Source organism: Rhinichthys klamathensis, unplaced genomic scaffold (assembly GCF_029890125.1).
Source record: "Rhinichthys klamathensis goyatoka isolate OS25496 unplaced genomic scaffold, OSU_Roscu_1.1 h1tg000391l_1, whole genome shotgun sequence".
NCBI classification, from domain to species: Eukaryota; Metazoa; Chordata; class Actinopteri; order Cypriniformes; family Leuciscidae; genus Rhinichthys; species Rhinichthys klamathensis.
Genome location: NW_026606894.1, coordinates 3695490 through 3839668, shown reverse-complemented (window position 1 = coordinate 3839668; position 144179 = coordinate 3695490). Strand labels below are relative to the sequence as shown.

General features: G+C 39.2%; 6 protein-coding genes across 17 annotated transcripts in view; 3 read left to right on the top strand and 3 right to left on the bottom strand.

Moving 5' to 3' along the window:
• Window positions 1-50091, bottom strand: part of aplp2 (amyloid beta (A4) precursor-like protein 2) — a 102177-nt gene extending 52086 nt beyond the window's left edge. For 3 of the 5 annotated variants that reach the window (XM_056234299.1, XM_056234301.1, XM_056234302.1), the window contains exons 1-3: window positions 49833-50090; window positions 5742-5915; window positions 3319-3448 (exon numbers count right to left, since the gene is read on the bottom strand). In XM_056234299.1, the coding sequence (XP_056090274.1) occupies window positions 3319-3448; window positions 5742-5915; window positions 49833-49904 (376 nt within the window). In that variant the 5' untranslated portion in view covers window positions 49905-50090. Of the gene's footprint in view, window positions 1-3318; window positions 3449-5741; window positions 5916-49832 lie in introns of all 5 variants that reach the window. The other 2 variants (XM_056234303.1, XM_056234300.1) reach the window with 2 other exon arrangements.
• A 10727-nt stretch (window positions 50092-60818) lies between these two features.
• st14a (ST14 transmembrane serine protease matriptase a) lies at window positions 60819-89944 on the top strand. Of its 4 annotated transcripts, none has more exons than XM_056234143.1 (20): window positions 60819-60837; window positions 61342-61441; window positions 71283-71442; window positions 71539-71669; window positions 71757-71827; window positions 72892-73064; window positions 75546-75578; window positions 77040-77274; window positions 77391-77527; window positions 77639-77742; window positions 77850-77941; window positions 78862-78998; window positions 79181-79285; window positions 79400-79507; window positions 83964-84077; window positions 85471-85587; window positions 85688-85868; window positions 88476-88744; window positions 88876-89012; window positions 89524-89944. In XM_056234143.1, the coding sequence occupies exons 2-20, from the start codon at window positions 61397-61399 to the stop codon at window positions 89680-89682; spliced, it is 2508 nt and encodes an 835-aa protein (XP_056090118.1). In that variant the 5' UTR covers window positions 60819-60837; window positions 61342-61396; the 3' UTR covers window positions 89683-89944. The 4 variants fall into 4 exon arrangements, with proteins under 4 accessions (XP_056090118.1, XP_056090116.1, XP_056090117.1 ...); XM_056234141.1 differs by lacking the exon at window positions 60819-60837 and adding an exon at window positions 60912-61090; XM_056234142.1 differs by lacking the exon at window positions 60819-60837 and adding an exon at window positions 60912-61090 and having other exon boundaries at window positions 61339-61441.
• Window positions 89945-90988: 1044 nt separating this feature from the next.
• On the top strand, window positions 90989-106789 carry dhx34 (DEAH (Asp-Glu-Ala-His) box polypeptide 34). The gene is made up of 16 exons (XM_056234140.1): window positions 90989-91714; window positions 92985-93296; window positions 93944-94198; window positions 94925-95027; window positions 96194-96411; window positions 96535-96709; window positions 96802-96995; window positions 98098-98199; window positions 98300-98566; window positions 100310-100483; window positions 101276-101381; window positions 101468-101574; window positions 102951-103232; window positions 103318-103503; window positions 105332-105479; window positions 106563-106789. Exons 1-16 carry the CDS (start codon window positions 91019-91021, stop codon window positions 106685-106687), a joined length of 3450 nt encoding a protein of 1149 aa, XP_056090115.1. The 5' UTR covers window positions 90989-91018; the 3' UTR covers window positions 106688-106789.
• Window positions 106790-111589: 4800 nt separating this feature from the next.
• On the bottom strand, window positions 111590-119208 carry spred3 (sprouty related EVH1 domain containing 3). Of its 2 annotated transcripts, none has more exons than XM_056234148.1 (6): window positions 119062-119208; window positions 115522-115687; window positions 115213-115381; window positions 114913-114974; window positions 113728-113889; window positions 111590-112601 (listed from the first exon to the last, which is right to left on the bottom strand). In XM_056234148.1, the coding sequence occupies exons 1-6, from the start codon at window positions 119169-119171 to the stop codon at window positions 111633-111635; spliced, it is 1638 nt and encodes a 545-aa protein (XP_056090123.1). In that variant the 5' UTR covers window positions 119172-119208; the 3' UTR covers window positions 111590-111632. The 2 variants fall into 2 exon arrangements, with proteins under 2 accessions (XP_056090123.1, XP_056090124.1); XM_056234149.1 differs by having other exon boundaries at window positions 111592-112601; window positions 118860-119155.
• A 4001-nt stretch (window positions 119209-123209) lies between these two features.
• psmd8 (proteasome 26S subunit, non-ATPase 8) lies at window positions 123210-127620 on the bottom strand. Its single transcript, XM_056234153.1, has 7 exons — window positions 127469-127620; window positions 126844-126916; window positions 126632-126734; window positions 125558-125723; window positions 125366-125466; window positions 125161-125272; window positions 123210-123405 (listed from the first exon to the last, which is right to left on the bottom strand). The coding sequence occupies exons 1-7, from the start codon at window positions 127577-127579 to the stop codon at window positions 123268-123270; spliced, it is 804 nt and encodes a 267-aa protein (XP_056090128.1). The 5' UTR covers window positions 127580-127620; the 3' UTR covers window positions 123210-123267.
• Window positions 127621-130357: 2737 nt separating this feature from the next.
• bicra (BRD4 interacting chromatin remodeling complex associated protein) lies at window positions 130358-141890 on the top strand. 4 transcript variants are annotated; one of them, XM_056234136.1, is made up of 15 exons: window positions 130358-130469; window positions 131978-132023; window positions 132119-132164; window positions 132651-132716; window positions 132949-134949; window positions 135106-135291; window positions 136961-137551; window positions 137825-138029; window positions 138625-138707; window positions 138834-138959; window positions 139077-139123; window positions 139276-139424; window positions 139535-139629; window positions 139721-139826; window positions 139975-141890. In XM_056234136.1, the coding sequence occupies exons 2-15, from the start codon at window positions 131983-131985 to the stop codon at window positions 141648-141650; spliced, it is 5418 nt and encodes a 1805-aa protein (XP_056090111.1). In that variant the 5' UTR covers window positions 130358-130469; window positions 131978-131982; the 3' UTR covers window positions 141651-141890. The 4 variants fall into 4 exon arrangements, with proteins under 4 accessions (XP_056090111.1, XP_056090113.1, XP_056090114.1 ...); XM_056234137.1 differs by having other exon boundaries at window positions 130359-130469; window positions 139724-139826; XM_056234138.1 differs by lacking the exon at window positions 132651-132716.
• Window positions 141891-144179: the final 2289 nt, after the last annotated feature.

Here is a 144179-nt window from a genome sequence, read left to right as displayed (position 1 = left end):
GCTGGATCCGTTGCTCCTCCAAATGAAACTACCTGCACTTCTGAGGTATTTTTATTATTATTAAGATAGTATTATTCCTCACAGCGTCGTAAATCTGAGTCTCTTTCGGTGGGTTATCCAGCTGATGTGTGGGCGTGGATCGCCTCAGAGCATTTGTGTTTGAATAGAGCGTGCGCTCCGTGGGCGTGGTCAAATTAACTTTAATGAGCTGAGACGAGAACGACTATCATCTCTCTCTTTTCGTACAGATTACATAAAATGAGAAAATTTGTTTTTTTATATAAATTACTTCATTTAAAAGAAGATAATTCAGGCTTCATGCCTGTGTGCCTGTATACCTGTTTGACTGAGTCTTTGCAGAGTTACAGTTCATTTTTCGGAAGCGTTTCAGAATGGACTTCACTGACAGAGAGAACGCAGAACGCGCATCATGTTTATTTTTCTTTATTAGGCGAAAAGCACAACACTTTGTTTTTATTGTGAGGTTCCACAAAAAAAATACAAACTTAACAGGATCGAATGATGTACAAAACTTATATGTAAGATCAAAATCAACAGAGTAATTTGAGTCTCTTTTGCACTGATAAGGAAAAAAGTGATCTGGTATCGCCGGCGAGACCGCCGACCCCAGAGGGCTAGAAACATAATATTTCTTAAATATATATTTCTATAATATTTCTTCTTCAGCCTTCTATAATCAAATACTTGATTTATTTTTATATACTAAAACAGTAAAACTATTTTCAAGTTTTAATTAAACCTCGGTTTTAAATGTGGCCACACTTTTGAACCCCACTGGGTTGTGCGTTTTGATTTCTGTGGTTCTGGACTTTTTTCCCAGCATGCACCACGGCAAAAATAAATTAAAGTGCTGCTTAATGGTTTACTGGGTTGAATATCTTGATTCAGTATACACTACTGTTAAAAATTTGGGGTCAGGTTTTTTGGAAATATATTGATAGGCCTACTTTTATTTTGGTAATAGATGGTAATTTTTTTTACTGTTTTTTTAACAATATTTCTGTTTCTACTGTATTTTTGATCCTTCCAAAACATTTTAAAAAAAATCTTAAACGCCCTAAATTTCTGATCAGATTCTTTGCAATTTCTATGCAGAGATTCTCCACTGATGTGTTTTAATGTTAACTACAGTACAAGTCATCGCAAACATCCAGTTATTGAGTCGGACACGCTGTTAGCAAAGTAAAAAAAAAAAAAAAAGAAGTGAAGAAAGAGTGCTAAAGCGAGTTTACAAACTCTGACAGTTTAAACCACCCCAATGACCAAGTTGTCATTGCCAATTGCTGGGAAAACTCTTGGAGGAGAAGCGATGTATTTTAGCCGCCTCTGAGGAGAGAAATAACAATACACACTCACAGCCCAATGGATCTCCACCAGCCTCTGTCTGGAAGGGGGAAATGGGATTTTGCTTTATTACTATGAAGTTCTCCACACAATAATGGCTTTTCACCCCACTGCCACCTTCCTGGTCACGTACACTACAGCTAAATTCAGTTGTCAGTTCACCTTTTAGTGCTTAATCCTGTTCTGCGCACACACAGCTCAGTCATTTACAACAATTCTACGCAGTGTGTATGGAACCGAACTGAACAACTAGTTGTTAATGGCGTGTACAGCGAGAGATATTAGATATGACAAACGAAGGAGAGATACATCTCTGATGCATGTTAAAATACGTATTTTAATGTGGATCAGAGATGTATCTCTCGTCTGTATGTGCCGTGCAAGAAATCACAGGGAAAACGGTACAAGCCATGACTCACTTGTGTTGCCAGATCTTGAGAGGAAATCAGTGAACAAGAACAAGCCCATTAAAAAAATAAATGCTTTATGCTGAAAATAAGACCGAAATATTGCAACCAACCTCGCAATTTAATTTCAATTTAATAACTCCATAAACTCGGTCGATTTATGAGCCAAGTTTAAACAACAAGCCCAAAAACGCTTTTATGGCAACACTGCGAGCGCGCTCTGTGAAGCAGCCTTTAAGAATTAACAAAACACGGTGCCTCCATCGACTGTGCTTTAGTTAAAATAGCTGAACATAACGAGTCTAGTCTATTGTAACTGTAATATTACTTTAGTCAGAATAGCGGATACCAATCATGCGAGACGCCAGAACGTTGCTATGGTTACCATGGTGTCAATCATCGCAGTTTCAGGAGTGAGTCACGTTCCGCACACACATGGAACGATAATTTAGGGGACTCACTCCCACATTAAAATCAACCCTCTACGGACACACCGAAGCTCAAGTGCTTTTCAGGTTTTACAGGGAGATCTAACTGTATTTAGGTGCAGAAATTGAATAAAGTAGCCTATTCAAATGTAAAATAACACTGCATAGTCTTCACTGTGTAAATTAAATAGATGAATCCTTATTAAAGTTACAAAAGTTATTCAGTCAAGAGCACCGAGTAATTTTTTCCAGTGAGTCTTTTTTCATATGACTAACATTAAAAACACAGGCAGCAGGAATAACAGCAGGACATAACCAACTATGTTTACTAGGATACTCGCCAAGACATTTTGGCATATTTTTGTGTGAAATTGTCCGTTCAAGCGACGTGAACGAGAGATTAATTTAGTATTCGCGTGCAGTCAGACGCGGTATTCTATGGGATGTGCAGTTTGTGCAGACAAAACTTCTCACACAGCACGGGAAAGTTATCTTTCGCATCTTCTTGTTCTTGAATGTTTAAATTGGCAAGGCTTAAAAACACGTGCAAATGATCAACTTTCAGGACTACGCAGCACTGGTCCGACTGGGACAGTGACAGTTCTGTCAACGAGCCCTGCATGTGCTCTCTCTTTCTCTCATGGTGAGTGCGCGTGTGTGAGAGAAGGCGACACAGGGAGCAAATTAAAGACATATTTTAGTCACCTCTCATGAAATTTGGTCGCATTTGCGAATGATTTACTCGCAAATGTGGTTGTCACTCCTGAAACTTTACAGTGTGTACGTGGCCCCTGAGACCAGCGTTGTACTAACTGAACTTTTTGGGGGGGTTGGGGTTTCAAGTTGCAAGACAGTAATATAACTGTGAGATTGACTGTAGCTACTTAAGTAGTGGAGTAGCATCACAATATATTTTGTAAAAGGCCTCGAACGGCGGGCTACCTGAGCCCCAGTTCAGGGACTGAATTTGATCTGTAACGTCGTAGTCTTGTCACTTTGAACTGCTGTTCTAGTTCTCAGATGTCTTACTTCCACAATGGCACCTTTAACCCCATGAGGCATTCTGGATAATTGCCCGTTTAAAAGGACAACAAAGCTGTCAATCAAACATCACTTACCCAAGCACTTGTAGGGGATCACGATGTGAGCGTGTCCCTTACACTGTTTCTTGTCCTTCTTGCACCAGTTCTCGATCTTGACTGGCTGGTTGGCTTCCACCACATTTGTGATTTGCAGCTCAGGGTACATCTAAAGGGAAGAGACCAGAGAGATTCAGTCTGAACTGTAAGCGCAGATCCATGCTTCACAATCTCCTGATGCCATCTGCTCATGTATTGGAACTAACTCAAGATTTACTCTCTCCTGAAATCCATTAAAAGGACATTGATGAAAACCAATCACAAAATGTACAGGGAGGGTATTGCTTTTTTGCAGCCAGCCATATGACAGATGAGAGAATTGACATTTTTAACCAAATGATGTTTTTTAATATACTTGTGGAAAAGGATCTTTTAGTGTACAGTGTTTGGAGGCTTATTCCTTTCATAAATAAGCAGCAACAGCAATAATATACAACCCAATGACTAAAGATGATAGTTAAAAACATTTTCCATTTGTATTTTTTTGTTGTTGTAGATATTAAGTTTACAGTTCAAATCGTTGAGGTCAGTAAACATTAGGGATGGCCCGATACCGATACTGGCATTGGGGATCGGGCCGATACTGTCCTAATATACTCGTACTCGTAAAAATTCGCCGATACCACGCACCGATACCACGTACATTTTGCAAAACGAAACTGGCCGCCGCGAGTGCTTTGTCGAGGTGAACTGAGGCATAGGAAAGTATAATGTCGGCGGTTTGGGCTCATTTCAAGATAAGGGGTGATGACAACAGCAAGGCAGACTGTGAGTTATGTTCAGCTAAGGTGTCGAGAGGAGGGAAAGAAAGTACATCGTTTAACACCAGAAATCTAATTAAACATCTGAAGACGCATCATAGATCTGATGGCCGAGCGCGCGCGGTATTGCACTCACTCTGTGTGTGCGGGTTACGGGAGAATAAAACGATTCGCGGGACTCCCGCAAACTAGAAATATCTATGAATAAAACAAAAACTAAAAGATTTTTATTCATCTCTTGCAGAAAAGCAACAAGAACAACTACAACAAAATAGAAACGATTTACAGGCCAGAGTTTCTATTCATAACATGGTTACAGCGTTGAGCGATGTAGCCAATCACAGACATATGTGTTGATTTCTGGAACGCAATGGCCAATCAGAAGCATTTAAGATAGACTCCCCTCACCGCTCAAAACGGACTTTTTTGTTCAGTGCTGAATTCTGTATGCTGGCAAATCCTCTAATTATAACAAACAAAGTGTGGATATTATGAAAGATTGATTGTGCAGTCAGCTTCATTGATAATAACAGAGATGTGTGAGATCGCGATGAATTGTCAGCTTTTAGGATTTATTAAGGGAGCGCACTTTGCGCGCATTCAGTCATGCCAGACCATGCACGCAGTAGCCTGCTTGCTTTAATGTTAAATTAACAGTGGTTTGTGAGTTAATACATTTATTATTTTACTAATTTTTATTTATTTTTAGACTTGTTAAAACAAGCAGAGAAGAAAATAAAAACAGTCTTCTAACCTGTGTTCTAAAATAGTCGTCTTCTCTTCTGGGAGCCTATTACTTTTGCGGTAGAAATATCGGTATCGGTACTCGGTATCGGCAAGTACACAAATGTAAATACTCGTACTCGTATCGGTTTGAAAAAAAATGGTATCGGGCCATCCCTAGTAAACATTTTTAATGTTTTTAAAAGAAGTCTTATCTGCTCAACAAGGCTGCATTTATTTGATCAAAAAATACAGTAAATGCGTTAATATTCTGAAATATTAGTTCAAAATAATTGTTTTCTTTTTTTATATATATATTTTAAAATGTAATTGATTCATGCCATGGCAAAATTGAATTTTTAGCATCATTACTGCGGTCTTCAGTGCCACATGATCCTTCAGAAGTTCTAATATGCAGATTTGCTGCTCAAGAAACATTTCTTATTATTATTATTAATGTTGTGAAGAGTTTTTGCTGCCTAATAATTGAATGGAAACAGTGATACATTTTTTTCAGGATTCTTTGATAAACATTTTTTCCCAAACAAAAATATTTTGTAACATTATAAATGTCTTTACTGCCACGTTTGATCAATTTAATGCATATTTGCTGAATAAAAGTGTTAATTTCATATTAAAAAAATATCTTACTGACCCCAAAACTTTTGAACAGTTATGTAATTTATAATATTATAATTTACTAAATATTAAAAAGTAAAAAGTTAATTTAAGCCAGTGTGTAACCCAACCTATGCATTTCCAAGTGAAACATGATAAGTGAAGATTTTATCAATCAGGAGATTGTAAGAACTGAACCAGCAACCTTTTCACACCTTATCAAGAAGTTTGAGAAAAAAATATTCAGCTAAATGGCAATGTTTTTAATAGACATATTTCTGCTGTGTAGCGTTATTTTACCTCCTGACAGTATTGCAGAACTCCTTCTTTGGTTCCGACGCAGGTTTTGGATCCAGAAGGGTCCGGTTCCCAGCGGCCAGTCTGGATGTTAATGTGCATGTTGAGTTTGCCACAAAACATGGCGACCTGCGGCTCTGCAACAGCAAATCCTGTACCTGCATTAGCTGCCAGTGCCTGGGGAGCAGACAGGAAGAAGGGTGAGAGAAAGAATAAGAGGGGTAAGTTCAATGGACACTCTTATTATAGGCCAATAAAAGTTGAGCAGGTTCAGACCAGCCATAATATACTCATGGGGGCCTAAACATCACACATGAGTTCTCTTATAATGACATATGAAGTCATTTGACACAAAGACAAAGGGGGAAAAAAAACATTAAAACAATAACTTTTTTTCACATTCTGGCTGGCTATTAATAGTCAGTTGAGGATTCCATTCTCACATATGAAAAAAAATTGTTAAAATATATTTGGACCATTTTCCCAGAAAACACTTTTTTTTTTTAAATGCATATATCTACCAAAATGTTATATATACGTTTGTCAAATTTTATCCTTGCATATGGCCACAAAACAAACCAACATGAAATTTGTTCCCATCCCATCTGTCTATTCTCATAAAGAAAGATATTACCCAGAGTCAGCAGAAAAAACATAATGAGGACAAATTGAAGCAGATATTATCTCTAGAGACATATTCCTTGTGCTCTAGGATCACCGTTTGCCGTATCAAACAGATTTGAATTTGATTTAGTTTGTTTATTCATGCTTGATCGCATTGAGAGTTTGTCTGTCCCATCCATGCTTGTTCTCAGCACACATTCATGCCTCAAAACACACACTGTGACCTTCCTGATGACTCTCTGAATCGCTCAAAACACTCCAGGGACAAAACAAAGATGTCCGACAGCCTCTAAACGCATCATTTCCTGCCGATGGCGGAGGTTGATGATGCCCACTTCACTGCAGAACTCATAGCAGTGGAACAGCTGCTAAACATTTACTAACCAGAGGTCGGGTAACGCAGCAAAAAGTCCCTGACGGCTGGGATTTTCACTTGGTATCTAGGATGTTTTTGCATCGGTTTGCCATTAAGGTCACAGAAGGTGGGATTTTTGAATGTCATAAGCAAAAATTCCTAAACCTGGTTTCACTAGATCAAGCAAAATCCCCCACCTCCGTGAAAGGAGTGAAGTTTCCCTCCTCTCGTCCCTTTTTGTCCTTCCTGTAGATAGGAGACACTTTCGTTTACATTACCATGTTCTTCCTCTTTTCCTGAAACGGGAAGCAGCTACACCCGGCCTGTCATTAAAAGGTCTACACAAACATCTCTCAACTATGATGAAAGATAAGATTCATCTCTAACTGTAAGATTACCGTTCTAAAATGTTAACAAACTGGAGTAATCACGGGGCAATTAAAGAGGCGTGTATTTTCCCCAAACCTTGTGTTCGTTCTTGGCAGTCTAAAGACAGATACAGCCTGAAGAAGTGCGGGGGGTCGGGTCACGGCCCAGACATGTTGAACTTTGTGTGAAGATGCAAAACAAAGTGAGTTGATTGCCGTGTTGAGACTTGAGACATGCTACTCAAACACATTTGTGTATATGTGTGTATATATGTGGTCGGTATAATTATAATGTTTTTGAAAGAAGTATCTTTTCACCAAGGCTGCTTTTTTTTATATAAAAAATATAGTGGAAAAAGTTAAATTAAAATAACTGTTTTCAATTTGAATATAATTTTAAAATGTAAATTTATTCCTGTGATGCAAAGCTGAATTTTCAGCATCATTACTCCAGTCTTCAGTGTCACATGATCCTTCAGAAATCATTCTAATATGCTGATTTGCTGCTCAAAATAAATATATATATATATTATTATCAATGCTGAAAACAGTTGTGCTGCTTAACTATTTTTATGGAAACCGTGATGCATATTTTCAGGATTCCTTGATGAATAGAAAGTTCAAAAGGACAGCATTTATTTGACATAGAAATCTTTTAAAGCATTATAATTCGTTTATCAATTTGATGCATCCTTTCAGAAAAAATAATTAAAAAATATTATAAGTTAGTAGTAACAAACTATAATAATACAATTAAACAATTAAAATAAAAGAATACTACAATAACCTTAACGGTTCAAGTAACTAGTTTATAAATCAGTGTAACATTTAGACTTGCACAATTGCCAAAAGTTCAGTAAATGGGCGGATCATCCTACCTTTAAAATGGAAAGAAGTGTGGAAAGAGAGAGGAAAGGAAAAGCAAAGGATTAGTATGGAGAGAGAGAAACACATTGCAAAACAGCTAAGAGGAGGGCAAAGACAGCCCAGTAAACCACACACAGTCCAACGACAGACTTGACAGCTTCATCTTTCCTCCACAATACCATTCAGCCACACCTCCCTGCCCGTTCCTTCCACTCGGGAAACACTCTGCTCCGAAGCCACACAAATCTCAGTTTCAATCTCTCCCCAACAAACACCAAAGTCAATTCTGGTATGTAATGGACAATCCAATCAACTACATCTACTACTACATCGCCAGCAGCCATTTCACCTGGTAGCCCAAGACTGGTTGCCCACCGAAGCTAAGCAGGGTTAAGCCTGGATGGGACACCTCCTGGGAAAACAAGGCTGCTGCTGGAAGAGGTGTTAGTGAGGCCAGCAGGGGGCGCTCGCCCTGTGGTCTGTGTGGGTCCTAACGCCCCAGTATAGTGACGAGGACACTATACTGTCAAAGAGCACCGTCCTTCGGATGAGACGTTAAACCGAGGTCCTGACTCTGTGGTCACAAAAAAAAAATCCCGGGATGTAACCCTGGCATCCTGGCCAAATTTGCCCAGTGGGCTCTGTCCATCATGGCCTCTTAATCATCTCCATATATATGCACTGATTGGCTTCATCACTCTGTCTCCTCTCCACTAATAGCTGGTGTGTGGTGAGCGTTCTGGCGCACTATGGCTGCCGTCGCATCATCCAGGTGGATGCTGTACATTGGTGGTGGTTGAGGAGATTCCCCCTTCCATGTAAAGCGCTTTGAGTGCAGAGAAAAGCGTTATATAAATGTAATGAATTATTATTATTATTATTATAGACCACGATGGATAAAATCAAGACCCATCAGCCATCACATATTTTTTCCTTTTGAATTTCCTGATTTCCTAATTTCGTAAAATGGGTTGTGAGATGTAAAATTCAAATTAAGCAGATCAAATGCATTTCTTAGCAGTATGTGTAACCTAAATGCTGTCCTTCAGTGGGGTAACTGATAGATAACCCGGATAAACCCCTATAAATCATGACTATGCAAAACTATCATGAAAATGGATTAGCCTACACATAATAAATGGAAACATTACTCGCAGTAGACGATTTGAAGTCTGACAGTAATAGGCTTGAAATAAGGCAGTGAATTTATTACAAAAGCGGCACTTTGATGGCTGGTGATGCTTCAAATGGGATGACTTTAGAGGTGGAACTTCTTTAACAGAGATTTAACTCGCCCAGGATGTTGCGTCTTAAAATTCATACCTAAAATAGGGTTGTTTGGAGGGTTTTTAAATCAATACTGCAATTTGATGAATATTATGGACATATAGGGGCAAATATACACATGAGGATACTAAAACGTAACCCTTTAATCAATAATTAAGAATTAAGTACAAGTTTGAAAAAAAAAAAAAAAACATAAAATGTTAAAGCTACAAAAGAATATGCTCCTCCATACATATTAAAATATTTATTAATAATAAATAAATGTTTGAATACTATTAAATGATACTATTAAATGATAAAGAAAATATTAAAACATTAAAGCTATAAGAATAGTATATATGCTACTACCTAGGGGTGGAACGGTACATGTATTCGTATCGAACCGAAACGGTACGGGCGTCACGGTTCAGTGCACGAATTTACACGGAGAATACACGGTATAAAAATAAATAAAACTCGCGTGCAAATTAATTAATGTAATGCGGAACTACCGTTAGATACGCGGGTTCTTTAGGGACACATAATCTGTACCATCGTTGGATTCAAACGTTCAAACGTTGGCTTTATACGCGCGTCCTATTCGCTTTGGACTAGCGTCGAACTAGACGCGAATTTGACGCTCTATTCGCGTTTGGTGTGACCGTGACCGCATAATGAACAGGCAGCGATGTCAAGATTGCAATGCTGGAGTGTGTGTGTGTGTGTGTGTGTGTGTGTGTGTGTGTGTGTGAGAGAGAGAGTGAGTGAGTGAGTGAGTGAGTGAGTGAGTGAGTGAGTGAGTGAGTGAGTGAGTGAGTGAGTGAGTGAGTGAGTGAGTGAGTGAGTGAGTGAGTGAGTGAGTGAGTGAGTGAGTGAGTGAGTGAGTGAGTGAGTGAGTGAGTGAGTGAGTGAGTGAGTGAGTGAGTGAGTGAGTGAGTGAGTGGAGTGAGTGAGAGAGAGAGAGAGAGAGAGAGAGAGAGAGAGAGAGAGAGAGAGAGAGAGAGAGAGGCGCGCGATAGAACAGTGGAAACATAAAAAACATACTCCAAAGTGTTTACTTATATTTGTGTACACTCGCAATAAAACACAACATTGTGCTTTTGTCACACTGTAAACTCTTGTCAAACTGTAACCTACAACTGTCACCCAACCAAAATCACACACACACACACACACACTGTTTTAAAAGCAAAACATATTTTTATCCAAATCCATTTCAAAACAGTCTGTGTGTTCCATCTTTTGGACATTCGTCATATTGCATTGGTTTCCATTTCTAGTCCTCGGAGCACTAATCTCACACATTCTACATTGATTAAAAAAAGAAAATCGAATGTGTTTTTAATGGTAGTAGGCCTATTATTTTATACAGAAATCAATTATTTATAATTCAGAAGAGAATAATGTTACATTGTCAATTAATAATGTTAATTAAAATTAAGGAAAAACAAATATTTTGATCTGAGATATAGCAAAATAATTTTAAATTAATTCAGGTACAATTACCAAACATATCGCAAGGTCTTTTTGTCTTTTTATTAATTTAATTAATAAACTAATTATATAAAACTATTGTCAGTGCACTACAAATAAACTGGTTCTATGCCTTTATTAAAAAAACTTATTTAAAAAATACAATGCCTTCTGCATTTTTGTTTTGCTTTTCCCTCCATTGTACCGAAATCGTACCGAACCGTGATGTCTGAACCGAGGTATGAACCGAACCGTGACTTCTGTGTACCGTTCCACCCCTACTACTACCATTGATTTTGTTTTGCAACTTAAATTTTACATATACAAATGTATTACTTAAAAATTATTTTTTAAAAACTTAAATTTTTGTATTTAATACAAAATACAAAAGACCATTTATACTCCATACATAAATACATTTTGTTATGTAATTTTTTAAATGTAATACACAAACAAAAAATAGTATTTATTTAAATAATAAATCAAATTGAAATAATATATTATTTAAATAATTTCCTTTATTTATTTTGTCAACTTTTAGAACCATCCTGACCCTTGCCTGTTTTCTCATTTCTCATTCTTTCTTTGTAAACATCAGCCTGAGGCGCATTTGTAATGTTATGGCTGCAGAAAACTGCGACAGGAAACAACAGGGAAGCAAAAGAGATGAAATAGAGAGCAAATACAGAATCAGGCTGCCTGTTTACACCAGAAGCGAGAGAGACAGGGTAGAAGATCAGAAAAGAAGGACAGAGGTGATGGAACAGACAGAAAGAAAAGGGGCCAGTAACAATGACCAGTGCAAGCAAAAATACTCCAGCTTTAAGTGCAAGAGCAGCAGTAAGTGGAAGATGGCAAGCGGCAGTCCATTTCAACAGCACTTAAACTTTGACTGACACACACACACTCAAAGTAGTGGACGAAGCCTCTCGGGAAGAATCAGAATCAATGCGAAAGCAAATGTACCCATGAGAAGGTAGAATGGCTCTGTATCCAAATCTTCAATGTGCTGAAGGCATAAAATTTACTTTAGAGTAGACACAAGCTTGCACACACATGTAGCCACTGAGTTTAGAACTGGAGGAGGAAGCAAGCAATGGGCCGGAATCCTGGAACGAACATGGGGACGCTAATGAGAGAGATTTCGATATTGGCGTCACTAGTGAACAAACACGAACAACAGAGACCTTGTGTGAAAATGAGTCTCTAATTCCAGCAAACCTGACCTCATTCACCACAAGCACACTCTCTCCTAGTTTCATTTCTTCTCTTTTCCCCCTTTATATTTGCTAATAGTTCAGGCACACACTTTCACAATAAATCCTGCCGGCCCTGTATGGAAATGTAGCAGACGAGCTTCCTGTGGCTCTGGTCATTCTGTGTTACTGCTGCTATATTCACACAGACATGAGAAAACACTCCCTATCCAACTATACCCCGTAGCGCAGAACTCAACCGCATGTTAAATATCACTATAAAGAGAGAGACAGTGCAGTATGTCTCTGTCTGACAAAATAAGAGGCACTCTGTTTATTACCAAAATTGTAGTTATTGTTTTTCAATTTAAACAACTTTTAAATGTATTTATTCCTATTAAATAATTTTGTATATACATATACACACATACAGGTGTGGGTGTGCGTGTATATATATATGGACACACACACATAATGTGAAGAGGTCTTAGGCACATTAGTATTTTAACACACGAAAAATGGTTAAGCCAGTTATTTATCTTTTGCTGTAGTATGACAGTAGGAAATATCAGTTTACATTCCCAAATATTCCTTTTGCCATTAAATATAATAATCCAGTGGGATTTTTGTACGAGTCTGACAGCAGTCGGTGTGATCTGACCTCACCATCATCGAGTCCGTCTGGGATTACATGAAGAAACAGAAAAAAATGGTGAGATCAGATCATACCGGCTGTTGTCAGACTCCTTGAGCAAAATGAGCATACAGAAATCTCACTGGATTATTAAAATTAATGGCAAAAGGAATGTTTGGAAATGCAAACTGATATTTCCTACTGACACACTACAGCAAAAGATATAAATAACTGACTTAAAATCATTTTTGTGTGTGAAAATACTAACGTGCCTAAGACTTTTTTCACAGTCCTCTATATATGCGTGTGTGTGATTATCGTATATAGTGTTAAATATTTCTGGCATACAAGATTAATATATGAATAAAAAATAAATTAAAATACATGATTAATAATGTAATCTGATTTTAACCATTTTATTTTAATTAATTTATAATCATTTAAATTCATTATACTTTTTGCATTTTATTGAATTGGTTTCATAAGTACCTTATTTAAAATTTTAAATTTCTTTAATTTCATTTCATTTCTATTTTGTTTTTTTATTTTATTTGATAATAATACTACTGTTATTTTACAATACTAAACAGAAAGAGCCATTAAGATCTGCCATAAAAACAAACCAGAGCCATGTTACTGCATAAAGCAGGATTTACATCCCCCCCGTAAACATCTTTACTGCAAAGGGGCAGATCATATATCACAAAACTACCCAAAGTGTATCACTACAAAAACAGACATAAATAAAACCTCACTACACCAAAATAGTTTTAATTCATGCGCTGCAGATACATTTTTTTAAATGATGAATTAATAACATTTGAATGATATTTTTATTAACCTGATGTAACAGCTTTGTAATGGCTACTTTAGCCAGGGCCATATTTATAATATAGAACATCCAGGTACTTCATTGCTTAAATATTTCATTATTAGTGACCTCACACAGCTACATGAAGAGTTATTTAATGGTATCGCGCACACACACACACACACACACAAGTCTGGTTCGCTATCTTTGTGGGGACTCTCCATAGATGTAATGGTTTTTATACTGTACAAACTGTATGCGGTCCCCTTACACTAACCCACCCCTAAACCTACCCATCACACACAACTTTCTGCATTTTTACATTTTCAAACAAAAACTCATTCTGTATGATTTATAAGCTTTTTTACTTATGGGGACCTCAATTTAGGTCCCCATGAGTCTGTGTGCATTCAGGTTTAAGTGCCCACCGGGATAGAACAACATGTACACACACACACACACACACACACACACACACACACACAGGAAAGGGCCGTTATGACAGAGCCTGATGTTTGGAAACACCCCGCAGATCCAATCCCTTGTGTGTGTGGCCTCTGGTTTTCTATTTTAAACTATGGGAAAATCACTCTGCAGGCCACAAACACAGAGCCCAACCTCAGCCTGGACAGAAACACAACTGGCTGGCACTCCTAAAAACACAAACAGAGACTCTTTACGCCCAGTGCAGGAATCACACACAGTCTAATTCAACTTTTACAATGTCTGTCCATCTGTGAGCTTCTCTTAAACCAGCTTGTAACACGTCTGGGCACTGCAGGGGTGACGTGAAGAAGCCCAAACAGTCAGTATTGGTCTGCTCCACACAGCACAACTGTGCTTCTGAAATCTCTTGTAACCACAGACACCTGTTTGTGATAATTGTGAAGAGACTGTAGATGTAAAATGCACAAAACATGACTCTATTTTTAGGGTGGAAACAAAAAACCTCAACCTCAGGTCTGGGCAGTAATTCTGTGAAAACATGGAACAAAAACAAAAACATGGAAAAAGGCTAGATGAAAATAAGGGCCGGATGGTATGACTGTGTAGGCTTTGTGACCACAGAAATATGTCAACAGGTAGAGATTTGGAAACAATTTATAATAAAGTTATAGGCCTATATATAGTTAACGCTATGCATTTACTAATATTAACTAACAATACGCAACATATTTGTTACGATATTTATTCATTTGTATTCATGTTCGTTAATAAATATACAACTGTTCATTAATAATATGAACAAATTCAACTTTTGATTTTAATAATGTATTAGTAATAGTAAATGTTAAAAATAACATTAACGAAGATTAATAAATGCTTTAGTAGTAGTAGTACTATCATCAATATTTTTATTTCAGTCTTCATACACAATTCCATAATTATTACAGATAATTTGACATATTAACCAAAAAAGGTGTAAGCTGAAGATATAGCTTATTTTACCTATCCTATTTTTCATAAGCGTCACTTTCACTATTAAATTGAATCATTAAGATTTAAAAAAATAAACATGTTCATGTTAATTAATGTAGTTAACTAATGCTAACCAAAGGAGCCTCGCTGTAAAGTGCTAAGTGTTACTATAGTGTTTACTAGTGGGCAGAACTGCTTTATGATCTTTACACATGAAAATGACTATAAGACATGGAGTAATGCAAAAATACAGAACGGGACGTGTCCCAGACAAGTCTTGCTATTAAGGGATGTTAGGCACAAAAGCAAAAAAAGATTATATGCTGTTAGTTAACTGCCTGGATTAACCAAAAACAGATATTACAAAGTCATTTATATTTTGAAAAAATATTTTGTTGGATTTTCAGCAAAAAAATATATCATGATATTACAGTTGCTGTACTATACTCCTGCTGTGATAAGATGTCGGACATACAGCCCACCCCTGATGAAAATCCAATCCGGTACTGCACCAGCCTGTCACATCACTGGGATTCCCAGAATGCATTGCTTTGCGTGTGACCCTGTGAAAGAATGCTTAACCGTGGTTTAGACCGTTTAATCCACTGCTCTCGTGGTCACGTGTTACAGGAACACTGTGAATACTGTACGCGTTATAAATCAGGAAGCTGACAGACAGCACAAAGCCAGACAGGAAAGACAACCATTTGCCTTTTCACTTTGAATATGTCCTGTTCCAAGGTTTAGCAGTCTGTTCAAATCTTCCTGACCTTTACATCAGGCTAGTTTCACATCTCTGAGCAAACAGACACACTAAATCACAAACGACCGCCTGTTCCTACACAAATTTGAGCAAGATAAAGGTGTGTGGAGCGTCACAACTATCCCATTGTCCCGAGACTGACTGACGTCATATTTGCAGACAGGACGGCGACATTCACTCCGCAACCTCAAATTTTTGTCAGGCTTTTAGCATGACTTTTGAAATGTGGTTTGGTACTGGGTAATACTCCTAAATGAACCAACATCCTACCAACAACCAAAACTCTCTCACACCGGCCTTAAGATATCTGGCCACACCCATATTGTTTAGACTGATGTTAAATTATGTTTAACATAACTCTTTACGTTCCTCGGCGTCAATCCATGAAGATCACAAAAACTCACAGAATCGGACACATTTCCCGTTTTAAATAATGACATTGCTTCGTTTGTTGGATCGGATTGCTTTCTCACCTCAATCGGGGCGATACCACCTCGTTCGAGTGATCTCGGAGCGATTGTTTTGGTGCAGATGTAAGCATGATTGCGTGTTCATATTATATGCCTAAACCAGTGGTTCTCAATTTTGGGGCAAATTGACGCACTTAGACGCTGTTGCGACAGCTTTTTCTCGTTTTTTTTTGTTTTTTTTGCTGATCTCCCTCACTTCTCCGTACACTTCCTCTGCTGCAGAGTGACTCAGTGCTTCTAAATCCCCGCTGGAGTGAGACGTTATTACTGACCTAAAGCTGTGGAACACACAAATAACCAGAACTCAAGAGTGTTACAAGAAAACAAAACTTCAGCTAACAAGAAAACAAGTTTGCAGTAAAAATCTGAGTCAAATCAGATGGAATTATATTCAGCTACCGCAAAAACACCCAAAATCCACAGTGTCCCCACAGTATACATAAGCACTTCGTTACACAGGACAACAAAATATCAAACATTTAGACACTTTTAGGTCTTAAGTGTCCAAATACATTTTAGGGCACAGAACACACAAGCACGCATAAAATGTTGAGAAACCTCAATAAATCATGCCGCGGTGTCCTCTGGAACACTTGGCCAATGTCACAGGAAGCAGAGGCCGATCTCAACAGGAGTGTGAACCAGTTCAGCGTGACGTGTGACATTCTCATGGACAGCTGAACTCATGAGTGTATGTGTGAAAGCTCCTGAGAGCGCTGGAGTGTCTCTCCCTATGGCTCATTAGTCTTCAGTCCTTCATCTCAAGAGGTCTGACAGTACACTTTTGTGCCCACACACACACACACACAAAGGGGAAAAGTACAAGAGGAAAAGGTCCAGAAATACAAGCATGAAACGGTACAAAGCTCAACAAACCCCGGACTATATCACATGACACCTAATCTCAGCATTATTTACAAAAATTAGCACACACACACACACACACACACACACAAAGGGGAAACGTACAAGAGGAAAGGGTCCGGGAATACAAGCATGAAATGGTGCACAGCGCAAAAAACCTCGGACTATATCACATGACATCTAATCTCGCCATTATTCACAAAAATTAGCCCACACACACACATACACAACTCTGTGTATTACAATGATCCGGTTTATCACAGGGCCACATTCACGGTTTGGGTTGAACTGTAATGACTAAAAGATTAGATTTCATTAGTTTAGAATGAAAATAGGTATGTGTTGAATGAAGACTTGAAAAATTGTTCAACATGCTCTCTATATGTGATTGAAAGCTGAAAGGCAGACAGAGAAAGAACAAAGAAAGGTAATATATACTTAATATATAAAAAGATGCACTATATTAAAAATATAGAAACAAGTAAATACAACAAACAACATGCAAAGAGCAAACTTCCATGAAGGCAAGGATGCTGCCTGTGTAGGCAACAAGTCAGCTCACTAGATTTGGAACAGAGTTACAGAGAGAGAGTTACAGAGAGAGAGTTACAGTCAGAGCACAGACCCATGTGTTCGAGCAAGGGTTCTGCCGACATAAGTGACGACTTGTTCAAATTGTCCTCATCTCTATGGAAACACCTCAGTGGCATCTCAGCTATCCACAAACAAAGAGAGAGAGATCAGTACTGTGTGCGGATGTGTATCTGGCAGGCATCGAGAACACTGCATTTCCCAAAAGCCAAAACAACATTCAACACCAAAAATGTCCAGCACAAAAATATCCTGAAAACAAACATTCTGTGAACAACACACCCAGTTCAGGCAAACAAACCCATGCAAGGAACGAAATCCCAGAAGGAATTTAGAAATTAAATGCACTGTTGCTTTCTAAAGTTTGTCAGAAGGTAACTCATAATGCAGTGAGTTCCTGCAACTGGGCATTATTGTAAACTGTTTGCTTGTAAAGTTGGTTCTCTCATTCACGAGTCATGGCGAAGCAACAACTTGAAGAGAATCTTGCTCTAAGTGAATTACTTTGCTTTGAAGCACACTGCTCAACGTTTTTTCTTCCTGTAACATTTCAATTCTCGCCTGCAAGGGTAGGAAAAATGACTGTGCTGTTTATAGAGAGCAGTTCAAGTGTTGAGGGACATTCAGAGTCAGAGGTGAAAGGGCAGCTCTCCGTCAGTCGGGTCACGCTCTTCCCAGTATGCTTGGCAAGCCAGCTTTTACGAGCCTGGTGCAAAGGAGACGGCAGAGGTCAGAGTAGAGCGTAGGAGTGCAAAAGAGCGTGTTTACTTTGCCCAGACCTCGGAAAGAAGAACAGGACGCTAATATGGCCGCCTCGACTCGAGGAGAAATATCTGCACAGCAGCGCTGTAACTAGGGATGCACTTGTTATCAGTATCGGGCCCGATACTGCGCTCGTGTACTCCTACTCATAAAAATACTCGATACCAACAACAGATACCACGCAGCATGTGTACAGTGTGCGTGTCCAGACAAAGAAACACTAACTAGGAATAGAAATAACTAGGCCCTGGTTATTTCTAGGCTTGATTACTGCAATGCTCTTCTGGCTGGACTTCCATCATGTGCAACTAAACCTCTGTAAATGATCCAGAATGCTGCAGCTCGTCTTGTCTTCAACGAGCCCAAAAGGGCCCACGTCACTCCTCTGTTCATCTCTCTGCACTGGCTACCACTCGCGGCTCGCATCAAGAGCAAAGCATTGACGCTTGCTTACAGATCTACCACAGGCTCAGCTCCCTCATACTTTCACTCGCTCTTACGAGTCTACAACACCCCTACCAGAAGTCTACGATCGGTCAATGAGCGACGGCTCGTGGTACCATCACAGAGAGCCAAAAAATCACTCTCCAGAACGTTTTCATTCTCAAATTCATTCTCATTCTCAAAAGACAAGTGAAAACTCATCTCTTCCATGAGCACTTAGCCTAATGATAAAAAATAAATAAAAACTTTCTTTAATCTTCCCTTGTCTGGCTTATGTTACTGAGCATAATACTTAAATACTTTGTATTTTGAGCACTTCTTGCGTTGTCTTTGCCTCTTCCAATGACTCGAGAGAGAGAGAGAGTGAGAGAGAGAGTGAGAGAGAGAGTGAGAGAGAGAGAGTGAGAGAGAGTGAGAGAGAGAGAGTGAGAGAGAGAGAGAGAGAGAGAGAGAGAGAGAGAGAGAGAGAGAGAGAGAGAGAGAGAGAGAGAGAGAGAGAGAGAGAGAGAGAGAGAGAGAGAGAGAGAGAGAGAGAGAGAGAGAGAGAGAGAGAGAGAGAGAGAGAGAGAGAGAGAGAGAGAGAACCAAGAAAACGCATGTACAGTAGGGCGGGCTATATTGGATCCGTGCAGATAATAAACCTGCTGATGAGGGTTTTTTTACTGTTAATCAAACTACAAAAGACAAAGTAATCACTCACAGCCATTGACTGAATTACTTTTGTAACTTTATAAAGATTAATCTATATTTCATTTATACAGTAATGAATCTGCAGTATTATTTCACATTTGATTATTCAAATTATGTACCTGAAAGCTACTGTTAGACCTACCTGAAAACCTCTAAAAATACTGTTTATTTCATTTGTAGTCTTTCTTTGTTCTATTGTATTTATTTATGCTATTTGTAATTTGATTATCTGTTCTTATTTTATTACTAACTGCTTACTTGTCTTTGTTTTAAATTTTACATTATTTAGGCTAGTACTTTTTGCTGTAGTATCAAAATTGGAATAGAGAATTGTGATATTTCACTGGTGTCTAAAGATTTTTACCACTGACTGGAGCAGCTCTGAATATGCACTGTGCTATTAAATGACAGATGAAATATGATAGAGCAATAGAATGAACAGTGAACAGGTTTCTCTACTCAAAATATTTGTTGTTTTTTTAACATATGCAGTGAAAATACAGGTATCAGTATCGGTATGGGCAAGTACCAAAAATGAAAGAGTCGTATCGGACTTGTAACTATACACCTTGTAAATTTCCTTGCTGTCTGCACTACTGTCTACATAGACATTAGACGACATCCTATCTGAAATTAAAACCCAAAAGTGTCTACATAGGCAGCATCACACAAACCACACTGCTCAAATGAATCCCATGGGTAAAATCTACTTAGAATAAACCTTAGTCAGGGTAGGCGCCATGTTGAATTTCCCGTGGATGTTAATGAGGCTGTGAGGGATAGACCCACAGCCTTTACAATGGCATGCGCTGTATAAACACGTCATTTTTGTCAACTGAATTTTTTTTTAAAGATGTTTCGTCAGCTGAATATTTGGCATGTTGTTAAACAACAGCCGTATTTTAGTTCCTTTCAGAAATTAAATATTAAAATATATCAAATAGAGTTAGTAAACCCAGCAACTTTCGCACGAATCACACAAGAATGCCACGCAAGGGACTTGATGTAACAATCTGTAAAGGACTGTTTATAGACCACACTCCGCCACATAAATTAAGGTGATAATGTATAACCGGGACATTCATCTAGAGAAGTAGTTTCAACTTAAAAAAAAGATTTTTAAAACTTTACAGCGCAAATAAAAAAATATATAGCCTAAATAATAAATTATTAATGCAAGGGCTTGGCTAGAAATACAACTTAAAGCTTTTTAGCTTCTACATATACCTCAGGTTACTTTAATTTGAAGAAAAAGAAAACAAACAAAAGGACAGGAAATAAAAGGGAAAATACTGCCTCCTGTGCAATAAAGTGCATTTGTATGACAGAAGTAGTTGTTTTTGTTTGTGTCTAGGAGAGGCTGCAGTGAAAAGAGACCAGAGCAGAAGCTCTATCCCCTCCGGCACTCACTGACATACATTTCAGACACACAGTCTCAAAAAAACTCTTACCTTACAGCAAACACACACTGCACACACATAGGCAGTCTTGACACGTCTCAGCACACACACAAACACAGCCTCCGGGGGACTGTCCCAGACGTCACCAAATTACAGCATTACGGCTGCCTCTTTCCCACTGCTTGATGAAGATTGAGACATTAGACTGGTGTAGAGTGGGTTTTAAAAAAAAATGCATAATTTATGCATTTGCTGCAGCTTTATTAAAGCTGCAGCATAAATGTGTTGAAGTGGATGAATTCAAAGACGCAACAAACACAGTTTATGAAAAAATAAACAAGAAAAACTACCATTTAAAGATAATCATGATTGTCATGACCTGTCCCGTCTCTAGGATGGACATAAATGGACAGAGTGAATAAAAACAACGGAAGAGTGAGAGATGGAATAATGTCAAACGAGACTGATTCATTTGCTGATTCAAGACTCGGGGGTGTTGATGATACAGTAGAGTTTAAGAGCCATTTGACAGCAGATAGTTAGAGTAGTGCCAACATGACCTCATTAGAACCATCGCTGTCACTACCAGACAAGACAAGACATGAAAGCGGAAAAGGGTTGAGAGAGAACAAAATCACTCAGATACATTTTTACTCCCTTAAAATGCAGCACTGGTTTCTCCTGTGAAATTTCCAGGCCTCTGTGAATGTTCCCTCTCTCTCAGAGTAACGGTCGAGAGGACTAAAAATACCATCTCATAACGACATCCAATATACTGCAGTGAAAACACAACTCGGGCGGGCCTGCCGAACGCTTCTCTCAGATGGAAGCCGAAATTCTACAGGCAAGCAATAAAACGGAAAGCTCCACTTTAAAAGGAAATGCACCACTGGCTGCTGCCGCTAATAACAAGCGATCTTCAGTCGAATGAAAGCACTGAGGTCTGTCACATAATCAATGCCTGATGGTTTCATTTGAATCTCCTTGTTGTCTTCAGACATCTGTTTCTTATAATGTTTTCAGGCATGCTGAGACAAAACAATCAACTGCACATAACCATCAAAAACCATTACAGATGTTTTAATAATCAGTGCCATTGTTTCTGATGCTGATAACAGTAGTGATTTGCATTAAAGGGGATGTATCATAAAAAGCCTTCCCCTTTTCTTTATTTTCTGATGACACAACCACATGCATATCAACATATGACCGACTGCCTGTTTACATATTTTTACAACTTAGCCATCATAGTAATGCTGAAGTAGTAAGTAAGCTAGTGATAATGTTTAGTAGTGTTGGGCGGTATGTGCCATAGTCGTATCGTCTTATTGTCGGGTGAACTGTCCCTTTAAGGGGTTTCTTGTAACTGGAGATGCCAAGAAGATGGAGCTATTATTCCAGTACTTTTTAAAACTCATGTGCCCTTTAATAAATAAAAAACTCCCCTCCCCCACTTCGCATCGACATCTCTTCTCTGGAAATAACAAACGACAATGATCATCCAACAATTCAATCAATAGCCAATGAACAAAATCAGGTCCAGTTCTATAGTTTCACTTAGATGCATATCACAATAGAGAAGAAAAACAAATCACAACTTTCGTTTCATGCTGACTTTAAAGGGGTCATATAATGGTACATGCACTTTTACAAGTTGATTGTACTGAAATGTGTGTTGGCAGTGCCTGTACACAACCATCATAAAATGATAAAAATCCATCCAGTGTTTTTGTTTTAATCTCCTTATATGTTTTCCCCCGTCTCAAATCGAGCCGTTCGACCTTGTGACGTCACACGCTCGGAAGACCCTCCCACAAGTGTTGATTGACAGCAACGTTTCAACAGACCCCCCCTCGCTCGTGAGGGAGCTGTCAATCATAGTCTGCGCGGACCGGCGCGGTCATTGTTGATATGCTGGAGCACTGTCTATGAGCAGAATGGCGTCTAAGCGATTGTGGTGTTCTGTTCTTGGGTGTAATAACGAACACAGTCATTTTAATGTTCCTAAATCCGAACCGCTGAAGACGCAGTGGCTGAGTTTGTTTTCGAAGGGAATATTCCCCACGAGCAACGTCAATGCTTTCATGTTTGCGCGAATCATTTCACACACCAGACTGCTTTAAAAAGGAGGATCAGTATAAAGCTGGTTTTGCTAAGAAGCTGCTCCTGAAAAAAGGATCGGTACCAGCTATTCGTGTTCCTACTGAACCTCTAGATCAACTGAAGTGAGTGTAACGTTTTATTAAACTTTATATTAATATTTATATTAATCTTTGCAAATCGCTAGCTGCACGCTTCACAATGAATGCGTCTAAGGTTTACACTCAGGGTACATTACGGCATGTTTTCTATGTATGATGTTCTCAATATAATTCATAATCCCACGTTTATACTGAACAACGCGTTATGGTTATTGTGTTACTGAGTTACAAATGGTGTACACACAGCACAGAGAGGCGGGGTGAGCGCAGCTCATTATCATTTAAAGTCATATGCACTGAAACGGCTTGCTGAAAACAGAGCTGTTTTTGACCAGGTAAAATAAGTGTTTTCTTACAATACTAATGAGAATTTGTAATTAAAGTATATTACAAACTTTTAATTTAGACCCTAAAGAATCATACTAGCTTGTACAAAAATGGCATTATATGACCCCTTTAAAGGTACAGAAGCAAAAACGGCCCATAAATTGTAAGGGTCGGATATTTTGCTAAAATAATTGTAGGGGGAAAAAAAGCCATGTGTCCTCCTGAAATAAACTGCCATTGTAAGAACAGAATTTTGATTGAGGGCTGCTGCCTTTTCTTTCACACACTCCTTCCATCTGCATTCCCATCCTGACAGCAAACTCTGACACAAGCATCTTCTCCCACAGTGGCGTGTGAGATTCTCATACTTTTAAATGCATGAGTGCTCTTGTTTTGTTGCTCGGCTTCCTTCTCCTGAGCGTCTCTGTGCCATGTGACAGGTCGAACCTCTCGGCCTTCCCAATCCAGGCTTAGCACCCACGTGTCCCTTTAGAGGATTACATTCCTGACTTCACCACGACAGATGTTGATGACAGAAATAGACACAACAGCACTTCTTCCCCGCAGGAGGTGACAGTGGCAAGTCCACCGCAACTAAACCAGCCTTAACATGACGGCGTCACTCATCACAGGCGTCAAAATCGTATGTGTTCCTTCCTCTGATTATCACCTTTTGAGTCCCTCCTTCCTCTCAGGGGTTCTTCCTTTTTCCTGTCGATCCTCACACATCCTTTCCATGTTTGGGGTCTACTGACGAGCCACACAGGGCTCCAAATAATAGTAAAAAAAAAGGTTTTGATTGTTTATTTATTATGGACAGTCCAAATTAACATTACACCACAGTATTGAGCTGCAGATGGTCTCTCCCTTTACACAACATAGTTTTTAACTAAAACCTATAAAATGTTATGCATTTTGGCCGTTCATTTACACGACAACGGCGTTTTGGAGGGGCCTGAAAAAGTACAACTTTGAAAATGGGTTTCAAAGTACACGTTTTTGAAAATGATACCATTATTGTCTCTGTGTAAACTGCAAATTTGTGAAAACAGTGATGTCATGCGCATGTCATCAGTCTATAGGCACGTAGTGTTTCTTTACAAAGTGACACCACCAACTACTGGTCTAGCAGTCTAATACAGAGATTTTAGTCGTGTTTGTTTTCGTTTTGACAATGAAAAACACAAAAGGAAAAACTTTTACATTTTTAGGTGGAAAAGTGAAAAGTGCAACATAAAGTGAAACATATTTCATTACTCGCTGAGGCTCACTGAACAGTCTGAAATGTTGTTGTTTTTCCATACAATAAAAGTAATTCAGGTCAGAGGACTTTTTATTTTATGGACATTCTTCAAAATATCTTCTTTTGTGTTCTCTAGAAGAAAGAAACTCATAAAGGTGAAGAATGACATGAGGGTGAGTAAATGATGTGGGTGAATTTGTAAAAATCTACAATGGAAGTATAGGGGCAAGAAATCCTGGAGGGTTAAAAGCAGAACTGTGAAGCTCATAATTTTGTAAAAGCATGTATTATGTGAATTATATGTATAGTTTGTACCAGTTGCATATTTATTGTGTATATTGTGATCTGTAAAGTAAGTCTGCATGCTCTCAAGACTCTCAAGGCACATGTGCTGTTGGTGATGTGACAAATTATTTGTTTTGATATGATTGTAATTCCAGCTTGTCGGAGTTGTAAAAGACTAAACTCTTTGTTTTGCGATCATGGATGCTAAATTGATTGGTCTCTTTTAACCTTGCTTTCCGCAGCAGGCCTGAGGTCTAAGCAGAGACATCCAGTGCATCGTAAAGTGGAGATTTGGGGCTTAGTGAACACCACTGTGAAAGCAGTCGTTTACCGTGCTTGTTTTCGGTATTGTTTGCTTGTCTCTCGCTGTTTAAACGAACAGGATTAAGCAGCAGCGTGGGCTCCGTCTGGCCGACAGCTCGCCCGCCTAATCTCTGCGCATAGACCTTGGGATTTCTGAGAAACGGCCTGTGCTCACTTCACTGTGCCAGACACAAGCAATCTCTCCTCACTCTCATTCTCTTGTACAGCCACGTCCTGTACTTAGTTATCAGCTTGCAGTACAATACAAGTTTGCTGCTTTGAGGACTGCCAGAACATCCACAATGATAAAGCCACATACAGTACATACACAAGCAACGATGTTCCTGACAGCTCTCAGAGGTCTGTGCCCTTTACTTAGAGCCCACTAAATCTAAACTGGAGTTTTGAGGTTTTTGGTCCATGTCGCATTCAAAAATATACAGCCCTGCTCACTGATGACTCATCCTGCACCACACAGACTTTTATCCAATCAAATGCTTTCTACAATGACAATGCACCGAAGCACATAAAGAAGCAAAGTACTTTTGACAAATGTTTCAAATAATGCACACATGAAATGAAGGGCGAAAAAGCCATTTTATTATTTAGATGGGAGGTCCCCTCTTACTATTGGGATCACATGACCACCTGAATACTGCTCACTTTATCTTGGAATCCCTACATTCAGACACTTTTGGTTGCAGAATAAATCGACAATGGGTGAAAAAATGTCTGTGAGTAGGATATTTAGGGCCCAAGCCCAAAGGGCGAAGGCCCTATTGTTTTCCTTAGGATTATTTATTATTATTATTATTCTTATTATTTTTCTGCTACCTTTTGGACACTTTTGGAGGCCTTAACATGCTCAAAAACTCCTGAAACTTTGCACACTGGTCAGAACCCGCGGCCATCAGGGCCGGGCTGAAGATGGTACCCGGGCGTGGCAGGGGGGCTCGACAGCGCCCCCTGGAACGGGGTCCGAAAACATGGTCCATAAATCAAACACGCTTGCATGTAATAATATGAAACTCGGTACACATGTAGATCTCCTCGTTTCATATATACTTCACACTCTTACTTTTTACCCCAGCCCAACAGGAAGTCGGCTATTTAGGGTTGTTGGTAAAACACACGCAATGGAATGTGAAATACTCCTCCTAGAGAATTCAAACAAACGGCACGAAACTCGGTCAGCATGAAGTCAAGACATTGAGGATGAAAGTTTGCGAGGGGATTTTTGATATCTCGAACGGTTTGGCCGTGGCGAGGAAACAAAATTATGGCGAGAAACGTGAAACAGGAAGTGTGTCATAACTACTGCATACATTAACTGATCTTGATGAAACTTCACCAGTGTGTTCGTTGTAAGAGCCCGATCACATGGATGTGACTATTGTGAGTCAAAGTTATAGCGCCACCAACTGGCAGAAGGAAGTGTGTCACTTCCTAAATGCTTTGAAATCACCCTCTTATTTTTACCCGATTTGCTTCAAACTTCACTACTATAATGTAAACACACGGCAGATGTAGACCTGTGAATGGATTCTTGATATCTTAGATACTGTTGTCGTGGCAACGCATCAAACTTTAATATTCTTTTTTTATGCTTTTGAGACTCTTAGCATGCCTGAAATTGCTTAAAATTGCATGAAACTCGACAGACACATCTCATTTATTAGCCAGTAGACATGTGCAAAGTTTCAGAAACGGGCGTGTTGAGGGCTCAGTAGCGCCACCTTTTGTCAAAAGTGGGGGGATTAATTTTATCTACAGTAATAAAAATCGGTATGTGTATTGTTCTCCTCCAGCCAGACAAGTTTCTAATTTACACTCAATAGCTCCAACCAACAGGAAGTCAGATATTTTGGTTTGAAAATTGTCATTTTATGTCTCTCTCTCTCTCTGAGCCTACGTCTCTGTGTGTGTGTGTGTCTGTGAGTGTGGGGAGGGGGAGGGGGGCTAGATTAACCATTTGACTGCTGTGTTGTTTGGCCTGCATTAAAAAAGAAAATAAATGTCTTACGCCTTGTATTTTTTAAATAAGTTGTATTAATAAGTAAAGGCATATAACCAGTTGAATTGTAGTGCATTGAAAATAGTTTTATATAATTAGTTTATTAATTAAATTAACTTGGTCCATAAACTTCGTCAGAAAATTTGGTCCATAAATCAAACACACTTGCATGTAATATTATGAAACTCGGTATATAGATCTCATCGGGCCAAACAACTTTAAGCCAGCCCAACAGGAAGTGGGCTATTTTTGTCTTAATGTGGATGTTTTGCAAAACCAGGCTCTACATTTTTACCCACTCCTCTTAAGTGGTTTATTTTATTCCCACCAAACTTTTTCAACATGATGAAAATACATTAAAGAAGCATAATTGTGAATATCTATTGAATATCTCTAATTGTTTTGCTATGGCGAGGGATTAAAATCATGTAAAAAAAAAATAAACACTAAAAGCCTCATATCTTCTAAAAATTTAATTATACACCATTTATTTCTAGATAAAATTATACAAATATCACAACTAAACCCATTTTATTCTTGTTTTCAATTTAAGAGTAATGTACAAGTTTAAAAACAGCCAGGATGCACTATTCAGTTAAAAAAATAAATATATCAAATAATACATAGGGCTATACTGCCCTCTTGTGTTCAAAATCAGGTAGGCCTATTGTATTTAAATATATTAGGTAGCCTATGTGACTCCGAGAATATTTTCTCACCGGTTATTTGACGTGTAAAACGTGTTAAATCGCTAAGTTAAAAGTGAAAGTAAAGTAAGGACGTCCGCACGGACATTTATAGTGGTGGCGCTCACAGTGCGCTCGAATGAATTTCTATGGAAGTAGAAATGAAAAAACATTCGCTCTGTTTTGCTCGCTCGTCGCCATGGACGCGCACCGTTATGAATTCCAGTGCAGCCGCATACTTTTTAGTGTCACTAAAATTAGCGCCATATCGGGGACCGATTGCTTCCGGTTTTCAGGGAAAAGACAACAACAAAAGAGTAAATGACAGATTCGCTTATATAGGCGCTTTTACACAAAATATTCCGTCATAATTTTTCCAGTCAGCTCTTCACTCTCGTGATTAATGAATTTTGACTCCTGTTGCTGATCTTTGCTGCAACTTTCGTTCTGCTCACAATTTAGTAAGCAAATACGTTCAAGTTTTAATTGTAGTGACTAAATGATTTTATTATACACACACCAAATTGACGGTGGGGGGCCATGGTATATTTAAATCTGCCAATTGTAATATCTGCTGGGCACCCCTAGTCTAGTCATTGAAATGGTGGCGCTCGAATGAATTCCTATGGAAGTAGAAATTAACTAAACGTTCGCTCTGTTCTGCTCGCTCGTCGCCATGGACGCGCACCATTATGAATGCCAGTGCAGCCGCATACTTTTTAGTGTCACTAAAATTAGTGCAATTTCGGGGGCCGATTGCTTGAATTGTGAGTTCAATAGTCTATTATTTTTCACGGAAAACACAACAATAAAAGAGTACAATGACAGATTCGCTTAAATAGGCGTTTTTACATAAAATAGCCTATTCCGTCATCATCTTTTCAGTCAGCTCTTCACTCTCGTGATTAATGAAATTTGACTCCTGTTGCTGATATTTGCTGCAACTTTCGTTCAGCTCACAATTTAGTAAGCAAACACGTTTCAAATGTGTTTTTATTTTATTTTTGTGTATGTGTGTGTATATGTATGTATATATATAAATATAGCTTATGTTTCAAATATGAGTTAATTAACAATCGTTGGAAAGAATGATACTTTTAAACATAACACTAAACCGTCATTAGGTGTCGCCAGGCGACCGTCTTAATGAGCGAGTCATTGATTCATTCGTTTGAACGACTGAGTCATTCATGAATGAGATAGATGTTTATGGATTGATTGGTCATTGAATCTTTGAGTCAACCGATTCGTTCAAAATGCTGAATCATTCAGTAATGAGAACGCGTTGCTGTGAGATGCGCGATGGTTCTGCTGTGATCTTTGTTTAACTATTTTCGCTGCTGAAACAGAAAAAAAGTCAATATTGCATGTAAAATGTAAGTGATTTGACTTGTGTGTGTGTGTGTGTGATTGTGTGTGTGATTGTGTCTGTTACAGTGATAAGAGTTTAACCCTTGTTAAACTTTAGGCCTTGTCTTTTTGGATATATATCTTTTTATATTAAAAAATAGTCATACAACCCATATATTTTAAATGTATTGTTTGCTTTAAATTACATTAAGATTGTATGTTTGGTAATTGAACCTGAATGAATTTTAAATGAATGTGCTATATTTCAGATCATATATTTGTTTTCCTTAAAATTTGAACTAACACTAACTTTATTCTCATCTGAATGATAGATTATTTATTTCTGTATAAAATAAAAACACATTTGATTTTTCTTTTTTAATCAATGTAGAATGTGTAACTGAAAAAATAAACAGATTAGGGCTCTGTTTGATGACAAGAAATGAAAACCAATGCGATATGATGAATGTCCAAAAGATGGCTCCCACAGACTGTTTTTAAATAGGATTGTTTGATATTTTTTGCTTTTAAACTGTGTGTGTGTGTGTGTGTGTAAGAGATTTTGGTTGGGTGACAGTTGTAGTTTACAGTTTGACAAGAGTTTATAGCTTGACAAAAGCACAATGTTGTGTTTTATTGCAAGTGTACACAAATATAAGTAAACACTTTGCAGTTTGAATAATGTCCTGTATGAACAAAAGGACGGAGTATGTTTTTATGTCTACATTGTTCAATTACGCCACACACACACACACACACACACACACACACACACACACACACACACACACACACACACACACACACACACACACACACACACACACACACACACACACACACACACACACACACACACACACACACACACACACACACACACAAACACTATTTTTCTAATCAGATCAGGCAAGTAATATTCTGTCTTGTCTCTTAAAAAAACAATATATATATATTTATGTATATATATATATATATATATATATATGTGTGTGTGTGTGTGTGTGTGTGTGTTTGTGTGTGTATATATATAAATATAGCTGCGAGCAGCGATGAAAGGGCCAAAGCCGGCGGCACCGCCACCCCGGTTATAGCGCCACCAACTGGCAGCAGGAAGTCTGTCACTTTCAAAAAGCTTTGAAATCACCTGATTGCTTCAAACTTCACTACTATGATGTAAACACACGGCAGATGTAGACCTGGATGTAGACCTGACCTTTCAGAAGGTTGCTCTCGCATACTTTGTGGTTGATATGTGCCCTCAATGCACACTTTTGCAGAGCCCACACTGATACAAGCTCTACAGCACACTTCTTTTCGACAGTCAAAGCAGGGTTACGTTTTTGCACGTCGTGCACAATAACCCTAAAGGCACCAGGGTGGCGGTGCCACCGGCTTTATATATATATATATATATATATATATATATATATATATATAAATATAGCTGCGAGCAGCGATGAAGGGCCAAAGCCGGTGGTACCGCCACCCCGGTGCCTTTAGGTAACTAAAGGCACCGGGGTTGCGGTGCCACCGGCTTGGGCCCGTAATCGCTGCTCGCAGCTATATTTGTACATTGGCATTATTAACCACAATCGCTTTTGTTTGATTCTACATCCATAGCGAATTTATCAGTTTCTCCCAAAATACACGAAAGTAAGTGGCCGGTTAACTGGGAGAAGAATAGAGTAAACTTTATAGATACTTACACTATGTGTATCTGATATGCCATTTTGGTAGACATCGCCCAACCCTAATGTCGACCTACTTTATAGTATTTTTTTAATAAATGTTTCAAACAGCAGTATGCTTCATGTTGCCAAATTAACTCATGTTTCATGTTTTATTTAATGAATGACATCCAGTTTAGAAATATAGTTGTTTTGCATTTTTAATTCAATTTTTGTGTAGTGTACATATGTTTTCAGTTCTCTGGTTGTGCGATCATATAATATTTCAAGGAGGAGATGGCCAATTATGGGATATAGTATTTCATGCAGTGAGCTCCACTGTATACCACACATTTTGGCAAATGGTAATATATGTCAGGGAAAAATATTTCATACTGTGTGTACAGTACAGACACTGCAGAAATAGTATGAGTAGAACAGTAGTATGCTATTCCAAACTAACCCTTAGTGCACCTCTAATTGTTAAGCACACAGAGGACAGTGAAAAAGAAAAAGAAATAAAGACCACGGAAGTAGAACAAAGATAGATAGCCTGTCATAAACTCTGGGTGGAAGCTTGAGATGTGTTCAAATAAAGTTTGTGTTTCTGTAGGGCGGCTGAGGGCTGCAGTTGAGCAGAACGGCTATACAGACACTCCATCTGTTTCGGGACAGACCAACAGAGAGAACAGCAAGGAGAAAAACCTCTTAAAATCTCACATCTTTGCTATTTCTGAAAGCCACAGAAGGGCAAGACAATGCCAGCTGAGAGTAAGTGTGTGTGTGTCTGTGTGAAATAGAAGCAGTTTTATCAGAGAACACTAGCTTTTCCCATATCACACAAAAACACCTTACACAGCGAGAGAAAGAGAACAGGACTGGAGCTAAACAGTGCCAAAAAGCACCATGGTAATACAAACATTTTCAAAACATGGTACCATGGCAATGTCATATACAATGGCTTTTTTATTTAATCCAATGGGCTTCCAAACATGGTACTGTGATAATACTGATGGTACCGTAGTAATTATAGATGCAAATTTCGTCAACAAAAAATATGGTTTTAGTAGAGGCCAAAAATCATTGAGCAAAACATTTAAAATCTCTCTTCTCTTATTGTGCGTTTTGACACTGTCAACGTCTATTTCACTCAAACAACGTGGATAATGCAGTCTTCACGTGCTATCAAAAACTTTCCATTGAACTCGTGATTATGAGCTTGTCGCGTTCAAATGATTTGTTATAGGAAATAAAATGAATCATGGAGGACACCAGGCTTATTCTTGCCTATATCTTGGGGAAATCTTATTAAATCCAAATTGAAGACATTTAATTTTGAATAAAATGTAGCCTAGTGTCCCAATTCGTTGACAGCCATATAAGCATATACAATGCTATCTAGATGGTCAGCTTGCTAACAATTCTGAAATTTCAGTCAATGCATGCTATTTTTGCTGTGTATAAAACATGCTTCAAATGGTTATTCTTATTTTTTAAAAACCAGTCACCGCAGCAATCGTTCTCCTCTCAGCCATGTTTAAAGTTTATGACCTGCCCAACTCAGAACCTCAGGTATCAAAATTGTCTCAGATAATGATCTCAGATATTATCTAATTATCTCGGATACTGTTTCCCAGTAGTAAATATGACTTGAGAGGGCATTAATATCCAATTTCTAACTAGTATACTCATATTTACCATAATTCCAATAGCCTGTGAAGAAGGCAGCTACAACAGGTAATCATGTCAGCTGTGTGGAAGCTAGGGCTGGGTTGACACTGTCGATTTATTCATTTTAACAAACTGATTTTGAATTTTAAAATCCCAAGAATCAATCTTTTAGTCTATGCTGTTTTCTAAAGCATGAACAAAACTTCGCTAAACGTTATTTGTAGTGTACCTACTACCATCCAATAAATCAAAATGAGCATTGTGCTTTGTTACTTTTTATATTAAACAAAGTATTTTTTTTTTAATTCTGTCAATTTTATAACATAATTCATAAATGTTATTATTTAATAATTGTTCTTTTGCCGCTCTTTAATGTGGCATGACAGTTCGCTCAGTTCCAGCAAAGTGGCTGCACGTTAACTGATCATCTCTTCCACTTTACTATTAGTTACAGCACAAATAAACATGAATAAACATCAGAACGTATGTTGAAAGAAACTGTACAACTCACTGAAATCATGTCTCATGTAATCACGCAATCACGTTCAACCATGGAAAAACGTCAATAAAACAGCTTATAAACACTTATAAACAACAAGCTTATTTGAGTGTTGATTATTAAACTATATCCGGTGTTTCTGTAAAATAAATCATTTCGGTGCATCACTAGTAGTAATGACATGTTTGTTTGTTTTTTTGATACAATGAGTATTACTGGACTTGTAACTTGGTAATATATATTTTGTTTTGGGGGGGTTTTAGACATGGAAAATGTTTTTTTTTTTTTTTTTTTATGCACTAGAGTACCATCATGTAAATACTATTTCAAATGGATTTGGAAATCAGGTTGTACCATGTTATACATTAAAGTATCACATAAATAATTACCATTTGATACCAACACTGTACATTCTTTCAAAGGGACCTGCAAGAATACTACTATAAATAGGGCAAAAATAGGACTACATGTTTTCTTTATACTTTCAAGCTGGCTTATCTGGATGAATAATTAATAGGGAAAGTATTTCACCCACCACAGAAATCATTCACTACCATGGAATTACCATATGATACAAACACCGTACCATGGTGCCATCAGAATTTTTTTTTTTTAAGTGAATGGCCAGACTAAACAAGAAATACTGATACAGCAGAGAAATAATGGAGGAAGGTCAAGGAAGATAAATTAATGCAATGAAAGAAATAACGGAATTAATCTCTTCTCCTTCGTCTGCAGCTCTGCCATCCTCACAACCTCCAAGGTCGAGGTTAAATGGATCATTGAGTCCCTTGATCCACCCCCTATTGCTGAACATACAACAAGCAGTGGGAAAAAAGCAGATCCCTCTGTGCCACACACACACAGTTTTCCCTGAGGTACTGGCGGGAATGGAGGGCGGCCATCTTCAACTTGCAGAAGGAACAATTATGATGTACGTAATTTGGACATGGGTATTTGTCTCTTCAGCAGGGTTGAGGAAAAGATGGATTTAAGTGGACGTGGGTGGTGTAGAAGTACATAAAACCCATGTGAGAGTCAGAGACCTTTTCGGGCATGCACGCATGCATAAAGAAAGGGGGTTGATACAGCTACTTTCACAACATGAAGCTTACATGGGCTGTTATGAAAAGTCTGGCTAATACCAGCAAGTTGATTAATATAATATAATATAATATAATATAGGGCTGCACGATTTGAGGAAAATGTCATATTGCGATTAATGAGGTCAATATTGCGATTGCGATATGCGATTGCGATATAATAAACAAATGGTTTCATGAGTCAACTTGCTTGGTTCTAAAGTAAAATGCACACAGATTAGTGATCATTATGTGTATTAATGTGTATTTCTCAACTCAAACTAGCAACAACAACTAAATGATTGATAACACCTATAATGATAAATAAACCATTGATGTCTGGATAAAAATGACGACACCCCCCACATTTTAAACGTTAATTATAGCCATCCAACATTACAGTGATTCCATCAATACAATTGAAAGCTATCAACTTTTAAAATATTTATTAGGCTTAAAAAAAAACAGCTTTTAAATTAAGTGAACTTCAAACAATCCTCACATAAACCCATAATAAATGCCATAATTACCTGTGCCCTTCCTGTCTTAACAGGTAGGATTGAGGATTTATATACAGATTTATATACAGAAATTGAATAAAGTTATCAAACAGTCTGCGCTGCATGAATTATAAATTATATATAGACTAATCCTTATTAAAGCTACAAAACTTCTTTAGTCAAGAGCAGTGAGTAATTTTCTGTTCCCTTTGTTCTTTGATTAACTTTACTGACGGAACGCTTTATTCGCTGCTGGCCCTTTAAGAGCAGCCGTTGCCGAGACGCGTATCTCACACGCGCCTCATTCTCTCACAAGCACAACTCTTTTCGTCCATCATAAGACTGCTCTTATGTTATGAAGATAATCGACAAAACGACATTTTGGCATAATTGTGTGTGTTATTGTTCGTTTAAGCTCGAAAGAGAACTGTATTCTGGCACCCGGTCTGTGCTTGCGCACTGGCGCCACTGATCTATATAATGTCATTCTATATCAGTGACTGGCGCGCGTTTTTCTGTGAGTCACATTCAGGACATTCACAGGCAGCGCGCTCTCTTTTGACTTCTTGTCGTGCAAAATGGTTTTAACTTAAGGCATGTGCACGAAGAGCGGGATCATGTAACACTAGTCAAAGGATGACAAAAAAGAAGAGATGCTGCGTTAATAGCCCTAATTTGTTTATTTCATATAAAATCGCGGCATTTTGCGTTATATAATCGCATAGGTTTGACATCGCGATACGATACGATTAATCGTGCAGCACTAATATAATATAATATAATATAATAACCAACGGACACCAAAAATAAATAAATAAAAATATTATTTTGCTTTATGGAATATTTATAATATCGGATATATAAATGAAATATATGAAAGATATTTATATATGGAAATTTAAACCTTTGAGAACCATTAAAACTTTTTTCCCTCTAGATTTTGAAGTGAAATATGAACGGACCATGTTTTCATGAGATTCACCCATGCGCACCAATAGGCACGGTGAGAAGCGGAGTCATGTGTGTTTGTGGATCCATGCGGCCACGTTTTGTGACTCAATCGCAGCCGCAGGCCTCGTCTCTTACTGCCCAGTCTGTCTCTGCGAAACTGTACATGAGATTTCCTGAAACAAAGCTCTCTCTCTCTCTCTCTCTCAAAAAAAATCTCAAAGCCACTGGAAATCAACTCAGTAAACCAGAAAAACAATGTTCCAAAACGTCTTGCTGCCCCCACAACAAAACACCCTGTTCCTGCTCAAATGGAGCACGATGGGAACCACTCCATTTCAGCAGCAGAGGAGCCTTCAAGCCAGTGTTTAACAGCTCTTTGAAACATTAGGAATGTGATGAAGATGAAGTCGTTTTGGGGGGCAGCAGGAAGACGGTGAAGTCAGCTGGCAGAGTGGAATTTATTATAATTAGCAACTAATAATGAAAAGCCTCTCAATGAGGACTGTGATAAACCACAATCTGTTAAGATCTGAAGGCCTGCGGTAAAAAAAAGAAAAAAAAGCCCGTATCTTTAAGAAGAACCTGCTGAGTTTATACCATGCATACGGGGATCTTTCGCCATATTTCAGTGTGCAATACACTCAAACATTCGCATTTTGTTTGAAGCATCATATTTGCTGATTCACAGTTCCGTTGTCAACTCAGAAATGACTCTAAATGATTCACTGATGGAGAGAGTCTGATTCAAATCGCTAGTTCATGTTGCAACCGCGGCGTGGAATCTAACAAAACCACATATGGAGAGGGAGCATTTTGTGACGTATCCCGGATAAGAAATCATGATACAATTGCAATCCAGATGAGAATGCACAAATTGAATAGACACCGTGGCATGTGTGCTATTAAAAACGCTTGAAGTGACAGTTAATGCTTTATTTACTTGGTGATAGTTGATAATTTACATGGACTTAGATGGCTTGATTTAACAAGGTCACTATATTTGTACATTTTCTGGAGTAAATTTGTGTGGTTGTCCTAAACCCCAAGTATACTTCAGTTTTCACGTGAACGTATGCATACAGCCAAACACACAACCTTTCAAAGTATACTCGAGTTCAAGGCATGCGCGCGCACAGGTACTCAAAACATGTCATGCACACACAGTTTTATCCTAGTCCAGTGTCCGTGACATTTCTCTCCAGAAGTTATGAGTGACAAAATTGTCTTAGTACTCGTTTAAACTAGGTTGCGTGCATCACAATTGCTCATCAATAGGCTTCTGTTCTCTCAAGTAGTGTTTGTTCCGTCTCCTCCGATTACTTTTTCGACTGTGAAACAACGAGCCGGGGTAAAGTTGCCACTTTGTGGACAGAGTAATTAGAACAAAATATTCAAGGTGCATGTGCGAACTGAGCATGATGCACAGTTAGAAAAATCTTTGTGCATACTATGCATACTATAGCGTACATGCAAAATCCCAAGCATACTTTGGGCTTTAGGCGTTTGCTGTGCATTGCTTTGTGATTTCTAAGGTATTCCAAGAGTTGTTAAATATCTATGTGGTTGCTAGGGTGTTCTGAGTGGTTCCTAAGGTGTTTAACTTGCAAACTAGTTTTTCTTATATTATTTTAATGGTAACACTTTATCTTGATGGTCCCTTGTGAACATTCTGTTGACTAAGTAATGTTGCACTGCACTTACATGTCAACTAACTCAAGAAAGTACTAGTACTGTCTGCTTAATATTTGATAACTCTTTATTGTGATGATCCTCCAACAGACATTCTACTGACTATAAGTAACTTAGCAACTACATGTCAACTTATTCTAACCCTAACTACCAGTCTACAAACTTCATCATCCACCAGGTGAAAATCATAAGTCAGATTGTCCCACTGTAGTCAATAATTGTATCTCTTAAAACTCATTTGATCACCAAAATGACATTTCATTCCTGTGAAAAAAAAAAATATATATATATATATATATATATATATATATATATATATTATATTCATGCCTTAAAATTGCTTGAATGTAACTCTACACCCTTGCTTTTAGTATACACGGAACCATGAATATGCAAATAAGCCCCACCTCTCACTCACACATACAGACTCGTCTACAATGTCGATTTATCAGTATGGTAATGTGTTTTATGTATCGCTCTCTACAACTTCGGACACATAAAGGTAATTAATATGATTAGCCTTTGGCTTGACTATGCTATCAAACAGCTGTGTTGCTAATGTTACACAAACCATGTTCCTGTTCGCCATCTTAGAGTCACACAGCTGTCTTCTGAAAATCAGCATCCTCAGAAACAACTTGGAACGTCAGTGGAGAAAGGCATTTTGTTTATCATAACATTGGGATATCATCAATCATCATATATTTTTTAAACAATTTACCTGTTTTATTGCTAAATGTACCCAATTTTTCATAACAGAAAAATATATCAGGATAACCTGGCTTCACGAGACTCCCCTACTTCGCAGATATTGATATGCTAAAGCCCGCCGGCTTGTTGACGTGATTGGCTACAAGGTAGTTTTGTGATGCAAGAAACACCAGCGTTTTTGAGACTCTTTTTTCCACTGCAGTTTTAAGGAGAAAATACTCAGTCAGCAATGGTGTTGACTTATGAATTTGCACATGGTTTGTCTTAAAGCATATTAAAAATGCCACATAGACATAGAAACATTAAAAACTTGATTTTCAACACATGGGGTCTTTAAAATCCCAAGTGTGAGCAATTGTAATAGATGCAGTACCACAGTTAGCAAGTTCCACAATAATATGAGTCATTTAGATGCAGGCAGGAAAGTAGGATCTTGGTCACTCTACTCTTATTAGTGTTCTAGTTCTATTTGCAGAACAGGGAGTACTAGACAATAAGGGCCGTGCCAGCTATGAGCTATACTAGTCCCCCAGAGATCCACTGCGTTTTCTCCAAGGTGCATTGCATCAGCCCGTTTTCTCGTCCTTTCTTCCACCTCCAACCTTCCCACATTCCATCCCACTTGTGAGAACATCATATATCTCTCCATGACAGGCATCTTGCTGCAGGCCTTTCTCAAAGGCTCCTCCTCATCCTGCTCTCCTCTCCTCTCCTTCATCATACAGGAAAGAGTAGAATAACCCTGCCCGCGGGAGATTTCAGATTGGACACTTTTCCACGGTCACTGCCACCAATAATGACAAGTCGCCATTTCCTTAAACCAGACCCACAAGCTGCCGATATTTGGCTTATTTGAAGAAGCTGACCTCTGAACTATTCAGAGTCTCCAAGTTTCTTGAGGTCAGAATTTAAGATGCTTTGATTTTCACTGTACGGCCAATCGCATTCTCTCCCTCAACCTGTATTTTTTTCCCCTAAAAGTGCTGCATCAGTGTTGGCAGCTCTTTTGGTGGTTCAGCAGTGCAGATCCGGGTCTCTGGGGTGTATACAGTTACAGCACGTGGACCTCTCTGCTCACCTCTCCTGATCTGACATTTTCATCCTCTTCCCCTGCTCTGCCTCATAAGACCAATTCGATCAGATCAGATCAGATCCCTTAAGACCAGAAACAAATCACGCAAAGAGTGTAAATACGCAATGCTGAGCTGCTTGCCACTATGGCAGAATAGTTAACATTATGTATGTCAATAGCTATGTTTCCATCCACATTGGAACACACATCAAATTTTGGGATACTGCTTAAAAAATCCAGGATGGAAAGACCAACACTAGAACAGAATCTTCAAAAAGTGCATAAAAATCATGCTCTGCTCACTTTAGGTGGATTAAAGTTAAAAGTTATACTTGGTTAGAAGACAAACTATGATGGACACATCCAAGAATTTAACTAAAACAATCATGTTAATTAATTTGTCTCTCAAGTCATGTGAGTGAATCACTATCAAACAAAGTTTGGGGGCATTTTTTAAAGAAATTAAGGATTTTATTCAGCAAGGATGCATTACATTGATCAAAAGTGAGAATAAAAGACATTTATAACATTACCAAAGATATTCAATTTGTCAAAGAATCCTAGAAATCTCAGTTTCAACAAAATGATTAAGCAGCACAACTGTTTTAAACATTGATCCTTTTTCTTGAGCATTAGAGGCTTCTTCTAGATTCTGTCAGTCAGTATAGCTTTGTTGTTCCTGGCACTGGATATTGTATTGTCTAATAGTTAGGTAATAAAACTCCAGAGTCTTTAGACACCCTACTAACCAGCCCAAACATGCCAACACAGCCAAACTGGAAAATGTAGCAAAGATGATACCATTTACTTGGCCAGAAAAAGAGAGGGATGCAAACCAGGGAAAACCAGGATTTATCTTTTTTTTTAAATGATCTTCCTAATGATTGGTCATTCCACAGCCAGGTAAAAGTACTCACGAAATAAGGTAAGATACACAAACAAACCACAGACTGCTATTCAGTAAGCAAGCACAATGGTTGACCTGCTATCACGGACCCGAATGACTGAGACAACCCTGTCTAAATGCCCTTCTCAAAGAGACCTGCTCCTAGAATTCAAATAAAGAAAACACAACAAAGGAGGGGCTAGGAGTCAAAGCCTGAGCTGAATTCAAATGAGGTTAGCAAGCCTCTAGTCAACTCCCACACAAAATTTACAAGCGCATTTGATCATGTAAATTAAAGCAGCACCATGCACACAGGAATTTTGTGTTTTGTTTTATTCCCCGATTCATTTGCTGCCACTCCTACAAGAGCAAGAACAAGCAGTTTGATAGACAAGAGAAGAATGAGGCAAGTGACACACTTCAAAATCCTCTTAAAACAGACAGCAAAGCAAGATAGTACAGGAGGGAAATGCAATACATTAAAAAAAAGTCCATACATTTACGGAACCTGGGAAAAAGAGTGAGCAACCTACACACAAAAAACATTAAGATGTTCAAACTGAATACTACCATCCCGCATAAAGGCGAAAATGTAAGAGAATTTATTTTGAGAATGCAACACATATGGGCCCTACAACCTGAGATATCACTGAAACAGGTGTCGTGAGAAATCACACGAGTCTCCGTGACAGCTCTAGGCTGGAGAAGGGAAAAAAGTCAGAGTGCAGCTAGTGCGCTAGCAAAGTGCCGCTTGGTCATTTTGCACATTCATGTTTGACTGGCTCGCATCTTAGGAGGGTGGGGTTTTGGAGAAGGGGTGTGGCGGTCTTATTCAAATGATAAAGTCCCAATGAAATGGAAGAAGCGGCAGAACTTCTGTATTGTGACGGACATCCAAGTGAAAGCGATTATAAAAAAAACAAAATTTAGGGAAGGTTCTATCCATCGGTTGTTGGTTGAATGGAGGCAGATCCCATCGTGAAAATGCAGTAGAATGTAAGAAAGAGATGGGGTTTAAGCAGACTAGATGATTGGAGTCCTGCATACGTCACCAGAAGTCTGTCATTTCACTGGAGTTATGACATTTAGATTAAGAATGAATTAATTAGCTCAAAAAAGTACAAAAAATAGAACTATATGCACAAATGAATAGAAAATAGGGTGAATTGTCATCATGCCAACTTTAAAAATAATTATAGTATAGTAAAAAAAAAAAATAGTATCCAACAAAATATGCATTATAAAATGCTAAACAGTAGTAGTGCACCAACTTGTTAAAAAGGATCAAATTGCTAAAAAAGATCAAAACAACATTTGGCAGTTGAATCGAATAACTCCACACAGCGTGCTCTGGTTGCATACTGCATATTAGTGAGTATAACTTTTTTAGAAAGCAAGTAGTTTCAAACATGCATGCTAACATTCACACACATACAGATCTTCCTCAACCATCTTAACAAGCATATCCAAGCATCAAGAGAAACACAGATGGCCACAGATATGGGCCATAAGCATACTTGGTGAAATGGAAGAAGAAATCTGTTTGTGTGTGTAAGAGAGAACAACATGCTCCTGAATAAGACAGCAAATGTTTTATTCATATGTGAACACATGCAAAGGAGATGAGTCACAACCCATCCGAATGCAACTACTGATGCAGGCAATGAGCTTATAAACACAGGCACTTGCACATATTCAGACAGACCCACAAAATCTATGATGTCCTCCAAATGTCAGAGCAGCCAACAAATCTCTATGGGGAGCAGTTAAAGGTGGAACGGATTGCTTGGCATTTGTGCTAAAGGGGCAAACGTGCCCGCTTCTGCGAGTCTTTGATGGTGGAGAGTCTAAATTTGTGATGAGCTGAGCCGAGTCGAGCCGTGGGAGGTAACGGTGCCTCTCACTCTCTCATACAAAGAGAAGACGGACGAATACGAGCTGGATAATTAGAGCGAACGCGCCGCCCAGGAGACAGAGATTCTGAGATCGTGCGAGCGGGGTTTGCCTGACGAACTCGCTATATTTAACTTCCTCTAATGCAGCCGGTCCTGAAGAGGGACCTGAAGAAGCAGACACGCTCAGACATGACACACAGGAGGAGATAGAGACATTTGCAGAAAGAGAGGGAGCCAGTGGCAGACAGACACGTAAAAGAGACGCACTCAAACTCAGACACAAAGAAAGCAAGAAACTAACAGCGGGTGTACCAAAAAAAGATGGACATTTTGAAATAATAGGGTATAGAATTGTTTATTTCTTTTTTATAAATGTGGACAATTTAAAAATAGCATCTGACACGTAATTTTGGATTTGGAAGTCGATAATTGATAACCAGTTCCATTTAAAAAAAAGATTATCAAGACCTGTGGTTCTGTCAATGGTTCTTACATTCAAATCGGAGGAAGAAAGTACACCGTTCAGAAGTATGGGGTTGGAATTTTTATTTATTTTTTTAAGAAATGAATAGCTTTTATTCAGCAAGGATGCATTAATTTGATTAGAAGTGACAGTAAATACATGCATAATGTTAAAAGATTTTTTTGAACTTTCTATTTCCATAAAAAAAATCATTCACGGTTGGTTTCCAGCAAACTATCGAGCAGCACAACTGTTGTCAAGTTGATAATAAGAATAATTTATTTTTTATTTTTTATATATATATATCTTACTGACACCAAACTTTTGAAATGTAGTGTAGCTCAACTCTGTACTGACACACAATATGCAACCAGCGTATTCCAATTTGTGAATGAATGATAGCATGGGGAAACTACTTAAGTCATAAAAACTCCATTTAAAACCATGTAAATACTGACTTACTGTCAATGGAATAGTAAAGTGGAATTGGAATCAGTTCCAGACAGTTCAGTTAAAAAAAAACAAATTTTTTCCCTTATATTTTTTTAGAAATTGCCTGGACAGCAAAGACCAAATTTGATCCATAGACAAAATTATCTATACAAATTATTTTATTTATTTATTTTAATCAATTTCAAGAACTGTGAAAGACAGAAACATCTATACAAGTAAAGTCTACAAGTCTATACAAATAAAAATTATGTATAAGAAATACAACAGAAACACAAAGCTCAAAAATGACTAATATGAATTTACACATTACACTAAATATTTATTTATTTTGTCACTAATTATTAAGTCCTATGGAGCGATTCATAAAATCCATGTCTAAATAAGCAGCCTCTTGGGGATTCTTGAAAACATTACTAATCAGGAACCCAACAGGAAGCTTGCAGTTGAGGGGAGAGTTTAGCTTGAAATCTCCTACAGTGTGTCCTGTAGTCTGACATGTTAAACTCCACTCAAAATGACTTTAATTGACGTTTCTTGCAATTTTAATGATCTCATATTAATTGAAATACCAGATGGAACATTTGTACTTTTTAAAAACTTATGTCACACCAAAGGACCGATAAACTCAAAAAGTTATTAAAAATAGTTTCAGATAGTTAAGGCTGGGTTGACTGACAATATTGATTTCTCAATTTTAATGGAGTCTCATTTTGATGAAGCGATATCGATTCTTAAAATCACCACAATCAATCTTTTGGTCTATGCTGTTTTTAGTTGCTCGAACACTGTTTAAATGTTTGTTTCAAAAAACTAATAGAAACATAATTCTGTCATTAAAAAGTTATTATAAAGTTATAAAGTTATTATGTGCACACATGTGTGTATTTGTATTTGTTTTGTTTCTTGTGATGATCGTTTGTTTGTTTTTTTGTTTTGTTTTTTGGATGTTTTGATTTTATGTAAAAGCCTAACCAGGGACGCGGACGCAAACTAGCTTTATGCTATATGCCCTATGTACACAGCATCGGTTGTCTATGTGTAACAATGCTTAGTGTATTGTCCCTGTTAAATAAACAAATAAAATAAAAAAAAATAAAAAAATTATAAAAACTGCCTTATGTGGAATTTATAGGTTTGTTTGTGTGCAAATTATTTGTTCATTTTAACCTTACTATGTTCCGAAAGGAAATTAGGCATTCTACGGAGCCCCTTAAGGGACATGGTGATGGGGAAAAAATTTGATAAAAATATTTTTCAATGCTTTTGCGTTCTCTTACAATCATCCATTTGGGTTTAGGTATATAATTTGTGGGTATCAGGGAGCCGCCATCAATATGCGGGGTTATGAAATTGCTTTTGAATCCGCGCTCTTCCCACTTACTTTCGCTTTTGAATTCGCGATCACGCATAATCTGGAAGGGTGCGGCGGTACTGACCACACATTTTAACAAGATAAGATATTTGTCAATGACGGTCATGATCTGTTGAGCAACAAAGCCTCCGCCATTGCCCTGTAAGTCATCTCTCCTTACTATCTTAAAATGAGAAGTGAAATCTGATTTTACTGTAATGTAACCACCCAAGCAGCAAGTTCAACCATGTCCCTTCCCTTTAGGTGCTCCAGAGAATGCGTTTTTCATTTTCTGTGCCTTTTTGAATTCGTATCTAGGCTTCTAAGGTGCTAGATATGAGCCAACTCAAAGGTGTGGCTATCAAATTGTGTTTGCGTACGTATGCATCATATCAGTAATGGACGGGTGGAGCATCCGCAGCAGTAGCATGTTCTCTTCTCTTCTGTCCAGCACTCAGTGTGTCTTACAGCTAAGAGGATTTGTGGTGAGACTGAGAGCGGCTGGTAAAATAATTGAAAATGTCTCTAAGCACTAAAGCTCTCAGCTCAGAGAATGAGCATCAGGGTGGCGCTAACATAGCTCAGGCTTTATGAAACAGGAAATGGCTGACAAAACCATCATCAATGCCTGCAATACAACAATAGAGCTCTGCCACACCTGCCATGCATGCATAAATTCACACCAAAAAATGTTTTGATGGGATCACTTAGCACAGTGAGTGATGTGTGGAAAAACGGTCTACTAAAGAAAACGTCCGTCACAACCTAGGTGACTGTTTTACAATCCATTGAACAGACAGTACACCCAGCCTACCATCTCATTTTTATTCCTTTTTTTATTCATTCTCCCCTGGCTATCCCCTGACTATCGACCCCGTGCGAATCACTTCAGCACTGATGTAAAAATTAAATAAATAAAAGGTGCAATAAAAGAAATAATATACAATTTAAAAATATATATATAGTAAAGTAGCAAATCAATCAAAAAGATACCAGATGTTACTGGCAGAGTACTTGCACTTATCAGAAAATTAACATTAGTTCCTGTTAGCCAAATAAGGTTATAAACAGCACAGAGAAAACAAATCTAGTTACTCTGTATGCTACCATTGAGCATCACACCATCATGAAGACAAGTAAACAATGTGGCAATTAACGTCTGATCTCAAGGCTGTCATCGCATCGGATAAACAAGCAGTTATGTCCCAATCGGGTCCTTGAGCTGGTCAGGAGCCTTGCACTCTTTCAGAGCTCACAATAGCCCCTCACAGTCATCCATTCATCAGTCCTGGGGTGAACAATCCATGCTATTAAAAGCCCTGCTAACACATCCACACAATGAAGTCTGCATACAAATGTATTGTGTGCCATCAAAGGCAGCAGACAGAATCACCACAGCAAAGACCACACACACCCCCTGCAAACATTCACGCATGCACACACACAAAACCACTGCATGTTAACCAAACACAGGTGCGAAAACCAAAGAAATGCTTGCTTTGGAGTCAATGCCTGGACTTTGTAATGTCGGATCTAACTGAGTGGAAGATGTGATCAGAACCAACAAGACTCGCACTCGAAAGTATTTAACCTCTAAAATATGGCATTTCAGTCATAGTCCCATATTCAATGGGGAAAAAAACATAAAAGTTTTTTGTTCTTCACTTAGGGGTAAAAGGAAGTTGGAAATATCTTTGCATAGCGAACATCCCAAACACTGCTGAAAGCGGCACTTAGATGAATATGTAAATATGTCCTGAACGCTTTTCTCAATTTAACAGAAAACTAGTTTTCTGTTAAGTCATCTGATCATAGCGATGTATATGTGTTTTCATATACTATGGAAGTCAATGGGGTACATGAACTGTTTGATTACTGACATTATTTAAAATATCTTCTTTTGTGTTCAGTAGAAGAAAGAAATTCATACAGGGTTGGAACAACTTGAAGGTGAGTAAATGCTGACCACTTATTTTTGGGTTAACTATCCCTTTAAGACTTGATTGTGAAACATGGGCAGTCCATAAGCATAGAGTTGATGACAGCCAAAAAGCATAATAATTCCAGAGATAAACCACATTAATGATGAAAAATTACAAAAATTTTATAACATGCACTGATAAATCGGGGCGAAAAAAGACTAGGAATGTGGTCCACTCAGGTTTCATTTCGACTTTTAAGCCTTTTGTTCAACAACTCCTTGCAATGCAATGCATCACTGCAAAAGCCCATGTCACAACACTGAACACAGGAGGCAGTGCTGCACGACTGCGTAACAAGAGCAAGGTGGACCCTTGAGCAAGCTGGAGAAGAGACAACACTTTTTGTTTACCGTCTCAGAGAATTGGGAAAGAGTGCACAGACTCCCACTCATCAACAGAGAATTTTTACAAGCTCTTTTCCAGCTTTCTCTCTAACACACAGGGTGACAATAGCTGGTTTGTGCAACTCCCATATGCCAAGTTAGTTTAGTGTTTTAATGTGCTTCAGATAATGAGAATAACAAGAATGATCATCATGTCCTTGCCAGCCTGGAGGATACTAGAGCACACATGACGTTGCATTTTCAAATATACAAAATAAACACTCCATTCATGTTGGTATGTGCCAAAGCTTGCATTACAATCAGTGAAAACAGTCAAATGTGAAAAAGCTTTGCACACAACACACATATGATTTGGCTTTGCTTTGCACACAACACAAATACGATTTGGCGCCAGTGTAATTCCAGCAAGTGTTAGTTGGCAACATGTTATATCAGCAAGGCTGGGCTTGGGTTGGAAAGTTTGTTCATTTGAATTAGTAGAGGAACTTGCTTCTAAATTAATGGTTCAAGAAATGAACTCATTTCAAATAAACTTTTTTTCCCTGAATTTGTTCTTTCCATTAAAAGTCCATGTGACAACAACAACTGAAAGGAAAACACCTCAAGCATTGTGCAAGCTATAAAAGCAAAAATTGGCACACTGAGACAGACAATCCACTGTGACAGCTCGCAAAACTGGATTTGATCAAATACATGGAAAACACAGATAAAACGTACAGGGCTCAACAATAAGGATGGCTTGAGGCCAGCGCCATTAAGGTTCAGTCCAGTGCTGCCTTTATGTTGTGAATTCAGTCTGGGCTCATTCTTGCATTTAAAAAAGCAAGAAGGAGTGCAACCGTATACATGGGTCTCAAGCTTATCTCATGGGTCGAGCAGCTTATCTATAACTAGACATGCTTTTTTAAAAATGCAATGCTCATGGCTCAAGTAGCTGAAAAACAGGGTGACGCAATGCAAAAGCCAAAAAATAATCAATTAAATAACCAACGTACATTGTTTTCTGATTTCAATTTGTCTAAAAAAAAAATTAAAAAGAGTGCGATAGCATTTCCTGCAATTGTTATTTCTGTGTATAAATACATTTATGTCGCCATGCAGTTGCAAAAACAGACTGTTTTCAAAAAGACTTTAACAAAAAGCCTCACCCCTGACGCCCAGTTTGACATTGGGTTTTTTTCTATCAAGAGTTGCATTATATTAGTTGGGGTCCGTACATTGAGCAGCAAATCAGCATATTAGAATGATTTCTGAAAGATCATGTGACACTGAGGACTGGAGTAATGATGCTGAAAATTCAGCTTTGTCCTAACAGGAATAAATTACATTTAAAACATTAAAATAGAAGAAATCAGACATTTTAAATTGTAATATAATTTATGCTAAATAAATGCAGCCTTGGTGATTTAAAAAAAAAAAACATTTAAAAAAATAAATAAATACTACCAACCCCAAACGTTTGAAGAGTAATGAGAAGTGTTGTAAATTTGTTTGGTTAAAATAAAAATAAAACATTATGTTCATAAATATTCATAAATAAGCTATTAAACAGCTAAATGTTATATTGGCCTTCAATTGGGCCAGTGAAACTGTCGTCAAGGCGAGTAAAAATCTGAAACTAACAGGAAGAATCCTTATTGTTGAGACAGGAAGTGGTACGGTTATATAACGTATGGCTGTAACAAAATAAAAAAGGGACATATCCACAGCTGAGGAAACAAAAAAAGCCAAATCCAAGCTTGCACCGGCTTTAGAGTTAAACAGTAAAGCATTAACACTCAAACAGACAGCCCAGTGTGATTTTAACACATTCCCTTTGTCTCCTACGAACACAATGGCACCTGGCAGAGGCAAAGGAATAATTCCCATCCCCGGCACTGGGAGGGAGAAACTGGAGGTTTCAATGGATGCAGCTCTCCTGCAGTAAGTGAGAGCTTGGGGCTATGCAGAACTTTCCCCGTCGGGTTATAAATCAGGTCTGAGGTCAACGGGACTCATAGCACAGCATCAAACTCCTGCCAACCAGCATCATAATGCTGCACACACTCTGGAAACACACACCTCTCCCAAAAATAACATTTTACCATGGTAATCATACGCTTGAGGAGCTATCAGATAAACACAATCAAGGATACAAGGAGCCAAATGTGTAACGAAGAAAAAAGCAGTGATAACAGAAATACGATAGGGTCATAATATTGATCAGAAGGTAAAATGATTCTTTGATTTTCTGCAGTAATGCTGATCTTTGCATATCCATAAACATCACTGCATCTCCACGTGAACCACACGCAGCTCCTTTCTCTCTAAATGCATCAATTAGTACACAAAGAGATTTCATTATTTATTTCAGTGCATTATTGCCATTATTTCAGGCTTTGAAAATAATTGTTTCATAATTTGTTATGGCGGCAGGCTGAGCTCTTATTGGAAAGGACTATTGGCACACATGTAAAAGTGCAAAAAGGACAAGGGACAAGCTGCAACCAGACATGGACCATCCAGGAATGGTGTGAGAGCTTCTCCAGTTTAAGAGTTTATAAACTTGGCTTCCTTTAACATACCACGTGATTTCATTTGCATAATTTGCCTATGATGCAGGGTTCTCTGACAGATACAGACTTGTCCGTTAACATGGGAAGTGGTTTTTTATCACCTAAAGCTTCTCGTGGTAAGAGATGCTGTTTAGATCAAACATCTGAAAGCTATTCCTGATGAATATGTATAATGATGTGAATCGTTTTAGTTATATAAAGGTCTGATCAAAAGACATCCTGAAGCAGATTGTCCAGCTTGGTTCTTTGATATTTGACTCAAAGCAAACACAAACTCTTAAAAGGCCTCTTCTGATAAAGTGTGATATTCTCCAATGCAATATTGCAGTTAGCACATCCAAACTTTTATAAAAAAATTATTCAAAAATGAAAACAACCACTAACATTATAGGTTAAAAGGATATTTGAAAGGCTTTAATCATAAATGCACATTCAGATATTAGCTATGGAGGACTTCAAACTGACATTATGACAGAATCAATGTTGTTTAGGTTTCAGTTTTTCAATACAACTAAGTTCCACAAATAAAGATGGGAGATAAATACTAAAACGAAAAGATAAAGACATTTAGCCTTATCTCCACAGCTCGTCTAAAGAAATATAATTAATCGTTTTACTTCGTCCAGCTTTTGCTCTTTAAGGAACAAAATGACAATTATTTAATATTACATTTGAATAAGTTTCTCTTTCGCCACCGAATTAGACTAAAATAGACACAACCAGGGATACGGACAATTTACAGACTCTTATTATTAGACTAATGACTTTATAGGCTGAGCATTGGACGTCATTTGTAAACTACTAACATATCAGGAATATAAAAAGCAAAATAAAAAGGCACATTTCAGAAGAGAAATATCAGTGTAAACAATAATAATCATGAAAACGAGGGTGAGATATTAGTGCGCACAAACCTCAATGTATCCGGCTAGACTCGGAACAGCGATGGCCAGAATGAGCACAGATAATACCGGGACTGAACCCATCTTCACGGTTAGTCTCTGCTGAGATTTGTGTTGAAATTATCCCGCTGTGGATTTCAATAAGACGCTGTTAAAAAGGAAAACAGCTAAGCCAACGGTCCTCGAGTGGTTGTTGTGTGTGTCACTCTCCTGTGTTTTTCCCACTGTGCCGTTGATCTCGCTCTCAGCGCGTGTGGAATGTCTCCGAGTGTCACTGCACGCGCTTCAGCTCGAGCTCTAAAACGCGATCAAGCGCGCCACCGGCCGTCAGATGCTGGGACCTGCCGGAAATGAGGTCATCATGCTGTCATCTAATGAAGGAAACATGGGTGTGTGTACCTCCGGTGAGTCTACTACTAAATGGATAGACATGTAAGTGGAAATATATAAATAAAAAGAATGTCAAGATCAAGATTGTAAGTTAAATTGTATAATCCTATATTTTGGAAAATATTAAACATATGGCTGTTTTTTTTTTATTTCGACAGGATTTTTTTAACTGGGGACTTTCGGTGCTATGGGGAGTCGTGAAAATTTGTAAATAAATTAATAAATGTTCTAATTAATTAATAAAACCAAATTATTATAATATTTATGTATAAATAAATTAATAATATATAATTACATTTACTGAATTTGACATTTTTGTTGTACTCAGTTTTTTAAAGACTGGTAAAAGAATGCAAGAATCATGAGATCAAAGACAGTTACATTTGTTTCTCTTCAGGTTTATACATCTTACAGTACACTAATGGTGGGTAGAAAAAATGAATACAGATATGTAAATATTTTCCAGATAATACTGTACACATTTCTAACAAAGTTTTACTATATAAATGGGTCTTTAAAATTGATTTTTAAAGAGAGAGAGAGAGAGAGAGATTTTATTACAAGAGACAAAATTGAGTGAAAATCAATCAAATATAAATGCTAATTACATTTGCTCTTCTTTCCATATTTGTATTACAGTGTCAGCAGTTTCCAAATCAATGAGGGGAAGTTGACATGCCCAAACAAAGCATTTCCTGTTTAACACCATGACAAACTCTGCCAAGCTGAACTTAACACGGAACAACGAATCAGAATTACTTGCTGGAGGCAGTTATATCAAAATTAGACTAAATTCTGCATAGATGAAGTACAGAATGTCACACAGCAGCAGGACATTGCTTGACATGACCATGTGAGCAGAGACACAGATCTACAGATCTACAGTGAGGTCTTTTTTCCACTTGCTGCTATTACACAACAATACTCTGTCTGCCTCTCCCATCACACCACATTTACACAATCCAATCGTCAATAAATCTGACAGAGAAGCTTTTACTGTCATCTGCCATGTTTTCCCACATTCTCTTGTATTGTTTACTATGTAGCCTATGATATCTTATATATTGTATATCAGAGTGTACAGTATGTTGGTTATATATTGTGTAGTTGCTGTTGCTTCCTTCAAAGATCAATAAGGCCATTCATCTAATAATTTATCCATGTTTTTAAACATAATTTAAAATAGAGACAGAATATTTTGTGATGGTGAAATTGTGAATGTTAGAAATAGCAGTAATTTTGTTTGCATAAGCTGAGACAGATTACAGAACATACCGTATTTACAATTGATTTTATGTGCATTTGCTGACCTATTATGCAAGTAACTGACAAGCTTGACTCTTGTGTCCTCTTCTCTGACAGACACGAGCATCTCTTTTAACTTAACCCTCTGGTGCTGTTCGGTCATTTTGATGTTAATATTGTGGTACCAAATGGTACAAAACTTGGTAAACATTTTGGCACTTGCTGTGTGAACACAATCATGACATGATTTGAAAAGGTTAAATGGTCCTGAAAAAAATGGTCACTTTTGTATTGTTTGTGGTCAATTAGTTTTTTGTTTTTTTGTGACAGCTAATTATTTATGGATTAGATTTTCTCATAGTTTAAGAGTAAAACTTGCTTTGGAAAATATATATTTTAGACAAAAATGAAAATGGTATTTTTGTGAATTTTTTTAATAACAATAAATGTAGTAAAAGTTCACTTTTTAAACGTTTTTTCACTTCAGCAACATTCCGCCAAGTGTCATTTTTAAAAGTAAAGTAAAAAAAACTTAAATCTGTGCTCCAAAGCATTCAAGATTTATGACCTTTCATTTTCCAGTCTATGCTCAAAAAATGATTAAATGGATTATAACTTCTGCATAAATATAATTTTGTACCATAAAACCTCCTTAAAATACAAAATATTATCAAACTAAAATATAGTACAATCATTCCATTGAAATAAAAAAAAAATTCTGCCATTTTTGACCGAAACACGAACAGTACCAGAGGGCAGAAGCTTGCCATTTTGAGAAACACTAATAAAACCCCATACATTCTGGTGAATATTTGCATCAAATATTCTGGTAGGGGAGAGCGGGGTTAACATGGCTTATTTCTCCAATCAGGAATGAGCTAGAGAGATGATATTCATATTACACACGCTCAGTTAGCCCCTCTTCCTTCCTGGAAGAAAGCAGCCACATGTGACGATTCCTTCTGCAAAAACATTAATTTCAAGTTTAAAAAGTGTAGCATCTGGACCAATCAGACACACACAAATTATTAATTATATTTAAAGAATAATCCAGCAAACTCACTCTCCCAAGAAAGGTCAAATGAAGCTGGCAGAACCGGGTGTCCTGTTACAGGACACATTAAGACTGATAAGACTTTTTTATGACCCAAAGGAATTTGCAGATCTGTCACTTAATTATTGTTGAAAAGGACAAAGTAAACCTTTTTAGTCCTTAAAAAAATTGTTCTAAAATGTACCAAATTATGGTTCTTCGGCTTGTAACAATAGCACAACACTTTTTGGTGCTAATAGAACCCTTTTGATAAGGTTCAATAAAGAACCATGCTTTGAACGTGTTATATAGGCCCTTAATGGTGTTATAAATAACCTTTTCAGCAATATTTATTTTCATTAATATTAGTATTTTAGTATCTTTATATTATTCATATTATTTGTATATATTAATATATAAATATACAATATATTTGATATATTAAAATATGGTCTTATTTTATCTTGCTACCTCTATTTGGGTTTTAAATATTTTTTAAAACAGCATGTTTTTTTATTGACATGGCAGATTATAGCAAAAATGACAGTGCTCTAATAACAGTTGTTAGCTGAATACATTAATAAATAACAATTTACATTGAACACGATATCGATGTAATGATGCAGACCAAGTTCCAGTGAAATATCTTCACAATCCTCTCTATGATGTATTTAGTTACGTCCTTCATTATGCGTGTAGTGGCAGTTTCTCTCTGCAGATGATGAGGTTATGATACGTAACAGCATCTGAAATACATGGAGTTTGGAGTTACATTGTGTCTCTTCTATTTGATTATGTAAAAACAATTATGTTCATGGAGGCCAAAATTAGCAAAAATGGGACAGTATGAGCTGTCGTGGAAATTTTAGGCTGAATGTTGGGCTGACCATGTTTTTTAACATTTGACCTTATGCTAACACTCTGAAACAATGTACTAAGACGTTTTATCCTTTGGATGAATGTATGTGTGTCTCTTGGAAGAAAACCCATGACTGTGTGTATGAATAACATAATTTGGGAAATGAAACTAGACAGGTGTCTAAACTCGAAACTAAAAACAGAGTTTGGTTACATAGTAACCAAAGGGCTTGTCAATTAATTAATGTTTCATGTCATTTTGCCATACCTCCTTATTCTATAACACTGTTGTATTTGTGTTTACTCGGGGGATTCTCAATGGGATGTGTGCCGATTCCCAATGAATCCTCGGGGGATTCTCAATGCCGATCCACCGGCCATGCTTATTTCTTCTTTTTGGGAGATTCTCTGAGAACTCCTCGAGACTCCCGTCCGTAATAAAGAACATTTAAAGGACAATTACTCAGGTCTGTCTGTCATTAAAGCTGCGCAGCAAGAGAGCAAGTAAGTTATAATTATTGGCTCTGGACGCTGTAGTCGACAGGAGACTCGCTGGAGATTTAGACGGATGCTGTAGTCGACTGGAGACTCGCTGGAGTATAGTTAGGGACCGGATGCTGTAGTTGACTGGAGACTCGCTGGAGTATAGTTAGGGAGCGGATGCTGTAGTCGACTGGAGACTCGCTGGAGTATAGTTAGGGAGCAGATGCTGTAGTCGGCTGGAGACTCGCTGGAGTATAGTTAGGGAGGGGATGCTGTAGTCGACTGGAGACTCGCTGGAGTATAGTTAGGGAGCGGATGCTGTAGTCGACTGGGGACTCGCTGGAGTATAGTTAGGGAGCAGATGCTGTAGTCGACTGGAGACTCGCTGGAGTATAGTTAGGGAGCGGATGCTGTAGTCGACTGGAGACTCGCTGGAGTATAGTTAGGGACCGGATGCTGTAGTTGACTGGAGACTCGCTGGAGAATAGTTAGGGAGCAGATTCTGTAGTTGACTGGAGACTCGCTGGAGTATAGTTAGGGAGCAGATGCTGTAGTCGGCTGGAGACTCGCTGGAGTATAGTTAGGGAGCGGATGCTGTAGTCGACTGGAGACTCGCTGGAGTATAGTTAGGGACCGGATGCTGTAGTTGACTGGAGACTCGCTGGAGTATAGTTAGGGAGCGGATGCTGTAGTCGACTGGAGACTCGCTGGAGAATAGTTAGGGAGCAGATGCTGTAGTTGACTGGAGACTCGCTGGAGTATAGTTAGGGAGCGGATGCTGTAGTCGACTGGAGACTCGCTGGAGTATAGTTAGGGAGCGGATGCTGTAGTCGGCTGGAGACTCGCTGGAGAATAGTTAGGGAGCAGATGCTGTAGTTGACTGGAGACTCGCTGGAGTATAGTTAGGGAGCGGATGCTGTAGTCGACTGGAGACTCGCTGGAGTATAGTTAGGGAGCGGATGCTGTAGTCGACTGGAGACTCGCTGGAGAATAGTTAGGGAGCAGATGCTGTAGTTGACTGGAGACTCGCTGGAGTATAGTTAGGGAGCGGATGCTGTAGTCGACTGGAGACTCGCTGGAGTATAGTTAGGGAGCGGATGCTGTAGTCGACTGGAGACTCGCTGGAGAATAGTTAGGGAGCAGATGCTGTAGTTGACTGGAGACTCGCTGGAGTATAGTTAGGGAGCGGATGCTGTAGTCGACTGGAGACTCGCTGGAGTATAGTTAGGGAGCGGATGCTGTAGTCGGCTGGAGACTCGCTGGAGTATAGTTAGGGAGCGGATGCTGTAGTCGACTGGAGACTCGCTGGAGTATAGTTAGGGAGCGGATGCTGTAGTCGACTGGAGACTCGCTGGAGAATAGTTAGGGAGCAGATACTGTAGTTGACTGGAGACTCGCTGGAGTATAGTTAGGGAGCGGATGCTGTAGTCGACTGGAGACTCGCTGGAGTATAGTTAGGGAACGGATGCTGTAGTCGGCTGGAGACTCGCTGGAGTATAGTTAGGGAGCGGATGCTGTAGTCGACTGGAGACTCGCTGGAGTATAGTTAGGGAGCGGATGCTGTAGTCGACTGGAGACTCGCTGGAGTTTAGTTAGGGACCGGATGCTGTAGTTGACTGGAGACTCGCTGGAGTATAGTTAGGGAGCGGATGCTGTAGTCGACTGGAGACTCGCTGGAGAATAGTTAGGGAGCAGATGCTGTAGTTGACTGGAGACTCGCTGGAGTATAGTTAGGGAGCAGATGCTGTAGTCGGCTGGAGACTCGCTGGAGTATAGTTAGGGAGCGGATGCTGTAGTCGACTGGAGACTCCCTGGAGTATAGTTAGGGAGCAGATGCTGTAGTCGGGTGGAGACTCGCTGGAGTATAGTTAGGGAGCGGATGCTGTAGTCGACTGGAGACTCGCTGGAGTATAGTTAGGGAGCGGATGCTGTAGTCGACTGGGGACTCGCTGGAGTATAGTTAGGGAGCGAATGCTGTAGTCGACTGGAGACTCGCTGGAGAATAGTTAGGGAGCTGATGCTGTAGTCGACTGGAGACTCGCTGGAGTATAGTTAGGGAGCCGATGCTGTAGTCGACTGGAGACTCGCTGAAGTATAGTTAGGGAGCCGATGCTGTAGTCGACTGGAGACTCGCTGGAGTATAGTAAGGGAGCGGATGCTGTAGTCGACTGGAGACTCGCTGGAGTATAGTTAGGGAGCGGATGCTGTAGTCGACTGGAGACTCGCTGGTGATTTAGACTGATGCTGTAGTCGACTGGAGACTCGCTGGAGTATAGTTGCTGTAGTCGACTGGAGACTCGCTGAAGTATAGTTAGGGAGTGGATGCTGTAGTCGACTGGAGACTCGCTGGAGAATAGTTAGGGAGTGGATGCTGTAGTTGACTGGAGACTCGCTGGAGTATAGTTAGGGAGCGGATGCTGTAGTCGACTGGAGACTCGCTGGAGAATAGTTAGGGAGCGGATGCTGTAGTCGACTGGAGACTCGCTGGAGTATAGTTAGGGAGCGGATGCTGTAGTCGACTGGAGACTCGCTGGAGTATAGTTGCTGTAGTCGACTGGAGACTCGCTGAAGTATAGTTAGGGAGCGGATGCTGTAGTCGACTGGAGACTCGCTGGAGTATAGTTAGGGACCGGATGCTGTAGTCGACTGGAGACTCGCTGGAGTATAGTTAGGGAGCGGATGCTGTAGTCGACTGGAGACTCGCTGGAGAATAGTTAGGGAGCAGATGCTGTAGTCGACTGGAGACTCGCTGGAGAATAGTTAGGGAGCAGATGCTGTAGTCGACTGGAGACTCGCTGGAGTATAGTTAGGGAGCGGATGCTGTAGTCGACTGGAGACTCGCTGGAGAATAGTTAGGGAGCAGATGCTGTAGTCGACTGGAGACTCGCTGGAGAATAGTTAGGGAGCGGATGCTGTAGTCGACTGGAGACTCGCTGGAGAATAGTTAGGGAGCAGATGCTGTAGTCGACTGGAGACTCGCTGGAGTATAGTTAGGGAGCGGATGCTGTAGTCGACTGGAGACTCGCTGAAGTATAGTTAGTGAGCGGATGCTGTAGTCGACTGGAGACTCGCTGGAGTATAGTTGCTGTAGTCGACTGGAGACTCGCTGAAGTATAGTTAGGGAGGGGATGCTGTAGTCGACTGGAGACTCGCTGGAGTATAGTTAGGGACCGGATGCTGTAGTCGACTGGAGACTCGCTGGAGTATAGTTAGGGAGCGGATGCTGTAGTCGACTGGAGACTCGCTGGAGAATAGTTAGGGAGCGGATGCTGTAGTCGACTGGAGACTCGCTGGAGAATAGTTAGGGAGCGGATGCTGTAGTCGACTGGAGACTCGCTGGAGTATAGTTAGGGAGCAGATGCTGTAGTCGACTGGAGACTCGCTGGAGAATAGTTAGGGAGCAGATGCTGCAGTCGACTGGAGACTCGCTGGAGAATAGTTAGGGAGCAGATGCTGTAGTCGACAGGAGACTCGCTGGAGAATAGTTAGGGAGCAGATGCTGTAGTCGACTGGAGACTCGCTAGAGTATAGTTAGGAAGCAGATGCTGTAGTCGACTGGAGACTCGCTGGAGAATAGTTAGGGAGCAGATGCTGTAGTCGACTGGAGACTCGCTGGAGAATAGTTAGGGAGCGGATGCTGTAGTCGACTGGAGACTCGCTAGAGTATAGTTAGGGAGCGGATGCTGTAGTCGACTGGAGACTCGCTGGAGTATAGTTAGGAAGCAGATGCTGTAGTCGACTGGAGACTCGCTGGAGTATAGTTAGGGAGCAGATGCTGTAGTCGACTGGAGACTCGCTGGAGTATAGTTAGGGAGCAGATGCTGTAGTCGACTGGAGACTCGCTGGAGTATAGTTAGGGAGCGGATGCTGTAGTCGACTGGAGACTCGCTGGAGTATAGTTAGGAAGCAGATGCTGTAGTCGACTGGAGACTCGCTGGAGTATAGTTAGGGAGCGGATGCTGTAGTCGACTGGAGACTCGCTGGAGTATAGTTAGGAAGCAGATGCTGTAGTCGACTGGAGACTCGCTGGAGAATAGTTAGGGAGCGGATGCTGTAGTCGACTGGAGACTCGCTGGAGTATAGTTAGGAAGCAGATGCTGTAGTCGACTGGAGACTCGCTGGAGTATAGTTAGGGAGCGGATGCTGTAGTCGACTGGAGACTCGCTGGAGTATAGTTAGGAAGCAGATGCTGTAGTCGACTGGAGACTCGCTGGAGTATAGTTAGGGAGCAGATGCTGTAGTCGACTGGAGACTCGCTGGAGTATAGTTAGGGAGCAGATGCTGTAGTCGACTGGAGACTCGCTGGAGTATAGTTAGGGAGCGGATGCTGTAGTCGACTGGAGACTCGCTGGAGTATAGTTAGGAAGCAGATGCTGTAGTCGACTGGAGACTCGCTGGAGTATAGTTAGGGAGCGGATGCTGTAGTCGACTGGAGACTCGCTGGAGTATAGTTAGGGAGCAGATGCTGTAGTCGACTGGAGACTCGCTGGAGTATAGTTAGGGAGCGGATGCTGTAGTCGACTGGAGACTCGCTGGAGTATAGTTAGGAAGCAGATGCTGTAGTCGACTGGAGACTCGCTGGAGAATAGTTAGGGAGCGGATGCTGTAGTCGACTGGAGACTCGCTGGAGTATAGTTAGGAAGCAGATGCTGTAGTCGACTGGAGACTCGCTGATGTGTGACGCGCTAGCGTATAAGTTATACTAGAATAGTTAGTCTTAGGGAGACAAATCTAAAATAGTTAGGTTTGAGGATAGAAAATCCATAACAGAGCTCTTTATGTTAAAAGTGATATAAAGTCATGGGATAGCTTTAATGTTTTTTTGTGTTTAGTCATAAATTAATAATAAAAAAAAAATCAAACAATATAGATCATAAATTCCATATCTCTATTACTTACTTTGTGGAGAAGAGAAGATGAGTATCCTTTACTGTTCACATGTTCAGTTAAACTAAAAAGAGAAAAAGACATGATTGGTAGGAAACCAGTTACGATTTTTAAAGTTATAATTTATAGAGATTTTAAGAAAGAAATCATTTGAGAGTTGACGCATTAGTATTATAAGAATCTTGAACGTTATTCATCCAATCAAATTACATATGCAAATGTCTTGCTAGAAGGACAAAGAATCGTAAATATCCCTCCAAAGGAACAACACCTTATTAGCTCAGTTACCTCGGTGTGTGACACCTTTACAATTTAAAAATAACTGATCACAAGATCACGCAGTAGTTCCTCTTTCTGAGAAATTCTGATGTGGAGATGATGCTGAAATAGAAGTCTTAAAGGACCCCCAAGCTTGTGCCCGACTGCAACCTTGACTTTCCATTTACCATCCTATGACTTCAACTTCTTCTCACTCTTCAAGACAACATCAGCAAAGATCAACTGGAGCCTCAACGAATTGTATCAGGAGGGTTTAATTCAAATGGGTGAGACATGCAAGTATAAAACTTAGTCTCATTATTTGACACATTAAAGTATCCTTACCCCTTTTAAAGAAGGCATGTTAGAACTAAACTGATGGTTTGCTCAAGGTTGTTGATCTACTGAATTTCAAACAATGCTATAATTTCTTGCTTTCTTGTTTTCTGCTTCAGCTATCTTTCCCTCGGTAAACTGTATGCATGTATATATGTGTGAATAAGATTTAAGTGTTTAGTTTAGTTAATAAAGTCTTGTTCATGTCCACACGTAAAGCTGTTTGTGTGTCATGCTCATATACTGGAGTCCCTAATCATGCAGATTTTGACTACATGCTCAGAGTAGTACTATACAGTACGAAAGTTATTTCCCATACCTCGGAAATTAACATTTCTTAAAATTGATAATTGCTTATAATGAATCGCAGGACAAACAGGTTAGTTGATTATGGTATTAATTTTGCTACATCAAATAATAACCAAATATTAATAATTAATTACAACAAGTTATGATTAATTAATTATATTTATTTTGATCTAAGTTACTGCAAAAGTATTTTTATGATCATATTTTTTGTCATACTGTCTAAACTGTTTGCGTGAAGCATTTTAAGTCTTATCATTTTCTATATCTGTAAAGTCCATTTCATCTTAGCTTCTAAAAGGCATAGATAGCCTGTGTGTCAAGCTAACATATCAAGTTTTATCATGGCTGTCAGTGTAGGGACATTTGCAACATGCTTAGGTCTGAGGCAAAAGACTTTGCCATTTGCCACATGACCTTGCAAGAATATAAGAATATATTCCAACATTTACTTAAACAAACAGTTCTGTAAACTTCACAGTTACTTGAAAATGTTTCTTTCCCCCTTATATTCTTTGCCTTTATACAGCCAATTTAACTAAGTGAAGACCCTGTCTGTGCACAAGTAAAATAAATCAATTTGAAAATAATGTTAAAGAATGATTTTATTACATTTTAATGAATGTTGCAACCGTCCCCTTTGACTTTGTCAAGTGTAAATTGTACACATATTTTCATACACATGTTGCAGCAGTACATGTGGGTGGGTATGTAGCCATATTGTATTAAAATGTTGGCTTTCCAATACAAACAGTATCTGAGAAACTCAAAGAAAGTGTTGCAACTATCCCACGCTCTCCCCCATTTTCACTAAGAGATTGCATTTTGGTTCATTTTTGTATACTGTTAAATTAATATTTTAAATTCAGTAATTGAATTAAGCAAATACATTTGAACAATAAACTTTTACTAGGCCCTATTAGGATATAACACTGATATTTAATTTGTATATGTAAAGCTTAGTCGACAGTTTTTCCAGTAAGCACTATTTCGTGGAAACGCCATTTTCATGCAACAGAAACCTGTATGTCGAGTTTGTATCAAGGTGAATAATACAGGCTCGAATGCAATGCATGTCTCAAAACCTAGAACGCTCCCTACCTAGTCAGCCTTTTCGGCCCAATAAGCGCGTTCCGTATAATCTGGCCAAACATGCAGCCTAGGTAGGCAGCAGGGCAGCCGCAGCACCCTAGATTGAGACGAGGCCCACACCCGCGTAAGGTGAGTCACTCCGCAGCCGAAACACGGATCGATACTAACGCTATACAGTCATATACGTACTTAAAATTAACCTTACATTCGTTTTAAAATATTACCGGATGTATTCACCTTACTTTGAGGTTTTTTGTTGCTGTGTGGAATTGGGTTTAAAGGTGTTTAAATGTAAAGTGCACACCTGTAGAGACAGTATCGCTTGAGCTAGTCACTCCCATTGTATCGCCAATCTCTCCGGAAATATCTTCTCATCTCACAGGTAGACGACACAAACTTCACTCTCTGCGGAAGATAAAAATCTAGCTCGTTTCAATCGTGTAATTTCGTTTTCGTGATTTACACGTCTTAGTTTGTTCGAAAGTTCATGTGGAAGTTTTTTTAGGACGGTTTAATGTTTTATTTTGTCGCCGCGTGCACTTGTTATGGGCGTTGTTGTTTTCAACACTTGTTTGACTAGCTGAGAATAACAAGTCTGTTTTCCTTCTCAATACACAATTACTTTGTCAGCAGAAGTGGAAGTGTGAGAAGAAAGGTGTGTTGATATTCTGCCGGTGGTCTCTCGGACATGGACCCTATGGATGGAGGAATGCGTTACACTCCCGGTTCTTCGGTAAGTTTCGCCATATTAATAACCTTTTATTTTTCAACCTGCCAAGCACCTTTAAACATCTAACGACGGACTTAAATCTCACCTTTATGTCCCCAAAACTGTGCTGTGTGTATTTTTCTCTCTCGCATGATTGTAGGCTACTGTTTATCAGAAGGCGTAAGATTAAGAACGGCAAGAGGTAGACATGTGAAACTCTAAACAAGATTGTGGTTAGTTAGAGATGTGGTTAACAGGGCCATTTTAAACAGCAGTGCTATTACCCATATTTATCAAGGTTCCCCTTTAATAATCATAAAATTGTGTTGTCCAGGCCTGGAAATGCATTGAAAATGAATAACTTAAAACATCACACAAATTTCATAGTGGCTGGCTACACATTATTCTAGTTATGTTCAGCTCTATTTAATTTAGCTGAGCCTTCTTTGCAACTTGGTTGGTCTTTCTTTAAAGAGCCAGATAAAAGCTAGTGTTGATAATATTCTACGTTTTGATCTAAAAGGCCTTATGAAGCAATGATTGACAGAGTGACACATCGCATAACCTGATGTTTGAGTGCATTGAGCTCTTTAGTGGGCAAAACTTATTTAGTTACCAAACTTATAAGCGTGCCACAGAGACGCCACTGGAGGTTTCACACCATGTATTTGTTTAAAATGTGCCTGACCTCCTTTCCTGTCTGTAGTTAATTTTTTATTTTTTTCTCGTCTTGGTCGGTTTGGCATGTGTAAGGGATTTTTATTTCTATAGATCACCCATAGGAGTGTGAGTTTAAGCCGTTCTGCTGACTAGGCTTCATTGTCGTCTCTGAGGAAGGGTGTCAATGGACATTGATAAGACCCTAAATGAAGTGCTTCCAGACAGTCCACAATAGCAGTTTGTATGTCTCTGGTGATTATTGGTAGCTGACTGTCTTCTTGAGGATTAGATTCAAAACATTCGTACTTTGGTGATATGTAGTGGTGGTGAAAGATACAGGGTTTTCAACAGCCAATGTCGATTCTGATATCTAGGGTAAACTGGAAAAAAAACAACACATTTTTCTAAGTTGTAAGCACATCGGATTATTGGAGTAGGCCTACATTTGAAAAGAACTTTTCAAGAACTACTTCAAAATTTCATGTTTAATTCAATTTGCCGTTACTTGCCGTTTCTTTATAATTATTGGTGAAATTTAAATAGTTTAAAAAGTAAGTCCTTTACCAAATTGTTTCAGAGTACTGGGTAACTGTTGGACGAAATAATACCGTTATAATTTTTACACAGTATTTAGTACAGATTTGACAGGTTGTTTTTGGAATGTGTAAATCAGTGTTGTTTTTATATATAGTTGTATTACTATTTTGATTAGATTCAGGATGAATGGCGTGCTCAATTCCTTTTGAGTTTAATTTGGGTGCTCTTCGGTCCAAGGTAGAACATCTTTAGAGACAGTGTAGAGAAAAGAAATCTCTGATGACCGAGGCACTCCTTAGTTAAAATGTCTTTATTGGAAAAATGACATGTCCTAAACGGACAATTTTAAAACACAACGGGTGTTTTAAAATTGTCCGTTTAGGACATGTCATTTTTCCAATAAAGACATTTTAACTAAGGAGTGCCTCGGTCATCAGAGATTTCTTTTTATTACTATTTTGAATTGGCTTTTATTTTGAATTTGTTTTTAGTACCTTTTTTATATGCTTTTGACATTTTTAATGTTTTTTATTTCTATATAGGTTTAATTTATTTATTTATAGTTTTTTATTAATTTTTTCAGGTAATAATTTTGGTGCTTTAACTTAAACCCATGTCAGGTTAGTTTAAGTTTTTCCAACTAATATTTATAATTTATTTAGGTTTTATTTGAATTAACAGAAATGTTTTTAATAGTTTTAGGTAATGATAATAACCCTGACTAAATATTGGTTTGTCACTAGTAGTTGCCAAGCTCTAGGAAGTAAAAGTAGTGACACAACCGGCTCAAAATATGAGTCCCTTTGTGAAGTCCCTTCACAAAAGTTAGGGTGGTTTCACATTTTATTATTTGTATTTATTGTGAAAATATTTAAGTTTGTATGTTTAACACAAAACATTTATAAAGATATACAACCCGAATTCTAGAAAAAGCTAATCATGTTACAGACCTGATATAAATTACCTTAATTAGTTCTATTGTGATTAAAATATTGGCTCATGTGATTTGAAAGTCTCTTAGTTTTCATTTTATTCAAATTTAAAAAATATCCCAACTTTTCCCGAATTCGGGTTGTAAAAAAGATCAAGATATAAAAGGTATTTAAAAAAAGAAGAAGATGCTACTCCCTTGAATAGCTTTGATGTAGATTGGTTTGTTTTAAAGTTGGGCAAGCTGCCTTTTTTAAACAACACTGCTAGTTACATTATATGTAGATCAGGTTAAATGTTTCGGAGCGCATGGGAAGAACTGAAGATTTTGATGTGTTTTCAGTAGTCACCACAGACTGTTATTCTATATTTGTCTGATGTGTGTGTGCGCCTGAATGGATTCCACAGATCTGTTACGACATGCTTTCGGCATTTAGCATTACTATGACCAAACACCCCCACAGATGAAACTTGCACAGAGAAAATGACTCCGGGATATCCCCTTGTTCACTAGTGATCAGCTGCTTTTCATGCATCATGCATGTCGTCACAGACTGTCGACCGCTCAACCCAGGTGGAGTTCGTTCATTTACAGCTGGACTTTCTTCACTCATTAACTTGAAAAGTTGAATATCTTAAATTCAAACCAAAACAAAAAGTCTGATTAGAAGAACAACAATCATTCTGATCTCTTAAAAATGGCATCAACTTTACTCAGCACTATTAAAGGGGTCATGACATGGATTGTTTTTATTACTTTAATAGGTTGACTTAAAAAATTAAAGGGGTGGATGATCATGATTTCACTTTTCTAACTTTAGTTAGTGTGTAATGTTGCTGTTTGAGCACAAACAACGTCTGCAAAGTTACAACGCTCAAAGTTCAAAGCAAAGGTATACACGACATTCCTCAAAATGTACATAAACCCCGCCCCCGGGAACACGCAGTCCATGTTGAGAAGAGGAAGAGTTGTTGTAGTAAAGCACATTTGTGAGTCTGCTTAAGCTGTCGCATCCGTCTTTTCACGTGCAATACATTACGTAACACAAATGCAATAGCATGTCACTCTGTAGGCATCTTTACAACAGTTTTCCAACACGAGCGATTTTATAGATTATCAAGACAGAACATCAAAGACTTATAATTAACTCCACATCAGCAACATACTATTCATCAACTAACCATTCAGAAACGTCCTGATAAATTCTACATGTTGTCACTTCTTCTTGAGTCTCTCCATCATTGTCCGAGTCCAGTTTAAACATAAAAGGCAGAACAGTTTCTGACATTTTAGTGCTTGTCTGTGTGAGGAGCTGCTAACACACACACACACACACACACACACACACACACACACACACACACACACACACACACACACACACACACACACACATACACACACACAAGCTCTTGAAGCTCCGCCCTCTGTGCCGGGAGCAGCAGCTGATTTGCATTTAAAGGGACACACACGAAACGACACGTTTGGTATTTTGAGCTAAAACTTCACATAGGCTACGTTCACACTGCAGGCTGAAACGACCCAATTCCGATTTTTTTTGCCCCTATGCGACCTGTATCTGATCTTTTCATGACAGTCTGAACGACACAGATCCGATCTTTTCAAATGCGACCCAGGCCACTTGGGTATGTGGTCCAAATCCGATATGTATCCGATCTTTTGAAATGCGACCTCAATCTGGGGTGCGTTTCCCGAAAGCATCGTTAGCCAACTATGGTCGCAATTTGGTCGCAAATCCCATTGAACTCTATTGGTAACGACGGAACTTGCGACCATAGTTGGCTAACGATGCTTTCGGGAAACGCACCCCTGAACGGCCAGGTCACATGTATCTGACCCGCACGCCATTGATATGCGACAAACGTCATAATTCTGCGTTGAAGTAGGCGGGAATGAGAAGATAAACAAGTTAGCTATCGTACGATAGCACGCACCTGTAGCTAGCCACTACACTCCAACGCATGGCACTGTTATGGTCCGCAGCAGACGTGTCTCTTCCCGTGACAGAGTTAATCGAAGGTGCTCAAACATAATCGAAGGTGGATCTGGTCATTCGGAAGTTACTGATGAATTCTGTATTTGTGAAGCCACTCACATCAGTATCCCACCACTCCTGGCTGCGTCTCCGCACCCACACAAATAACTTTAATATTGCTAAACGAGCTCCACTGTTGACATTCATGTTTAGCTACTTCCGCAAACAAGTGACGTCGTTGACCGTTGAGTACTCTTCTGCGCATGCGGGTCACTTCTGGGTCATTTCACGTTCACACAGGAGATCAAAAAAGGTCGCATTTAATTGGAAATGTGAACTCCTTGCAAAAAAATTGAATTTTTTCAAAAAATCGGATTTGAGCATTAAGCCCCTGCAGTGTGAACGCAGCCTTACACACTCTGGGGACAACAGAGACTTATTTTACATATTGTAAAAAGGGGCATTATACTACCCTTTTAATACGTTTTATTTATTTTTTGCACAAAAACAAATACAGAAAAATGATTATTTTTTGTGACAAAACGTGTTTGTTATAAAGACACACCGGCAGTCAGTATGGTGAGTAAATGAAAATGCGCACTTTGGCGGAAATGTGTAGATGGACGTTACGTGAGGATGTGGAGTGTGTCAAAATAAAGGTACCGCATATCGATATTTTACGTGTGGCATTGATGCATCGTATTGTTAGACTTTTGATCGATGCATCGATCCATATCAATGTATTGTTACACCCCTACTCGCTATTAGAAGAGTTTTGAAAACATTATCCATTTTAAATCGTCATTTACTGACAAAGCATTATGAAATCGTTTGCCTACGATTTGTGATGCAGCTGCATTTAGAGCCAATACAGCTGGCTGCTTCGTTTCTTTGCAAACTCTCTATTACACTGTGCCTCATTTACAAAACAATATATTTGTTGATGCTCTGGAGGCAGGCATATGCAAATGTATTTGCCAGTGTGACGTCACAGATCCCGCAATATCAAAACAAGACGTTTTACTTTTTGGAGCTTGATTAAATTAATGCTTTATTTATAATGAAGATGTTGTTTTAAGCTTTGAAACTTGCAGGATGTTTTATTGGTACAAAGGCCTTTTATGTCAAAAGATCAAGGTAGATTTGATTTCTCATGCCATGACCCCCATGTGACAGTTTGTTGATGTTAGAAAAATTAATTAACAATGGTTAGATTGTCAAATGTTTATGAACTTGTGGTTTCAAATATGCGGTAGGAAAGAGGAAAACCACATACACACACACAAGCTAAAACTTTTTAGATGTCCTCGAGAATTTCCTTGGGAATTAGCAGTTTATGTTTGGTTAATTTGTTCTTTAGACACTTTGTATCCTAATTGCAAAATTAGAAGTCTCTTCTATAAGAGTTTCTATGAACTTCTGACATTTTTGATACATATTAAATAGAATATAGGTCATGAACAATGTCATGTGACGGCACTCTGAGATAAGAGTTTGTTAGCGGTTGTAAAAGACAACAATTATAGGTCAGTCTTCCATAGAGAGCAAATTACAATTCTGTTCAAAGTTTAGGGTCAGAATAGCATGTCCCATTATGCCTTCTACTTCCGTCGTCAGTCTGATTGTGTACCCAGTGTGATTTGTCTCGGTCGACACTATTTACATTCTCAATGCTCAATCTTATTGTGCATGATTCATCTATACCAGGGGTTCTCAAAGTTTTGATAGGTGAGGGCCGATTTAGGAACCCAACATTGAACTGAGGGCCGCCAAAGTGGCGGAGGAGAAAACGAAGAAAAAAAAACTGAAAAGAAAATCCCATTTGAAATTATTTTAATGACCAGGTTGCATCTCTACAGTTTACATTAGTTGCAATAAACACATTTTAATTCATAACTGTGAGGCTAAACCTGGCAAAACTTGTGAAAATTTTTGGGGGGAGAGAAAGAAACTTTTAAAATAGAAGCTTACCAAACAAGTCATCATCATCATTCATTTCTATCATTGCTTGTCAGTCGCGTTTCCATTATTGCAGATTTGCATATTATTATCTATCTTTTTTAACCCGTAACTGAAAAACGAAAAATGAACGGTTGTTGTCTTTTTAAAACGCAAAGTTGAACAAAATTTTAATTCGAACTATCTTCACCAACTGCTGCGCAAAAAAAGTAAATATCGACAGACTTTTTCAGATTTTTGTTTAAATGACTTTTGCCCCTTTATTAAACATTTTAAATATTCACAAATTAATATGGAAAACGTGTCGATTTTACTGGTTTTCTAAGGCCAAATTAGAACCTGGAATTTATATTTTTCCCGCAGTGATGAATGAGAAGAGCCATATAGCCTGTACGTGTCTGATCTAGCCTGATTTATAGGTGAGTTATAGGCTAATGATAATAAATGCGTCTGAAAAAACAGCGAGGCATTTTAATTGTTTATTAATAAACTATTGTTTTCTAAGTGTCGGCTAAAAACATATCTCCATCTCCGCTGTTAAGCAGATGCTCTTTTAGAGAGAAATCCACCTTTCATACGGATTACATAATCAGGTATTTGCTTTCGATTCGAGTTTGTTTGTTTAAAAGTGCACATTTTAAGCTTTAGCCTACATAGGCTATATTTTGTTTCAGTTCTCGCGCTCCAGTTCACGGAGATCATGAAAGCGCGTAGTAGCCAGGCTACTGATTGTTTTATTTTATTTTACAAAAGCACGTTTTCTTGTTATGAGTTTACACAAATAAAAGTAGTTGCGAATAATGCATTATTATTTTCTGTATGACCAGAAATGATAGACTAGTTTAAGTTGTTTGCACTGTTGATAGGAAAATGCAAGTGTTCGCGCCCGCGAACATTTTGAAAGGTAATGGAAACGCGGCTATTAATAAGCTTGACATTGTTAAGATTATTATTAAGTCACATTGAATATTGATTACTTGGTCAACATACCCTTTTAAATTGCAATGGGATTTGTGGTGCTGGTTTCGGTTGGCCACGATTCCTATTCCTGTGTAGACAACCACTGTTCCTAGTGGCCAGTGTTGGGGGTAACGAGTTACAAAGTAACGGATTACAGTAACGATATTACTTTTTTGGGTAACGAAGTAAAGTAACGCATTACACTAAAAATATCGGTAACTACACTACTTTACTATACTATAGGAACGCGCTTTCCTGCGTTACCCAAGCCGTGTTTGCTTGTGTGTAAAGTTCTGTCTAGTGGTGCGTGCGCACCGTTGCCATAGAGATCGATTTGAGTGACATAGCTGCCGGTGCGAAGGAGAGAGGGAAATGGAGACGGAGACGGAGACAGGGGGTCTCTGCAGCGCGAGTCTCCGCTGACTGCACGCGCACCTCCCCAAACGGACGAGGCGTTTATACTCGACGCGCTCGCCATTGTAATATTCTGTGAAACGACGGGGCGACTCGAGTAATTGTCCTCTTAACCATCAGGAATCAACGGTGAGAAGTAGAAAGGTCCACACGTGACGATGTTTATTTTAGTAGGCTACATCACCACCAATAACACTACAAAAAGAATCGTGTACGTAAAATCCAGTAAACCCTGAGATTATTACTTGTGACATTAGAACAAAATGTGGATATAAAAACATGTATGTAGACTATAGAACTAAATCAACGATCTCTTAAATAGTTTCTAATTTCACTAAACATTTCATTAAGTTTCGTGGACATTTTATAAAACATGGATCTTTCTATTAAAAATGCTTATTATGCTATTGTAGGCTCATTTTGTAAACATAAGCAACTGATTTAGACACGCAAACTGTGTGCCGGTGCGGTCACGGTGAGACGTAGGCTACATGCTCGGGCAGATTCGGCTTCTTGAAGTCGTTCATCCTCGGATTCGGCGCCGCGCGCGCTGTTACAAAAACTCTTCTCAAGTCTTGGAGCACAGCAGGTAACACAAAACAAAATGAACAGGCTTGTTGCAGGGTTCATTGTAGAGGAATGCTTCCCCTGCCGACTATTGAATCGCCAAGAAAAATGCATTTTAAATTAAGATTAAAAATGTAAAAGTGACCTTTATTTTATTATTTTTCATTGACCACTTCATTTTTTATTTTTATTGCCATGAGTCGAATAAAAAGCTTGGTTTGTTCTCAGGAGAAGAGTTTATTCTCATGTTTCCCAAAGCCTGTGTTTTAAAACTTGTGTGTTGACCCCATTTTAAAATGACCGCACCATAGCCTCCTTTATCCTGTTGTTTGTGGATTTTACAGTGAGATATATTTCCTTGTGCAGACAGGGATATTGTTCTTTCATATGGTTTTACATGCCATTTTGTATATATTTATACAATAAACACTATGTAGACAGGCTAAGTGATGATAGGGCTATGATATTTGTCCATAAATTAAGAAACGGGAAAGTAAAGTAATAAGTAGTGAAGTTACTTTTCAAACGCAGTAACTAGTAAAGTAATCTCATTACAATTTACAGAAGTAACTAGTAACTAGTAACTAATTACCTTTTTTGAGTAACTACCCCAACACTGCTAGTGGCCTTGGGAGTGAGGTCAAGTGCGATCGGTCGGTTGGACCATGTAATTACCGCCTATGCCTATGGGTGCCGCTAAACACCACTAAACGGAGATATTCATTTTTTCAAAGCAATAGTTTTAACAGTTTTACAGATGTTATCGCGGGCCGCCAGAAATGTTTCGGCGGGCCGCCATTGGCCCGCGGGCCGCACTTTGAGAACCTATGATCTATACGATCAAATCAATATTGAAAACTTATTCTCTTCTAGCCTGGTTAAAACCAGACCATTCTCAGTTGTAACTGAGTTATGGTCTGGCAAAGCGTCATAGACAAATCATTTCCAGAGGGGCGTCACCAACGGACGTCGCGGATAGACCTAAAACCAATCAGAGCGATGAAGGAGATGACGTATGCAGAGCGGCCGAGTGTTGTTCTTTGCTCGGTTTTTAACAAAAAGGAAACGTTCAAATCGCTTAAAACAGACGCGATAGCTGATTCCAACGAGTGATGTTCGACGGCGGCATCCATCTTTGTAATGTAGGCTAAAATCTGCTTCAAAATCCCAGCGCTGTCGTCATCGTGTAAAGCCCGCCCCAACGTTTCTGATTGGTGCCTCGATTTCGACGGATTGAAAATGAGCTTGAATGAGCTCTTTGCCAGACTAACTTTCAGAGCAAATCTAAATTTGCCGGAAGTTGTCTGGGTTTTTCCAGGCTAGACGAACGAAATCTGAACTAGGAAGAATGTTTTTAAAAACAATTATTTTTTTCTTCTTCTCTGGACTCAATGATAAATACATGTCTGACGGCAGATCAAGTGCTGCCGAAAAAGATGTGTCTTCAGCCGTTTCTTGAAAATGGACACAGACTCAGCCGCTCTGGTTGAGTTAGATCATTCCACCAGCTGGGAACAGTCAAGGTAAAGGTCAGAGAAAGAGATTTTGTGCCTCTTTGAAATGGCACCACAAGATGACGTTCACTTGCAGAGCGCAAGTTTCTGGATGGCACGTAAGTCTGAAGTAAAGAGTTTAGGTAAAAGGGAGCAGAGCCAGTGGTTGTTCTGTAGGCAAACATCAGTGACTTGAATTTGATGCGAGCGGCAACTGGCAACCAGTGCAATTTTGTGAGGAGAGGAGTAACGAGTGCTCTCTTCGGCTCGTTAAAGACCACTCGAGCTGCAGCATTTTGGAGACACTGAAATTTACTGAGAATTTACTTTTGCCTCTTTTTCTATTAGGACAAGGACTGGGACCAAGGTGTCACATTCTTGCCAGCATCAGATAATAAAAAGCTGGAGAAGAAAAGGGGCCCTGGAAAAGTTAGGATCATTGTTGGTCTGGTGATCTTGGCAGCCATTTTGGCCTTGATCGTAGGGGTTCTGGTCTGGCATTTCCATTGTAAGTCAACACTGCAGTCACAGACAGTATAACAATGTTGCCAGTGTCAATCATGACAGTGTTTATCACATGTTTGTTGGTTCATGTCTCCTGCAGTCCGGAAGGATTTTAATTTACAGAAGATTTACACCGGCTCGCTTAGGATAACAAATCAAGCTTTTGTGGATGCGTATGAAAGCCCAGACAGTGCAGAGTTTCAAGACTTGGCGAAACAAGTCATGTCTCAGGTGAGAATTAAATTAAAGCTGCTTAATTTTCACAAAGTGTTGACAGAGAAAAGTGTTTTTGATTTTAATTTTTATTTCTGTATTCAGCTGAAATCAATGTACTCAGAATCTCCACTACTGTCGAAATATTATGTTGGTTCCAGAGTTCAAGCCTTCAGGTACGTCTACATCTGATTGTCCACATTTAAAAAAAATAATAATTTGGTCATGCACCTACTCTTAAAGTGCCTCTATTATTTGGCGTTTTCAAATATTACCTTTCATGCAGTGTGTAATATAGCTTCTTGTGAATGTAAAAGTCTGCAAAGTTTTAAAGAACAAAGTGCACCACAAATAAAGTTATTGTTTCCTAAAGGAAAGAATTGATGCTAAACTGCTGAAACGAGTCATCAGCAATTCCAGTCTAACTTCCTGTTAAATACCAACGTAACAGTGTAACACATTTGCATAATGCCAGCCTATTGTCTTCATCGACGTCTACATTGAGCCGCCTTCAAACACTGTAGTTGTAGCTGAGGCCTGGAAGAGTTTAGTTGGTTTTGTTGAAGACGCTTTTTTCAGCCCTTCAAATCCACTTTGCATGCACTTCGGAAGGATGAGGACACGCTGGAATTAATACGGACACCATCGTTCCTGTTTGTATCACTGTGTATCAAGCACTGAGCAAGCCTCCGGAGCTAAAATTCAGATATAGTAATGAGTGTTTTGATACCAACATGTGGTGTAAGCAGTAGACCAATCACGACAGAGTGTCATATGACCAATCAGAGCAAAGCAGGCTCACGCAATCTTCGAACAAACCATTTTTAGACTCTTTGAGAAATGAGGTGATGCTGCAATGTATATGAGAAAATTAAAGTGTTTTTTGACCTTGGATGCATGGAACTTAAAATAGCATAATAGGGGCACTTTAAGTTTAATTTGCTTGCATTGCAAGGCTTATTCACAAAATCAAAGAGCAGAATGAATAGGCAAATTGTTCAGCGACATCAACAAAATTATTACATCATTAAAACTATTCACATCAAGAACCAATTTTCATCAGGCTCTACAAAAAGTGAATTATTATTTTTTTGCCAATAGTACAAATTTATCCACAGGAATTCAGTGATTGAAGAGTTTCTGGTGTGAAATTAAAATTGGCCTTTTTTTCCCTTATGGTTATTATATTGTAAGATGGTCAGACTCTTGAGTGTTGCCTGTTTCTCCGTCTCCCCTGCAGTGAGGGCAGTGTAATAGCTTACTATGAGTCAGATTTCACTGTTCCAGTGGGGCAGGACAAAGCAGTGGATCAGGCTGTGAGCGACATAACTAACATCTATAGCTCCCCTAAAGCTTCGCGCAGAGGTGCGGAAAAACAAGGTGCCCTGATCTTCGATCATGTTGTGTCTTCAGGTAATATAAATTAATAGTACATCCATTACATAGTTTGGATAGATGGATGAATCTCACTAAATGTGTAGATCATATTTTTCTGCTAAATCAAAATTATAATTTGCATAATTCAGTTCACATTTATTTGTATAGCACTTTTCAAAATGCACATAGTTTTAAAGCAGCTTAACCGAAAATGCATGTTTCTACATTACAATTTAGAGTAATCTCTTATCAGAGGTGACTGTCATCTTAATTTATATAGCGCTTTTAACCATGTAGATTGTGCATGTAAAAGTCTTCAAAGTTTTAAAGAACAAAGTGCAACACAAAAAAAGTTATTGTTTCCTAAAGGCAAGAATTTATGCTAAACTGCTAAACTGACTGAATCAACATACACAACTGCCAAATGTACTTTGACACAGAGTTGGCATCATCTGAAGCAGAGTCCTGCACGGGTCCTGTTTGGTAAACCCGCGCCCGCAGAACTTAACAGAACACCCGACCCGTTGTCCGACAGCAGCACTTGTTTAAAGGGGTGATGAACTGAGAAATAAAATTTTCCTTGAGCTTTTGACATCTAAGAGTTCATCAAATTATAAGAATATCCTGTAAGTTTCAGAACTGAAAACGTCCTTGTTAGTCCAAATAAAAGCTTTTATTGACACCAGGCTCAGCAAATTGACTCGTTTTTCAAAGTGGGGAACTATGACGACAAAGAGGATAAAACACCACCCCTGCAGAAGATGATCAACGCCTACTTCAACACGGCCGGTTAGCCCCGCCCACCGATTTGCGTGTTACACGAAACTCATTATAATATGCAAAACTGTTATCCACTCACGGCAGTGGGGGTTTACTTCCAAGTCTTAAATGCGAGACGCCCATAAAAACCGAGCGTTTTTGAGCTAGGCTCAAAACTAGGGTTGAAAATAGCCTATTACTTATTCATTTTGATGGTTTTGAATGTAAAAACCAAGTGAACGTCATAAGTTGACCTCAGACAACAATATAAAACAATTTAAAAAGCCAGTTCATGACCCCTTTAATTCTGCCTGACCGCGAACCGCACCCGCATTAAATATACATCAGGTAGACAAAAATGATTTATTTTCTCATGTAACACAAAAAATCAAACAAACATTCTGAGTTATGAGTACAACTGCAAATTGCGTTGTAATTGGAAACCTTTGACGGTCTTCGGACTACAGAACGTGAACACAACTAAACACGGGACCGTATGAAAGCAGCTGTCTATCAGTGGGTACCAAATTGAGTCGGTAGAGCCAAGAAATAGTCTTGGCTCTTGGACCCGCAGTCCGCCCATGCCTATTGATTCCCAACCAACCCGAACTGCAAATGACAATGTAAAAAGATTGTTCACCCGTTGCAGCAAATATTAGCACATCACCCACCGGATACCCGCCCGCGTGCAGGACTCTGATCTGAAGTCCTCGCAGGGGTTAGCCTTTTCTCTTCACAGGTCAAAGAGCAGAATGAATATTCTGCTCATGTTCTGGTCATCTGAAATGTTTTTAAGAAGCTGGATCCAAACTGGAGCTGGTGTAGTCTCTACTCTAGTTACCTCGGGATGGGCATATTGAGATAAAACAGAAAAGCAAATGTAAAATAATAAGCTTAGCTGGTGTTCATAACATTTTGAGCAATAGATGGTCAATGTGAATTTGATCTAATATAACTTATGAGATCCATCATGTAAATGTATGGCTAAAAAGATGTCTTAACTAGATTTAAACTGGGAGAGTGTGTCTGAGATTCGATTATTATCAGGAAGGCTATTCCAGAGTTTAGAGCCAAATACAAAAATGCTCTCCCTCCTTTAGTGGACTTAGATAATCCTAGGTACTACCAGAAGCCCTGAGTTATGTGACCTTAAAGAGCATGATGGATTGTAGAGTGATAAGGAACATCTATTTTAGGTTATGTTTACACGACAACAATGTGCTGCTATTTTTTTTGTGTGTGTTTTTCACGTACAGACCACGACGTTGTCAAAATGATCCCCGTTCACACGGATGATCTGCGAAAACGACTAAACACGGTGTCATTCACGCCAGGCCAGTAGATGGCGATGTCACTTTGTAGAGAAACACTAATAATACACATGCGCATGACGTCACCGTTTTCAAAAATTTGCTAAAAAAAAGTTTTCATGGAGATGATATTGGTATCGTTTTTACCAATTTTACGGCTATTTTATTTAGCATTTCAGTAATTAAATTTGGGGGAAGTGTGCATTATTGTCATGAAAGATATTTTTTCTAGGTTTAATTTCCCCTGAGCAAAAAAAAAAAAAAAATTCTTTTTTTGTGATTGTGGGGTGAAATTTGACCTGGTTCTTTACATGTTTTGTGAGATTCATCCAGATACTGATCTCTAGACTGCATGCTATCATGGAATACCTGAATGTCCATGTTACTGAAGCCCAGATGCTTGTCTTCATCCAGATTCATTATAACTATGTCAATTTTTCATTAACAGCTCTGGACACGCGTTTGTTCTCAAATGCCAGGAGTGAGTTAGTCCATTACATATATCTCTCAAATACTGTCTGTTCCAAAACCTAGTGAACTGCCTCCATATCAAGAAATTTAAGGTATCATAGCCAGGTGTGCTCCTGAGTCCTGACATGAAGGCTATTCCATAAGGTAACTTAAGACAGCATCGCCATGAGCAGTCTGATAATGCATTGCAACAAGGTTAGTGAAACCTATTCAGATTAACCTATCAAAACCTTGAGATATACAAAGGCTCATATTACACTCATATTACTATGAATGGGAGAAAGTGGCTGGTCCAGCCTGAAAATGCTAAAAAAAAATTGTCTTGATTTAAGCATTTAGAAACTAAATTTGTGAGACAGTTGTTGGCAGATTTAAAATATAAAATGTAATCACAAGGCTTGGTGAACATCTTTAAAGGATAAGATATCTTCCCATTCAAAGAGCTAGGAGCTGTACTCCTATCAGAGAGGCATTTTAAAGATGGCTCCAGAGTGAAATGACTTGCCTTGAAGTGACTTTGGTTCCAGTTCAGTTTATAATGCTATATAATATGCAGTCCATTTACCATTTTACCAGTTCAGTTTGTGTAGACAGCGAAGCAGTAATACAATTTTTATTTTTTCCCAAATTCTGTTAAATAATTCTGGGTTTTACGTTTTAAATATTTCTGAATTCTGTTTTAGTAGTTCAGTTATTGATTTGATTTGATTGATTGATTGATCGATCAATCAATAACTGAACTACTTAAACAGAATTCATTATTAAGTTAAGTTACATTTTATTAATAACAAAGGATGTCAAATCAATTGATTTTGCATAACTTTAAAACATTTCAATATTTGAACAATAATATTAATGTTAATGTTTTATTTTATTTAAAAAAAACTGAAATTCTGTGTTGTCCGTTTAAATATTTCTGCATTCAGTGTTTTCTGATTTAATAAAAAACAATGATCAAAACCAGTAGGAATAAAATTAATGCATAAAACTTTTAACAATTTAATTAATCTTTTAAAATGTATTCAAATGAAATTCAAGCAATTCCTTTAATTTTTTTGTCAAACAAACTGCAGCACAAAAAATTGTGCGATTTCCTTGAATCAATTTTTCAATAAGATGCATTATTTGAGAAGTACATTCTACTGTACACTAGTAATATTTCTAGTCATAATTTCTTCAAGTTAAACCAAACTTTTATTTTGGCGGGAGTGTATCTTACCAGTTTTATCAACTGAAATGATGAAATTCTCATAAGGTGAACTGTCAGAGCAGCTCTGGAGATGAAGTTCATGTGGCGTGTCCTAATATAGTGTGTCCTAATATAGATTTGTGCATTGCAGAAATCATAGGGCCCCAAGTTCAGGTGGTTTTGGAACAGGACTTAATTTCCTAAGCACATTCATACTTATTATTGTACAGTGTATCCAATAATAAATGTGTAAGAATAACCTTTTGTTTTGCTTATGTCTAGCAAATACGAAATACGCCCAGCACACCAGAGGTACTGCGGATGAGATCATTAAATCACCGGGTTTCCCTGACTCCCCATATCCTCCAAACTCTGTTGTGCAATGGCAGCTTCGGGGAGACCCAGGGTTTGCGCTAAAGTTGGCTTTTGACACCTTCAACCTGGAACAAAACTGTGCAAAGGACTTTGTGAGAGTGTATGACACTTTGGTCCCCAATGACAAATTCCTTATGGCAGAGTAAGGGAATGGTGAATTGTGTTTGTGGCTGTAGCGCCATCTGGTGGCTGATTAAGCTACTGAAATATCAGTGTGAAATTTCGACATAATTGAGTTTCTCTCTCTGTGTCAAACAGGAAGTGTGGCTACTATTCTCCCAGTGATCCTCTGACCTTCATCTCGTCTCGAAATGTTATGCTGGTCACCTTGGTAACCAGCGATGAAGGGAATTTTCCTGGTTTCAGAGCCCGTGTCACTCAGATCAAGCTAGAGGGTAAAGATAAATCCTGGCTTGCTGAACAAAAACATACTTGACTGATTAATAGGAAGGGATGCATTACTGTTATATTTTTTTCATCTCTCACTGGATCTTCCCTTTTAACAGGTCTCGCATGTGGTGGTACATTGACTGGATCCTCTGGTAGTTTCCAGTCACCGAACTTTCCTAATTATTACTCCCCCAACACAACATGTCGCTGGGACATCACGGTGAGGCCCAAACACTCGTGTTGAACCAGTTCATGTCCTGATGAACCACTTTAATAAAAGTCTTTGGTGCTTTATGAGCACTCATCATCTGTATCTATTGTTTAAAGGTTCCTGTTGGCAAATTCATCAAGCTGAAGTTCCCCAAGTTTATGGTTTCAACAGAGAGTTGTGCAGATTATGTGGAGATTGCTGGTAAGAGGTCAGTAAATTAGAGCTTCAGTTAAACTTTTCCACAGAAATGTCTCTGGTCCGATCTGAATGATCTGACGTTTCTCCATGAGTGCTGATGAGGCATAGGAGATTTCGCTTTTGGATCTTGGTCTGTATTTTCGTCTGTATTTATGTCTTGTTTTCTAGTGTAAAAAAATAAATAAATCTAAACATCCTTAAAACAAGATTTATTTATTTTGAGAAGAAAAGGTTACACAGCAAATGTTTCGTTTTCAGTTCAAATTTAGTGAGGTTTCTTCTTCATTCGAGCTTAAACCACTAGGCTGCACCACTGTATTTTTCATTTAGCTCTATTGAAACTAAATGCAATCTTATTTTTAAATGACCACGATTCAAATCTGCTTTGGCACTGCCGCTGACCCAGAGAGAGCAGTAGTCAAGTATAGGCATTTAACCGCTAATTTAATTTAACCGCTTCACAAACCTTTTTGTTTTTTGATCACACAGTATCAATATTGCTGTGTTACAATATTCTACGGTAGTGATAAAAATAAAGTATACACCATATGAAAGTAACTTGACACTTCAAATAAAGATTGTATCAATTACATTGTTACGCCAGTATGTAGTGACAAGTGACAGTATTTGTTATTGATTCGTTCAAAAATGCTGATTCGTCCAGTAATGTAACGAGTGAAGTATTTGAGTCATTGAATCATACATTCAAACTGATTAAAAAAAAATGAAAATTAAGGGAATGTTTTTTTTAAATATACTGCAGTAATTAACAATTTGTCAGAACCTCTTGTAAATGAAATGTTATTTTGTTTAGTTGTCTGTTCAGAATCATGGAAGAATTGTGATCTCCATTTTAAACAAGAAAAATATGATTCTCTGTTTATCCAGACTCTTGCAGCTCTAACTTACATGCTTATTATTACTTTGCAGCAGATTGTGTGGGCAGAAGCCAGCTAATCATATGGTTACCGGCAACAGTAACACGATGACTGTTGTGTTCTACTCGGACTCATCATATGTAGATCGAGGTTTTAGCGCCACTTATGAGGCGTTTGAGCCCACTGACCGTAAGTAAAGACATTCAAATGGTTAACTGGTAAAAACTCGGTCTCATTTTTGACCATTTTAGTAGTAGTCTGGCCTGAGGTGGAAAAATAGACTTACTGATGCCAGTGATGGTGCTGTTACGGTTTTTAAAGTGGTGTCAATGTGAACATTAGAAAGTAAATTCAGTTTCTGAATCTCTCAGCCTGCCCGGAGATGTACCAGTGCGACAACAAACGCTGTGTAAAACCAACCATGCGCTGTGACGGCTGGAACGATTGTGGTGACAGCAGCGATGAGAGGAAATGCCGTAAGTGTTACTTAAACATTGTCTTTAATTCACACACACAATTGCACACTTGCCCTCTGAATGTGAGCTCTCAGGCATACACTGTGATTTGAATGTGGATGGTTCGTATTTCAGAATGTGACTCCAGCATGATCCAGTGCAAAAACGGTTTCTGTAAGCCCCTGTTCTTTCAGTGTGATGGCGTAGATGACTGTGGAGATGGTACAGACGAGATTAATTGTGGTAAGACCCTTTGTCCTCTATCTTTTCTTTTCCTTCCATTTTTTTCCTCTTCATCTCTTTCTGGCTGCATCTGAAACCTGAAGAATGCTGCCTCCACAAGCAATAAAAGAAAAGGGCATAAAGATGCATCTGAATTCATTGCTTTTTTAACATCCTATATACAAAGATGACATCATCTGGTCAGATTCAGAAGACAGGCTAGATGTATCCTTCATTCTCTATAGCTGCGTTTCCACCGCAGGAATTTTCCCCGGGAGCTAGGGACTTTGGGGTGTTACTCTGGTGTGTTTTGACTGCAGAGACCAGGGTCTAAATCAGGGGTCACCAAACTTTTTTCTCTGGGGGCCACATTATCGTTCCTGACTGTGATGGGGGGGCCGGGTCAGCTATATAACATAGAATTGTATGACCCAGACAAAAATGACCACCAGCAGGCCTCATTGTGTAGTAGAGATTACTAGCCTGGCACAGCCATCCCCACTACTATATCCACACTACTATATCAACACTTGATTCCGAGTTTGGCGAAGGAATACATTCTGTTGTGCAGCCAGTCTGCCTATCGTCCTCCGAATCCTGTCTACTCTTGCTTGCCCTCGCAAGCTAGCATACTCTTTGTGGCGGGTTTCGTGGTGACGATGCAGATTATATTCTTTGAAAACCGTCACACTTTCTTTACAAATAATACAAACTGCATAGTCCTTACCACAGGTGTAGTGGTAAAAAAAGAGGTGGGTAAACTATAAATTCTGGTGGACCACGACGTGGTCACCCGGTAAGGTGGGCCACTGCCTACCGGTCTATGTGTATCCTGATGACATTGCTATAGGCAGGGCTCGACATTAAGCCTTTTCATATGCTTGTCCTTCGGACAAGTAAATCTGTTGTCCGAGTAAAAAAGTTTCTCGTCCGGATTATTATTATTTTTTTTTTTTGTGTGTTAATTTATTCTGAAACAATATTCTCATCAGTGTTCAATTAGCTTTGATATTTAAATCGGCATATTGTAATATTTGCACCTTTAAAGGGCATCCCCTCCCCCAATATTATTAAATGTATGCTTCATCTTTCTTTTTAAATTCCTAAATTTGATCAATAAATTCAATTATTTCGAATAATAAGACACTATAGGGCTGATAAAATTAAATCATTTACACTGAAAAATTACAATTGCATAAAATTATGTTATGAAATTGATTTAAATTTACAAATAAGAAATGTTGGAAAGAATGATCTACTTTTAAACATAACACAAACCGCCAGTAGGTGGCGGCAGGCGACCGTCTTATTGATTCATTCATTCAAACGATTTGTTCAAACGGCTGATTCATTCAAGATTGAGACAGATGTTTATGAATGGGTCATTGAATCTTTGACTCAATCGATTCGTTCAAAATGCTGAATCATTCAGTAATGAAAACAGGTTGAGTGTTCCTGTGAGATCCGCCGTGGTTCTGCTGTTTCGCTGCTGAAACAGAACAGAAACAGCCAATATTGCATCTAAAATGTAAGTGACTTAATTTTATGTGTTTATCGAACTGTTGTAGGAAATCAATGTCACATTTTCAATCGTGATGGTGTTCAGGAAAAATAATTGAGGTTGCTTAACATATGTTAAAAATATAAAAACTGACTGTGTGTGTGCGCTCATTTGTGTAGATTTCTCCTCGAGAGGCTGCGCGAGCGTCAACAGCGCAACCTTACCGTCAGTAATAGTCAACAACACTGACAGTAATGCAGCGCAATATGAAAGAGTTCGTCTTAGGTTTAACAACCTATGAAACTAATAATGAACAATATGAAACTAAAACGACATAAGCTTAATTTATAGCTATTTAGAGGTGGATAAACGCACTTTGGAGGTGGGTAAACGCTATTTCCGAATATTGGGAGGTGCATAAACGGCGTTTACGTGCGTTTAGCCTCCACTACATCCTTGGTCCTTACACTGAACAAAAAAATAATCGTTGGTCCACTGTTCTTTGAAAACTGCACTCTCTATCAACTTTTCGTTTAACGCTAGACATTTTGCTGTTCCCTGCGCGTGCGTTGTTGGGTTAAGTAGTGGGGGGCAGAGGGGCTGGGGGGCCAGTCAAAGGGGGGTGGCGGGCCTGAGTTGGCCCGCGGGCCTTAGTTTGGTGACCCCTGGTCTAAATGAAGTTCGGGGTAAAAATTTTCCCTCAAAGTCCCTGCTCGCGAGGTAACGTTAGTACTTTTTCAAAGTTCAGGACCTTTCAGGGGTGGGACTTGGGCGCTGAACATGCTGATTGGTTGAGTTCACGTAGCATTTTGATTGGTTGACTCCACGTAGCATTTTATTTCAACCACCATTTTAAAAAGTCTGTTGCGGTGTTTGCTATCTGAGTTGTTTGCTATCCGAATCAACAATGGAGTTTAAAAAGTACGACAGATGGACCGATGACGAGGTTCAGGCTTTATTAAGCTTATATGCGGAGGACGAAATCAAACTGGAAAGTAGCATGCAGTCCTACGTCACCAGACTAATTTGCCTAATCTTCATGGTACATTAGACTGCGATGGAAACGCAGACAGCAACAGGTCTGGTGGGGAAAAAAATCCTGGGACAAATTGTTCCGGGTAATTTCCGTGGAAACACGGCTTATTTCTCACAATCCTGTGCATGCTGTGTTTGACAGTTCACCAAAAAATCTGTACATTTTATAGAGTTTTTCTTTTAGATTTCTAGCCATTTCTACTAAGAAATCAGCATTTTAGTTTACTTGGTTATTTATAAAGCTTAATTGAAATTGTTCTAGATCTGATGGACAGATCAGGTGAAGAGTCAAGAATATATAAAATTAGAAATTATTTAATAGTTAGAAATATCATCATTCAGCATCATCAGCATAATTTTCTTTAATTTATGATCTGTTTAATGGTGTTATGTTAGTTAACACTGTAAACACTGCCACTAAAACACTTTATACTACAGGGCTGTTGAATGCTTGAATCTGATTGGTTGACAAACGTTTAGTGGCTAGTTCCAGGCAGGTCTTGACCACATTACAGTTCCATATCACTTTGCGTAGTTAACTATAATAACGGAAAATAGGATGCAATTTTGATTTAGATTTTTATTAGAACACTGCCATATGAAATTATAGTCAATAAAAGGCTTTTATGGCCTATATAGTATTATATAGGAGATTATGAAGCTCAAACTTTACGAGGAAAAACCCATCAATGTTATTCAGTGGCCCAAACTGAGCAAAAATGTGCAATTTGGTGCAGATGTTGTTTATATGGCCACAAAGTTTGATGAAATTTGATAACTTGATTTATAGACTACTTTATAGACATAAATTGCATATACAGTAAAAATCAGTTGTCACTATATCTCCCAATAATGTCTTAGTAAAAGGATATTTAATTGATTTTTTGTTTTATGATCAAAGCTATATAGTTTTTGTGTGGGGAGGGGGACGTAAACATAATGCTACGAAATACAATGATGACTGAGAGATGAAAAAATAAACGTTTCTCAAATGCCTGAAGTATCGTATTTGATGCATCTAAAAAAAAAAATGTTTTTACAGATAAGTAAAGAAAACATAAGTTGCTTCAGTCCAGTAAGATGTTGAAATATTGATAACAATATGAAAGTTATTCTCATGTTTACTTCATGAAAATCAGTGGAGATTTCACAGCAAAAAGACGTGTAGCATGGTTGTTTTTACAATTACTTCCTAAAAAAAGTGTAAACTGTCAATCAGATGGCAGAGGGCATAGTAGATTGTGTACAGACGTTTTTCAACGAAGTTTTGGTTGTTGATTCATGTATCAAATATGATACAGCAGGCTTTATTAATGTTCCTAATGATAGATATGAAGTGTTACTGATAAATTCATAGTGTAAAGTAAGAAAATCCCTGTTTTAGGTCATTAGACATTCTTATTGTGACATGGAAATTAGTCCGAAATGAGTCCCATTTCCTTATGAGGTACCTGAGGACTTATGGCTCGTTTCCACCGACTCCAGTTTAAACATAAAAGGCAGAACAGTTTCTGACATTTTAGTGCGTCTGCCTGAGGTAATCAGAGCTGCTGACACACCCACACACACACACACAAGCTATTGAAGTTCCGCTCTCTGTGCCGGGAGCAGCAGCTCATTTGCATTTAAAGGGACACACACGAAACGACGTGTTGTTACTGACCCTCAAAAAGGGACAATTTTAACATGCTATAAAAAATTATCTGTGGGGTATTTTGAGCTAAAACTTCACATACACACTCGGGGGACAAAAGAGACTTATTTTACATATTGTAAAAAGGGGCATTATACCACCCCTTTAATGCTCCTCTGTTGACAGACCAGGCAGCTAAGCGACTGTCTTCTGTTTCAGATACAGCCTCTATCTCTCTTTATCATTCTCTCCCACACAGAAACAGATCCCCACACTTGCTTTGACAAAATTGTCTTCTTTTCTGGCAGGATGTAAGGCTGGAGAATTTAAGTGCAGTAACGATCAGTGTGTCTCAGAGAAGCTGAAGTGTGACGGGAATCGTGACTGTAAGGATGGCTCAGATGAAGATGGATGTTCAAGAGGTGACTATAAAGAATGATGCAAGCTTGATCGGACAATCTAAAAATCTAGTTTATTTTAGCATTATTACCGTAAAACTTCAAATAATAGCCGAGTCCCAAATAGTACGCCTGTCTCTTTTACACGCCTGGTGTGGCTGCGCAGGTTTGGGTAAATAAAGGCCGGTCTCAAATAGAGGCCGGGTCTGTTTTTTAGTTTCGGGTTGTATTTCATCTTCAAAAACCCATCAGATCGTCCGCTTTTTGGCGGCTGCCAAAGCAAATTTTTGTCCCGCCAAAGCCTTTTTTGATCGGTGAGTGATGTAGAATAGAATGACTGCTGCGCTTGACAGGGCGCACGAGCAGAGAGAGAGAGAGAGAGAGAGAGAGAGAGAGACCCAGCTGGGCGGGAGAGAGAGAGAGAGACCCAGCTGGGCGGCTCTTACTCTCTCTCCCTCGCGCATATTAATCAAAATCAATTGACACGATAGTAAAAGGTCGGAAGACCGCAGTTTCACGTGGAGCATTTGGAGATTTTTAGAGATTAGAGACTCTAGGCTTACACTCAATGAACAACATCTCAACACTAAATTATAAAGGCCTGTCTCATATAGACGCCTGTCTCAAATACAAGCCGGTGCAGTTCAACGATTTTGGAAAATAAAAGCCCGAGCTATTATTTGAAGTTTTACGGTATGACTATTTTATTTTACCAGATTTTATTAGGACTAAAATCTGTATTACATTTCTGTTTATTTAACTGTTAGACCTACCTGAACATCTTAAAGCACTATTTACAAGGTTACATGGGTCAAAAACAATTAAAAAACGATCTATTTTTTTTATGCATTTTAGCAGAGCAGGGTAAATTCTGAACCAGCCCTCCTGGGCCAGTAAAACAAAAAAACATAGCGTTAAGCCCTGATATATTAAAGGCAAAGCTAAATGTGACGTTTATTATATGGGTTTATGTGAAGATTCTTTTGTTTCCTTAAATTAAAAGTTTTTTTTTTTTTTTTTTTTAAGCCTATTAATGTTAAAAATGATATTTTTCAATTATTCTGTAAGGTTCAATGGCTATTATGGTTAAAATTGAGAGAAAAAAATCTATTTAATAGAGACATCAGGATCAAGACTGGTATCATTGATACTGGCCTTCATTCACGGTGCTTAGTAAAAAGATGCCATTAAACAAAATATTTGTTTACTCTCTTTATGTTGTTTATACATTATTCTGGAGATTGAATGTGAAAGTATTAATCTGAGTATGAATCTGAAAAATGTGTGATTTAATTGGTTAATTATTTTTTTAATCGATTGACAGCACCAGAAAATATAAATTACCGAAAATATTCAGAAATTTGGAACACTTTCCTCCTTTTCAGTCATTCTTAATGCTTGTTTTTCTTTCTTACAGATATGTCTTGTACAGCCACAACTTTTACGTGCAATAACAAAAAATGCATCACCAAAAATAACCCTCAGTGTGACGGGCAAGATGACTGTGGCGACGGCTCTGATGAGTCCAACTGCAGTGCGTGTCATTCACATCCCTCTACATATACTTCTGTTCTCATATCTGTAATCCTGCTTGGTTTAAAGTTGATTTCTATCTCTCCCTCTTTATTCTCTAGACTGTGGCAAGAAAGCTTTCAAGTCGTCTCGTGTTGTGGGTGGGGAGGACGCAGTTGTGGGCGAGTTCCCATGGCAGGTCAGCCTCCACATTAAAAACACGGCTCATGTTTGCGGTGCATCAATCATCAGTGAACGCTGGCTTGTGACGGCTGCCCACTGTGTACAAGACGACAAAATCAAGTGAGTTTCCTCTGTTTCTCCTCTCTCTCTTTTTATCTACAACTTTTACTTTAGAAACTTATTAACTCAACAAAAATAACAAACATTTTAGAGCAAAATGTTTCACAAAAACTGTTGTGACACTTTGGGCCAGATTTACTTACAGATTTCACCGGCGCAAACCCTCATTTGGCATTAAACTACTGTCAGGATTTTCTAAAGACACGCAGTGAAAAATGATCAATGAAAAAGCGTGGACAGTTTTTTTTTTTTACCTTATTACATATGCATTTGTAGGAGTTTCCCTTTCAGATGAAAGGGGGAGGGGAGAGGAGAATTTAAATAAATCATGCATGATTTAATAAGGTTTGCGTTAGTTAATTTAGTGGCATTTAGTGTTGTCACCCAAATCATGAAAATGCAACTTTTAATGACTTCTGCAGTCTCAAAATTGTTCAACCTCTTCATGGCAAGCATCTTTAGTACTTAGTAGAACACCCTTCTGCAAACGAGATGTATAAGCAGACACCAGCTTCTGGCAGCGTTTCTGAGGAGTCTGAGCCCGTTCCTCATGAGCAATGGCCTTCAGTTCAGTAATATTCATGGGTTTGCGTGCTGCAACCGCCGTCTTCAAATCCCACCAGAGATTTTCTATGGGGTTCAAGTCAGGTGACTGTGATGGGCACTGTAGAGTCTTCCAGGACTTCTTCTGAAACGAAAGCCTTGGTGGAATTTGAGGTTTGCTTGGGATCATTGTCCTGTTGGAAGGTCCAATGATGCCCAGGCTTCAGCTTCCTCACTGAGGGCATGATGCTTTTTTCTAGGATTTCCTGATATACAAAAATGAATCCATCTTGCCTTCCACACGCTGCAGGTTTCCAGTGCCAGAGGATGCAAAGCAGCCGCAGAGCATCACCGAGCACCACCAGTTTTCTTTTCAGCATATGCTTCATTCTTCTTCCTCCAGACATACCGCTGATCCATAGGGCTGAAAAGTTCCAGTTTTGTTTCATCGCTCCATAGAACAGGATCCCAAACCTTCTGTGGCTAATTTATATGGTTTTGAGCTTTTGGGTCAGTAGGGGTGTGCATTTCTGCAAGCTGAGACCTCAGTACCTGTTGCCACCAAGTCTTGCTGCAGGTGTTTTGCAGTCACTTGAGGGTTATTCTGAACCTGCCTTCTCATAAATCTGGTTGCAGCCATATACTGTTCCTTAAACTTTGAACTTGCAAACTATGCTTCCAATGGTGTCTCTAGGAACATTTAGTGCCTTCGCAATCTTTTGGTATCCATTTCCTTGTTTGTGAAGGGTGATATCTTCTCTTAACTTTACAGACCATTCTTTTGACATATTTCTAACATAGTCAAATGTGACAAACCTAGCCAGTTCAGATATTTCTTGTGTTCTAGCTCAAGCACACCTGATGCAACTAATGAAGCCCTTGATTATTTGCACCAGGTGTGCTTGAGACAACACCTGTTTTGCATATTTGTGCTGTTGTGAGGGATTCTATTCAGGGGGTTGAACAAAAGTCATTGCATTTTCAGTTGAATTTGGGGAAACCACTTGAAACATTTGTTGTGTTGAGCTATTTCAATTACTTCTGTTTGATTTGTTCATTGCAAACAGCTGAAAAAGCAAAACAGCAAAAGTCTGTCAATTTTGCCAATAAACCTGATTTGCAATGGGGGTTGAATAATTTCGATTACAACTGTACTTCCAACACAGAGCGCGTGATAATAGAGAGAATTTTCTCCACTCGTGTTCATTTATTTGGAATGCCTGAGGAAGACATTATCTGAATTTATTGCTGGCTAAGCCACGTTATTTTTATTTTGCTGCATCTGTGTTGTTGGTAGATTAGCCACACCTGATTGTCATTGGCTCTGCATGTTTGTGACCCAGGGCTTTTGTGCTGCTCTTGGTAGACTGCCCTGGTCATAATGGAAATTAACTGCTGCGTCTGTATTTTTTATTTATTTGCACATTGTCTGTAAATCACCCACAGAGCTTCCCATCGTCACTTTTAGGCGCTTTTCACGCTAATTTGCCAGCAAGTTTAGTAAATCTGTTTTTCCTGTGCAAACTTGAGCGGAAGTGACTTCATACATCCACTAAACAATCACCAAAACACCAGTTGATTAAAATTAATAAGAAATATGGCTAAAAGAAGTTAAGAAAAGTTATAGGATCATTTGTTGGTAGATGCTACTTGGTTAAAAAAAAAATCGTGATCTTTAATCAAAATAACTTCCCCTCCCTCTTGCAGCGGCTTCTCTTCTCTTCTCTGATGAGTGTTTACTGGCGTGAGGGCAGGACAACCTGTCAATTGACCAATAGCAAACCACATCCATGCAATCAATTCCCCATGGACAAAATCAAGTCCTCCCCTAAATTTATTCTTGTTTGAGAAGCTGATTCACTTGGATATATGTCACAATAGGGGGAAAAACTTCCATTTTGTGCCGACTTGAATAACATTTTGGTGTTTTTTTTTTAAGCAAAGTTAAATAGTGTAGCTTTAATATAATGAATATACTGTTTTTATCTATCAGTTAAATTGGTTTTAGGCTTTAAGAGTGGAAAAGAGAAAACCTTAATCTCTGTATATCTGATGAATCTTCAGGTATTCTCAACCGGGCACATGGGAAGCATACTTGGGTCTTCACACACAAAAAGAAAAACAGACAGCAACGAAGAGATTCCTAAAACAAGTCATTCCTCACCCGTCCTACAACCCCTACACCTATGACTACGACATCGCTCTCATGGAGTTGGACGCAGCCGTGACCTACAGTGACACCATTCGACCCATTTGCTTGCCGAGTGCCACCGATGTCTACAGCTCTAGTGACTCTGTCATTATCACCGGTTGGGGTGCCACTAGAGAAGGGGGTCAGTAAATGAACTATACAATAATGCTTACACCTCTCATAAAGCCTGTCATATTTCACAAATTCGAAAATTTGTATCTTTTTAAACTTCGTTCTTGTCTTTGATTTGTTATTGGCGTGTGTTTATTTCAGGCGCTGGAGCGATTGTGCTGCAGAAAGCGCGGGTTCGCATCATCAACGGTACGACGTGTGATAAACTAATGAATGGTCAGATCACTTCTCGCATGATGTGTGCTGGCGTTCTGACAGGAGGAGTGGATGCTTGCCAGGTGAGTTTCATGAACTTTTTTTTTTTTTAAATCTTGAAATTTTAGTGCTTTTGCATACAAGTTCACAGGATTTTCCCTGTAAAGCATGTATATTTTTATTTCTGCTTATTTAATTATTTAGTTTAGGAATGCATGATATGCAGGATTTATTTTCATCAATTATAAACTTTAAAAACTTGGTTTTGATTTGTTGTTTATATATAGTTTTGTTATTTATATATTTTTTCTATTTTCAACTTGTTTCTCACCATGAATATAGCCATGGTAGCTGGCATAGTGTTAAATTATAATCAAACACATTTTATTTAGACAAAATCATTTAGATATTTTATTATCAGCCATTTATAGGTTATTGACCATAACATGAACATTATGATCATCTTTTTGGTATCGGTCAGAATTTTAATATTGTGCATCCATAAGTGCCATTTTATTTAATGGTTTCTCTTTATTTTATTTCCTCTCTCTCCTGTTATTATCCATTTAAATAACTCTCTTTATCTTTGCTCAGGGTGACTCTGGCGGTCCTCTGGCCTACTTATCGGATGACCGTATGTACCTAGCGGGAGTTGTGAGCTGGGGTGACGGTTGTGCCCGCAAAAACAAGCCAGGCATCTACACAAACGTCCCAAAATTCAGGGGCTGGATCAAGGAGAAGACGGGAGTATAACTTGCCTGGAGATTATGATGAACTGAGAAATTTTATGAACTGTTTTGGTTTCTCAGGCCACAAATATTTTAATAACATACATGGAATAACCCAATGTATGTAGCCCTGCAAATGCCTGGGTAAACAGAGGGATGGACTTGTTGACCTGTTTTTGCATTTTTCTAAATTGTTTTATATATTTGTATATTTTATGAGGAGAGCGGTAAGGGGTTTTATTCTGTCTTAAGATGTGTAAATAAATGTCTTATTTTCTCCTTTTAAATATTTTGTGGTTTTTAGTAATTACATTCTTGAAGTGAAGCTTTTATTTTTGGATTATGAATGATTTAGTTGTTTGGTTCTGTACCTTCAGTTTTCTTTGTTTCAGGGAGTGTGTATTTCTGGAGTCACACTCCCATACTTAAATGTGAACATCATGCTTTTTATGACTTGTGCGTAATGTAATGTGACTTTAAACCAAGTTTGAAATACTCATGAAAACACTTGAAAATAGTTTTTTCAGAATCTGGAGTGCTTTTAACTTGATTCAGGGATTACATTTAACACTTTAAAAATAAAATAAAAACTGTTTCATGCAACATGATTTAACCATTTAGCAACGATTTACAAATAAAATGTGTATCTGGTTAATACAGTGTGAAATATGTGTAATACGTTCACTAAAAGAGCAACAGTCGTGTTCCACAAGTACAAATTCCATTCATGTTCTGCATGGGGAGATGTTTTTTTTAATGATAACTTTAAATGAAGACGATCGATAGTACATGCGGTCTGTGCCTTTGAAAAGTGGTGTTTAACAGCGAGCTACTAAACTACCCATGAATAGACACATTTGTCATACACACACTTGTATTTAAATGCAGAAAATGCAACTGTCAACCATTTCTTCATTTCATCACCTTTATGTTCCCCCAGTTTATTTAAATGCTTCTGCGGTGTGATCTAATTTTGCAGTCTTTCGGGTCTTAAAACTGCATGTATAATTATATATGAATACAAAAAAAAGTGGTTTCAAATCGTTTTAGATTAAAAGACTGCATTATTCAACACGCATGCTTCTTATCTATTGATGTAGGAACTATTTACTGGTACTTCGCAGTATCCGGACTGTAAACACAGGCGTACCAAAAACGGTCCCATCAAGTTATTGCTCCGGTGTTGCTCCGTTTCGAGAAGCGTAAACATGACCAAACTGCAACCGACGTATGTGCTTTATAATATCTCAGGGGATTATAATCACGACAAATATTATCAATGATAATGTGAAATTAATAGAAACATGTATGAGTATTTGAATAGTTGAAAAGTGGATGTTTGGTTTACACTAATATTAACAATGTCCCATGAGCGAGAGAAAAGCCAGAGCTGGGACTGGGACAGTCCTCAGTGTCGAGCCCAGCTGGACGAGGTGTTTTTCCGCCAGCATGACTACATCCAGACGGGCAGAACTGAACACAAGGAGTTCTGGACCTTCTTCCAGCGCTTCCAGAGATTCAAAGCCAAGAAAGAGATATCAGCATCCAAATCCAGTGGGCAAGAATCACACGAGGGAAAAGCCAGGAAGACGTCTGGATCTGTGGATCTAGGCCTTCCAAAGGAGTATGATGCCAGATACAGGATCAACATATCCGTGTGCTCCAAGGACATCGAGGAGCGCCTGGGAGGATCTGAGCACAGGAGGCGCAGGGAGAGCTCGGGTCCCGGCAGGCAGGAGATCACAGACTGCCGTCTTGCCCTTCTCCATTTCCTCGATTTCAACCAGAAGCAGGGCTTCAACAAGCTTTCCAAGTTAAGGAGGGAGCAGAAGAGCCTCCCCATCTTCCAGTACCGAGACAGGATAGTGGAGCTGGTGAGGACTCATCCTGTGGTGGTGGTGGCTGGAGACACGGGGTGTGGGAAGTCCACACAGGTGCCCCAGTATCTGCTGGCTTCAGGGTTCAACCACATCGCTTGTACTCAACCGCGCCGCATCGCCTGCATCTCACTGGCCAAGAGAGTCAGCTTTGAGAGCCTCAACCTGTACGGCTCCAAGGTACAAAGATGTTTCGCAACATATATTTTCATCAATATATATTTTCATCAATATTTTTTTAGACATATTAACAGATATTTATCTGTAAAACTTTTAAATAAATAAAAAAACAGTAATGTTTGGACAAGATGATTTTTATTACTGTAAGACAACAATGCTGAGAAAAATGCCTTTTTTGGCATGGAAATGAGAGTTTGGGATCAAAATGTGCATAATGCAACACTCACGGTTGCACATGTGAAACGTGTTCTAGCTCAAGCACACCTGGTGCAACTAATGAAGCCCTTGATTAGTTGCATCAGGTGTGCTTGAGACAACACCTGTTTTGCAGATTTGTGCTGTTGTGAGGGATTCTATTCAGGGGGTTGAACAATTTTGAGTGCACAAGTCATTAAAAGTTGCATTTTCAGTTGAATTGGGGGAAACCAGTTGAAATATTTCAATTTCTTTTGTTTGATTTGTTCATTACAAACAGCTGAAAGTACATTTTGCCAATAAACCTAATTTACAATGGGGGTTGAATAATTTCGATTACATTTCGATTTGTCTATATATAATCATTAACAGCATCACAATACAAAAAAAAATGAAAGTAGTTAATATATATATATATATATTAGGGCTGTCAAACGATTAATCGCATCCAAAATAAAAGTTTGTTTACATAATATATGTGTGTGTACTGTGTATAATTATTTTGTATATAAATGCACACACGTATATATTTAAGAAAAATATGTTATTTATATATAAAATGTTTATATTTATATAAAATATACATTATATATAGGCTACATTCAGTCTATATACAGTATATACATGCAAATATTTCTTAAACACACATGCATGTGTGGGTATTTATGTATTAAAAATAATTATACACAGTACACACACATATAGAATGTAAACACAAACTTTTATTTTGGATGCGATTAATCGTTTGACAGCCCTAATATTTATATATATATATATATATATACAATAAAATATATGTATATACTGGTAACTACTTCCATTTCTTTTTTTATTGTGATTCTGTCAATAATTATTTGTAACATTAGTACTATTATAATTACTAAAGTTACAATATATATATATATATATATATATATATATATTGTAACTTTCAAAACCTAAGAATGCCTCCCAATGCATGACAAGAAGGAAGAAAATTGATGCAAAATGCGAACGTTGAGAGTTAAAGAATCGCAGCAGCGAAAAACTCTTGTGAATGGATTGCAAAAACATTTTTGTCTTGTATGTTCTCCAGGTTGGGTACCAGATCCGCTTTGAGACCAGCCGCACCACAGCTACCAAACTCCTGTTCATGACCGAGGGTCTCCTGCTCCGGCAGATCCAGCAGGACGCTTCCCTGGGCCAGTACCAGGTGCTGATCGTGGACGAGGTGCATGAGAGACACCTGCATTGTGATTTCCTGCTGGGAGTGCTGCGTTCCCTTCTGCCCCTGCGCACAGACCTGCGGCTGGTCCTCATGTCGGCCACCATCAACATCAAACTCTTCTCCAGCTACTTCAGCGACGCACCAGTTCTGCAGGTGCCAGGCAGACTCTTCCCCATTCAGGTGAGCTCTCTGTTAAAATACGTGTTTTTGAAGTGGAACCTGCGCTAATGTTTTCCTATTTTCTATGTTTTTAAAATATTTAATAATTTTCCAGTTTCATTCATTTTTTGATTTTATCGTTTTAGGGCAAAAAATATATATTTTATTTAAAAAAAATAATTAAATAAAAAAAATGTATGATCCTTTTTTCTCTGTTTTTAAAATATTTAATCATTTTTTTTCAGTTTCATTCATTTTATGATTTTAGAGTTTTAGAATTGAATTATTGTAATTAAAATTAAATCAATAAAATGTTACAAGAACCTATTTTCTATTTTATATATTTAATCATTTACAGGTTTAATTCATTTTATGATATTAGAGTTTTAGAACAAAAAGTATTTTATTTAAAATTGAAATAAAATCAATAAAAAAATGTGAGACCCTATTATATGTTTTTTAAAATATTTAATCATTTACAAGTGTGTTTTAGGACAAGAAATATTTTATTTAAAATGTAAATTAAATCAATAAAATGTATTAGACCCTATTTTCTGTTTTTAAAATATTTAATCATTTTCAAGATTCATTTATTGTGTGAATTTTATTGATTTAGGGCAAAAATTAGTTTTTCATTGATCAGAGTGTATGTTTCTTCTGTGCTGTAGGTGATCTACCAGCCCATTCCTTCAGAAGAGCAGGCGTCCCGTTCTGAGAAACTGGACCCGCGGCCGTACCTGCGTGTTCTGCAGGGCATTGACCAGCGCTACCCCCCGGAGGAGAGAGGCGACCTGCTGCTGTTCCTCAGCGGAGTGGCTGAGATTTCCACCATCCTGGAGGCCTGCCAGGCGTACGCCACACACACACAGCGCTGGATCGTCCTCCCTCTGCACAGCACGCTCTCACTGGCTCAGCAGGATAAGGTTCATTCAGGACAGACCCAACACTCAGTCATTCATCATGATCTTTATACATTATAATGTTTTTATGATTAGCTTTAAAACTGTCATTTTCATTTTGGCTTTTTTTTATTAGTGGCAAAATGATTGGCCTATTTATTTAGTTATACACCACCATTCAAAAGTCTGGGGTCAGTATAAATTATTAGTTTTATTCAGCAAGGATCAATTAAATTGATCAAAAGTGATAGTAAAAAAAAGAAGTAATGTTACCCAAATTTTGTTTTTTTAAAGAAATGCTATTCTTTTGAACTTTCTATTCATCAACATATCCTGAAAATAAATTAATGTATCAAGGTTTCCACAAAAAAATGAGGCAGCACAACTGTTCTCAACATCGATAATAATCAGAAATGTGTCTTGAGCAGCAAATCATCATATTAGAATGCTTTCTGAAGGATCATGTGACACTGAAGACTGGAGTAATGATGCTGAATATTCAGCTTTGACATCACAGGAATAAATTACATTTTAAAATATATTTATATAGAAAACAATTGCTTTAAATAAAACAGTAACATGATTACAATTTAGTGTAGTTTTGCTCAAATAAAAGGAGCCTTGCTGAGCAAACGAGACGTCTTTCAAAAACATACCTACCCCAAACTTTTTAACCGTAGTGTATATATAAAAAATATGTCAGTATATTAGCTTGAAGTAATTTCTCGATGTGTGAACTTTGACCTTCAGGTGTTTGACATTTCACCCCCGGGTGTGAGGAAATGCATAATTTCTACCAATATTGCTGAGACCTCGGTCACTATAGATGGAGTGCGCTTTGTCGTTGATTCAGGTAATTCAGATTGGTGGAAGAAGTGGAACCTGCACTGATGTTTTCCTGTTTTCTATGTTTTCAAAATATTTAATCATTTTTACAGTTTCGTTCATTTCGTGATGTTATTGTTTTAGGGCAAAACATATCTATTTTATTTAAAATATGAATTAAATCAAAAACAATTCATGAGACCCTATTTTCTCTCATTTAATTTCATTCAGTTTCATTCATTTTATGATTTTAGAGTTTTACAACAAAAAGTATTTTATTTAAAATTAAATGAAATTTAAAAAAAAATTGAGACCCTATTTTTAAAATATTTAATAATTTTCAAGTGTCATTTATTTTATGAATTTTATTGATTTAGGGCAACATATATTTTATTTAAATGAAAACAAAAACATTTTATGAGACTCTATTTTCTATGTTTTTAAAATATTTAATAATTTTCAAGTTTCATTTATTTTATGAATTTTATTGATTTAGGGCAATGTATTTTATTTAAATGAAATCAAAAACATTTTATGAGACTCTATTTTATGTTTTTAAAATATTTAATGATTTTCACGTTTCATTCATTTTATGATTTTAGAGTTTTACAACAAAAAGTATTTTATTTAAAATTTAATGAAATTAAAAAAAAATTGAGACCCTATTTTTTAAATATTTAATGATTTTCAAGTTTCATTTATTTTTATGAATTTTATTGATTTAGGGCAACATGTATTTTATTTAAATGAAATCAAAAACATTTTATGAGACTCTAATTTCTATGTTTTTAAAATATTTAATGATTTTCAAGTTTAATTTATTTTAAGATTTAAGAGTTTTACAACAAAAAGTATTTAAAATTAAATGAAAAAAAAAAATGAGACCCTATTTTTTAAATATATAATAATTTTCAAGTGTCATTTATGGATTTTATTGATTTAGGGCAACATGTATTTTATTTAAATGAAATCAAAAACACTTTATGAGACTCTAATTTCTATGTTTTTAAAATATTTAATGATTTTCAAGTTTCATTTATTTAATGATTTTAGAGTTTTAGGACAAAAAGCATTTTATTTAAAATTTAAATAAAATCAATAAAATTTTGTTTGAGACACTGTCACCAATTTTTGATATGATTGTCCTTTCCAAAAACGTCTTCATTTTTTTTCTCTTTGATTTTTTTATAACAGGGAAAGTGAAAGAAATGAGTTTTGACCCAAAGGCCAAGATGCAGAGACTGCAGGAGTTCTGGATCAGCAGGGCCAGTTCTGAACAGAGGAAAGGCCGCGCAGGCAGAACCGGGCCGGGAGTGTGTTACCGACTCTACGCTGAATCTGATTACGACGCCTTTGCCTCATATCCTGTTCCTGAGATCCACAGGGTGGCGCTGGACTCCCTCATCCTACAGGTGCTCGCTCACATCAAGAAAAACCCTCATCATTTATTGTGTCAAGGGGCGTATTGTTCTCAGATAATTATAATAATTCGGTGAGACGCTGGACTAAAGCATATTGCAAATGTGTTTGTGCAGATGATGAGCATGGGTCTGGGTGACCCTCGCACTTTTGCCTTCATAGACCCTCCTCCCGCTTCCAGTATTCAGACTGCAGTGACGTATCTGAGAGAACAGGGGGCGCTAGATGAACACGGGGAGCTCTCCTCCATTGGCAGGCTGCTGGCTCAACTGCCTGTGGATGTGGTCATTGGTAAGGAACCCTTCAGCTGCTGTTCTATGCAGTTTGTTGAGCTCGCTACAGTATTGATGGCATTATAAATGCTCCTACTTGTGTTTTTCCAGGAAAAATGTTGGTTTTGGGTTCCGTCTTCAAGCTGGTGGAGCCGGTGCTGACGGTTGCCGCTGCTCTGAGTGTCCAGTCTCCATTTCTGCGCAGTGCTCAGCACAACCCTGACTGCTCCACCGCTCGCCAGCCCCTGAACAGCAACCAGGGCGACCCCTTTACACTGATGAACACCTTTAATGCCTGGGTGCAGGTCAGTCTCGGCCCTTTTGCCTGATTTATTGTGTATCAATGTTGGAAACCTGCATGAACATTATAAGACTGAACCTGACGTGATTTTTATATAGAAAAAAACTTCTTTGCCAATTGTTTGTACAAAAATTGCATTGTTATATCTCTATTCAATAAAAATGAAGTATATTTAGAGAAGGAATGCTATTTCGAAATGCTTTTAGTGAATGAAATATTCCTTTCGTGAATGTAATATTTGATTTTGTGCATTAAATATTAATACGAAATGGAATGTACCAAAACATTTCTTGAAGGAAATATGCATTTCATGATACAGTCATATTTTTTCCGTCCATGACATTATGTATGATATATGATAGTCAGAGAGAAAAAGTCAAAGAGTTGCGAGATGTTAACTCAAAAATTGTGAGAAATAAAGTCAGGATTTTGTTATAAACTCTCAATTCTGAGAAAGAAAGTCTGAATTGCAAGATTTAAACTCCTCTGAGAAAAAAGTATTAGTTCCGATATTAGTTTGCAAAAAAACGAACAAAGGCAGAGTTGTGTGTTATAAACTCACAACTCTGAGAAAGTAAGTCATAGATGCGTAATGTTAACTCAAAATTGCGAGATATAATCTCAAAATTACAAGAATAAAAGTCAGAATTGTGATGTAAAAAGTCATGAATTTTTTTTTATTTTTTATTTCATGGCGAAGATGGGGCTCCACGCTTATGCATTATACAAAGGCATCTTATATGGCATTCAACTATTGTGAATGCTGTTTGATAAACAGATAAAAAAAATGTATGTGACTATTAGTTATAAATCTGCAAAACTGAAATTAAATACTCTTGTCTAAATCTTTTTTTTTTTAACTTTGTAATGTATTTGGACAATAAATTTTTTTATACTATTGTCTAAGTAAATTACAAATTAAATCAGTCATTTCAAATTGAATTTAGGCACCACAACGATCATGCACAGTATAAAAAAAGTGAATATTCATTTTGATATTTGCTAAAGGTTATTAACAATTTAACAGTGTTATTAAATTGTTACTGTTTTTAAAGATGATCTTAAATTAGGAGAAATGAGTAATATTGGCTAATATGCATCAACAGGTGAAAGCAGAAAGAGGAAGCGGCTCCAGGAAGTGGTGCAGAAGGAGAGGACTGGAGGAACAGAGGCTTTACGAGATGGTCAACCTCAGACGGCAGTTCAAAGTCAGCAGCAGCTCGATATCTCCATGGCTTTCTAACAGCTCCTGCTGCGTTTGCGACCCATGTGACCGATCTTAATCGTGTGTCATCTGCTTCCTCACAGGAGCTGCTGCGGACTCATGGTCTCCTGGAGGATCATACGGCCAGCAGGACGGAACCGCAGGACCGAGCCCGGCGCAGAGAGAGACTCACAGAGAGGCAGAAGCTCCACCAGCTGAAACGAGACCATGAGCTCCAGGAGAACACCAAGAGGAAAGTTCTCCGCCTGGAGGAAGGGCTGGAGGGAGACGCCTCGTCTGGATCTGATGGAGAGGGGGCGAGCTCAAGCAAGAAGAGGAAAGATGGTTCTGAACAGACTGTGGACATACAGGTGCCTCAGATGATTCTGATTTTAGAGCATGTGGGGAAAAGAAAGAAGAGATTCCACACATTCTTAATTTAATGTACATTACCGCTCACATTTGGGGTCAGTAAGATTTTTTTTTTTTATATATATATATATAGAAATGAATCTTTTTATTTAACGAGGATGCATTAAAGGGGTCATATAATGCCATTTTTGTACAAGCTAATATGATTCTTTAGGGTCTAAATTAAAAGTTTGTAATATACTTTAAGTAAAAATTCTCATTAGTATTGTAAGAAAACAGTTATTTTACCTGGTCAAAAACAGCTCTGTTTTCAGCACGCCGTTTCAGTGCATATGCCTTTAAATGATAATGAGCTTTGCTCACCCCGCCTCTCTGTTCTGTGCATACACCATTTGTAACACAATAACCATAACGCGTTGTTCATTATAAACGTGGGATTATGAATTATATGGAGAACGTCGTACATAGAAAACATGCCGTAATGTACCCTGAGTGTAAACCTTAGACGCATTCATTGTGAAGCGTGCAGCTAGCGATTTGCAAAGATATAAATATTAATATAAAGTTTAATAAAACGTTACACTCACTTCAGTTGTTCTAGAGGTTCAGCAGGAACACGAATATCTGGTAGCGATCCTTTTTTCATGAGCAGCTTCTTAGCAAAACCAGCTTTATACTGATCCTCCTTTATAAAGCAGTCTGGTGTGTGAAATGATTCGTGCAAACATGAAAGCATTGACGTTGCTCGTGGGGAATATTCCCTTCGAAAACAAACTCAGCCACTGCGTCTTCAGCGGTTCGGATTTAAGAACATTAAAATGACTGCTGTGTTCGTTATTACACCCAAGAACAGAACACCACAATCGCTTAGACGCCATTCTGCTCATAGACAGTGCTCCAGCATATCAACAATGACCGCGCCGGTCCGCGCAGACTATGATTGACAGCTCCCTCACGAGCGAGGGCGGGTCTGTGTTGAAACGATGCTGTCAATCAACAATCGTGGGAGGGGCGTGCGAGCTTGTGACGTCACAGGCTCGAACGGCTCGATTTGAGGCAGGGGAAAACATATAAGGAGATTAAAACAAAAACACTGGATGGATTTTTATCATTATATGATGGTTGTGTACAGGCACTGCCAACACACATTTCAGTACAATCAACTTAAAAAAGTGCATGCACCATTATATGACCCCTTTAAATTGATTAAAAGTGACGTACAGACGTTTATAATGTTATAAAAGATTTCTGTTCTTTTAACTTCCTATTCATCAAATAATCCTTAAAAAAATATATAATTCTACTGTTTTATGCAGTTTTGATGACCCCAAACTTTTGAACGATAAATAAATATCATTATTTTTCAGTATTGTTATAAGATTGGAATTTTTCACATCAGGGTTACAGTATAACTGAAACTAAAACCATAAAAAAAAATATACTAAAACTTCAACTTAAATGAACAAGAAAACTGAAAATATAAAATGAATTCAAAATATGAATACAAACTATAATAGTATCTCAGTGATGCTAAATAACACTGACTCACATTACAGTAATGACAAAATTGCGGAAGTGTTTAAATAAGGTCACTAGGCTTAATATTGCATTTAAAAATAGGCTTCATTGATTCATTTTTTTTTTTTTTTTCTATTTTGAGGTGAAATATGACCCAGGCTTTGTGAGATTCACTCATACTGTACACTTTCTCTGTATCCTCATTGGTTGTCTGGCTCTTATAGGAAGTCAAGTTCAAGTTGCGTCACAATGTTAATGAGCTACAGGAAGCCGCATGTGCCAGTGCAGCTCTGTCGTCCCGTCAGCAGGCTCTGCTCAAACTGGTGCTGTGTCGAGGTCTTTACCCACAGCTCGCCATGCCAGATGAGCACAACGCTACACGCAAAGACTCAGAGCAGGTAACGGCTAAATACACATTGAAGTGCAGCTATTATGCTTTTTTGGATATTCCCTTTCATGTACTGTATAATATTGCTGTTTGTGAATGTAAAAGGTCTGCAAAGATCAAAGTTCACGACAAATGGAGTTATCCTCCTAAAGAAAGAACTGATTCTGAAACGAGTCTTCAGTTATTCCAGACTTACTTCCTGCTCGAACCTACATAGGTTTGTAACATAGGTTTGTGCATAATGCCAGCCTATTGTTTTCATCGGCTGCCTGCCGCAAACAATACTTTGACCCACCCTCAAACACTGAAGTTGTAGACTAGAAGAGATTGGTTTGTGTTGTCAACATGTCAAGAAGACGCTGTTTTCTGCGCAGTGAAAGCAATTCCACTTTGCTTTGAGGACTCTGGCTAGAATTGATGAGGAAAAATAGGCGCCATCATTATTGTTCGTATCACTGTGTATACAAGCGCTGAGGAAGATCATGAGCTGAAATTCAGATATGGATTTTCGAAACGTGCTGTAAGTGGTAGACCAATCACAACAGACTGGGTCATCGGACTAATCGGAGCAGAGTAGGCGCTCAGAAAGGAGGGGCTTAGAGAGATCTAACCGTCATTATTATGAGAAAATGTAACTGTTTAAACTTTTTTGACCTTGGATGCATTTAAAGCTATGGTGGGAGACCTTCAAAACAAAATTAGGAGCATAAAATAGCATAATAGTGGCACTTTTATATGCATAGTAATATCAGCCAACTTTGTACAGTTAACTTTTTTGTGTGTGTGTGTGTGTGTGTGTTAGGTGTTCCACACACGTAATAAACAAGGTGTTGTGATCCACCCAACCAGCGTGTTTGCCATTGACCCTGAAGTTCTGCATGTCCCCGAGCACGAGTCCAGCGAGTTTGGTACACACTCCTTTTTGCAATAAGACAGGCATTGTGACTGAAACGTTCCTCTTTTTCACTGTGGCACTCTTACATTCTCTCTGTAGGTGCTGATAAAGGGCAGAGCAGTAGGCATCAGTTACTGGCTTTTGTTACTCTGCTAGAAACAAACAAGCCTTACGTCTCAAACTGTGCGCGGATTCCAGCCCTACAGGTCAGTAAACACTGAGACAATTGATAATGGGGATATTCAAATTAAATGACCCACCATACCACTGATCAGCTCTACCAAACTTGGATGTCTTTTTCCAGTAATAAACAAACACTGTTAAGTTGTTTTGATTGATACTGTGAAGCAGCTTTGATACAATCTGTATTGTGAAAAGCGCTATATAAATATATTTGACTTGACTTGACAATTATAAACCCCCCCCCCCCCCCCCCCCCTCCCTTTATATTACTATAAGAGTGGACGTGGTCATTTGTAAATTGAATGTACTTCCGGTCTCATCCGCTGTAATCATAGTCACATTCACATTCACAGAAAATATGTAGCTTACTTCCACATTGCATTCCCTGCATTTTTAACACTTGATTCAGTAAAGGAATTATGCAAATAGGAAAATGTCAGAGAGGAGCCATGCAGACCCTCATGACTGTCAATAAGTCTCTTAAAATATCAGATCATTTTACCTTTTTATGAGAAGGCAAGGTTAGTAAAGGTTGTAAAATGTCAGGTGGTGCAACTCTCCTAAAAATGAATGAAGTTTATGAATTCAAGATATTTGTAAAAAAATTAAAAAAACGTTTTACCCTGAAAAATGTATTAACTTTTTTGAGAATATTGATTCAAATGTGTGCACATATATATATATATATATATATTTAATGTGTGAGGAAAATTTTTCATTTTTTTTATTACTTGATGGCTACATGACATTTTTATAATCATTCAATTTAAACTTGAAAATGCTATAGTTACCATTAGTTACCAATAGTTTTCAAAACCAATTTTTTTTTAAAGAGTACATTATCATTTAAAAGTTTGGAGTCAGTAAGGATTTTTAAAGAAATGTTATTGCAAGGATGCATTAAATTGATCAAAGTGACATTAAGGCATTTATAGTGTTACAAAAGATTTCTATTTTAAATAAGTGCTGTTCATTAGAGCTTTCTATTCATCAAAGAATCCTGAAAAAGAATTATCACGTTTCCACAAAAATGTTAAGCAGCACAACTGTTTTCAACATTGATAATAATAAGAAATGTTTCATGAGCATTAAATCAGCATATTAGAATGATTTCTGAAGGATCATGTGACACTGAAGACTGGAGTAATGATGCTGTAAATTCAGCTTTGATCACAGGAATAAACTACATTTTTAAATATTTATATAGAAAACAATTCACGCAAAATGACTGTTTTTTACTATATTTTTGGATGCAGTCTTGGCGAGCATAAGAGACTTCTTTCAAAATCTTACTGACACCACACTTTTGAAAACTAGTCTACATTGCTAAACTTTTTAAACTCGATTTTTCCTTTTCTTCATCTTGAACACTTGTTTGTCGTCGACCTCTCTCCTGTAGGCTCTTCTGCTGGTGGCCAACTCTGTGGACACTAACGCGGACTGCACGCGTGTGGTGGTGGACGGCTGGCTGGAGCTGGGCTTGACTGACGGGGCCGGGGCCATGAAAGTGCTCTCCTCGGCCCTCACTCTGCGGGGGGAGTGGGAGAGACAGCTTCAGGCTCAGCTCGGACGGGGCGGCCCGGGTAGCTCCGCTGGACTCGGCCTGAGTGGGCCCAAAGTTTCCCGCAGAGAACTGGAAAAGCTCTGTGAGGGACTTGTGCGGTTTCTGCTGTATACTGAGGTAGCGAGGCAAACATAACAATAGATCTGTGTTTAATCTGGGTCAAACACACATGAAGTCACATGATAATGACTTTCTCTCATAGGTTAGTTACAGTCTGAGGCGTCTGGCAGGGCTGCAGTCTCAGAACCTGTACATCGGACCCCAGAAGGATCCGGATCTTTCTTCCGCTTCAGCTCTCGGCTCTCTGTTCCCTGGCATGAAGGCGGAGCCAGATGCAGTTAAAGGAGGCCTGCGTGTGTGCAGCTACTTCACTTACAACTGTCTGTGTGTAAGTGTTCTTTCCTATGGAAGTTTGTGTCGGAAAAAAAAATATTTATAACAAAAGGTAATTTAAACTTTTTATCTCACAATGTAAACTCAGAATTCTGAGAAATAAGTAAGAATTGAGAGATGTAAATTTGCAATTATGAGTTTTTAACTTTTTTTTAAAAAACGTCAGAATTCGAGATGCAAACTTAGAATTTCAAAAAAAGGCAATATTATGAGACGTAAAATCTAAATTATGAAAAAAGTCAGAATTGCGAGATATAAACTCAGAATTAAAATAAAAGTCGAAATTGAGACGTAAAATCAATAATGAGAAAAGTCAGAATTGTGAAATGTAAAATGTAGGGGTGTCGGTTCACAAAATTCACGGTTCGGTTCGATACGATACACTTGTGTCACGGTTCGGTTCGGTACAGTTCGGTACGTTTCCGATACAGCAAAAAGAAAGAAATGCCAGAGAAATTTCTTTGATATTTTTTTACTTTGAGCAATGATGGAGCTATACTTGACTTTTCTTAGGAGCTTATAAAACAAAACAGCTCCTTGGACAAAATTAAATGTAATATTGTAGTAGGCTAGTAATAAACAAAGGTTTATTTTAGTTCAGATTAACATTTGAGGGCAGCAACTGTATTCATAATGTCAAAATAAAACCGACGTGATGTTACGTGAAAGCATTATAGGCTACTATTCCTGCCAAACTTCCATGGTTACAGTTAGTAGTGTTACTACAGTAAACCCATGGTGAATGTTGCTGATCTGTGGACACTGGATAGTTCATTCATGGCACAATGTCTCTTCCTGGTTTCCACGTCAGCGCTGTTTGATCCGTTAATAACGGAGAAATGTGAATGTGTCTCACTAGATCTTGCAGCGATGTTATTACTTCAGTGGCAAATTCAAATGTTACTGCATTTCGCTGTGTAGTAACAGTGCTGCTTGATCAAGATCGGCTCGCGCTGCCTTGGTCCAAGCTGATAAACGGTCCGTCAACCACACAATAACGAGTAGCTCAGTTTCGTTCCGCTTACATTACATTTGCCATTTGAAGTTGGGCAATGTTGTGGTCACGCCAGCGTCTCTATGGTGTGTTCACACCGAACGCGAATAGAGCGTCAAATACGCGTCTAGTTAGACGCTTGAACATTCGCTCGAGTTCAAATTTGTCAACTTGCGCGGAAGACATTCGCGGCAAACGCGTCGCCCAATTCGCGTCATTCGCAACACCCCGCGCGAATGATGCGTCTATTCGCGTCTTTGCATTGACTTTGTATGTAATCTACTCGCGCAAATAACGTAATTTAATTTGCGTTCGGTGTGAACACACCATTACATTATGAGCGCGCTTGCCACGCGCGACGCGCCTACATTTTGAAATAACGAAATTTTGGTCGGCAGGAAAAATGGTCCAAAGAACCGTTCGGTTCAAAAATGCGTACCGAAAACCGAACCGAAAGCCTCGTACCGAACAGTTTAATAAGAATACGTGTATCGTTACACCCGTAGTAAAATGTCAGTAGATCGACAAGATTTTAAAAATGAGTGGTTCATTCATAAATCCGTAAGATCTTACTATCATGCTGTAGAAATACAAACCGAACGACAGAACATGAGTTCAGTGCTGAAAAGGGGCGGGGCTACATAAGGTCTATATGCTTGTAATTGTAAGGAAAAAAGTCAGTTTGTGAGAAGTTGCAATTACCTTTTTGATGGCAGAAACGAGCTTCCATGCTTTCCTGAATGTGTGGAAATAATGTGCTCAAACGCCTTCTCTTTCTGACAGTCCTTTAACGCCATCACTTCCTATCTTTTTAATGTGCGTCATGTAGGACTCTAAGGACTTGTACAGTGAATGTTTACGCAGTTTTTGGAGCTGCCCTCACTGTGACCTTTATATGCCCCTGACGCCCTTGGAGCGCATGCAACATGAGGTCTCCTGCAGGCCACCAGAGGAACAGCAGCCTGAGGAGGAAGCAGGTGAGCACTTATCAATCATTTCATCTCATGAACCAGCTTTTGTGGAAAGACTTGGATGTCTTACTAGAGTCCTGCAGTCATGATGTATTGTTGTAGGCCCACTCTTGATGTTTGCATCACCCACTACAGAAACCTAATAGGATTTTTCTATTGGCATTAGGATTATTGCAGAAAATAAGCTGCAAAGGTTTATGAATCTTACACGTATTGTTCATTATGATAATTTTCACAAATGAACAACTTTTATGAATTTTGACGTCTAAATACAATTGCCAGAAGTAAAAAGTTGAATGTAAGCTATAACTACACCGGTCACATGACTTCAACGTCACTACCATTAAGCTTAAGTCAACTCTTTCAGTCTTTATTTAAAAACTATTGAGTTAGAATAGTCTGCAAGAGCATGATAATAAACACAACGAGGCTGTAAAAGCAGACTAGTGAATGGATGATGACGCTCTGTTTTCCTATATTTATAACCTCTGTTGTCCCGTTTAGCCACTTATTAGCAGCCGCCTTTTTTAAGTTAAGTTTTTAAGTTTGAGTTAAAACTTAAAAAAAATCACAAGGGTGTTTTACTGATGCATTTTATGCAGAATAAAATGTGAAAATATATTGAGCTTGTGTTAACCACAAACCATAAAAAAAAAAACATTTTCATTACTTGAAATAAACAAAACATTTTATCTGAAATAAAATAAAATGTAAAAATAATTATACTTATTTTATTTCAGCCAGTTGCCAAGGAAACATTTCTCATGAACTAACATAACTAAAACTAAACCTGAAATTAAAATAAATAAAAAACAATACATAAAAAAAAAAAAAATGACAACACAACAAAATTATAAGAACTTTAACTTAAATAAAAACTAATTGAAAATATTATATATTAAATAAAATAATATATATATATATATATATATATATATATATATATACATACACATTTATAGTGTATGTCTAGACGTCTGTCTTCTCAAGTCATATCAATATTTTCATCATTTATTTTAGTTAGTGCTCTAGATTTGCACTATCACTAATCAGTTCTACAGAATAAATGCTTTTTCTTTGTTTTCACAGAGCCTGAAAGCGTAACCGCATCTTCATCAGGTCTGACCAGGGTCTATCACTGTGATATCTGTAATAAAGACCTGACTCTCACCTCAACTGAGATCCTAAAACACAAACGCCAGCACCTGTCCTGAGCTCACACATGCTCAGACTTTAAGACCTTCTCTGTCCGTCCAGCTCCTCTGTCTTTAGAATCAATCCATTACATTTTTAAATAAATGTGAAAACTCGCTCGATGTAATTCTTCTACTTGTTTTAAATCTAGTGTACTTGGTCCTGGAATTGCATTACACTGACTGATGCGGCCCCTTGTGGACAGTCATGAATGTGCGTACTGAAAATTGGCTCCACGTATTGGTCAAAGTGATTATTGTATAAATATCTGACAGAACTGTCAGGAATTTTCTCTTATTTCAATAAGAGATTCATTTTTTCAAATATTTTCAATGCTGTCAAATCGATTAATCGCATCTAACATAAAATTTAGTAAATATATACTACAGTGGGGAGAACAATTATTTGATACACTGCCAATTTTGCAGGTTTTCCCACTTACAAAGCATGTAGAAGTCTGTCATTTTTATCATAGGTACTCTTCAACTGAGTGACGGAATCTAAAACAAAAATCCAGAAAATCACATTGCATGATTTTTTAAGTAATTAATTTGCATTTTATTGCATGACATAAGTGTTTGATCACCTACCAACCAGTAAGAGTTCCGGCTCTCACAGACCTGTTAGTTTCTCTTTAAGAAGCCCTCCTGTTCTCCACTCATTACCTGCATTAACTGCACCTGTTTGAACCCGTTACCTGTATAAAAGACACCTGTCCACACACTCAAACAAACAGACTCCAACCTCTCCACAATGGCCAAGACCAGAGAGCTGTGTAAGGACGTCGGATAAAATATTAGACCTGCACAAGGATGGGCTACAGGACAATAGGCAAGCAGCTTGGTGAGAAGCCAACAACAGTTGGCGCAATCATTAGAAAATGGAAGAAGTTCAAGATGACAGTCAATCTCCCTCGCTCTGGTGCTCCATGCAAGATCTCACCTCGTGGGGCATCAATGATCATGAGGAAGGTGAGGGATCAGCCCAGAACTACACGGCAGGACCTGGCCAATGACCTGAAGAGAGCTGGGACCACAGTCTCAAAGAAAACCATTAGTACCGTACTACGCCGTCATGGATTAAAATCCTGCAGCACACGCAAGGTCCCCCTGCTCAAGCCAGCGCATGTCCAGGCCCGTCTGAAGTTTGCCAATGACCATCTGGATGATCCAGAGGAGGAATGGGAGAAGGTCATGTGGTCTGATGAGACAAAAATAGAGCTTTTTGGTCTAAACTCCACTCGCCGTGTTTGGAGGAAGAAGAAGGATGAGTACAACCCCAAGAACACCATCCCAACCGTGAAGCATGGAGGTGGAAACATCATTCTGGAAGGATCTGGAGAAGGTCTGTATGGAGGAGTGGTCCAGAATCCCGGCTGCAGTGTGTGCAAACCTGGTCAAGAACTACAGGAAACACATGATCTCTGTAATTGCAAACAAAGTTTTCTGTACCAAATATTAAGGTCTGCTTTTCTGATGTATCAAATACGTATGTCATGCAATAAAATGCAAATGAATTACTTAAAAATCATACAATGTGATTTTCTGGATTTTAGATTCCGTCACTCAGTTGAAGAGTACCTATGATAAAAATGACAGACTTCTACATGCTTTGTAAGTGGGAAAACCTGCAAAATCGGCAGTGTATCAAATACTTGTTCTCCCCACTGTATGTGTGTGTTTATACACATATATATATATATATACATATACATATACACACACACATTATATATTTTCAAACTTTTATGCTAGAAGCGATTAATCACGAATAATCGATTTGACAGCACTAGTATATATCCATATATATACACTCAGCTAAAGGATTATTAGGAACACCATACTAATACTGTGTTTGACCCCCTTTCACCTTCAGAACTGCCTTAATTCTACGTGGCATTGATTCAACAAGGTGCTGAAAGCATTCTTTAGAAATGTTGGCCCATATTGATAGGATAGCATCTTGCAGTTGATGGAGTTTTGTGGGATGCACATCCAGGGCACGAAGTTCCCGTTCCACCACATCCCAAAGATGCTCTATTGGGTTAAAATCTGGTGACTGTGGGGGCCATTTTAGTACAGTGAACTCATTGTCATGTTCAAGGAACCAATTTGAAATGATTCGAGCTTTGTGACATGGTGCATTATCCTGCTGGAAGTAGCCATCAGAGGATGGGTACATGGTGGCCATAAAGGGATGGACATGGTCAGAAACAATGCTCAGGTAGGCCGTGGCATTTAAACAATGCCCAATTGGCACTAAGGGGCCTAAAGTGTGCCAAGAAAACATCCCCCACACCATTAAACCACCACCACCAGCCTGCACAGTGGTAACAAGGCACAATGGATCCATGTTCTCATTCTGTTTACGCCAAATTCTGACTCTACCATCTGAATGTCTCAACAGAAATCGAGACTCATCAGACCAGGCAACATTTTTCCAGTCTTCAACTGTCCAATTTTGGTGAGCTCTTGCAAATTGTAGCCTCTTTTTCCTATTTGTAGTGGAGATGAGTGGTACCCGGTGGGGTCTTCTGCTGTTGTAGCCCATCCGCCTCAAGGTTGTGCGTGTTGTGGCTTCACAAATGCTTTGCTGTAGTTTTCTTTATGGAGAATATAATTTCCTGGACAGTTCTTCGTGAAATCCGTTCTAATGCAAGTGGATATTTGAATGGAGCACAATTCACTATTGCCGCCTTGTGCTCTAACACACCACACTGATTTTGTGGTTATGAGTGAAGGCTGTATTATGCCATCCCAGTATTAGTGTACTAATGCACATAAACACATGTAAACACGATTCAGAGTGCAAAATTTTCATTAAAATATAGAGTTAGGGTTTAATTAATGATACAAACCCACGATATGTAACACCTCAAAGCAGCAAATTGGCACAAAGTCAGAGAAGTAAGACAGCACAGAAAATAAAAACCCGTCTCCAAAAATAAATAAAGAATTAGAATAAATATCTCAATAAATATATAAACAGGTAATATTTTCCATTGATTACTTTTCAAACTAATAGACACATACATGTTAAAATATGCACATTGGCAGAAATAAACAACCCGAAAAAAGAAAATGAGTATTTAGGTACATCGTTACTTAGAAATTATAGGTTATTGGGTAAATAAATCAAAAGGCACATTTATTAATAGGATGTATGACTAGGGCCCTCAAGGGTGGTCTCATCTCTCAAAGTTTTCTTTTTACCAGTGCTATTTTTGGGTCTTTTTGTGTTTCTCTACTACTCTGCCCATAAAGAGTGAGTGAGTGAGTGAGTGTGTGTGAGTGCAAGAGAATGTTTCACGTCTTTGAAAATGGATTGAAATGAGTCCAAATGGACAATGATATGCAATGCATGTTTGTAGATTGAATGGTCCAGTGGTTCATCCTGCTGTAAAACCCTTTTCTTTTAAAGTGACTCTAATGAGCAGTTAATACAACATTGATTCCTATGAAATTGGACATTAGTTCTTCCCCATCATTGATGTCATAATTTAGTCATTGTCCAAAATTGACTACAGGGCTGTGTCTGATTCCCTAACTCCTCATGACTAGCAGCGAGGTAAGACAAGTTTTTAGGGGAGTTGAAATAGCAGCTTTGAGATCATTTAAAGCAATGTTTCTTAACACTTCGAGGTCCGAACCGTTACGCCAGTTAGCGTTTGAACCGATTGGTCTAAAATCGTTCTATTTTTCACTTTAACAATGGCCTTTAACCAGGCAACAAGTTTTCAGTGTCAAGTAATTTGTCTGTCCACAGTGAAAATGAAAATAAACTGTAACACGATCACGTTTGATGATTTTGGACCAATGGGATTTTACTGGGGGCGGGACTAACTGGAACAACTCCACAGACAAAATGATCTGTCGCTTTGTTGCACTTGTTAGGACACGTGAGGTGCAGTATAACCCATTATAGTTAATGATTGAGTGCTTCTCTTGTTGCCATACTAACAGATAAAGTTAAACTGTTGTGTCACACACAACAGTCCTTTCTTTTATTCTTAACTTCTGACTAATAATAACTAATTTGCACTGTATTTTTGGTGGCGTGTACAACTACATTTCAAGGCCTCGGTTTACATTTGCTGTGCAAATGTTCGGCAGATTCAGGACTAGATTATCTCTTCACTTTTTTTGGTCTATCCTTTAAATATAGGCAACATTCTCAGTTGTTGGCAAGTTAAACACAACTATACTCTTAACAGAAGAATGAGCATGTATGCGTCCATATGTGGTGAAAGTGGTGGTTTTGGTGAAACTGCCCTCGATCAGACCGTTCACGTTCCCTGTCCTCGAAAAACTAAAAGTGGTACAACATCAAAATGTTCTCCTTCACAAATATGTTCTGGCCGAACGTGCGTGAAAAACCTACCGCAAAGACCATATACAAAACCTCACCACAGCACACAGTCCCCAAAATAAGTCTCTTTCTCTATTTGCCTTACTCTCCTCTGGACATTGAGGTAAAACTCATCAACTTAGAGGTACGAGGGGAGTGTATTTGTTAAATCAATTGCAAAAAAAAAAAAATCTTTCAGTAGTTCAAGTAAAATAAGATACTGAAAATAGGTCTGATAACATTATCTATAAACATTTTTTCATCTCATATTTTCTCCCTAAAAAAAAAAAAAAACAGAACCCAAGAGAAAAGAAAACTAACAAATGTTTACACGTCACTGAACCCCATTCACTCCCCACCTCCCGGAGACGACCCCTGACCCCAACGACCAGCAAATCAGAGAGCAACCTCCCCGAACCCATGCACCCACCGCCGGTACGAGCGAGAAGGGTCCGAGCGCAGAATAGAAAGAGCGGAATGCAGCAGACGGCCTCGGTGGGGGCGAGGGGATATTATCGTGAAGGTTTATGTAGGAGATCTGGCTCTGCGGCTCTTCCTCCCTGTGCTCCCGTCCCGTCACAATAAGCCCCGCCCACACGCCCTCCCCCCGCTCAGGCCTCATCGCACGGCCTTGTGCTTCCCTCCGCAGCAGCCGCATCTCTCCCCACAGCGCAGGCATGCGTGCAGGGGCAGGTAGCAGCACATGCAGGGCACGAAAAGAGACAGCACCAGCAGCGCCATCCAGCGGGCACAGCACAGCGGGTGCGGCCCGCCGCCCATCGAGTCCTCGCACGAGCACGGCTCCCAGAACTCGCCCTCGGAGTCCGACATGCAGTGGTAGAGCAGGCTCTCTGCGCACCACACGCACGTCCACTGGCGCAGGCAGTGTAGCGCCGGGTCCGGGGCGTCCCGGCAGCGGCCCCTTCCGTTCTCTGAGGCGCTGAAGACGGAGCGGCAGTACACGCAGCGGGACGAGCAGGAGGAGGAGCCCTGTGGGCAGGAGCTGTCGTCGTCTGGAGAGATGGCTTCCCCTCCGCCGCCCCCTCGCCTGCGAGTCCGAGAGCGTGGCGTGGCGAGAGAGGCGTGGATGCAGCAGGGAGAGGGAGAGCCTTTACCCGTCTCCTGAGGGGAGCCGCTGGCCGACGGCACCCCCGGCACGGCGTTGGGCATGCAGGTGGGCGAAGAGTTGCACTGAGAACCTTTGGTGTCCAGCATGACGGTGACCTCGCAGCCTGTGGTGCCCACGCCGGCCAGCTCTTTCTCGAAGCGCACCACGCAGAGCTCGGTCTTGTCCTGGCTGCCGCTCACCACCACGCCCCCCGTCAGCCCGCCCACCTTGGTCCGCGTGGCACCGGCGCGTCGGTAGTCCTCGTAGCCGCGTGTTCCCCACAGGTCCTTGCAGGGGTCCAGGCTGCGGAGGTCCCCTTCCTCCAGCAGGGAGATCGTGGGCGAGAGCGGGGAGAGGGGAGAGGAGGCAGGGGGCGCTGAGGGCGGGGTCGGGGGGGCCGGAGGCGGCGGAGGGGGTGCCGGAGGGTTCAACACGGCTGTAACTTGGGTGAGCTGGTGCTGGGCGGGTCGGGTATGGATCTGCGGCGAGAGAAGAGTGAGGACTGAATGTAACTCTGCATTTGTCTGGATCTATTCATTCCTTCAAAAATACAATAAGAACGCAGCTCGTTCATACAGTGACTTAAACACACCAGTTCGCATCATTTCTGAATTGAATTTCATTTTGATATTAAAGTTAAAAATGTAGGGGTTGATACAACTGTCTTGGTATCATTATGAAGCAAAAAGCCTAATTAAAAAGATGAAATTCTTTGGCTGTATTTTGAAAAAAACTGCCTCACTGCTTTTGTCCAACAGTCAAAGTCATGTGGTCTGTGACCAAAATATAACGTGGTGCAACCAGCATGCAAAAAAAATAAAATCCTACAAACATACTATTTATGAATTATTCATTCATGGTATTTGTACAAAAAAATGCTTTTTATCTTCAAAATATAAAATACATATTTAAATAAAAACATTTTAAAGCATTTTTGTAAATAATTATTATGCTGAGTACGTTCACGTGTGTTAAAATGTTATTACTTTAAAGGCACGCCGTGTAACTTTTGGGCAAAAGAGTTGACACATATGAGTTATTTTCATCCTACGCTTAAGTTTGGAGAAGGTCTTGGCCAGGTCATGTGACCTGGAGAACGTATCGCTTTACGACCGTCACGTGACCACAGGCTCGGAAGAGTCAAGGAAAAGAAAACAAGAAACTGACCGCGTGAGAAAACCGGACAAGAGTCTCACTCGGTCAGGCTTTCACTTAAAATAGGATAAGAATGAGCATCAAACAGAAATAACCCGGCGCGCGCAGCTCTTAAAGGGGCCACACCTTATTTCCTCTCATTATTTACGACAGTACAAGTACTCCACAGCGACTCTAGGGGTCGCTGTTTGACAAAAACGGAATTCCTACATAGTGTACCTTTAAATTGACGGTTGTACCTTTAAATTGACGGTTGCACCGTGTGAAATTTCTAGAGTCATTAAATGTACACCTTTTTTTGTTGTTTTTTAAACCGTGAAATCGACATGAATTAAAAGAGTATATTTCAAAGAACTTGGCATGTGTGTTTATGTGTCTTTTCTATCGTGGAAACACCGTTGACCAATATGACTTGCTGGAATCAACTTTCAAGCAATGTGAATCCTTTACCTGGGCCGGGGTCTGTGTCGTGACGACGTGACCTGTCCCGTACGCGAACTCCTCTGTGGAGCGCACAAAACAGGTGGAGGAGGACTCGCTGGTCACAATGGTAATGGGTTTGGGCAGCATCTCTTTTCTGCTGTTGGACGACGACTCACTCCCTGTATGAGACTGAGACAGACTGCAAGTCATCAAACATGCAGAACCACCTAATGCTAAAGCCGACAGCATGTACACAAGATGGAGGAAATACGGTTTAGAGATGACTGGTGTAGTTTGGATTGCCTTGTTTTATGAATGAATCCTTCAATCATGACTCTGCTTTGACTTTATGTAAAACTGGGCGGCGTAAAAAGTGACCAAGTTGCTAAATAATTAGCAAGATTATAGATAGGAAATGGTAGAGTGATTTATTACATTTTGATTAATATTGATGATTACAAAGACAATTTTGTTGTCCGATAAATCGTGCATAATAAAGCCAGGAACATATATGAACTCTTTCCCTGCCATTGACGGAAATTTCTGGCTTTCCATGTTTTCACTGTTATACAGTAGGGGGCACTATTACGAATCTTCTGAAAGAGTACTGAATCTCATGATCAAAACACAGGCAAAGAAGAAGCAGAAACAAGTATGAATATGTAAAGTAACGTGATCATCAACATTAATCTGCATATACATCAAATCTCCCAAACGTTACTGAATGAAATATCGACGCAGGACGAGCTACAGGACTGTGAAGCTTTCGGGGTGTTGAGAGACTCGATCTACTCCATCTATGTTTTGATCATCGTTCTGAATCCCAAAGATGTAGTCTTTGACAAAAAAACGGATTTCCTCAGCTTTTTGCTCATAAAGTTGCTTATTTTATGGAACTTAGAATCTCTTAGAAACTAGAATAAAAGCAGAGGCTCTACTCTTTCTTTTGATAAATTGCATGTTCAGATATTCATACAACAAAATATTCTGGGGGCCGTGACATTTTTGTGAAAATTATCAAAAACGCTGCCGGTGGCCTGGCAACTTTTTCTTTTTTAAAACGCTGGCGTGGAAAGAGTTCAAATAAATAGAACTGACTTCAATGTCTATGATGACTTTACAAGGATCTAGGCACAAAGTACTGTAAATCTCAGATAGACGCGAAGATGAACCAGATACTTTGAAGCACTTTGACGTGATAAAAACACTCACTGCTTGACCATCATCCTCGGTGTCGCCCTCTTCAGGAGTCGAGGACGATGGCGAGTCGGATCCTGCAGGAAAATGTTAGAAATGAACCAAAATACATTTCAAGAAAGAAAATGGGATCATCTAAAACCCATTAGACATTTGCAATATACTTTCATGGCATCGTCTTCTCTGGACTGGTACATTTCGAGGTCGTAACAACAGGGTTACTAGGTATCAAAACTGACTGACACACACTCAGTGTAAACTACATTCATTTCTTTGGCTCCAGCTTCCTGTTCTCTATCTTTTGCTGCTCTGTACCTCTGTCCAGCTTATCAAGGACACTTTGAAGCCCCCTCTCGAAGGAGATGGCATCAGCTGGACTCTGGAAGGTCAGACCAAACTTCCTCTCCTCCACACGCCAGTGATGGAAGATGGGGTTCACCTTGTTGTAGACCAGACCCTTTTGAATGGCGCATTCCAGCACAGGCTACATGAAGAAAGAGAGGCGGGTCACTTGCGGGCCACTCGTGAGGGCGACTACTAAATTGCTACAACTACCGGGACTGTCGGGCTGAGGGAACATCAGTACACTCAAAGACAGGCATGAACACACACGCACACACTCACTGCTCGATCGCGTAGCCGTTCTCCGCGTATGACGTACTCTCTCCGCCCACGACCTTCAGAGCTCCGCCCCTTACAAATGATCACGTGACTGAGGCCGCCACCTCCAAGGGGCACCCAGCCACCACTAGAATCGTCACGTGTCATCACCACCGCTCGGACACGCACACTGTTAGGGGAGTAAAAGGAGTGAGTGCACTAGCCAGCTGAGCACAAACACCCACACACACACACACACACACAGACTTTGCGACAGGCCGTTAAAGAAGAAAACGCAACCATCAGTATAACATATGGAAATATCCTCAAAATAAAGGTAAATGGCAAATAATAGAGAAAAGACACTGCGTTACAGAGACGATGTGTAAAGGAAGTACCCTGCAATATCCACTTAAATTAGCGTTCGTAAAAATGTAATTACATTAAAAATAAAATTATTATTCATTCGTTAAAATTGTCGTTCATAACCCATTTTGCTTCTGTAATCTTTCTGGACGCATTCCCAAGTGAAACTGAATAGTCAGTGAGAAAAAAAGGCAAGGTGGGACAAATTTGAAGATTATTGGATCATGAAAAGTAGATGTTAAAGTGGTTGGACATCATCGGAAGAAAGGCTGTTTCAGACAATGAGCAAAAGAAAAGATTACAAAGACAAACATATTATTATTAGAAAGCACTAATGAATTGGTGCAAATTTTCCAGGTACTTAGTACTTGAACACAATCCTCCTTTTTTTTCAACGTGGAAAAATTCAAGCCAGCCAATTGCAGCCATGCAGGATAGTTTGGGGCTGGAAAACAGGGTTTTGGGAGGGATCGTTTGCCTGCAATGGACCCTTTTCACAAACTGTGGTGATGCGTTTTAACGGTCAATAGCATCGTAAATCTGCAACGTTTTATATATTTATATTTGATTTATATATTTTAAAAAAGTGTACATTTATAACACTATACTTTGTATTGTATTACCTTTGCATCAAATTACAAAACACTAGTTATCGCTGCAGTGAGGGTGTTTCTAAAACTGCGGCTGTGGTAAAATTTCAGTAACATTTACATCCTTCTCTCTTCTGACTGCCGTTATCAATCTCTCTCCTATTGAAAGTTGTGAAAACACTATTGTGGAGTTTTTCTTTTGCTATGTGAGCAAATGGGAACACAAAAATACATTTAATGTAGTCTCTCATTCTCCGCTATAGAAGTTTACTCAACTACGACGAGTCGACTTATGCTTCTGAGAAACCCGGAAATGTGAAAAGGGTCAATATGGTTCATGTGATGGTCACAGCTGCAGCAGACACATGACTGGAGGAGCGGATGAAACATGTTTGGCTCTTTTCCCTGCCCACGCCATGACGATGTTAGTCCAAATCATTTCAGATTACAATTTGATCAAATATTTTCAAGACGTTTGAATTAATGTGTACTTATGAGTACTTAAAATCAGTCAGAGCTAGAAATGTATCTTCATATTTACAGGTAAAGCTTCATATTACGGGCAGACTACTTTCTCTGTCCCCCTCAACATCTTATTTTGATGCCCTTCAGGGGGGATCAAGCCTTCTTTGGGGGGAACCTTAATTCGCACCCTGCTTATGAGTGCTCCACAAAAAGAGCCATAAACATTAAACGTGTAGGGTCAATTTTTATGTTGGTGTTAAAGCCGGTGCTGTTATTGATTTTACCCCTTTTGACAACATCTGCCAGATTTATCCACTAATTAGACACGCCCCTTCTCCCGCCCCAAAGATATGTCAGCAAACCCGAACTTTCTATGGATTGACGGGACGAGATCTCGTTTCTGATTGGCTAAAAAAGGGCAGGGCCGCTCCCCCCGACTAGTTTTGCGATGACAGAGACAGGTGTGATTTGTCAAGACACCCATTTCAGTGATATCTGTGAGTAAAAAAAAGCATTTTATGCGTGGTATTGAAAAATATCGTGCTTTAAAATCATTTAGGCTACTGTAAATAAGTACATTCTTAAATAGACGCGGGGATACAGGTGAATTTTGATTGATTTCTTGAGACAAGATGGGGTGGTATGGTGGCGAGGACTGATTTATTGTGTTAAATGGAATGAATAATCTTAAATCACACCATCATGTGTGCTTTTGTGTATTCCATAAACTATAGGTTCAGTCTAGGATGTATAAACAGTGAAGCACGATTATAACAATGGGAGGAAACACTAACAGCGCGATTTTTTAATGGACGGTCACGTGGGCGAGGAAAATCTAATCACACTTTCCGCGCGCACACGGAAGAAGCGTTTACAGGCGTCGCTCATTTCTGTAGAAAAGTGCTTAATATAGCCATTCTACATTCACAATGACACCAATATAAAACAACAAAAGACCTAATGGCTCCATATGTTAATATGAGAGGGAGTAGCGCAAAGAAAGAAACCGTAAATAAATGAATGGCCTGAGGGGAATGAAATGTGTGGAGATGATGAGGGAGAGGGTGGGAGATGAAGAGTTATATTCCTCCCTGAGATGTATCAATGAACGCGCCCATTCGCCATAAAGGCCCTCATAGCGGTTTTCCAGTCCGACAAGCTCCATTACAATAAACGCTATGAAATCACATCCATTTTGATTCAGAGCCCCATTTGTATTGTTTTGAACGTTTCCCGTTATTATAAGCTATTGCACCGTCATATCGACCGATCAACACGCGTTCACGCGCACTCATTCGTTCATCCCGCTGTTTTATGAATGAATAAAACTACATATATGCTACAGCACAGCGAATTCAATGGGCAGATGAGTGGGTGAAAGGAGGATGTGGACAAGAAGAAGAAGAAGAAGAGAAGCGCTGGGGGGAGGGGGAGACATGAAGAGGAGGAGGGGGGTGAGAGAAAAATCACATTTCATTCATAAAGTTTGGCTTTAAAAATCATAATGAAACTCGAGACGCGTTGATAAAAGCATCCCTCCGCGCCTCCATCCCGCCAATGTGTTCCCGACGCCAGAAAACTCGCCATAATTCGTCGATTTTTTAACGACACGTTTTATAATTCATGGATGTATTTGGTGGTTATACGTGGAGCCTCCTCACACATCATCCTCGAGACAAAAAGCCGTCTCTTACTGCACCCTATTCGCGGCATTGAAGGCGTTTTATACAGTGCACTTCAGATAAGGCCCATTCATTGGCGTTATTCATCAAATGTTGGATGTATATGGAGAATATGGTGTACAGTGTTGATAGCCATAGCTGCGTAATAGTGTTTATGAGCATCTAACATCAGATGGTCTCGCGTGAGCATCTTACAGTCCATTAGAGGTGCTGCAAATCAATCACTCTGTTCTGGTCAAATAAAAATGCATGGACTTACTCGCCCTCCATGGCTCGGTGTTGCCCGCCGCTTCGAGCTGGCTGCCCCCCGGTCTCTCGTCTTTTTTATTCCCCTTCTTACCGAACACACACACTCGCGCGCGCGCGTTCTCACACTCATACACACACACACGCGCGCACGCGCGCGCGTTCTCACACTCTCGCTCACATACGCACGCACACACAGTCTCTCTTTCACTCACTCCTTGTGCTCGCTGCTGCTCTCATTTTCTTGTCTTTCTCTGTCCACCTTCATATGGTTTCGGATGGGCTCAAGGATGCAGCAGCCATTTTCCACCGGCAGCATCATCATCGTCCTCCCTCTCTCGCTCCCTCCCTCCTTCGCTCTCTCTCTCTCTCTCTCTCTCTCTCTCTCTCTCTCTCTCTCTCTCTCTCTCTCTCTCTCTCTCTCTCTCTCTCTCTCTCTCTCTCTCTCTCTCTTAATCACTCCCTCCCTGTTTCTCTCTCTCTCTCTCTCTCTCTCTCTCTCTCTCTCTCTCTCTCTCTCTCTCTCTCTCTCTCTCTCTCTCTCTCTCTCTCTCTCTCTCTCTCTCTCTCTCTCTCTCTCTCTCTCTACCTGTCTACAGCAGTTCTCACACACTCATATTAAACACACTCGTGGATGGACACAGTGTCCCCGAATGGGAGCTGCATCGGTCCAGTGTTGTAGCTGTCATGACATTTGGAGCGATATGGCTTTAAAAATGTCCATGTGCACAAGCAATCACCATTGTTAAATCTGAAAAGAGAGTGACTATTAATGTTAGAAAGAGATTTTTTATTTTTATTAATAGTAACATTGTGAATAGTGCACAAACTCAGTTAATATAGTGCACAAACTCAGTTAATATAGTGCAGAGCCTCAGCACCTTGGACAGCTCTCATTCAGCTCTATACGCCATGACAGAATCACAGCAGCCAGTCTCCATTCATCTCCAACTCCCCATTCATGTTCACTGATAGCCCACCATTGATAAACAGCCACGCCAGCGTCGAGCCTTTATTACTCAAAAAACGCTCCCTTTCAATAATTTGGGGAAAGTAGGCCTACATTAAGCTACAGCACGATAAAGCTTAAATAATACAAATATTAAAAGTCATCAATTGAACAATGAATGTTTGCGCGCGAATTTAATTGCGCGGTTTAATTCAAATATGTGACCGTAAAAAAAAAACAGTCAAAAGAACAACGGAAAACGCAATATGGAATCTTTAATAGCCTAGTGAATATTTAGAATTTCTAGATTGGATGTTTTTGTTTCATCATTCGTTCAAACGTGGCAAACGTCATACTGTCATATTACTGACAAAAATGTATTTCTTTTACTTGTTCAATTAGTCTTATATTATATTATTCTTCTGTAACAGCTGTTCCTTTTTAATTTATTAGAACAATACAAAAAGTTACACATTCACACATGCTAGTGTACATAACATTCATTCATTATTTAAAAAGTCTAACAAAATTACAAGTTCTCGTTGCTTTTAATTGACAATGTTCTACAAAAAGGGGCTGCAGTCCATGGTCTCCTGGAAGAAAAAAAATCTGTGAAATTTAGCTTGACCCTGAACATTCTTTAGGACCCTGAACATTTCTTCTTAAGTTTATATATAAAGTTGTTCAAGAAAAATAACTTTAATTTTATTTTCATTGGAATAATACATTTGTCAAAATTAATCATCTTGAATATAATATCAGTTTTCCATCTAATAGAATTTTACATATCCTAAATCTGAGTTTACACAATTACAAAAACAGTGGACAATAGATTATTTTTCTGTTGGACAAAATCACAGAAAAAATTTAAATAAAATGAGCTGGATATAAACCTTTAGATTAGGTTTATAATTTATGGAATTTATAAAATAATGTGATAATATTCCAGTCCCGAAGACAAATGCTTTATCTTATAAAACTCCAACATTGGTTTTGTATGTTGTAATTGTTTAGCCAAAACAGAATATGGTTTGATATTTACGAAAGTGGAGATGTTTGAACTTTTATACAAAACTATTGCTAGAAAAATAATCAAAACCTTAGTTTCTGGGACATACATAACCCATGTGACAACTGACCCCATTCTCCTCTAAGATACCTACAGTCTCATGAACAGTATGATATAGAGTTGCCCAAACCAACATGTCGGCTGCTGCATTCACAATAACATGTTGTTAAATTAAAACCTTCCAGAGAGAAAGGCCCTCAACAGGATCCAAGAGAGGAAAGGTTAAAGTCTGTGCTAACAGGGGCAGATCTTTTATTAGACAGCACACATTGTACCTGAAACGCTGAGGGAAATTGCGTCTACAACCAAAAAGACACCAGCTTGGGCACCAGTCCAGCTCCACGTAAAGCCAATGAACCTGCTGAAGTGCAAGAAAACATGCGACAGACCGCAGCAAACTCGAGAGGGTGAAAATAAAGGCACAAAAATATCAAGAAATCAAAAATATAACTGACTTTCCTCAAATTGACTATGCTCTGTCTTTTGTTCTTGTGTCTTGAAATGCAATGCAAAATGAACAATTTCAATTATTTTAATACAAGTGTATTCAGTTTGCTCAACTATCATGACAATGCCACGAAAAAAAAAAAGAATCCTAACAATATTAAGGTTTCAAAAGGGGGTTTCCACAGGGAAGCCAAGAAAAAACATGTTGGGTTCTCCAAAGAACCGTTCAGTTCTTAAAATAACCAGTTTTCTTGGAGTGAAGAACGTTTAAAAAAAATCGAAGAATTATTTTCCACTATAAAGAACCTTTTATGGAATGGAAAGTTTCCATGAATGTTAAAAGTTCTTCAACCATCAATGCCAATAAAGAACCTTTATTTTTAAGAGTCTGGTTAAATATTACCCAGATATTAGTTTTTGCATTAAATATCTCCTGGTTTTCTTTTATAGAATTGAATAAAACAAGAGGCTTCTTCTTATTGGCAAAAGAAGCTTCCCAGCAATCACCCCTGCACGACAGTAGAGAAAGATTGTGAAAGCTCAGGCCCCGGGGATCCGACACCAAAAACACTCTGCTGCCTCTGCCCTCAACTGTAGGATCTAAACTGGCTGATGTTCCTCCCTCACGAGAAGTGGAAAATCAGCATGAAGGACGATAGGCAAGACCACAGAGTACACAACCACTGCAGACACTTACAATACTGACCCACACCAATGCCACATCATCTAGAATCCGCCACTGTGGTTGTCCACACTGGGAGAAGCACCTTTAATTAAAAAGAAAAGCAGTAATACTCTAGATAAATAAATCTGATAGTCTCACATGCAGCACAACTCCACTTGGCCTTCAGGCACCAGTGATGATTTCTATTGGAAAAGTCAATGTGGCGATGGCGATCCTTCGGTTTGATACCACTATGAATCCATGGACCATTCATCTTGAGAACCACCTAATGACTGTGCCAATCTCGATACTCAACTATGCTCCACCGTAGTCCTTCAATTCTTAGAAAAAGGCCAATAAAAACACAAGCCCGCAAGGCAAAACAGAATGAAACTGAAAATAGAGAATGAAACAAACATAAGCACATCCTGAAGGACCCTTCATATATATACAACATCGTATGCATGTTAAAGTGCATCTTAACGTTGGTTGTCAAGCCTAATATATTTTTGATTTAGAAAACCTACTTACCTCTGATATAGTTTTTTACACTTGAGACAAATACACTAACATATTTCACAGTAGTTCCTGTATCTAACTAGCACAATATAAATGATAACATGCTACTCATACAGTGCTTCAGAAGACATTTTATAAAAGAGTCACAAAAAAAAAAACATTTTATTTATCAGAATCGTCAATGCCTCGTGACAATTTAGGAGAGGGATCATCCCATTACAGGACAAAAAAAACCCAATTACAAAACATCTGCAAACTTTTAACTGCAATCATCACGCTGTTGCTAGGATACAAGGCAAGGGCAAAAGAGTATAATAATTCAATGAACACTCCTAGGGCAACAATGAATAAGCACTGAAGTTTAGCTGCTGCTGACAACATCCATCTCAAGCAAACTCACTCTTGATAAAAACCATCAAACCTTGCTGAGAAGAACAACATGTGAATATTCAAAATAGGACAGATTAAATGTTTATCCCCCCTCCCCCCCCAAAAAAACACCTTTTGAGATCCAGTCATTAGATAAGAAATGCAAGAGGGTTCCTGAAAACAGATGACACACCCACCAGACAATCATACAGAGAGATCCGGACACCGGTAGATATTGATATTGAAGTGTAGGTCAAAGCGTTCTGGTCTCATCCTCTGAGAGCCATTATTAGCGGCTGTGTCATCCGGTGTCTGAACTGAGTACAGATATAGGGCTACTGTACAATGGATAAACAAATGTGAACCTTTATGTATACATGTGTCTAAATGCTGCCAGATCCACACTACACAATCATTTCCAGCTGCCTTGCATACTCGATGACTTGTTGGGCCAGTTCTGTGGAGGGGATGTTCACTTCCTCTGTCTTTTGGTGCTGGGTACTGAATGAGTAGTATCCATCAGGACTCTGGGTCCATCCTCTCTGCAGAGCACAAAAAGTATATTAATATCCATTCATCAAATAACATTAAGATTAACAAGTATGACGAGTATGTGCGATTATTGATTAATCCTCTGATCGCGGTTATTTGATCTAATATGCATACTTCTGTGAAAAAAAAAAGTCAAATGAAAGTGCTTAACATTTTTTCTATTATATACATGATAGTGGAGTCAAGCACCGCTAGCAACAAAGCAATATGATCCCATTTATTTTCAATGGAGCGCTGGCGACGGGTGTGGCTTTGGTATGTCAAGCGACGGGAGTCAGTTTGACAGTTTACTGACAGTTTGGGGAGACCCTATTACGAGGGAGGACCCGATTTGTCACGACACAGGAAAGACATGATGACAGTTCCGGAGCGATTTCACTGTTTTATATGATTTGACTGTAACCACATACATTGATATAATAAAATGATGCTTGGGAAAGAATCACTATATAAATGAACAGTTTATCACCGCTGCGGTTCATTTGACAGATTCTCTTGCATTCTGTTGATTATTAGGGACAAGAAAATATAATAATTTTATGATTAGTCCATTTGTAGACCCAACAGTATGAGTGATTTTAATTTGTTGATTGATCAATCGTTAATCTAGTTAATGACTTATTAACTACTTAACGCACTGAGCAACGCTGGAACACTATCCAAAGCAGAATGCTACTTTTAATTATTTTAAGTCTAATTCCTAGTCAAATAATGATATCTTAGTTTTATATAAAAAATAAAAAATTTTAAAAAAAAAGCCGCTGGCAGTGTGAACGGGGAACATAATCCAGGGAGTAAAGAATATAAAACAAACTGTTATAAAGTACAGATATGTCCTCCTTCACAAGAAATAAGGATTTGTGGGTTTTATATTACAAATAATTGATAAATAAATGTTAAATATTATTAATTTTCAAAGCATTAAAGTAAATAATATGGGCCTGTTTTATAATAATTTTTATTATTATATTATATACAATTCCAAGTAAAATATAACGCATGTAGTTCGATTCGCTTGGTCCAGACCAAAAAAAAAAACCCCAAAACATTTAGTTCTGGTCAAATTAGCGTTCACATTGGCATTTTTAACATCCAACTTAAAGATACCGAACCAAAATACGTAGGGTTATATTCATAACCTGATTGGTCTGCTTTTATTACGTATATTTTGTGACGTATATAACTTCCAAACATCCAAAACAATGCTGTGTTCAGGGCTAAATGCACTTGTTGCATGTGCATAGCCTACATATGTTAGTATTTTGACCAGTTGAGAACTCGTGAAGAGCTTAAAAAATGTGTAACGAAGTCAAAATAGCAGCAGGTCACACACAAACGTGTACCGAACTTGTGATGGGCAACATCGTGACTATGAAAAACAGGTATGCTAGAGCATTCTGTCCATTTTTTGAGTAGTTTACTTGTCTTTGGTCCGTGATTCGTTTATATTTCATTCGAACCGCACCAGTTTGTTTGGAAGCAGACCGAGACCCATCTTTTTTTTAGGGTCTCAGTCCGCTTGTTAGGTGCGCACCAGGGTTCAGATGGCAGAGTTCACACGTTCAAATGGACCGCACTAACAGAGCGATCACACCATAGTTTGTTTTAATCGAACCAAACATGCCAAGTGTCAACACACCCTTAATGTAAGTGACAAACCAAACAGAATTAAATCGTTAATTGCCAATATTTGTATGACAATTAATTCTCAGCACAAAATTCACTCAAACACATTGAACACTTACTTTCTTCGCATATTCAGTCATCTTTTTTGGAGAGGAAAAGAAAAGCACCCGCGTGGCCTCATTGAACTGAATCTGTTCATATGCTTTCTCTATACAACCTGCAATCTCATCTCTACAAACAAAACACAACATATTTAAATGACCAAACAATCCAAAACATGGTTCATCACCTATATTTAGCCATTAAGACTAAGAATACCCCTACCGAATGGTATCAAGAAGAATGTCAATGAAGAAGTTGTAGCTCTCGGCAGGGATGTTTCCTTTGGCAAGGAAGACCTTGTTGTAACTGCCTTCCATCAGATACTGAAATGAAGAAGCAAAAAGGTAGGAAACAAACAAAACAGACATTGTCAAATGCATTCAGTATAAGTGACGAGTAAAAAGTGTCCCACACCTGCTCTAATGAAACTGGGTGTCTGATGTAGACATTGGTCTGGATGTCTTTTGCACTCAATCTCTCCAGCTCTGTGTGGAACTCAGACACTCTGTTCTGAGAGAGCAGGAAGAGCAAGTTGAGACCCAGTAACTGGTGACTGTAGGATGACTCGGGCAACTCCTCCCTGTGACATTTAAGAGAGGAAAGTGTAACAGGAGCAAACAAAAAGCCAGCAAAACAATTCAGGGTAAAACGTGCTGAAACTGTGTTCCGAATGTCCATTTATTCTTGAAAGAAATACAGAAGGCAGTACATGTTCATTGTATGTGTAATGTATTGTATACATAAATATTTACAATATACACATGTGATGAGTTGCCCACAATATCTACCTTTTAAATGTGGCATTTCATACACTTGGTGCCAACATACAGGATATAGGCAAGACTGCTGTCAGCACATATTAAAGGAATAGTTTACCCAAAAATTTAAATGATCCTATAATTTGCTTACCCTCAAGCAATCCTAGGTGTATATGACTTTCTTCTTTCAGCTGAACAGTGGCAGTTATATTAAATAATAATCTGGCTCTTCCCAACTTTGTAATGGCATTGAACAGTGCCCAAACTTTTGAAGATCCAAAAAGCACATTCATCCATCATTAAAGTAATCCATATGACTCCAGTGAGTTAATAAATGCCTTCTGAAGCAAAACGACGAGTTTTTGTAAGAAAAATACCCATATCTAAAACTTTATAAACTATAAATCACCATCTCACCTAAGCTTACGCTATGCCTACGTCATACATGAGGTCAGACGGATGACCACCGGAAGTCAACTCATAAACACACGGCCGTTGCCGGAAGCCAGTGATTATAGTTTATAAAGTTTTAGATGGATATTTTTCTTATTAAAACCCATCGCTTCACTTTAGAAGGCATTTATTGAAAGAAAAAAGTAATATACGCCTAGGATGGCTTGAGGGTGAGTAAATTATGGGATCATTTTCATTATTGGGTGAACTATTCCTTTAAGTAAGTAATAAGGGATAGTGAGCAAATAGAAGAAGTAAGACCAAAAAATGTCATTACTTGTAATCAAAGTAATAACACTTAAGCTGAGCCATGTAGCGTTCAAAGGAGGGGATGTCTTTCTTCAGGATGCTCCATAGTGCTCCGATTTCCAAAACATCTCCTATGAAAAAAAAAAAAGAAAAGAATAAATATGAATGAATGACTGAAACAATTAAAATAGATATATAATTTCAGCTAAAAACAATCGTAAAACCTTCATAAATACTCACTGGCAAGGATAAGTTGCTGTTTGGTTAGTTTGGTCCCAGAGGTTGGTAGAAAGTTCAATTCCAAAAGGGATATCTACCAAAATAATAATAATAAGAAGAAGAAATAATCCACCACAACATAATGAGAAGAATTAAAATTATACATGACAGGCATATAATATGAGATTATGTTGATATAGAATTAATGAATGACAATATAGTTGGAATCTTGAGAACTATCAATTGAGGGTCTTTATTTTTCTTGATTATTCACAACGTTAAAAAAATAAGGTTTCCGAGGAAATGTAATTTGTAAAGGACATAAAAAACATTATATAAATGAATTATCAGTTCACAAACGCTGTCATTTTGTTTCACTACTGTATGAATTCGCTGTCTGCTAGCTAACTTGCTACTTTGGCGTGGAACAAACCCAAAGCCACACTACAGCTCACAAAAATGTCAACAGTACTTTATCACATAAATAAACTAAAACACAAGCATAACGTGTTTGTCGGTAAGTTGAATGGAAATCGACTAGACCGTTCTAGATAGCAGCACTAGCGCTAACTGCTCATCACACTACAACCACAGCTCATTCCCGCAGTTTAAGAGTAATGTTACCCTTCCATATCATCGGGCGTACCTTTAACTTGCTCAGGATCTCTCCACATTTATTAAGATTTGGATTCTTTTTATTCCACTCAGCTTTCAGCGTTTCATACAACCCCGCAGTCTCTTTCAACACAGACGCCATGGTGATTCTGCAAAAACGTACGACACCGGTCTGTCAGAATACGGCAGTACACTGTCGTAAAGAATGTTGGTGCTACCATGGAAACCAGGAAACGCGGATTTCAGAGGGTGTGAAAGCAGTTTGTTTGAAGATTATAGATAGTATTTATAGAAATACATAGTTTTCCCCTTTAAAATCTGATAACCTTAACTATTAAGTAAATAGCATTATACTGAGGTCTACACCAACTGGCTGCATCACATTACAGAACTGACACTTTATTTTAGGGAATCTTTGTTACATTTTAATTAATTATACACTTAAGTAGGCTACAGAGTGATAATAATTATTAACAACATGTACTTACTATATCCTCCTGGGACCCGGAATAGACTTGTGTCCTCTGTAGTGGACATTATATTTTAGTGAATTTCTCTCACAGACCCAGGGGGAAAAAAGTTTTTTAAATGTAGTATTTTTTAAATGTCATTACATTGTTTAGGGCATAAGAAACAAATGGGGGGACATTTTTGAAAAAAGATATTTTATTAATATGTTATGCTATGTCCTCTGTAGTGGACACCAGGACTCGATTGTTTAAAAAAAAAAGATGTATAACAATGGGAGGTTTTTTTATTCACCAATCAAATTTTAAGTTTCAGGATTTTGTTTAACCAAACTTTGTTTTAAGATGATTCTTAACTATGTTATGAAAGATATAACTGAATGAATTGATATACCATTTTACTTTATGTAATATGTGGGCAAAATGGCCATAAATGGGCAGTGTCATTCAATACAATGTTAGTAAAAATGTATCTAATATGCATATTAATGTGTTCTGGAGGCAGCATGTAATGAAAAAAGAAGTGTAATAATGGGAGTAATAATTGGCAACATTTTCATAATAATATCTAATATTTCATAGGAATATTGATATATAATTTCTTTCCTATATTCACTTATTGTGTCTCCCAAAATGCCTGATAAACATGCTTTAAGTCCTGATGTCTCTACAGTGGACATGTGTGAAATCAATGCCCTGTTTCGTAACAGAAAGTAATATATTGATTAGAAACCCCATAACATTTTCCTGAGATGTTGATTTATGACAAACAAATTGAAAATTAGTCAGATTTTAATGATAACTTCAAAATATTGTCATATTTCCACAAGAGTGCTATTTTGATCACTAAATTAATGTCAGTCATTTTAAAATACCACAGAGAAGTTGTTGTCATGGTGAAACCTCCAACATTTGGTATCTCTGAAAAGCCATGAATGTGCTCTTTACAGGACAAAACTATGACATATGACATATACAGTGTCAGAGAAAATCACTAAAATATAATGTCCCCTACAGAGGACAAAAGTCTATTCCTGGGTCCCAGTTAAAGGGATAGTTCACCAAAAATGAAAACGCTGTCATCATTTACTCACCCTTAAGTAGTTCCAAACCTGTATGAGTTTCTTTCTTCCGTTGAACATAAAATCAGATATTTTAAAGAATGTTGGTAACCAGACAGTTGACTGCACCCTAGACTTTCATAGTATTTTTTTTTTCTACAATGGAAGTCAATGGGTGCCGCCGTCTGGTTACCAACATATCTTCTCTTGTATTCAACAGAAGAAAGAAACTCATACAGGTTTGGAACAGCTTGAGGGTAAGTAAATTATGACAAAACTTCATTTTGGGGTGAACTATCCCTTTAAAGTGGAGTTGGAGCGGGTCATAAAGTGATGCATGTGCGCCCTCTGCTGGACACTGCAGGCAGCGGCGGTAGTGCAGTAGTTTATTACTAGAACCTGAAATGATGAAGGGGCGCAGACAGGTTCGTCTCAACTGAATATTTGTAATAACCTATCGACATAATGTCATGAGAATTATCGCGTTACATACTACTGTTCCGATCGGTTATGTCATGGCTGATAGAAGACGTCTCTATTGACTGTGGGACATGCGCAGTTGACAGGAGACAAAGAGGAAGGAGTGGGTGGCGGATGAAATCTATTCATCGCGATATTTCTGTCACAGCAGTCAAGCACTGGGACACCCGTAAAGGTCCAAGCCACACCCTTTAATGTAAGAAATATTCAAGCACAACTTCAAATGCGACCAATCAATGGGGGTAAACAATATGGAAGACCACGCCCCTTATACATACTTCATAAAAATGCCTTTTTTGTGAGGGGGCAAATGGTTAATTTTAGCCTTTATTACAAAGAAGCCAACCCTCCACTGTAATGCTTGAGGTCGCACCACCCCTTATTTGTGATGTTTAACAAACAGGGCCAATCACAGCCGCCAGTGTTTCATCAAAACAGACTCCTTTGTCATAAAAACATCCGGACCCAAGGTGAAGCTGTACAGACAACTGCCTGTTTGTTATTGTGGAGGGAGCCATCTTCCAACACAGTCCCATCTAACTGTTGTGGGAAGTGTGTTTCTTGGGGAGGAAGATGAACAGTTTTAATCATGTAAAAACAAAGTAAAAAAATATTGTATATATATATAAACTGGATATATTAAATTAAAATGGTAATCTTAATGTTGTTCAAGTTAAGGTTAAATTTAATTCTCATTGAACGTTACATCTTATCTAATCTATAGCCTATGTTTACAACCTTGAAACAAGATAATGTATTTACGTTTAATGCAATCAATATATTTCAGTGTTGCAGTGAAATTGATACAAAAATAAAGTATTATATTGTGCCGATGTAAAAGGACAACATGCGTAATTATACCGCAATATCAACAGCAAAAACAACAGTGTGGTGGGGTTTGTTAATCAGGCGATCGTTTCAGGCCTCTGTTTCCTGCTTGTGAGAGCTGTGCTTGGGTCCTGACGCGGAGCCCGTGCAGGGCCGTACTGGAGACCCCGCGCCGCCTGCACCTCTATCGTCTCGGGTGAGTTTGATACAATGTAGCAATTTCTCTTTAATTCTCTATAACTATTGCAACGCTGCAACATTCGCATGCAGACCTCACCTCTTCCCGCTTCATTTAGCCGGCCCGTTGCATAGGTCGGTTACTAGTTTGAGTTTACAGCGAATTCCCAAGCATACCCCCTTGATCCAGGAGTATTCCAACATAAACTCATATTTAGCAGGGATAAAGATAGGCTACGCAATTGCTTCTATTGGAGTTCGAACACAAAATATTCAACAATCGTGTGCACTGGCAACAGTGAATGCGCTCGTACGGCAGAAATACTACGTGTTTACAGTCAGTTGTTGTCAGATTTGTTCGTATTGCGTCTGTAAACGCACATATAACAGCTAGGAAGCTAGCTAGCCACAGCTAACTGAATCTGCTGCAGAACGAGCGTTAAAAAGCGAATTAAATGCGCTCTATGTTTGTAAACCTATAAAATGGTCGCAAATAAAAGCATCTGCACCAGTGGGAATGTCGAGGGAGTTATTACATCTTTGCAAATGAGCAAAATAACCGCCGTGTCCTGCAGGTCCAGAGTGTCCATTCACGTCTCCGGTGTTGTTCTGATGCGAGACCCTCTCAAAATGACCTAAAACAAATCTCTGACAGAAGAAGCTTTCGCAGATATTTGTTAATGATGGTCTGTGTGCTATTCGCACAGTCTGTTTGCCCCCAACAAACATTAGTGGCGTCCCCGCCTACCTCATCCTCATTTTGTGGGTTTGATTTGTTTAGCTCGAGACTGTGAACATGAACAGGCCAGCGACTCACCAAAGTCTGACACTTGCGTGAAAATAGGTGTTTGTAACTCTGTAAATCGTGATATTTGACACTCGGTGGTGTTTTTCTGTCTGTAAAACAGTGTGAGATGATGCGCGCGCTTTTTCCCATCAGCTCTCGCGCCACAGACTGTGAAAGTTCAGCTGTTGCCTTCAAAGTATGTGAAAGCGTTCACTCTTTTGTTTTTTAGTGTAATAATTTGATATTATCGACAATGAATGAATGTTTTAATGATGGAAGTCAATTCACCAGAAAAGTATACCGTAATGATGGGTTAATATATTAATATGCGTAAATATCTGAATGCGTAATACCAAGGGTTGCTCACTTGTTTCTGTTATGTTTCGTTATTTGTGTTTTTGGGTTGGGGTTTGGGCACGTACGCGCACTGATGAAAGATTTACCTGGCACACATTTTGTCTGCTTTTAATAGTATTTGCATATGTCAACAGTGTGATTTATTCTCTTTAAGATTGAAATTGATAGCGTCTGAAATGGTGTAGTTCATAAACGTTTTAATAATGCTGACTGATGTTCTACTTTATTTTCACTAACGTACATGGTTTGATTCAAATAACAGATTGACTCACCCACATTTCTCTTGAAAGGAAGTACTTGCTTGAAGATTTGCTTTTGAGGTTTGTGTAATGTTTAGCAGATTTGTATACATTTTAATGTTTGTGCACTTTTTTTTTGTACAGTTGACATGGATGATGAAGATGGCAGGTGCTTGCTAGATGTAATTTGGTAAGTTGTTACACCAAAAATGGCATAACTGTGTTGAAGTTTGGATGTTGGCTGTAATGTAGACCCAGCTAAATAACATTTTTCTTGTTGTACAGTGACCCAGAAGCACTCAATGATTTTCTTCATGGATCAGAAACACAAGTGAGTACTTTGCGTAAAAAAAAAAAATCATGTTCAGTTTTTCACAAGCTCCACTGTGATGAATGACACATTTGAAAGTGTAACCTAGATGCATCACACACACAAAACAACAAGATTTCCCACAAACTTTTCCGGGTTATCTTTACATTTCTTCCCCCTAAATCGGTTGTCCAGCTTATTGATCTTTTCTTTAATTTCAATCCTGATTTTTTTCCCTCTTTTGTTAATTTGTGAATATGAAATACTAATCTAATTTTCCTCTTTTGACTCCTGTTTTCTTTCTTGTTTGCTTGGCCTTTTAACTTGGTTATGCCTGCATTTTGTTCTGGTTGATTGGTGCACTGTCCTCACTTTGCTCTTCCCTTGCCTTTCCTTCTTTGTCTGCCTATTTGCCCTTTGTGCATCTGCTCCCTGTCGCTTTCACACGCCTGTCTGTGTGCTGTGGTGATTTCTGCCTGTCCTATACCTGGGTATATCTGTCTGTAGCTGGACACTGATGACCTTTTGGATGGCTCAAGTGACCCGTCCAGCTCGTTCTTCTCCAGCACTGGGGTGAGTAATATCCCCCATTTGCGCCAACCTCCTGTCTCCATCCTTTTTTGTAGCACGTGCTCCTCAGCCCCACCATCCAAAACAGATGCATCGTGTGCCAGATCTGCATCTCCAGCAGTCAGTCCCAAAGGCCTACCACCATCCCAGATCCATCCATGCCATCTAATTCTTGCATCATTCTGAATGTGTGGCTAGGTTGAAGGGCTAATATTGGTCTTATTGTCTTTTCCAGGGCCACATTCCTGAGGTCCAACCACAGGTTCAGCTGTCAACAAATGAGCCAGGCCTTCCAAGAGTCAGCGTTGATTTGGACTTCCTGGAGGATGATGACATCTTGGGGGGATCGCCGGGAGGAGACAATGGAAGCAATGGTGTTGGGGCAAATCATGAGCCCTGTGACATTTTGCAGCAGAGTCTGGCAGAGGCTAACATCACAGAGCAGAGCCTTCAAGAGGCAGAGGCTGAGCTTGACCTTAGTTCCTTTGGGTTAACTGGCCTTACACAGGTGGTCCAACCGCTGCCTGATGCTGGGCTGTCTGGAGTGGGCATTGGAGGTGCTACTCAGATTTTTCCAAACCAAGGCACCCCTACCGCACCCTCAAATGCCACCCAAGACATGCTTGGCTCAGTCCTGGCACATCCAGGCCTGCAGCTTCAACCCCAGGTCATGAACAAGGCTATCAGCGTCCAGCCATTCGTACAGCAAGTCGGGCTTGGAAATGTAACCCTTCAGTCTATTTCAAGCCTTCAGGCCTTACCGAATGGCAGTCAGTCCGGACCGTTGGGCATTGGACAAATTCAAGTTGTGGGCCAACCCACTGTAATGACTATAAATTCATCTGGGCAGCAGATTTTGACGAAAACCATGGGTGGCTACCAACTGCATCAACCTGGGCCTGAGGCAGCAAGCGCTGGAACGCAGGCTGGGCTTGGAGGCTCTGTTTTGAGTTCAGGAGGTGGACTTTTAATTCAAGGGGGCAAGGCCACTCTTGGGTCCCCTGCCTTAAATGGGCCAGCTGTCAGCTTGAGCAACACAAATACCAACAATAGTGCAACTACAATGGCCACTGCTGGTGGCATTGTGGGTTTCGGTAATGCCTCTCTGGGTGCAGGAATTGGATCTCAAACCCAGTCTCAAGGCCAAATCATGCAGAATGTCATCATCCAGCGAACGCCAACGCCAATTCAGCCCAAACCTCCTCAAGGGGGTTCCATCCAACCCAAAATCTTCAAGCAACACCAACAGCTTCCTGCCCCACACAACTTGCCAAATGATGCTAATAAGGCTCTGGGGGTGCAGCAAATCCCAGTGTCAGCTGGTCAGAATGTAACGTTCCTCCCTGGGAAGCCTGTCTCAAATGTAGTCTTGAGCACACAGGCTGCATCACAGGGAACGCAGTTTTCTCAAGCGCTCTTAAGGCAACAAGGCCCCCAAACGTCAGGCAAACCGCTCAGTGTTCACTTGTTAAACCAACAGGGCAGCATTGTCATTCCCTCACAGACTGTCCTGCAGGGTCAAAACCACCAGTTCCTCTTACCAGGGCTTCAGGCGGGAGGTCAGATCCTGACTCAGCATCCCGGGGGTCACATCATTACCAGTCAGGGGCCTGGGGGACAGCTAATTGCTAATCAGATCTTGACAGCCAATCAGAACATCAACCTGAGTCAAATGTTGGCCTCACAGGGTCACCCTGGTGCTGCCCATATTCTCTCTGGACACATCCAGCTCCAGCCCGGTCAGATGTTCCAAATGCCGGTGTCATTGGCGCAAACGCAGACACAAGCCCATCCGGTAACGGGCCACGTACAAACGGTCATCCAGGGCATGCCTATACAGAATTCCCTGTCCATGGAGAGCCTTAGCCCAGCAGTCAGTTTGCAGACGTTGGAGCAGTCTGGTGGCATCCCCAATAACGGTAGCAGTGGATCGACAGCCATGGCACCATCCCAGCCAGGAGAGGGAATCACAGTATTGGGCGGCTCTACGGACCCTGCTGCTCACCCAGCACAGACCCAACCCCAGGCCTCAATTCTCACGGTTCAGACGACTGCACCGGTTTCAGTAGCAGCTTCGGTTCCTTCCTCTTCATCTCCATCCCCCACTATGGCCACATCGACACCCTCAATGGTGGGTTTGGGTTCCCAGGCCCAGCACAGCCCAGGAAAGGTGTTCACGTCACCTGGTTCCAGCATGATCCTTAGTCAGGAGTCCCTTCAAATGTTCCTGCAGCAGGTCAGTGTGCTTTCTTTAAACCGTATCTGCTGTTTGTAGACTGTGTCCCTTAGCTAATAAGCTAACATAACATTTGATCCCCAAGCTGACCTCTGACCAGATTGGATGATTGTGTTACCTCTCCCATTCCTGAACTGATAAATGTACCCATGTTAGGACCAACAGCAGCACGCAGGAAAAGACCCACCTGCTGCTGTGGGTGTACCTGCATCTGTTATCGTCAGCGGCAGCAGTTCTGGTGCCGCCCCTTCAGGCCATGACAACTTGTTAGCTGAGACTCGGCAGAGGCAGAGTCCCAGCCCCTCCCTTGGCCCCGCCCACATGGCAACAGTGGTTAACAAGGTAGATGAGCTCATGCTCTGCACTAAGCCCCACCCACTTGTTGCTGCCACTGCTGCGTATTGGACCACTGTCTCCCAGCAGATCTCCCTCTCTTTCTGTCCCATTGTCTTTCTACTGTCATTGCTCAGACTTGGATGCTTTTATTTGTTCCTTCACTCATTTTCACTCTTGTTTTTGCCTGGTTTCAGCATTCTTTCTGCATTCTGCACCTTTCACGAATGTTATCCTTTTCTGTTATTGTTACTGTAATGGTATTATCATTTTTTTTGTCCATTAGTTATTTAGTACTATTATTGCATGCTATACCCCCCCCCCCCTCCCCCCTAATGTATTTGTTTTCCGCTGTTTTTTTGCATAATCATTTTTTAACAGGAAGCTTGCCGAACTACATTGGCATTAATTGGGATATGGGTTGATGCAAAAAAAAAAAATAAACGGTGCAGTTGTTGCTTTTCAAATGGTGTCACATGCAATAATAAAACTCTAGAGACCTTATTTTTCGGTTGTGTGTTTGCATCATCTTCATGCATCTTCCCATGAGCATGTCATGATGGAGCAATAGCTCTTCCTATTAGTTTCCCTGTTGTAAATCTTTGCCACTCACTCTAGCATTCATTTTAACATTCAGACTACTCACTACTTCTGCTCCTCACTTTTGGTAACTGCTGTTTTTAACCTCAATCAGCCCTCCCCGCCACCACCACCCAGCACCCCCAAGAGAAATTAAACTAATTCCCTTCAAGATCACTTTCAAAGATTTGATCTTGATCACTTGCTCGCTGCCCTGAATTACCTTTGCCCTCTACCAGCAAATCTGTTTTGGTTTATTTAGACTTGTACTTTTTTTTTTTCTTGTCTGTTCTCTGTGAACCAATTTTTGTTCTTTGCAAAAATTATGTCCTCATGTCAGTTGTCTTCCCTTCCTGTTTGAAACCCCAATAGTGTCTGTCAAGAGAGCACTAATCTTTTACACGTGCCTGATGTACAGTTTAGATATTTTGTCAGCAGTCTTTGTAAAAACTTTGAAAATATTTTTCCTTTCTATTTTTTCATGCTATTATATTATCCTACTTGTATTTGTTTGTTGCTTGTTGCTAGTTGCTATTTGGTGTTTTTTCACCTCATTTTTGTGTTTTTTTTGCACTTTAGGTATGTTTGCAAGTTAGTCATTGTTTTAGTGATGCACTGGAATAAATTTCTTGGTCGAAACTGAAAACCAGATACAGTTTTGTTTTTCTTTCTGCTCTGTACCATTTGCATATATTGAAAATGATTGTGAAACTGAAGTATAAAACGGTTATGTAAGAAACTTGTTATTGATAAAGTCTCATCATTAGGAGATTAGTCGATAAACTGGCTAAATCAAATGGCAAACAGAATGAATTATAAAGCCGTCTAGAGCTAACTGATGTTGTCTTAGTTTTAGTAATGTGACTTGTAGAATATATATCTGTTTATGTGTTGTTGCTGTGGGTTCATTTTCTTATTGCTATTGAAATGATTTTATTGAAAACATGTTTGTAAACAAGCTGTTCATTTCTGTTAAAAAACTGAAAATTTCAGTGCATCCCTAAAAATGTAATTTCCCCAAATTATTAATTAAAAATAAGAACTGGCTTATTATTGATAATTTTCTCTTCTCCTCCTCCTCCTCCTCTTTCATTCACAGACTATAAAGATCCAAAGCGCATCCCCATCTCAACATGTGGTCACCCCTACACCAACACCCTCTCTGTCTGACAGCCCTCAACCTGCTCAACAGATCCAGTCTCCTCACCAGCACCAGCAGTCTCGGCCTCCGTCGCAGCCCCAGCCTCAGTCTCAAGCGCAGACTCCCTCACGCTCCTGCACACCTTCCTCTTTACCGCCTCTCTTCATCATACACAATCAGATCGGAGGTTCTCCACAACCACCACAGCCAGCTCCTCCACATCAGCAACAGCAGCCTCAGCAAATACAAGTGCAGCTCCAGCCTCAAGTTCTTCCTCAGACTCTGCCTCAGCCTACCACCCTGCAGCCAGACATACCTCCTTCCTCCTGCTCCCCGAAGCCTCCACAACCACTTCCCACGCAATTCCAGTTCCAGCCTGCTTCGAGCTCGTCTCCGGCTGCAGTGGTGAAACAGCAGGTGACTGTGGTGCCGGGGCTGACTGCAGAACAGCAGCATCACCTACAGCTGATCGGTGCGCAGCTGCAGACCATGTCATCGATCACACAGCCCTCTCCTCAACAAAAGCAGCTTTTGGAAAAACTTCACCAGGTATTGCATCATCACCATATACTTTGTTATAACTGGTTTTTTGATGTTTATTTGAATTATATAGAGCACGGCTTTTTTTTTAACATTCGGGTGTCACTGTGGGCAGGGTTACTTTGAAAAAAATGAGGGCGAAAACAGATGGCCATCAAAATCAATGGTCTAAATTACTGTTATGTAGGACTAAAACTCCTAATGTCTCTTTCAAATCTCCATAATTGTTATTTTTTATCAACTCTGATAAGATGATTGTCTATTTGCTTCTGATATATGCAGGTCCAGCAAAACATTCTTCTCCAGGCTAAGCAGCAAGCTCAGGCACAAGTTCAGGCCTCTCAGCAACAGGCTACAAACCAGTTTAGCAAAATGCCAGATCCACCTTCAGTCCAAGTTGCAACTTCAGCAGCAAGTGGCACCATCCAAGCACCAGTCCAGTCCCTTCTGCAGCAGAAGTCTGTGCTTGTCAAGTCGTCTACTACAGGTGGGCATCCCATATTTCTATCCTTTTAAATGTTTACTTTAAAGGGGTCATGAATGCGCTTTTAAAAAAAATGTATATTGTTGTCTGAGGTCAAATTATGACGTTCGCTTGGTTTTTACATTCAAAAACATCAAAATGAATAAGTAATAGGCTATTTTCTACCCTAGTTTTGAGCCTAGCTCAAAAACGCTCGGTTTTTATGGGCGTCTCGCATTGAAGACTTGGAAGTAAACACCCACTGCCGTGAGTGGATAACAGTTTTGCATATTATAATGAGTTTAACGTGTAATGCGCGAATCGTGGGCGGGGCTAACCGGCCGTGTTGAAGTAGGCGTTGATCATCTTCTGCAGGGGTGGTGTTTTATCCTCTTTGTCGTCATAGTTCCCCCACTTTGAAAAACGAGTCGTTTGCTGAGCCTGGTGTCAATAAAAGCTTTTATTGGACTAACAAGGACGTTTTCAGTTCTGAAACTTACAGGATATTCTTATAATATGATGACCTCTTAGATGTCAAAAGCTCAAGGAAAATTTGATTTCTCAGTTCATCACCCCTTTAAAATAATTCTAAGTTGACAATGCGTTATCTCAACCTCAGGTGCAAATGACACTCCATTATTTTCTGCTGGGGCTACAGTGAACCAGGGAGCCACGACTCCAAATCTTGCACAGGCTGTTCAGGTGAGTGAAATGTAGTTGATAGTATTTTTACTGTAGTTTGCAGCTGGACAATTAACCTTTTCAGATATAGTAACTTTACTCAGTGGAGACTGATCATTTTGAATGCATTCTGACTCTGGTTTGCAGGCAAAGCCAGGAGTCATAAGTTCAGTTGGTGGGCTAACTCTGGGTAAAGCTGGTTTGCAGATTCAGGTTTTAGGTGCTGGACTCTCTCAAATGCCTGGACCTCTACCACCCACTCCTCAAACACAGGTACGGTTCAAAATCACATTACATAAGACTGTTGTAATAAACTGATCTGGATGGTGTCTTATTTATGGTAACCTTTTGATATAATTTATTTGAATGTGACCTTTTGTCTTTTCACAGACGTCATTAAAAAGGCCCTTTAGTGTGGAACCAAGCAAAGAGGCTAGGTAATATATTCATTTACAGAGTGTAAATTGCAAACATGGTATTAGAAAAAATCTAAAAATAAACCTATAAAATGAAGTGACATGCTAGTTATACACATTTTTTTTAAAGATCAGTAGTTCTCCTACTCATGTGCTCATGTATCTGTTTGTAGGATGCTAGAACAGCTGCGAAAACAGCAAGGCTCAGTTCTCCATCCTGACTACAGCTCTCCTTTCTACTCGTTTGAGGACACACTTCATCGACTGCTGCCGTACCACCTGTATCAAGGCATGGCTTCGTCCACGGGAGACTACCGCAAAGGTAAACACTCATACCTCTGTGTGAACATCTACAGACCTGTAGTGTAATTGTGTGGCACCCTCTTCGGGGCCAGTGTTTAACTCTTGCTTAACTCTTGGTTCTCTGTCCAGTGGATGATGAATTTGAGAATGTCTCAAGCCAACTCTTGAAGCGCACACAAGCAATGCTGGATAAATATCGTCACTTGCTTTTTGAGGAATCAAAGGTATCATTCAAATCTCACTCACTTGACCTCTCAATGTCTGGAGCTTCTGAGCCCTGAATTCATTGGTATCTTGTGTGTTTGTTACTTTGAGCAGAGGCTGGGTCCCTCTGCAGAGATGGTTATGATTGACCGGATGTTCATTCAAGAGGAGAAGGTTGCTCTGAGTCAGGACAGGGTTCTGGCCAAGGAGAAACCAGGTAATGACCAAGTTAAATTTGCCATGAAATTGTTTTAGGAGCATTGTCTTTGTTCCTGTTTATAATTTATGTGCTATCGGTAGTGTAACTGTCAGTGTATATTCTGATGTTGTGGTATTTAATCACTTTCATCTCTGACTTTTTGCAGAAGAATTTGTGGCCAATTCCTGTTTGCTGGACAGCAGTGCAGTGAGGCCTGTAAAGGTGGAGCTGAGTTCTGTAAGAATCACTTCATCAGCAGCAGTTGCAGGTCCACCTGCACCAGCCACACTTGCTCTTGCTCCAGCCGCAGCAGTTGCCCCTGCTTCAACCACAATCCCTGCACCTACTCCAGCTGCTGCCCCCACTTCTGTTTCTACCCCGGCGCCCTTCCCTCCTACCAAGCTGGTGATCAAGCAAGGTGGAGGGGGAGCATCAGTATCCTGGTCCACCAGTTCAACCCCTACACCTGCTCCTGTGGCCCGGTCGTCTGTGGAGCCAGTAACACCAAGCGCCTCCTTCAGCCGCACTCCGTCCTCCCGCCCTGCTGCTGATGACGACGATGACGTCGCGCTTCCCCAGCGGACCAGCAAACCGCCCATGAAGACCTACGAGGCGCGCCGGCGAATAGGTTTGAAGCTCAAGATCAAACAGGAGGCGGGGCTTAGTAAGGTGGTTCACAACACCGCCTTAGATCCGGTCCACTCCCAATCCCAACTCACGCCACAACTACCGACCCCTGAGCAGCCGCAGAAAGTCAAACCACATGTAACCCCACCCACCACTGTCATTAGAACTCCACCCCCAACTTCTAACCCCACCCCCTCTTCCACGGTCACTACAGTAACAACACACACAGGTTCTGCCTCCAGTAGTGCAACTTCCTGTAGTGGGGCTAAGCCCTCACTTTCCTCCTCCTGGTCTTCGTCGTCCCCTTCCACGTCTTCGGCGCAGATGAATGGCACTCTGGAACACCATGAGGTAGGCGGGGTCAAGCGGATCCCTGCGTCCACAGCAACTCCTTCACTAACCACTTGCCGGCTCCCGCTACGAAAGACGTATCGTGAAAACATCAGTCCACGCCACAGGCCGGGAGTACCAGGAGGAGGTGGAGATACGTTGCCCATTCTGCCAACAGGACCCCCTCTTACCTCTTCCCCGCAGCCACAAGGCTCTTCCCCTCAACCTGAACGGACTGTGATAGCCAGTGTGAAACTAGAAAGGCAGGGTGGACATGGGCGCTCTCACTCCCACACAGAGTCGCAGAGCCTCACAGCGGTGGAGGATGTCCTCTACCGTGGCATCAAAAACGCGTACCAACACCACCGAGAGTTCTCAGATAAAGAGGATGAGGACGAGGCAGAGGAAGGTGGTGGTCTGGGGCGGTTGAAGGCCATAGGGAGCAAATACCGAGAGGGAGGAAGGGGTACCTTCAGGATGGATCAACATGCCCCTGGCCCGCCTTCTCCCGGAGAGTCTTCCTGCACAAGAGACTCCTCGCTTCCTGCCAAACGCTGTAAGTCAGACTCTCCGGACATGGACAATGCAAGCTTCTCCAGCGGTAGTCCGCCACCCGACGACTCGTTGAATGAGCACCTGCAGTGTGCCATAGACAGTATACTGAACCTCCAACAGGGCCCTCCTGGACATGGAGGCTCAGGGAGAGGGGCTTTAGGGAGGGTTCATGGGGCAAACCTGCCTAACCAGCACCAAACCCATCCTTCCTACAGACAGTCCATGCCTCCCCTCTCCACACCTCCGTCATCCACCCCCATGTCCCAGCATCCACAGGTAGGGGGCAGAGGACAGAATGGAAATCTGGTTTCACAGACGCACAGTAGATAACAGCCCCTTTAGCTGAAGTTGACTGAAAGACTGAAAAGCAGGATGTCAATGGATGGGGGAAGCAAACGGAGACACTTTTCCCATGTTCAGCTGTGTTTGCTTTGTTTGTCTGTGGTTTGTGCTGATGAAATGTGTTCTTTTGGTTTACATATGGCCCTTTAAGTGTACTTTCTAAAGTATAAAAAGTGCACTTTGATATGATTTTCAAAATTTTGTCCCTCTTTGTTTTTTCCTGGGACGGTTCCTACGTGGGTTCCCCAATTTAAAGATTTCTCAACTTGTGAGAGACAAAAATATATCACCATTCATTTAATAAATAATCTTTGTAATTACTGTGACGTATGCAGATTGCAGGAACTTTTTAAGTGATATCATGAAAATTGTCATATCAAATAGTAGTTAATTTGTTTATTTTTTTGAGAGACCAATGAATCACTTCTCCCTTTGTTAGAATGGTCCCCCCTACCATGTAATTATATTTTTTAGGAACTGGTGATCACTGCATAGAAGCTCATTAATGCATATTAGTATAGTGCTCTGTCTCCCCGAAGACTTGAATTCAGGTTTTGGTTATCTAACTACATGAATTAACAATGAAGTATTCACTAACCGAAAAGTCACCAGAACTGTAAGAAATCTGTTGACCTTTAAAGCATTCCAGCATCAAGAGCACATTTACAAATCAAACATACAATAACAGCACAGCAAATTTGGGTGATCCTTCTAATAAAATTTTTTGGGGGGGAGAATATTATTACAAGCTTGAAAAACAAGTAATTTTTGCATCTCCGAAGTGCAGACACAAAGCCTCCCTCGTTCATGGTTTTTTTTATTTCTCTTCGTAGGCATATGTATGTTCAGACACTCGTACACATTTAAGATAGAATCACTGAAAGATCTTTGAACCGTTCAGAAGCAAACACAGCGAAAGCAGTGACATGGAAAAAAGAACAATAATAATGTAAAGAGAAAAAAGAAAATAGAAGAACTGTAAGAATTTGAAGTATAGTACTACAGATTAATTTTGTATTGTATTTATTGTGTATAATGACACTTTTTAAAAAAACTGTACATTTAGTAAAACTGTAAATTAAACCTTGCTTCTTTTATGAAACAATCACACCTTTTGTTTGCCATTTGACTTGGTTGTTTTTTAAGACGGAGTGTATTTGACATCATTGTGTACATGTAATGATCTTACTGGCCAGTAGGTGGCATTGGTTAATCGGGTCTGAGTCAGAAAGGAGCAACAGAGTGCAATATAGATGATCTGCCAAGTGTCTCAAATGTGGTCTTTCATGCCATCATCAAGAGTCACGTGAACGTCTGCTCTGCAAACAGATCTCTAGATCAAACAAAAGCCAAAAAAGTCATAATAGAATATGTTGCCCCATGGTGAAGCATCCGCTGAAAGACGAGCAGTGCCACACCCTCATGTTTGCAGGCAGTACTTTATGTAAATGAGTGACTCTACCTATAAAATGCTTGACTCCACCTTCGCATGTGGATGCTCCCCCTCAACACCCTGTCCCCACCCTGGTTTAAACCCATTGTCATCACTCGCCTAAAACCAATCAGCCGTTCTGGGCTCTCCCCTGCTTCTGCGTCAAGCAGTGTTTGAAGAAGAGGTGCAGAGAGAAACGTAGGCAGGGAAAGAGGCAGTACTTGTGTGCAAGCCTAAAGCTGATTTTGCAGCAAGAGACAGAAGCACAGGCAGATCAAGACCTCTCCTCTGAAGAAGAACCGTTACTTGAAACGTTTTACTTGGTGCTTCTCCTCCAGTGCCTTAGACAGATTGTTCCTTCTAAAGCACATCCTCGCGTGTAGAAACACATCCAGAGCCAGAGAAAAGAGTTGCTAAGGTCCGTCATCTCTTCAAGTACTTCAACCTGAGATTCGGCATTCTCCAGGTAAGAGGACAAATCTTGGATTTTTTGGACTGTTCCATTGTTTTGTTTTATAATCCCTTTCTAAATAAAAGAAAAAGTTTAGAGCAGTTGATGCGTGCATTGTTGAACCCCTCCAAAAAAGGATTAAACATAGGAGAAATGCCTCTGGCCTTTCCTTCCTTTACTGGCACACATCAGTGTTCTGGTTCTGTATTACTTCTGGAAATGATCTGAAGCTCAAAGGTTCTCCCAAAGAGTCAACTTTCTGTTGCAATTGTGGTGAAGGATGCCACAAGGCATTTTCCATCTCCTGCGCAACATGTGAGTCTTATTACATAAAGTCAAATCCCAACCATTAACTTTTTTGCCAAGGCAGCTGTGCTAAAGTTGAACTTTTAATCCGACATACAGTAACTAGTTTCTTTTCAGTTGTTAACTAAGGATGGCACAACTTGCCTTCACTGGAATACGTTTACTTCAGTGTAAACTCCATTTTGATTCAGAATAAGTTCTCTGGAAAAGCATAAATCATTCCCTCCCAAAGTAGGGAGTGTTTAGACTCGACTGTGTGCCAAATGCGCATTAGGGTATTTGATGCAAAATCCTGTCAGGATTCTGTCAGAAACACTGAATATGCTTG

Excerpts from the sequence above, each read along its gene's own strand:
- spred3 (XM_056234148.1), bottom strand. The coding sequence starts at position 119,171 with ATGATGATGCTGCCGGTGGAAAATGGCTGCTGCATCCTTGAGCCCATC. Across the intron at positions 115,688-119,061 it reads AGCAGCAGCGAGCACAAGGA|TGTGCGTGTCCGAGCGGTGG; the intron begins GTGAGTGAAAGA and ends CTCCCCTAACAG. Across the intron at positions 115,382-115,521 it reads AACGGCTACGCGATCGAGCA|CCTGTGCTGGAATGCGCCAT; the intron begins GTGAGTGTGTGC and ends TTCTTCATGTAG.
- dhx34 (XM_056234140.1), top strand. The coding sequence starts at position 91,019 with ATGTCCCATGAGCGAGAGAAAAGCCAGAGCTGGGACTGGGACAGTCCT. Across the intron at positions 96,710-96,801 it reads GCCTGTGGATGTGGTCATTG|GAAAAATGTTGGTTTTGGGT; the intron begins GTAAGGAACCCT and ends GTGTTTTTCCAG. Across the intron at positions 103,504-105,331 it reads TCACTTACAACTGTCTGTGT|GACTCTAAGGACTTGTACAG; the intron begins GTAAGTGTTCTT and ends TGCGTCATGTAG.
- st14a (XM_056234143.1), top strand. The coding sequence starts at position 61,397 with ATGGACCCTATGGATGGAGGAATGCGTTACACTCCCGGTTCTTCG. Across the intron at positions 85,869-88,475 it reads GTACAAGACGACAAAATCAA|GTATTCTCAACCGGGCACAT; the intron begins GTGAGTTTCCTC and ends ATGAATCTTCAG. Across the intron at positions 89,013-89,523 it reads GAGGAGTGGATGCTTGCCAG|GGTGACTCTGGCGGTCCTCT; the intron begins GTGAGTTTCATG and ends ATCTTTGCTCAG.
- bicra (XM_056234136.1), top strand. The coding sequence starts at position 131,983 with ATGGATGATGAAGATGGCAGGTGCTTGCTAGATGTAATTTG. Across the intron at positions 138,708-138,833 it reads ATCTTGCACAGGCTGTTCAG|GCAAAGCCAGGAGTCATAAG; the intron begins GTGAGTGAAATG and ends TCTGGTTTGCAG. Across the intron at positions 139,630-139,720 it reads TGCTTTTTGAGGAATCAAAG|CAGAGGCTGGGTCCCTCTGC; the intron begins GTATCATTCAAA and ends TGTTACTTTGAG.
- psmd8 (XM_056234153.1), bottom strand. The coding sequence starts at position 127,579 with ATGGCGTCTGTGTTGAAAGAGACTGCGGGGTTGTATGAAACGCTGAAA. Across the intron at positions 126,917-127,468 it reads AGATCCTGAGCAAGTTAAAG|ATATCCCTTTTGGAATTGAA; the intron begins GTACGCCCGATG and ends TTATTTTGGTAG. Across the intron at positions 125,724-126,631 it reads TGTTATTACTTTGATTACAA|GGAGGAGTTGCCCGAGTCAT; the intron begins GTAATGACATTT and ends TAAATGTCACAG.